The 144179-nt window shown below is 42.5% G+C and overlaps 2 long non-coding RNA genes and 1 other non-coding gene across 3 annotated transcripts; all 3 read right to left on the minus strand.

Moving 5' to 3' along the window:
* Positions 1-56120: 56120 nt before the first annotated feature.
* LOC128582285 (uncharacterized) lies at positions 56121-96884 on the minus strand. Its single transcript, XR_008379019.1, has 3 exons — positions 95696-96884; positions 62814-63052; positions 56121-57557 (listed from the first exon to the last, which is right to left on the minus strand). It is a non-coding gene; the product is annotated as an uncharacterized LOC128582285 (long non-coding RNA).
* Positions 96885-99603: 2719 nt separating this feature from the next.
* On the minus strand, positions 99604-101083 carry LOC128582286 (uncharacterized). Its single transcript, XR_008379020.1, has 3 exons — positions 100730-101083; positions 100188-100319; positions 99604-99915 (listed from the first exon to the last, which is right to left on the minus strand). It is a non-coding gene; the product is annotated as an uncharacterized LOC128582286 (long non-coding RNA).
* A 9185-nt stretch (positions 101084-110268) lies between these two features.
* LOC128582779 (U6 spliceosomal RNA) lies at positions 110269-110371 on the minus strand. The gene has a single exon (XR_008379223.1). It is a non-coding gene; the product is annotated as a U6 spliceosomal RNA (small nuclear RNA).
* Between the last annotated feature and the right edge of the window lie 33808 nt (positions 110372-144179).

Below are 144179 nucleotides of genomic sequence, written 5' to 3' on the forward strand. Positions count from 1 at the left end.
GGACCATTTGTCTAGCTCACTGTGATGTGAGTGAGGAGTGGAGGTGGAATCATAATGAGGGAGGAGCCTGGCAGCCATGCCCTCCAGTCAGGTGGAAAGATCTTCAATGTCTTGAAGTAGAGTTCTCCTCCCCACGATGGACTCAGCTATCAAAAGATCTGGATGTGTTAGAGCACTTGCTTCCATCTCCCATTCCTTGTTTATCAACATAGGAAAGAAGCTCTCCCTCTCATTCCTCACAGGATTTTTGTGAACATAAAATGAGCTGATGAGTGTAAAAGCTTTTAAAATTTATCTGACCTGGCCAGGTGTGGTGGCTCACACCTGTAATCCTAGTATTTTGGGAGGCCAAGGTGGGAGGACCACTTGAGGCTAAAAGTTCCATGTCAGCCTAAGCAACAGAGCCCAATCTCATCTCTACAAAAAATACAAAAATTAACCATCATGGGGGTATAAACCTGTAGGCAAGCTACTCAGGAGGCTGAGACAGGAGGATCGCTTAAACCCAGGAGTTTGAGGTTGTAGTGAGCTATGATGATCACTGCATTTTAGCCTGGGTGAAAGAATGAGACCTTGTCTCAAAAACTAAAACATACTTACATAACCTAAGGAATTATTTATTCTTATGAACTCAGAAATAACCACCTTCCCCTGCACTTATGGGGAATCAGAGGTCTGTGCTTTCCTCTCAAAAGGCTCTCCGCAAAGATCATATTCACCAGATAATTGCAGACTTCACTTTTTTCAGCTTGTGGATTCAGTAACAGGACAGATGCCCATAACTAAAGGGAAGGTACACACCATTTCAGGAAAAACTATTTTTAAAGAAAATCTGTCTTCTTGCATTAATACCATGAAATAGTCACTGCATCCTGATGCTACAGACCTCCTCCCTCTTGAGCTCCCGGCCTGGATTTCTCCACCTAGATATGCCTCTGTTCAACTCCAAAACCGCTATGTATCCCTCACACATAGATCTGTCCTCTTGACTTCCCCATTCTGATTAACGGTCTCACCATCCTCCCAGCACCTCCACCTCAAGAACCAGCGTCAACTTGGACCCTCCACATCCAATCACTCTCAGCCCTTGGAGACGATTTCTCTCTCACATATTCTTGCTTGTCTAATCCCCTCCACCTCCTGCCCTCCTTCTGGCCCCCATGCATCACCACTTTGCCTTGGGCATATGACTGTGCAGCTATTAAAAAAAATGTTGACATATAAGGCCTAGATTGCCTTCTTAGAGCTGAGTTGTTCATAAATAAGTGAGCATAACATGAAGACAGAAGACAGCATTTATATTGATGTGTGTGTGCTTGCTCGTTGACAAGCAAGCACATACAGATCAGGAGAGGATTTTAGAGCCTTCCCCTTGGGAACCCCTACTTTGGAACACACTTAAGAAAGCTTCTTGTTGAAATTGAAAGCAGCATCTCTCCTGGGAACTCTGAGATATGCTGAGTGTTTGGGCTTGTTTATTTCACCCTCAGTGTATCCTTTCCTGAAAATAAACTACATTCCACAGAGATCTTTGGGGTTAGATTCGTATCCCATGATCACCCCCTAAGGATTCAAGGCAGGAAGCTAGAAGGAGCTGGCCCACTGGGAATCCTTGGGACACTATGCTGGACCTGGCCTGCCTTCCTTTGGACTTCTGGTTGTGTAAGATTAACAACTGAAGCCATTACTTTAAGCCTTCACTGGGCAGCTTTTCTGTTGCTTGTGACCAAATGTTACCTTGACTGGGAATAAAAAGATGGAGCTGTAACTTGAGCCCCAATATGTCTGATTTCTATACCAATTCTCTTAACCATTCCTCTGCAGCTTATCTGAGGTGAAGCTGTGCAGGTGGCTATGCAAATGGTAGAGAGAGAAATGAGAGCTCCTGACATGCCAGAGAAGGCTCAGCCAGCATTTGACATCCTGCATTCCCTCTTCCAGCTTTCACAGCCAGATGGCTGCCACTCTGAGAGGTGATGCCCATGGCCAGCCAACTCCAACTCGAGGGCACCATCAAGCACGCTACAAGCTAACTCAATGACATCTTGTGGATAGGATTGGAGTAAGACACTGATTTGGTTTTCAAAACCTGCCAACACCGGTTCCTTTCCTTTGACTAGTTCCTGAGCTTTCAAATCTGCAAACCCCCCCCCACCCCTGCCTCAGGAAATTTATGAAACCAGGACCTCCATAATTGAAGACACAGCCTCCATCAACATTTGAACCAGATGGTCTTTCTGCTCTGGGTGACAGAAAAGAATCCTCTTTGCCTTGAGTCCTAGGAAACCAGCAGCCCTCATCTAATGCGATCTGCATCTGTAGCCTGTGGCCTGGCACCAAACTAGAAATCTGGCTGTAAACAAAAGCATAAGGTGGGCAGTTTCATGCTAATCAGAACCTTCCTCCAGAGCATGCCTAAGGCATCAGAAGGAATAAAAAAATATCATAGCAGGAAAAAAAGGGGAAGCTTGAAGGAGCTGGACAGGGAGAGAAGCTGACTAAGAGCAAAGGAATGTGCTGTCAGCTTTGATCAGGTTTGACAGGGCACCCGTCCTCTGCAGCAGGTCCCATTCTTCCATGTTTACATTTGTCACATCTCCTTTCCTTCCAAATTGAAGATGCTTGACAGTCTGAATGGATAATTTGTAAGGTACCAGGGTTTGTCAGCCATCCGTGCACATACATTTTTGAAGGGGGAGAGGTGAGTGGAGGGGAGAGGGTGAGTGGAGGGCAGCAGCTACATTTTGGAGGCAATGGGGCCATGATACCCTTGAAACATGTGCAAAAATAACATCGTGGGAGCCATTATCTCTATCATGCAAACCCAACTTTATCACACTCACCCATAATAGAGGCCAGTGTGCACCAGATTTTAAGAATGAGACTCCAAACATATCTGTAGGAAAAATTTAGTGATTTTGACTCTCTTCCCAGACTAATAAACTTCCTCATGTTTGCAAAATTCTCAATTCAGTTTCCATTGTCCTGGCTTCATCTATTGCATGAAAAATCAGTTTGCCTTTCTCCTCTCAGGTGCTTAGAGCAGTTAGGGATCTGCCTCCCTTTTCTGTACTAGACCTAAGGAGAGGTGCACATGTATGTGCAGGCACGTGCCTGAATGCGTGGACTTTGATGGCTGAGAGCGCACAGGGTCCCAGGCACCACTGAACTTTGCATTCTCTATTAGAGTTTTGGCTGCAATAGCTGTGTCAAATCCCGTTGATTTCAGTTTTAGAAATAACTTCAAACTGTTAATTAGCTACGTTTTGCTTTCAATCACACCCTCCACAGGAATACCAAACTCCCTTTGTTCAGCCAATCGGCATACTTACTGAAAACTGAATAATTACAGTTCTGAGCAGAAGCAAGACTTTACCCAGGTCTGTAAAGCGTGACAGTGAAGTAGAGAAAAACAGTGTAAGGCAGGGAGTCTTCACTGGGATTTCATAGACTGTTGAGATAGGAACAAAAGAGTATTGGGGTTTATGAACCTCTACATTTGAATGAGGTTTTATGTAGTAAGTGCATGTGTAAATTTTTCTTGAAGGTGACTATTTACTTTGCACCAGGTTCACAAAGGAATCTGGGATGTAGGCAAATCTTATGAGAGAGATTATTGCTTAGGAGTCTCTAGAGATAGCTGGGATGCTCAGGCAAAGCACTTAATCTCCATGAACCTCGGTTTTCTCATTTGTGGAGTGACGATGGCAACATGAACCTGTTGTGATGAGTACATTTAAAAAGCATCTAGCGTGGAGATTGGAACATAATAAGCCATCAGTACGTGTCAGCCATCATGAGGAAGGCGGCAAAGGAGGAGAAGGAGAAAAGAGGACATTGGTATAGGACATTTTCTAAGAAAGAACTAGGTGAGCCCCAAGGGCTCTGGGCTGGGGAAATCGCAGACGGCTGCTTAGAGGAAGTGATGTGAATTTTGCAAGGGGAATTCAAATTTGCAGAATGAGTGACTGTTAGGGGTCCAGCTGGGGTGGGGGGAAAGTTAAGAATAAAGATATAAATGGGGTTAAGAATTTAAGGGTCAATTCAAGTTTAGTCTTAAGGTTAGAGGAAACAGTAATATTGTACCACAGAGAATGAGCACAGTCTAGCCCAGTAAATAATGGCAAGGAAAACTGGCTAGGACAAATGGTTCACTTTGTGACAAATTGGACAGAGTCTTGAATCAAAGCAAGAAGTTTCTCTAGAGTGCTGGCGTACAGCAGGCTCCATAAGCCTGCCTGGCTTTTCACGCAGGGTGGCACAAGGTGATCCAAGTGAATGCCATGCACTCCTTAATGACAATGGCTATCCTAGTCTCCTCAGCTCCCAGTCCAGTGCACAAAACATAGGCTCACAATAAATACTTGCCCCAATGTCCAGTGCTGCTGTGTCACTCCGCAGCAAATGTACTCTCCAGTTCTCCCACATTTACCATCATTCTCTCTCCCCTGTCTCCACTGCTCCTAACAGTGCCTGCTCTTCACTCGGGAGAGAAGAGAAAGTAGGCTTGGCCTTCTCTTCTAAATCTTCTGCTTCCCCTTCTCAAAACCGCTTTTGAGGCACAAGTTGCTGTAATGAAAGAAGTAAAAATAATAATAATTTTCCAAATACAAGCTCTGCTGCCTCTCCACGTGTGGCCGTACCCTTTCTCTGCAGAGGGATATGTAAATTTGGTAACAAAACTACTTCATTAGGCTGCTGTGAAGTTAAATAATATATTTACCAAGTTACCATTGCTAGTGCATTTTATTCCTTCCTAAAGACCTACATATCGTTTTCTTTTTCTTTCTGGATATCTTTTTCCTTTGGACTAAAGAATATCATTTAACATACCTTGTCATTTAGGTGGCAGCAGTGAATTTGTTTAGCTTATCTTTATCTGAAAATGCCTTTATTTCACCTATGTTATGGATGAAAATTTTTGCTAGACATAGAACTCTGGATTGAAGGATTTCATTTTCCTTTATCCTCATTAAAAGTGTTATTCCACTGTCTTCTGGCTTCCATGGTTTCTGATGAGAAGTCAGCAGTAAATGAAACACTTTCTTGCATATGAAATATGCTTTTTTCCCCCTCTCTCTGTTTACAAGATTTTCTCTTTGTGACTTTCTATAATTTACCCATCATATAGCTAGAGGTAGTTTTCATTTTATTTCTCCTCTGTGTGTTTTCTAAGCCTCTTAATCCATAAATTTATATCTTTCACCAAATTTGGGAAATATTTAGCCATCATTTCTTCAAATATCTGTTTTGGTCCCATTCTCCTTCTCCTCTTCTCTGGGATTACAATTATCTATATTTCAAACTTTTTCATATCCCACAGGTCTTTGAATTTATGTTTGTTTATTTTTGTTCATTTTTCCTTCTCTTTTTCAACATACTTTTTATTAATCTATCTGTAGGTTCACTAAATATTTCCTTTATTATCTCTGTTTTGTCCTTAGGCCCAGCCAGTGAGCACTTATTTCAGATAGTGTGGTTTTCAGTTCTAAAATTTTTATTTTCATTTTTATTTTATTTGTCTGATAGGATTTCCTATCTTTTCATTTATTTCAAATGCATTTTCCTTTACTGCATTGAGCATAATTGTAATACTTGTATTAATGTCCTTGTTTGATCATTTCAATATATAGATCATCTTGGGATTGGTATCTGTTGATTTCTTTTTCCCTGGAGACTAGGTCATATTTCCCCGGCTTTTCAAATAAGAAATTATTTAATCATGTCCTGGCTATTGCAAATTTTATGCTGTGAAGACTGAATTATGTTAGATTCCTTAAAGAATACTTATATTTTTGTTTTAGCAGGAATTTACATTCGTAACACTTTGGCTACAAACTCTGTCATGTATCAGCTGAAACTGCTTTCATTCTGGCCTATTTATGCAAGGCTAAGTCAGAAACTTGGCCAGAGATTCTCCACAAAATTTAAGGGTCTCCTTTTCTGGCTCTCTCATCTGGCATCTCTCCATCACGCTCCTAGCAGCTCTCTTGCTCCCTTAGTGAGAAAGACGAGAAGATTTCTGCTGATGTTTTAGTGCACCTGTACCATGGCAGCCCTCAGGGCAAAGTAGCAAAACTGGGAAACTTGCTTTATTTTGTTTATTTCCTCTAAGTTTAATTTCCAAAAGAAGTGCAATTTTGTTCACTCTTCATAGCTCTCCTATTATTATTTTTATATTGTGTCCAGAGTTCATAGTTGTTACTTGTGGGAGCTTCAGTTCTGGATGGTTTTATTCTCCACATCCCAAGTGAAACCTGAGGGATGGAATTTTGGACTAAACACTCAGCCAGTGGTCTTGTTTCTGTGCCTTTGTAAAATGGACTGTAGTACAGCCATCAAGTTTATCTTTAACTCTGTAAAAACTGAGAGATAAGTAGAAGAGTGAAACATTTCTCTGAAGTTATGGGTAATCGTTGGGAAACATTAAGCAAAAAATTAGTATTCTCATATTTCTATTTAGAAAGATAATTCTTACAAAAAAATAAGATCATACCAATTTAAGATATAGACAAACTATCTTCTCTCAGAGAAACAGTGAGAGGTTAGTATAGCAATAATAAGTAGGAAGAACTTTAGCAAGAGCACGACAGTGAGAATGGGGAGGATGGCCTGGATTCAATAGATGGTTAAGATGGTGTGTTTTATTGATTAGATATTGGAAATGGGTTTATGTGGGAAATCCAGGAGGAGCCCTCATCTCTATCCTGCATAACTGAGTTGCTCTTCCATTCACTAAGATGGAAAATACTAGAGAAGGAACAAGTTAAAGGGAAAAATGATAACTTCAGTTTGAAACCTGTTTAGAGTGTGAGGGGAAAACAGAGAACTGTTATCTCTTCCTGGGCACAGAGCTAAGCGTTATCTTCCAGTCTTCATTGCAATTAGCATTGTCATATGATTGAATTCTAACCAATAGAATATAAATGGCAGTAATAGGCACCACTTTTGTAAAAAAAGATTCCACATACCATCTCCCATGTTCTTTCCTATCCACTATCTGGTATCAATGCCCAGAGTGGACACCTACTGAAGACAGAAGGCCTTGTGGTGTGTTAGTATGACCCACTGTGTTGAGCAGAGCTCCCCAACTCTGATTGTTTGTTGCTGCCAATTCTGTACTGGCTATAGACTAGTCATGGGTGCAAAATAACTTCTAGACCAGTGGTTCTCAACCTGTGGGTCACGACCCCTTTGTAACAATGAAAATACATTGTGGCTTTAGGAAGGTTGAGAACCTCTGTTCTAGACTAATAATGCACTGAAATTTGAGATATGCTTGTTAGAGAAGTGATTCTACCTTAATTAATATAAGATATTTGAAGAACCTTTGAGGGACAAAGTAAAATGCTGGTTAGTATAAGGAGTTTTTATGATATTAAAGTAGTGGTTAGAGCACTTGGCATATGTGGCCTAAGGAGGATGAAAGAGTAACAAGAGTGAAGGTTTGAAATGGGAACCCCCAGACACCCTAATTTTTAAGCACTGAGAGGAAAAGATGAGCCATAAAAGAGACTGAGAAGCAATGGCCAGTAAGGAGGGAGAAAATGAGCACGGTGGGGTCAGATAAGTGACACACAACAGTGGCTTAAGAAAGAGAGAGAAGCTATTCATGGTAAATCACAGAGACAGACCAAGTGCAGTAAAGACCAAAATGGTCCTTTGGATATAGCAATATGGAGTGATCTTGGTGACAATAGCTTCAATAGTGTGGCAGGGACAAAAGTTAAGCTGTAATAAATTAAAGAATATTTTCTTGAAGAAACCATAGCAAGTATTAATTAACTGGAAGTTTTGCAATAAACATAAGCTGGGAGAATAAGTGCATGATAAGTTGAGGATGGAGGTTTTGGTTTGTTATAAGAGGGGAGGACCTTATACAAGTTTAAATCCTACTGAGAATTAGCCAGATGAGATGGAGATGTTGAAGCCAGAGGAAAGAGAAAGGGAATCACTTAACAAAATCCATATAGTATCCCATTGGCTTCTGAAAGAAAAAAGAATCAGAATTTATTAAGGGACTACTGTGTTTCAGACACTGCTCTAGATACATTATATTATTCTTCCTTTTAATATTTACCAAAATATTTCTTATCAGTGTCCCCCTTTCTCACTCTAATCACAATGGCCTTGCTGCTTCTCCTCAGGTGTGCACATCTCAGCCACGGGTATTTGCATGTGCTGCACTAATCTATCAATTTAATGTTTATTGTTCTCATCCACACACCACCAACACCAGCCACTTTCCCCCTAGAATGTAAAGTCCATCTAGACAGGGATCTTGTCTGTTATTTTCATTGTTGTATCTTTTGTGCCTAGAAATCCAAACTCTAGGATGTGAAACTCAGAGAAGTTGGATGACTTTCCCAAGTCACACAGATATTGAATTGTGGGAGTCAAAATTTAGAACCAGTTCTCTTTGATTTCAAAGCATCTGCTCATGTTTCTACCCTACTCTAAAGAGGGTCACTTTTGCCTTATGTTTCTCAAATTGGTTGATGTTACTTCTCTGCAGATGACATTTTTCAATCCCCAAAGTTTAAACCATTCCCTTCCTTAGCCTGCTTCCCTGGGAAACAAAACATGACTTTAAAGTATTGCATTTGCATTGAGTTAATAGTAGCCTTTACATAAGATGAGCTATTTCTTCTCCACACAAAAATATTTGATTCTACAAAAGAGACCCAACAGGAGAGAAATTCTAATCTAATGGAACTGTAGGATAGTTTTTTTCAACTTCTATGAAAAATGACATTGGAATTTTGATAGGAGTTGCATTGAATCTGTAGATCATTTTGGGTAGGATGGACATTTCAACAATATTAATTCTTCCAATTCATGAACATGGGATATCTTTTCATTTATTTGTGGCTTCAATTGCTTTCATTACGTTTTATAGTTTTTAGCATATAGATCTTTCACTTCCTTGGTTAAATTTATTCCTAAGTGTTTTATTTTTTAACATTATTATAAATGGGATTGTTTTCTTTTTTTTGGGGGGGGGGATTGTTTTCTTAATTTCTTTTTCCAGATAATTTTTTGTTGGTGTATAGAAATGCTACTAATTTTTGTGTGATAATTTGGTAACCTGCAACTTTCCTGAATTTATCTGTTCTAATAGGTTTTTAAAGGCCTCATCAGGTTTTCTATCCATAAGGTCAAGTCATTAGCAAACAGAGACAATTACACATCTTCCTTTCTTACATAGGTACCTTTTATTTCTTTCTTACCTAATTGTTCTGGATAGGACTTCCAGTACTATGTTGAGTAAAAGTAGTGAGAGTGGCATCTCTTGCTCCTGAACTTATACAAAAAGCTTTCAGCTTCTCACTATTGAGTGTGACGTTAGCTATTGAGCTTGTCATACGTGGATTTTATTGTGTTGAAGCACATTATTTCTAAATCTATTTTTGGAGAGGTTATTTTTAATAATGAATGAATGTTGAATTTTTTCAAGTGCTTTTTCTGCATCTATTGAGAAGATCGTATGGTTTTTGTCCTTCATTTTATTAATATAAAATTGCATTTTAAACTGAACTTAGTGGAATATCAACCTCCCATTTAGATTCTTTCATTCAGTCAATCCGTGAGTAGTTAATATGCTCTCCTAAAGCTAGCCCTTCCATCAGCAAGTCTTAGATACCATGTCCCGAAGGAACCTTCTTCACCACCCTATTTATTATACAGTAGCCCTCCCATTTCTTTATCTCAGCACCCTGTTTGTTGCATCCTTCGGCTACTGTGTTTCCTGTTTCCCTTGCTAGACTGAAACAGAGGGTGTGTCTATCCCAATATCCATTGTATCTCTCACACAGTGTGTGTCACATAGCATGTGTTCAATAAGTACTGATTCAACGATTGAATGAATGAATGAATATTCAGCGCCTGACCTCAACTGGCCCACAGTCTAGACTCTAGTGCAAGAGGCCAACAGATAAACAATGCCATCAACAAGCTCACACAGCACCCTGAACAGAGCTTTAGGAACAAACAAAGACAGGGCAACCAGAGGACTTTCTGAAAAGATGAGGTTGGGTAGGTCCTTTGAGGGTAGTTAGGAAGTGCCAGAGCAAAGAGGTGAGACAGGATTTTCAAGTTCAAAGGCAAATTTAAAAGGATGGCAAGGAGGATGAGCCTTGAGTGAAGTTGAAACACAGGAAGGTTCCACGCAGTGGGGATGGATGAGCAGCCAGTGGGGAGGCTACCAAGACAGAGGGGCCTTGAAGAAGGGCCCTAGCTGCTTGCTTTTTCTGTCCCCTCTTGCCAGCTCTCACCTCTTCTCCCCTCAGCTGTCTGGCCAGGAATCCTGTTCACTTTTACAATGAACTTGCTGCTCTTTGGTAGACAGTCTAAGCCTAGAAATGGAAAAAGTTTATCTTTGTGTTTATTTTAGTCTCACTTTAAGGATCTTATCTCCAGCAAATCCCCCATTATGGTTCATATAGCAAGACACGATAAGAAGAGCCACTTTGAAGAAAAAAAAAGGGACCAATTATTTTTCCCAACCCCATTAAACTGTCATGAAGTTATTCCTTATTTACAAATGCAGATTCATCGCTTACAGTGCATGGGCCCCAAGGAAGCAGGGCCCAAATGAAATCCTGAGGCTTATAATGGCTTTGGGTGTCTGGACTTTGGGGAAAATTTTTCAAGGTTTTATGAAGAATTAACTTTCCTACTAAACTTTATTAAATTCTATCCCTGAATTCTTTCCCTTTGGAAAGGACCTTTCAGCCATTAAGCCTGGAGAATAGCCCATGTCGGATTAATTCCAAATGAAATATAGCAGAATCCTCTGAGCACAGACACATAAGTCTCATTAAAAGTGTTCAGATGTTCACAATGAAGTCTGACACAATTATATCCCAATAACAATGGTGCTCAAACAGACTGGCCCGGCAAGGGCTTGGTCTGGGGTCTCCCAGGCAGACACAAAGAAGGCTACAGTGAGAAACCAACTACCACTCTCCCTAGTGAAATTTTCTTTGGCCAATTGTACAGGGAAAATCACTTGGAGATGCCAATTAGCCTCACTTCTTTCTGTCCACTTTAATTCCTTTCCCTTTATCAAATCAGTGATCTGTGACAGCTTAATCCGAACTCAAACCCTGGGTCAAATATTTAGAGGCCAAAAGTGGTGAAGAAAAAGTCTGAATGAAACCCTAGCCTGGGACCCAATTAGAGAACGAATTCACCTTGATGAAATAATTGCATTGGTAATAACTTGAAAGAAAAGAAAATAACTTTCTTGGACATAAAGAGCTGACCTCCCACTTTCACTCCCTATACCCTTCCTGGGAAGCAGAAATAATTACTACTCAGCTGCCAGCAATACAGAACAAATATGGGGGGCAATGTTTTGATTTGGGAGCTTGTTTGTTTGGTTTTGGTCTCATTTTCAAGAGCAGGTTTTTCTTAAAATATATCAAATATTACACAGCTAATAGGAAAACCACTTACTTCTTTCACAGAGCCAATGAGCTTGGACAAAACATATTCTTAAGGCATGTGAAGTTTGCTTTTGGCACAAGAGAGCAATCCAGAAAGTCATGCAGAGAGGGGAAGAACCACATGGTTGAGAGCTCCTTGGAGGCAGAATGAAGCAAGAAAAGATTCTTTAGCTAAATCATTACTGAGCCCTTCATTGACACTTAATAAATGGTGTCATTAGAATATTTCTTTAATTCCCAGATGTGCAACTTTTTCACATTTCAATATTTCTGGAATTACATATGTCTTAAAATGTTCATTGATTTAGAGTAGTGGTGTTTCTTTTCTTCCTGGAAAGCCATTATTAAGTTGAGAGTGAGTCTTTTCATTGGTGATACATGAATATTTAAAAATATATCATTATTATTATTACCTAAAGTTAAGAAGTGACACAGGGAGACATCTTATGGGAAGGGAGTGCGACTGATAGATTAGTAAATGGACAATTAAATGACCAGCCTGGGGAGGCATTGAGTGAAATATCTAAGAGTTTATAAACCTGTGGCCTGCAATGTTTGATGTTTTCTGAGCAAGGGAGTGTTATAATAGTGATGTATGGGGCAGAACAAAAGAATGAGATGCTAGAGGAAGGGATAATGAAGGCTTTTGAAAATGTCCTGATGGGAGAGGCGAGCAAGATGGCAGCCGAGTAACAGCTTCCTTGCATCTGGGCACCGTGAGTCTGGGGAGATAGGACTCCAGGCATCTCTGGCTGGTGGGATCTGCCTATCATCACCCCTGAGAGGATACAGGGAGTCAGCGAGAGACTTCTGGACCCCAAGAGGAGGACTAAAACAGTGGAAAACCGGCAAGTGGTCGCGTGTGTTCAATCCGTCTAAACCCACCCGCAACTGTAAGTTCAGTAGCAGCGAGACTGCAAACCAGAAAGGCCTTACCTGTGAACTGTTTTGGTGTCTTTGGACTTGGCACTCAGCTGAATTGCATTGGGGAGAGCCTGAGCGGGAGTGCGGAGAACTTTGGCCTTTGTCAAGGGCCCCAGTCTGAGCCGCTGAGCCAGACAGAGCTAATACTGTTTGGCTCTGGGTCACAGGCAGCCATTGTGAGCGATCTGCCCCGGCAAGCTCCGCCCTCAGGGTCACAGAGCTAGAATTGGGTGTGAGCTGGTAACCCAGTGACCAAGTAGCCTAAGGGCAGGGTCTGAGCCGCCTTGCAGCCCTAACCCTCGGGGGCAGAGGGAGACCAGTTTAGGCACACAGGGTAAGTGGACAGCCACTTCAGCAGTGATTCCAGCCACAAGCACTTCCCTGGGAAAGCTTCTGCTCAGCAAGTGAACAAGTTCAAAGTGCCTTTTAAGTGGGCTGAAGAGAGATTTAGGGTGTCTACCTGCTGGGGTTTGAGAAACAAGCAGCCTCCAGTCGTATCAGAACTGTGATTAACATCTCATACCCCAGAAGACCACGTGTTGCCCAGACAATAATCAATAACATATACATACTGCTTTGTTTTTGGTTGTGTTTTTTTTTTGGGGGGGGGGGGTTGGTTTTTTTTTTGTTTATTTTGATATTGTTGATGTTGTTTTGTTTTTTAAGTTCAACCTTTTCCATACAGATCCTTTTTCTTTCTCAATTTTTCTAGTTTAATTATAATTTCCCATTGCTGCCTATTTCAATAATTAGAACTTCATTTTTATTAGTGTGTCTACCGCTATTATTTGGTTTTCCACCCAATTTTATCCCGTAAAGTTTTCTGTTTGCTTGTTTTGGTTTGATTTATAGCATTTTTGTCCTTCCTCTCTACTTGGTGGAGGTGGGGTACTGTGTCTGATCAGGTTAGCAAAGAGCTGCTGACCTCAAGGGAACCACCCAACTGGGCACCCCCAGAAGGTGGTTTTTTTTTAAGGTTGTATCAAAGTACCCTACTGTACACCAATATTGCTCTGTCTCCCTCTTTCTGTGCCTCTCTTCTTTTTGTCAATATTCCTTTTACCCACCCCCTCTCCTTTCTCTATTTTTCTTTTTTTTTCTTAACACTCGGTCCTCCTTCCTTTCATCCCTTTTTTGCTCTTCAACCTTCTCACCCTTCTGGTCCTGTAACCCTTAGTCCACAGGCACGAGAACTTAAAGAGCAAGAGGAAGTGAAAGGAAAATTAGGGCAAGGAAACAGATAAAAGAAATCACTCATGAGGAAGAATCAGCAGAAAACTCCAGGCAACATGAAGAACCAGTCCAGAACAACCTCGCCAAGGGACCATGAGGTAGCTACTGCAGAGGATTCCACCTATAAAGAAATGTTAGGAATGACAGAAAGGGAATAGAGAATACACATGTTGAAAACAATGAAAGAAATGATGGAAACAATGAAGGAAACTGCTAATAAAGTGGAAAATAACCAAAAGGAAATCCAAAAACAAAATCAAATAAGAGATGAGCGATATGAAGAATATAAAAAGGATATAGCAGACCTGAAGGAACTGAAACAGTCAATTAGGGAACTTAAAGATGCAATGGAAAGTATCAGCAACAGGTTAGACCATGCAGAAGAAAGAATTTCAGAGGTAGAAGACAAAGTTTTTGAGATAACTCAGATAGTAAAAGAGGCAGAAAAGAAGAGAGAGAAAGCAGAACGTTCACTGTCAGAATTATGGGACTTTATGAAGCGTTCCAACATACGAGTTACAGGAATTCCAGAAGGGGAAGAAGAATGCCCCAGAGGAATGGAAGCCATACTAGAGAATATTATAAAAGAAAATTTCTCAAATATCACCAAAGATTCTGACACACTGCTTTCAGAGGGCTATCGGACCCCAGGTCGCCTCAACTCTAACCGAGCTTCTCCAAGACACATTGTGATGAACCTGTCCAAAGTCAAGACAAAAGAAAAGATTCTGCAAGCTGCCAGGAGTAAGTGCCAGTTGACCTACAGGGGCAAATCCATCAGACTGACCGCAGACTTCTCTAATGAAACTTTCCAAGCAAGAAGACAATGGTCATCTACCTTTAATCTACTTAAACAGAACAATTTCCAGCCCAGAATTCTGTACCCTGCTAAGCTAAGCTTCAAAATTGACGGAGAAATCAAATCATTTACGGATATACAAACATTGAGGAAATTCGCCACAACAAGACCAGCTCTACAGGAAATACTTCAACCTGTTCTGCACACTGACCACCACAATGGATCAGCAGCAAAGTAAGAACTCAGAAATTAAAGGATAGAACCTAACCTCCACACTGATGCAAAAGATAAAACTAAGCAATGGACTCTCACAAAATAAGACGAATAGAATACTACCACACTTATCAATTATCTCAATAAATGTTAATGGCTCGAATGTCCCACTGAAGACACATAGATTGGTTGACTAGATTAAAAAACACAAGCCATCCATTTGTTGTCTGCAAGAAACACACCTGGCTTCAAAAGACAAATTAAAGCTCCGAGTCAAGGGTTGGAAGACAATTTTTCAGGCAAATGGAATTCAGAAGAAAAGAGGAGTTGCAATCTTATTTTCAGATACATGTGGATTTAAAGCAACTAAAGTCAAAAAAGACAAAGATGGTCACTTTATATTGGTCAAGGGAAAAATACAACAAGAAGACATTTCAATTATAAATATTTATGCACCCAATTTAAATGCTCCCAGATTCTTGAAACAGACCTTACTCAGTCTGAGCAATATGATATCTGATAATACCATAATAACAGGGGAACTTAACACTCCTCTTACAGAGCTGGACAGATCCTCTAAACAGAAATTAAACAAGGATATAAGAGATTTAAATGAGACCCTAGAACTACTGTGCTTGATAGACGCATATAGAACACTCCATCCCAAAGATAAGAATATACATTCTTCTCATCACCCATGGAACATTCTCCAAAATTGATCATATCTGGGACACAAAACAAATATCAACAGAATCAAAAGAATTGAAATTTTACCTTGTATCTTCTCAGACCATAAGGCACTAAAGGTGGAACTCAACTCTAACAAAACTGCTCAACCCCACCCAAAGGCATGGAAATTAAATAATCTTCTGTTGAATAACAGATGGGTACAGGAAGAAATAAAACAGGAAATCATTAACTTCCTTGAGCATAACAACAATGAAGACACAAGCTACCAAAACCTGTGGGATACTGCAAAAGCAGTTTTGAGAGGAAAATTCATCGCTTTAGATGCCTACTTCGAAAAACAGAAAGAGAGCGCATCAACAATCTCACAAGAGATCTTATGGAATTGGAAAAAGAAGAACAATCTAAGCCTAAACTCAGTAGAAGAAAAGAAATATCCAAAATCAAATCTGAGATCAATGAAATTGAAAACAAAAGAATCATTCAGAAAATTAATGAAACAAGGAGTTGGTTTTTTGAAAAAATAAATAAAATAGATAAACCATTGGCCAGACTAACTAGGAATAGAAAAGTAAAATCTCTAGTAACCTCAATCAGAAATGATAAAGGGGAAATAACAACTGATCCCACAGAGATACAAGAGATCATCTCTGAATACTACCAGAAACTCTATGCCCAGAAATTTGACAATGTGAAAGAAATGGATCAATATTTGGAATCACACCCTCTCCCTAGACTCAGCCAGGAAGAAATAGAGCTCCTGAACAGACCAATTTCAAGCACTGAGATCAAAGAAACAATAAAAAAGCTTCCAACCAAAAAATGCCCTGGTCCAGATGGCTTCACTCCAGAATTCTATCAAACCTTCAAGGAAGAGCTTATTCCTGTACTGCAGAACTTATCCCAAAAAATTGAGGAAGAAGGAATCTTCCCCAACACATTCTATGAAGCAAACATCAACCTGATACCAAAACCAGGAAAAGACCCAAACAAAAAGGAGAATTTCAGACCAATCTCACTCATGAATATAGATGCAAAAATTCTCAACAAAATCCTAGCCAATAGATTACAGCTTAACATCAAAAAAGTCATTCATCATGATCAAGTAGGCTTCATCCCAGGGATGCTGGTTTAACATACACAAGTCTATAAATGTTATCCACCATATTAACAGAGGCAAAAATAAAGATCACATGATCCTCTCAATAGATGCAGAAAAAGCATTTGATAAAATCCAGCATCCTTTTCTAATTAGAACACTGAAGAGTATAGGCATAGGTGGCACATTTCTAAAACTGATTGAAGCTATCTATGACAAACCCACAGCCAATATTTTACTGAATGGAGTAAAACTCAAAGCTTTTCCTCTTAGAACTGGAACCAGACAAGGTTGTCCTCTGTCACCTTTGCTATTCAACATAGTGCTGGAAGTTCTAGCCAATACAATTAGGCAAGACAAGGAAATAAAGGGAATCCAAATGGGAGCAAAGGAGGTCAAACTCTCCCTCTTTGCTGATGACATGATCTTATACTTAGAGAACCCCAAAGACTCAACCACAAGACTCCTAGAAGTCATCAAAAAATACAGTAATGTTTCAGGGTATAAAATCAATGTCCACAAGTCAGTAGCCTTTGTGTACACCAATAACAGTCAAGATGAGAAGCTAATTAAAGACACAACTGCCTTCACGATAGTTTCAAAGAAAATGAAATATCTAGGAATATACCTAACGAAGGAGGTGAAGGACCTCTATAAAGAAAACTATGAAATCCTCAGAAAGGAAATAGCAGAGGATATTAACAAATGGAAGAACATACCATGCTCATGGACGGGAAGAATCAACATTGTTAAAATATCTATACTTCCCAAAGCAATCTACCTATTCAATGCCATTCCTATCAAAATACCAACATCGTACTTTCAAGATTTGGAAAAAATGATTCTGCATTTTGTATGGAACCGGAAAAAACCCTGTATAGCTAAGGCAGTTCTCTGTAACAAAAATAAAGCTAGGGGCATCAGCATACCAGATTTTAGTCTGTACTATAAAGCCACAGTGCTCAAGACAGCATGGTACTGGCACAAAAACAGAGACATAGACACTTGGAATCAAATTGAAAACCAAGAAATGAAACTAACATTTTACAACCACCTAATCTTTGATAAACCAAACAATAACATACCTTGGGGGAAAGACTCTATTCAATAAATGGTGTTGGGAGAACTGGATGTCTACATGTAAAAGACTGAAACTGGACCCACACCTTTCCCCACTCACAAAAATTGATTCAAGATGGATAAAGGAATTAAACTTAAGGCATGAAACAATAAAAATCCTCCGAGAAAGCATAGGAAAAACACTGGAAGATATTGGCCTGGGGAAAGACTTCATGAAGAAGACTGCCATGGCAATTGCAACAACAACAAAAATAAACAAATGGGACTTCATTAAACTGAAAAGCTTCTGTACAGCTAAGGAGACAATAACCAAAGCAAAGAGACAACCTACACAATGGGAAAGGATATTTGCATATTTTCAATCAGACAAAAGCTTGATAACCAGGATCTATAGAGAACTCAAATTAATCCACATGAAAAAAGCCAACAATCCCTTATATCAATGGGCAAGAGACATGAATAGAACTTTCTCTAACGATGACAGACGAATGGCTAACAAACACATGAAAAAATGTTCATCATCTCTATATATTAGAGAAATGCAAATCAAAACAACCCTGAGATATCATCTAACCCCAGTGAGAATGGCCCACATCACAAAATCTCAAAACTGCAGATGCTGGCGTGGATGTGGAGAGAAGGGAACACTTTTACACTGCTGGTGGGACTGCAAACTAGTACAACCTTTCTGGAAGGAAGTATGGAGAAACCTCAAAGCACTCAAGCTAGACTTCCCATTTGATCCTGCAATCCCATTACTGGGCATCTACCCAGAAGGAAAAAAATCCTTTTATCATAAGGACACTTGTACTAGACTATTGCAGCTCAATTTACAATCGCCAAAATGTGGAAACAGCCTAAATGCCCACCAACCCAGGAATGGATTAACAAGCTGTGGTATATGTATACCATGGAATACTATTCAGCCATTAAAAAAAATGGAGACTTTACATCCTTCGTATTAACCTGGATGGACGTGGAAGACATTATTCTTAGTAAAGCATCACAAGAATGGAGAAGCATGAATCCTATATACTCAATTTTGATATGAGGACAATTAATGACAATTAAGGTTATGGGGGGAGAAGCAGAAAGAGGGACGGAGGGAGGGGGGTGGGGCCTTGGTGTGTGTCACACTTTATGGGGGCAAGACATGATTGCAAGAGGGACTTTACCTAACAATTGCAATCAGTGTAACCTGGCTTATTGTACCCTCAATGAATCCCCAACAATAAAAAAAAAAAAAAACTGGTTTCAGTAATCTGCACGAGAAATAAAAAAAAAGAAAATGTCCTGATGGGAGGTAAGATAATCTGAGCTAGAGTAATATCAGTATCAAGACATAGCGAAGGGGCAAAATTTGAGGGATTTCCGGAAGGTAGAAAGGTCATGATTTGATCGCCCATTGCACATTAACCTCCTGACTTCATTTCCCATTTCACACGGATGAGAGTTTCCTCACATGGTGTAAAGACTGAAATGCACAAGTCCAACTGGGCCTTCAGGTTATGAGTCTAATGCAGTACATATTTGAAAATCACATGTGTTCTGCAACTCACTGTAAGTCTCACAACCATCCAGCTTTGGTCTCATAGAGCACAGCAGGTATGCCAACACAGAAGCATCCTTGAAGACAGAGAAAAATGGCTGCTCACGAAGCACAGACAAATCTTAAAGACAGCACCACTGGTGTCACAAGAAAGAGATACAAAGAATGACATGCAGAAAAGTCTGCGCCCACCAGAACCTCAGGAAGGCACAATCACATTTGAAGTTGAGGAAGGTTTTCAGACCTGAAAGAATTGATTATATAGATCTAAACCACAGCAGAAAAAAAATGTCACTTCATGGCCTATAATGCATTTCAAATAAAATTCAAATTTCTTTGCCCCATATTCAGTCCACCTTTCTATCTTCCACGGCTTCATGCATTGGCTCTAATAATTATCAATAACACCTACTGTTTATTGAGCATTTACCATGTGTCAGGCATTTTGCAAACCACTTTACGTTACCTCACTCAATCCTCATTAAATAATCATCTTATCCAGACCAAATTTATATATCTATATTATGATGATCATCCCCATTTTATAGATCAGAGTACCGAGGGGCCCAGAGATGAAGGGGGCCCCTCCACTCCCCTATCCTCCAGTGTCTTCTGTTTTTAGTTATTCTGAGGTGCCTTCAAATGTTTGTTTTAAAATTATTCCTGAAGTTTTTATGTGTTTTCCGTGAGAGCGCTGGTCATTTGGGAGCTACTTGGCGATATAGGAGGGGCTAGACTTGAATTTGATCGTCAGAGCTGCCACTTACTAACATATTGACCTTAGACAAGTTGCTTAATCTCTGGGACCCTCAGCACTCTGTTCTTTTCTGAATGTTTAAAGTTTTTCATAACAAAATATTGAGGAAAGAAAATTAAAAATCAGGCCATGCCTATCCAAGAGGTGAAAAAAAAAAAAAGAACTTGAATGTTTTTGGCTCCAAGATCCAGTCTCTCAACTATCACGTTAACTTTTCTTTATGAATTAAACTAAGTTGAGCTCCTCTTGTTTTCTCCCAACCTGAATTTTCCCACCACCTTCCCTTTGTTCTTGCTGTTTTCCCACCTGTAGAACTCATTTCTTTTGATTTTTCATGAGCAAATCCTGCCAAAGTTATTGGCAAAATAATTCAGTATCTTCCTTCCAGGGATCCCTTTGTTTGTGTTGTCCAAAATCCCCAGGGACTTCTGTAGTCCAGGAGGATGTCAGGCTGGTTTCTCATCCAAGTGGAGAGAGAGGACTGGGGACTGACCAGTCTTCTGCCACTGTGGCTTCTCATCACACCACCATGTTGCCATTGAGTGACTACAGGTGTTGACCTGGCAATTGGCTGTGGACATTGTGGTTCCCTGGAGCGAGATGGTCCTATTCATTCAGTGCTGACCACTGAGATGCTGAGATGTTTACAAGATGGGAGCTCTTAGCTTTAGCTTTTGAGGTTCGAACCCTCCCAGACATTAGGATGTCTTATGATATCTTCCAGCTCTTTCACCCAGAAATGCTGTTTATTTTCCCTTTGGAATCAGGCAGCTTTTCTTTATACTTTCTCCACACAGAGACTTTAATTATGCACTTTTCCTCAAATTGTGGGGCATCAGCCATTGTCTAAGTGAGTAATAATACTCCCGGTACTACCACTGCTACTAGGAATAACAGTTATTGGTGGCTCGAAGCGATTTGTTTTTTCAAGAGAAACTTTGTAAGTGATTATGAGATTCCCATGCCCACTCCAGCAGGGAGAATTTGGGAGAGAAGGGGAGAGGGAAATACAGCTTCTGGTGAGTCCAAAGCAGCATGATGACACCTCTGTTACTGGAAAAACATTAAAAACACACATGACTTTAGTCTCTGATGGAGTATCCCACTACTTATACATATGAATATTTTCAAATAATGTTTGCTATCATGGTAATTAATAAAATAGACATTAAGTTAAACACATTGCTAATTTATAGTGACCATCTGTTATTTCCTGCTTCTCGATAAGTATGTATCAAAAGCCTAGCACTATCTGCAAATACGTGGGGCTGGGAATGGGGGAAGCAATGAAGCTTTCAGCATATTAAGATAGTTTATACTCAAAAAGTTTGTGCTAATAATCTAACACGATTCTCCTTATTTCATCTCATATCTCATTACATGTTGGGCCTCTCCCACATGCCAGACACTGTACTTGAGCACCACACCTACTATGATGAGAAAGATGACCCTTTCCTGACTTCAAGAAGCTCGCGGTTCACATAGGGATGCAAAGATTCAGTTATCGCAATGTCATGACAAGCACACTGCAGGGAAACACAGACGACTGAGGGAGAGGTGCACAAGGGAACTTTGCTCACCAGAGGGGGATGCAACAAGGTTTTGCAAAGAGAGCCCTACTGAAATTCAGTCTTAAAGGAAATGCAGGAATTAACCAATCGGAAAGGAGAGGAAATCAAATTCTGGAATAGACCAAGGAAAGTCTTGCTTGGGCTATGGCTAGAGGCATGGGGAAAAAAAAGGAAGTCAAAAGAACAGAACTACAAGAGGGACTCTACCTAACAAATGCATATATTGTGACTTGGTTGTTTGTACCCTCACATTGACCTGAAATGCAAATAATAAAAGAGAAAAAGAAAGAAAGAAAGAGCTGAAGCAAACTTCCTAATGCTGGCATGGAAAAGAAGGAGAGAGAAAGTTGGAGGCGTAGACAGACAATGGCCCAACAATGAGGGGCCTTGGGAGCCATTTAAGTCTGAGAAAACTAGGTACAAGATGTACCAAGAAACTTGCTTAAGGTCACAGAATAAATTAGGCACTGAGTCTGCCTGGACACTCATTTATCCAAGTTGTAGACCAAATCCTGCCTGTTGACGTCCCAAAGTTAGAGGTAAAGGAAGCCATTTACAGAACAAGGATGATGGGCGGGGGACCTGACCTGTGCCCAAGCCTTGTCATTGACAAAGCACAAACAGTAGGCGAGAATGCCTCCGTCCTTATGGCCCACCTGGGACTGTCAGAGCTAATTAATCACAGTGACAGCTCCCTGGATCCAGGTCAGAAGGATTCTTTTTTTCCTGAATACCGCTAGTTTAACCTGCCTCCAGCAAGACTTTGCTTTACGACACCAGGATGAAACCTTGTTGAAAATGATGAATGCCTTTTGGAAAAAAAAATAACATTTTGATAAACACCCTTCCAATCCAGCCTCCAGGTTAGAGGAGAGTGGTTTTCCTCGCATGTTTTCAGTCTTCTTACAAGAAAGTCAGCTTTATCTCCCGGCTCCAAATCAGATAACCTAGAGAGGCCTTTCATGATTACAAATCAAATAAATAACCTGTCTTTGTCTCTGGCTTTTCATGAAGAATTACAGCTGGGGCTGCCACTTGGATTTAACCATTCACCTTAAGCCTAGTGTGTATTTCATTATTCCTTGCTGACTCCCGATAGCCCCAGAGGATCGTGATTTGGGTTTAAGCTACAAGCAGGACCTCCCTGCTGCCCCCAAACCAGATTGTTGTAAGAGCATCGGAGGCTGTTTGCTGCACGTTGGTACTTTATCCCTCTTATTTGGCATGAGATTTGGCCTTTTTCTCATTCATATAATTCTCTATTTTCTTCTTTAGAAAATGCTTCAGCCTAAAGAGGAAGAAGAAGAGGGAGAACGAAGAAGAGGGAGAACAAAGAAAAGGAAATGGAGGGAGGGAAGAAGAAAGGAAAAAAGGGCCTTCTGGAAAGCATTTAGAAACCTATTCATGGGAGGAGGAGAGATTTTCCTTTTTGTTGCATAAACTGATGGGGGTGCCCTCACCCCAGATTTGTCATTTTTCCAGTGACTCCTCATAATATTAATTCCCCTTAGTGGGGATAGGATGAGAAGAGTGGCCAGAAAAAGGGCCAACTGGGAATGTGCTAGAGAGCCAAGGCCGGCAGAGAGCATGTCTCACCTGCAACTGTGCAGGGCCCCAATTCCTTGAGTCCTAATGACTTACTAACTCCACTGGCCAGCCCTGGAATGCAGATTGCTCAGGGAGGGTGCTATTAGCTACCATTATCATACCTGGATCCACTTTAAAAAAGTTTTGATAGCAAAAAAGGAAATAAGGTCTCGTAATGGTACGTGTTCTTTATCCCAACAATTCCACTTTGAATAATTCAAGCTAAGGGTGTAACTAAGTGTACCCAAAAATTTATCTATGAGATGTACTAGTAGTGGAGTATAGTGGTTATAAACCTGGCCTCTAAGACTGATAAACTTGAGTTCTATTTTCCCACTGGATGACCTTGGATAAGTTAGTCAACCTCTGTTCACCCATCTACAAAAATGTGCATAGACCTCATGGAGTTGTCATCAGGATTAAAAATTAGATCATGCAAAGGCTTGGAAGGGGAATGGGTTGTGGTGAAAGCTCCGGAATAGTACATCTTAGGGCCTTCCTCTTGAGGTCGACCTCAGCTAACAGACCGTCTACCACTACTTCTTGACCTCCCTCTATTTAACTCTGCACCCCCGTTTTCTCTTCTTCAATGGGCTCTTCTGGATCATTAGTGACCTCCAAGCTCTTGGTCATCCTTTTTCTCTAGTCATTGATGGTCACCCACCTATTTCTTGATCACCAGCCTCTGTGGAGCTCTCCCATGCTAACCCTGCTCCCACCTTTTTGACTTTTTGGTTTCTTTCATCTTCAGTGTGCTTAGCTCATAGCCTCGTGCATGAGAGAACAGAGGGTTCAAATTCCATCACGGCCCTTCTGCTACATAAATTTATTTCTGAAATATTGAGGACCTACTGTGTGAGAGAATGTCATTCCATGTGGTAGGAACATCACAATTACAAAATGGGGGGGTCTTCTTTCTTTCATGGGGTTGACATTTTTAGCAGAGAGAAACAGACTATATAAACAATAAATAAATTTTACAGCACATCAGATGGAAACATATGCTCTGCTTTAAAAATAAAAGGGAAAACAAATAAAGACTAACATGGAAGTAGATGGTGGGTTGTAATTTTAAATGGGACGATTCAGGGAAGTCTCACTCAGAAAATGACATTTGAGCAAAATGCCTGAGCAAGTTTCGCAGCTTTAAGTGGGTCAGTTTCCTCATCTGCAAAGGGAAGCAATAGTAGTTAATTCTTTTCAGGTGGTGAGTGTTAAATGGGTAACATATGTAAGCAACAGTGTGATACTTGGCACTGGAAAGTTTCCAGGAAATGTTAGTCCCTTGTCCTCCTCTTCTTTTCTTACCTTTAGTCCTGAAGTATAAGGGTTGTTTTTTGTTTTGTTTTGTTTTGTTTCCTGTAGGTTCTGGACTAAATCCCTTTGGGTAACTATTTTTTGTTGTTGTTGTTCATTGAAGGTATAGAACCACATTACACTGATTGCATTTGTTAGGTAAAGTCCCTCTTATAATTGTGTCCCACCTCCAAGAGGTGTATCACACATCATGACCCCCCACCCCCCTCCCTCCTTCCCTCTCACCACTCCCCCATTCCCCCCCATCAATCTTTCATTCCTCCACCCCCTACCATGTACTAGGTCATCAATTTCCTTCATATCAGAATTGAGTATATTGGCTTAGAATAACAAGCTGTGGTGTATGTATACCACGGAATACAATTCAGCCACTAAAATAGATGGAGACTTTACATCTTTTGTATTAACCTGGATGGAGTTGAAACATATTCTTCTTAGTAAAGTATCACAAGAATGGAGAAGCAAGAACCTTGGGTAACTTTATTCCCTCTAGAGTCTTAGCCCTTTCTCTACATATACAACTTTCAAATTGCCAATTTCCAGAACCTTCCTCTTGACTACCTTGATTGTGGCAATTTTCCCATTCTATTGTAATTACATGTCTATGTATTAATCTCTCCCCACCAGGTTCAACTCTTAAAACCCCTATAACCTAGTGTAGAAACCAGCTCATAGAACATTTATTGAAGAAATGAATGAAGGGTATAACTCCATTTGAATATCATTCAATTTTACATTATTCCCATTGGAATGTCCTAATACCACCAGGCATGAGTACACTTTTATCTTTTAAAATAAGATACACATCTCAAAATGTGGCTTCTGCTACACTCACTATTCTGTGACCTGCCTACCTCATTTAGTGTCATATTTCAGTGTTTCTGAAGCATCGTCAGTGCAAAGACATGCCATTATTTTATATATCACTAAGGCACAAAAATAGTGCCTATTGAATTAGGACACAATACACGTCACTTAGAATTACTTTAAAATTATCGAAAGAGCTTACATAGACTTAATTAAGTAGGTCATTAACTATGTCACTTTTGCATATATGTATATAAAAAGGAAAATATGGTTATTCCTAAAAGTGCTTCCCAATCTGAGTCCAACTTGTTTAAGTTGCTTTTTGTCTCAGTTATCAATGTCTATGTTTTTCCAGACTTTGTCCTACTCCGTTGCATTAAGAACATTGGTAATATCGTATTTCTAAGAACCCATGACACATTGGTTCTAGGTTCTTAAGCCAACTAAGCAATTATATAGACCTGGACTATTCCTCAAACATAACAACAATGAAGGTACAAGTTACCAAAACTTGTGGGATACAGCAAAAGCAGTCTTAAGAAGGAAATTTATCACATTAGATGCCTACATTTGAAAAACAGAAAGAGAACACATCAACAAACTCATGAACCATCTTGAGGAATTGGAAAAAGAAGAACAACTTAATCTCAAACCCAGCAAAAGAAAAGAAATAACTAAAATTAAATCAGAGATTAATGAAATTGAAAACAAAAGAATCATTCAGAAAATTAATGAAACAAAAAGTTGGTTTAAAAAAAAATAAATGAGCTGTGACCCTGAGGGCAGAGTTTGCCAGGGCAGTTCTCTCACAATGTAGCTCACAGCTGAACACTATTAGCTCTGTCTGGCTCAGCGGCTTAGTCTCAGTCCCTAGACAATGCCCAAAGTTCTCTGCACTCCTGCTCAAGCTCTCCCCAAGGCAGTTCAACTGAGTGCCAACTCCAAAAACACTAAAACAGTTCACAGAGGCTCCCGTCCAGAAGGAGAGTTAAAGGACAGAAATTTAGCAAGTAACCTGGAGGATTAGAGCTGCACCAAGAGAGAAGGTTGAAGAACACACATCAACCCCATGGAGGCAAGCTGCGACCCCAAGGATACAAACAAAAGGTACAAAATCCATCACCAAGTGGATGGGAGTCCTCTCCCCCATGAGAACAGCTCGGAGTGCCCCACAAACAAACAAGCAGAGTTCAAAGTTCCTCCCACTATACTCCACGGGAGAGACCCTCTAAAAACTGGACCTACCTCACCTACTAGGGTGCCATAGTGCTCTCCTGCCAGGCATGAAACTGTATAAAACTGTATATATTCTCTACCTGCAATTCTGAGCTCCCAGCACTCTCCTCCACTCTCACTGGGAGGTCTGGAGGCCTGCCCCCAGGAGTCCAGATTCGTGGGTGATTTCTCAAGGGGTGTGGACAGGGCCTAAACTGCAGTAGGTCAGTGCTGATTCTGCAGCATGGGAGTGAGGAGAGGACAGTCGGCTGAGAGGGAACCATGCCGGAGCGGCCGTGCCCCGAGGCACAGAGCAGCAGCCGTTTGGGGCAATAATAGGGCTTACCCCCAGATATTCCAAAGTCATACCCCCTGTCTCTCTGGGCAATCAGAGGAGGCCGGGCACCTTCTCAGGTGTCAACTACCACAGAACAGATCTGGGATGGAAACACAGGCCCCGTAAGTAAAGGATTTGCCTAAGGCGGTACCAGCCTGGGTGGAGCACAGGGACTAGAAAACGCATACGCAGAGCCGGGAGATTCCCAGGATGGGCTGACCCAGAGGACCGCTTTACTGAGCCTAAGATGCACCCAGCCTCCAGGGGACCACTAGCTTAAACAAAGGAGGGCAAGCAGAGGCTGGATCTGACAGATAACTGTGCTGCGAATACAAACAGCTGAGACCATACAGCATCACAGACAGGGCCTGAGGCACAGGTTCTGGGAACTCAAAACAGCTTCTCTTCTGCAGGGGAATTTAGCAGGGACAGAAACAAATTCCCTCAAAGTTGTTCTGTTCTACCAGTAACATCAATCAGGGGCGGGACTGGAACTGAGTGAACACACTCCAGCCTCTATCAAATGCCCAAGGTTGTCAGGCCTCACCTCCCCCTGCTGGATAGAGGCAGAGAGCAACAGTCTGGCTGAGCAAACAAAGGTTTCCATGTAATTCAGGCAAGAGCAAACCCCTGGAGCATCTGGTTACTGGAGGCAACTGGGTCACAGCCCTGCGGGGTTAGCAGTGACTGGGTGTGACAGGGGTGCAAGGTGGGAAATGAGGCATTAACCTTTCCATACTAATCTATTTCCTGGGTGGATCCTCCTGACTTCACGGAGCACGGGAGAAAGTCATATTTGAGTTGTCAGCAGACCCCTGCGATCTAGTTGCCAGAGACCTTTTAAACTCTCCCACCTAAGACAGGTGCTGACTGAGACAATTTATTTGGACCTTTTGAACTGAGCCAATCACCTGAGGACTATCCAAGTGGTGCCCTGAATGTGTGGTTGTAGAAAGGTTTGATTTTCCTTTTCCAATTTTTACCTGTGGGGGTGGGATGACTTAATTGCTGGTATTTCTCCACAGCTGAGACTTCAGCCCAGAGTAACTGTTTCACTAGGGTCAGACAGAGACCAGCTGAAAACAAGACACAGCCACTTAGCCCCACCACACCAAACAGGTCCCCAGTTTCTCAGGCCATAGCAAAAGCTCCAGGGGAAGAGTCAAACAGTGTAAAATAATCATGGGGTGGAATCAGCAGAAAAACTCTGGTAACATGAATAACCAGAATAGATCAATCTCCCCCCCACCCCCCGCCAAGGAAAGATATGGCAGATGTAACTGAAGATCCCATTCATAAACAGCTGGTCAAGATGTCAGAAATCAAATTCAGAATTTGGATTGCAAACAAGATTAATAGAATGGAGGAAATTTTGGAATTAGAAATTCAAGGAGCAATTCAAAAGTTGGAATTAGAAATTCAAGGAGAAATTCAAAAGTTGTCTCAAGAATTCAACGAATTAAAAGAAAAAAACACCAAAGATTCTGACACACCGAAGCAAGAATTTGCAGCCCTCAAAGATCAGCTACTTACCATTATTTGATCTTTGACAAACCAGTTAAAAACATTCACTGGGGAAAAGATTCCCTATTTAACAAATGGTGCTGGGTGAACTGGCTGACAACCTGTAGAAGACTGAAACTGGACCCACACCTTTCACCATTAACTAAGATAGACTCTCACTGGATTAAAGATTTAAACTTAAGACATGAAACTATAAAAATACTAGAAAACAGTACAGGAAAAGCCCTTGAAGAAATCGGTCTGGGTGAGTATTTTATGAGGAGGACCCCCCCGGGCAATTGAAGCAGCTTCAAGAATACACTACTGCGACCTGATCAAACTGAAAAGCTTCTGCACAGCCAAGAACACAGTAAGTAAAGCAAGCAAACAGCCCTCAGATTGGGAGAAGATATTTGCAGGTTATGTCTCTGACAAAGGTTTAATAACCAGAATCCACAGAGAACTCAAACATATAAGCAAGAAAAGAACAAGTGATCTCATCGCAGGCTGGGCAAGAGACTTGAAGAGGAAATTCTCTGAAGAAGACAGGTGCACAGCCTATAGATATATGAAAAAATGCTCATCATCCTTAATCATCAGAGAAATACAAATCAAAACTACTTTGAGATATCATCTAACTCCATTAAGATTAGCCCATATCACAAAATCCCAAGACCAGAGATGTTGGTGTGGATGTGGAGAAAAGGCAACACTTCTACACTGCTGGTGGGAATGCAAATGAATACATTCCTTTTGGAAAGATGTTTGGAGAACAGTTAGAGATCTAAAAATAGATATGCCATTCAATCCTATAATTCCTCTACTAGGTATATACCCAGAAGACCAAAAATCACATTATAAAAAAGGTATTTGTACCAGAATGTTTATTGCAGCGCAATGCATAATTGCTAAATCATGGAAAAAGCCCAAGTTCCCATTGATCCATGAATGGATTAATAAATTGTGGTATATGTACACCGTGGAATATTATGCAGCCTTAAAGAAAGATGAAGACTTTATCTCTTTCATGTTTACATGGATGGAGCTGGAACATATTCTTCTTAGTAAAGTATCTCAAGAATGGAAGACAAAGTATCCAATGTACTCAGCCCTACTATGAAACTAATTTATGTCTTTCATATCAAATCTATAACCCAGTTATAACCTATGAATATGGGGAAGGGGAGAGGGAGGGGAGAAAGTGGGGAGGATGGGCGGAGGAAGGGTGATTGGTGGGATTACACCTACGGTGCATCTTACAAGGGTACATGTGGAACTTAGTAAATGTAGAATATAAATGTCTTAACACAATAACTAAGAAAATGCCAGGAAGGCTATATTAACCAGTGTGATGAAAATGTGTCAAACAGTCTATAAAGCCAGTGTATGGTGCCCCATGATCACCCCATGATTGCATTAATGTACACAGCTATGATTTAATAAAAAATAAATAAATAAAAATAAAAAATAAATGAAATCTATAAATCTTGCCCAGATTAACTAGAAAAAGAAAAGTAAAGTAAAATCTCTAATAACCTCAATCAGAAACAATAAAGAAAATAACAACAGCTGCCACAGGTATACAAGAGATCATCTCTGAATACTATAAGAAACTCTATGCCCAGAAATTTGACAATGTGAAGAAATGGATCAATACCTGAAATAACACTCTCTTCCTAGACTTAATCAAGAAAAAATAGATCTCTTGAACAGACTGACTTCAAGAACTGAGATCGAAGAAACAATAAGAAATCTCCCCCCCAAAAAAGTCCTGGTCCAGATGGCTTCCTACCAGAATTCTATCAACCCTTCAAAGAAGAGCTTATACTCATACTGCAGAAATTATTCCAAAAAAATTAAGAAGGAAGGAATCTTCACCCAATACATTCTACAAAGCAAACATCACCTTGATACCAAAACCTGGACTACCAAGAAAATTATGAAACCCCAAAATACCTTTAATAGCAAAAGGTATTAACAAATGGAAGAACATACCATGCTCATGGCTGAGAAGAATCAACATTGTGAAAATGTCTATACTACCCAAAGCTATCTACAGATTCAATGCAATCCCCATTGAAACACCCTCATCATACTTTCAAGATTTGGAAAAATAATTTATCATTTTGTATGGAACCAGAAGAAATTTCGTATAGCCAAGGCAATTCTTAGTAATAAAAACAAAGCCAGACTTTCAGCTATACTATAAGGCCATAGTGATCAAAACAGCATGGTATTGGCACAAAAATAGAGACATTGACATTTGGAACTGAATAGAAAACCATGAGATGAAACTAGCCTCTTAAGCTACCTGATCTTTGATAAACCAAACAAGAAAATACACTGGGGGAAAGAACCCCTATTGAATAAATGGTGCTGGAAGAACTGTATATTCACATGTAAAAGACTAAAACTGGACCCGCACCCCTCACCACTTACAAAAAATGATTCAGGATGAATAAAGGTTTAAATCTAAGGCATGAAACAACAAAAATTCTTGAAGGAAGTATGGGGGAAACACTTGGAGATATCAGCCTGGGGAAAGATTTTATGAAGAAGGAAGGCTTCCCTGGCAATTGCAACAACAACAAAAATAAGTAAATGGACTTAATTAAACTGAAAATTTTCTGTACAGCAAAGGAAACAACAACCAAAGCAAACAGACAACCTTCAGAATGGGAAAAGATATTTGCATGTTATGAATTGGACAAAAACTGGATAACTAGGATGTATAGAGATCTATATAGATCTATTGTCAAAGTAATCAACAAAAAAGACCCAACTATGCCATATACCATTGAGCAAGAAGATGAATTGAACCTTCTGTAAAGAAGATAGATGAACAGCTAACAAACATATGAAAACGTGTTCATTGTCCCTAATCATCAGAGAAATGCAAATCAAAACTATGCTGAGATATCATCTAACCCCAGTGAGAATGGCCCACATCACAGAGTCTCAAAGCTGCAGATGCTGGTGTGGATGTGAAGAGAAGAGAACACTTTTACACTGCTGGTGGGACTGCAAACTAATACAATCTTTTTGGAAAGAAGTATGGAGAATTCTCAAGGAACTCAAATTGGACCTCCTAGTTATTTGATCCTTCAATCCCATTACTGGGCATCTGCCCAGAAGAAAATAAACCTTTTTATCAGAAGGACATTTGCCCTGGACTGTTTATCACAGCTCAATTTAAAAAGCCAAAATGTGGAAACAGCCTAAATGCCCACCAACCCAGGAATGGATTAACAAGCTGTGGTATGTGTACACCATAGAATACTATGCAGCCACTAAAAAAGATGGAGACTTTACATCTTTTGTATTAACCTGGCTGGAGGTGGAACACCATTCCTCATAGTAAAGCATCACGAGAAAGGAGAAGCGAGAATCCAAGGTACTCAATTCTAATATGAAGGCAGAAGACGAGCTAATACACGGAGGGCATAGGGAAATGAGCAAGTGGGAGGGGGGAGGAGGGGAGGGGTTGGGGGATCACCGTATATGGCACACATCTTGGGGGCAGGACACAGTTATAAGAGGGACTTCACCTACCAAATACAATCAGTGTAACCTAATTCTTTGTACCCTCAATGAATCCCAAACAATTAAAAAAAAAAATTGAAAGAAGAAATGAGAATGCACAGAAAAGATCCTTCTTAGTTCAGAACCGCTTGAGAGAGAAGAGCTCCACGCCACTGTCTTCCACAGATGTTCTGCAGTTCCGGAAGTGACGCCAAACAATTTCACTATAAAAACGGGTGGAAAAGGGAGATGGGAAAGCAGAAAATGAGAGAGGAAAAAGGGAAAAGGGAGACCAAGGAGCATACCCAGGCATCCTGAAGTACGTACTTATAGGGCCTGTGTCCTTTCTAAGCCAGACACGGACACCCTTTCCTGGGCCCCCTGAGGTGTGATCAGCCAGGCAAAATCCCAGGGCCAGAGGGCAACCAATGAAATCTGAGGCTACGTGCGCAATGAAGCAAACTTGGTAGGCATTCTGAGGCCTGCTGGCCACTTCTCTGTGGAGAACAGCAGGTACCAGGCCGAGCCTCTAGCCCTCCGAGTGTGGGGATCTTGTTAATTGCCTGGAAGGTGTGAATAGGAATAAGAAAAAGGGTTAATGAGCCCCTCTCTCTGCAAAATAAGAAAGGACAGGATTCTATCCTCATTTATCTTAAGTGCTCTATACACGGAGCCCAACACATCCTGGGACCCCATGCGTAAAGGTTGAATTAATTTAAAATAGCTGCCCTTTGTCCATTGCTGACTCTGATCCAACCACTGGACCTGAGGCTTGATATGTCATCCTCCTTTCACAACTGGAGAAACTGAGGCCTAGAGACATTTGGTGACCTACTGGGATCACAGCTCTTCTCGTAAGAGCCAACATGTAAGCTCACAAAGTCAGACTCCAAAAATCTTGGCTTCTCAGCAAAAAATTCTATTGAATTTTATATGGTACAGTTGCTAAAGTAGGAAGATAGGATAAGAATCCTGCACTGCTTTCTGGTGACTGTGGCTGATTAGCTGGCTTGGGAGCTCCCAGGGAGGAAAGGAGATTCAGGGACAGTGCTTTGGGCTTCATTCCTGCCATTAGGGATGGGAAGGATATAGAGGTGGTACATATATAAGTAGGAAGATAAGAATCCTATCTTCCTACTTTAGGAAGGAAGTGGTGTGCAGTGCAAAAAAGCTCATATTGTAAAGCAGTGATTTGCAACAGGTGTGCCACGGGCCGGAATGATCTTAGATGTACCAAAAAATTTTTAAAGGTCATTAATTAAATTATTTTCCAGAGAAGTTCAAAGCATAGTAAGTATATTCTTTTTTTACTCTTTTTTCTTTTCTTTTTTTTTTTTTTTGATCAACATAATTTAAGTGTGCCGTGGAAGTTTTAATGATAGGTTCAAGTGTGCCATAAGATTTTTAAAAAGGTTGAAAAACACAGGTCTAGAGTAAAGCATGCTGGACTGAATCCAGGATGCTTCCAATTCAGCTAGTTGACTTTGAGGTTTTTAACTTTCCTGTGCTTCAGTTAATTCATCAATAAAACGGGGACAGTATTACCTCTCTTACAAAATGTTGGTATGGCCCGGCCCTTGCTGGCTGTTATTGAATAGTGTAGTTAATACCTGCACCCACCACGCATACCCCATTGTCTGAATCAGTAAATAATACAGTGTCTCTAGTCACTCATACAATGTGGTGTTTATTAGCACAAACGTAGCCCTGCTGCTTCCCAGCTGGGTGTCTTACATCTTTCCATGTTAGGGTTCCTTGTTTATAAATAGACATAACAATAAAACCTACCTCCTGGTGTCACCGTGAGGACTATGAGTTGTTACCTAACAAAAACATACCCAGAGACTGGAGCGTGCTACATATGCATCAACCACTGGTTACACTCCATTGGTAAGAGACGCAAGCTCTAACTTATATTTATACAGATAGAAAGTCTGGTGTCTTTAATTTTATATATGGCCAGGGAAGGAATGAGAAGCTTGCTGCAAGTGAGGGGGGGGACTGAGATAGGAGAGGAAAATGATGACGCTGGAAGCCTTCCTTCTTGTTCTGGGTCCCCAGTGGGCACCCAGCGGGTAGAAGAGAGGGGGATTTACTGGGATGCGGGGCACAAGCAAAGCTGGTTGGGGGGCCCAGGGGTGAAGTGAGGTGTAGAGTTGGGGGCAAGGGAGGTCCTTCCCTTTGACTGTGCAAATATGACCCTGTGAGAGCCAGAAGTAGGCCTGATGCAAGCAATGGTGGCATTAGCGGTGGAAGAGGAAGGAGGATCTTCCTGATGGCTGAGCACAACTGGCCAGGGAAAAGGGAACGAAAGCAGAAGACAGGTTGTACAGGGCTTGATGACTGCACTGCTTTCTGGTGACTGTGGCTGATCAGCTGGCTTGGGAGCTCTCAGGGAGGAAAGGAGATTCAGGGACAGTGCTTTGGGCTTCATTCCTGCCATTAGGGATGGGAAGGATATAGAGGTGGTACATGTGGGCTGCAGCTGTGGATAATGAGAGGTGTGATATAAAAATGCATTATCAGGGCAGTGCCTGTGGCTCAGTGGGTAGGACACAGGCCCTGTATACGGAGGGTGGCGAGTTCAAACCCAGCCCCAGCCAAACTGCAACAACAACAACAACCAAAAAAAAAAAAATAGCTGGGCATTGTGGCAGGCTCCTGCGGTCCCAGCTACTCAGGAGGCTGAGGCAGGAAAATCACCTAAGCCCAGGCATTGGAGGTTGCTGTGAGCTGTGATGCCACAGCACTCTTCTGAAGGCGATGAAGACAGACTCTGTCTCTTAAGAAAAAAAATCAATTATCAGTGCACAACATAGGTGCCTCATAAATAGTAGAAGGTCCAGGAAAATTTTCTACAAGGAGGGTTAAAAATATCACCGCATGGAATACTATTCAGCCACAAAAAGATGGAGACTTTACATCCTTTGTGTTAACCTGGATGAATATGGAACACATTATTAGTAAAGCATCACAACAATGGAGAAACAAGAATCCTGTGTACTCAATTCTGATATGAAGACAATTAAGGTCCTACACAGTGGGGGGTGAGGGATGCTGAAAGCTGAAAAATGGAAGGAGGGAAGGGGTGGGGGGTCAAGGGCAGGACAAAAATATAAGAGGGTCCTTATCTAACAAAAGCAATCAATGTAACCTCGTTCTGTGCACCCTCAATGAATCCCCAACAATAATATATATATACATATATATTACTGATACATCCTGATTCAAGAAAAAAAGAAAAAGAAGATCAGGTTTAGGCCCTCTGGATAGCAGAGGTTATGCTGTACATACAAGACAAAGATTGTCATTTATTGAGGGCTGGGAAGGCAAGGAAGATAGAACATTTCATTCCTGTAGCCCAAGTTAACACACTGAACATTTGCAAACACGAGAATGTTGGAATTCAGCAAAGGCAGTTTGACAGCACTGAAATTTATGTCTGGCTGGAAGGAGATAGTACCACCACATTTTTAAACATAGTACCACCACATTTTTAAACAGTTTTGGTCAGAGGAGAAAAATGTACAATTGGTCCCTGGCTAATGAGGCCTTAATCTTCTTTTTATGGCTCTCGAGTATGCAATTAAGGTTGGCTTCGTGTAAACTGCCAGCACGCTCTGACTTTTAACAGCCTTATGTATGTCAGGAAGGAAAATAAATAGTTCCCTGTTTGTGCTTTATATGGGGAAATTATTGAGATAAACAGCTTGGAGCTGGCAGGTGTGACTTCTTTCTGTTTAACAGGATGGATTTGCCAGTGGCATCTGGAGCTGATAGCGTCAAACTGTTGATGGAAGAAAAACACAGTGACGATTCTGACAGTGATGTGGGGGCTGAGCCAGGCAGGGTCTGACTTGCACCAGTGAAGGACTCAGACGTCCAGTGTTTGGGAGGATGAAGCCACTCTTCCATCACCCCACTGTAATCCAAGAGCTTCCGAAAATACACATCTAAGCATGCCTCGTACCTTCTCTTGTATTTAAAACCCTGCAATGACCCCCACTGTTATCAGAATACATTTCTTTAAATGGCTTCAAAGGACCTTCCCAAGCCTCGTCTAATTCCAGCTTCATAATCCTCAATATCCACCCACTCAACCCCTGCCAGGGGTGTCCAACCTTTTTTTTCTCTCTTTTTTTCATTGGAAGAGTAAGAGTTGTCTTGCGCCATACATTAAATATTCAAACTCTAATGAGAGCTAATTAGAAAAAAAAAAAAAAAGTCTGTGCATACTTGTCGTGATACCTGATACCACAGATAAGCAAAAAATAGTCCTCACAGAAGCAGCATGTGGTCCACAGGCCACAGGTTGGAGACCCCGGCTACACACTGATCATTCTGAACTATTTGTTTTGGCTCCAGATGTAGGATGCCAAGTAAAATAGAGGATCCAGCTTAACAGGAATTTCCAGATAGATGATGGATAGCTTTTAGTATATCCCATGAAATATTTGTGGCATACTTATCCATATTTGTTGTTCAAAGTTGACTAGAAGGTCTGTATTTTTATTGTCTTAATCTAGCAGACATCTAGCATCCCTGCTCAGATTGGGCCCTGCTTTTTGTCATCTCAGGGCCTTTTAAAAATGTGTCATCCTCTAGCTAGAACACTAAGCCTTTTCTCTCTTATTGCTTGGCTAACGCATTGAGTCAGGGGCACCAAAGCTTCGTCTTCACCTTCCCTGGTGTGAAGTTATTGCTGGCATGTGGCTGCTAAGTCAGCCACTGTATTTCCAAACCCTTCCCAACCAGGTGGGGCCATGTGACTAGACCTTCCCAGTGGAAGGTGAGTAAAAGTCTGTAGGCCACTTCTGGGCCAGGGGGTTATGAAGCAGACACACCTTCTCCTCCCCGTTTGTTCATTGCCCCGTTTGTTCATAACCACGGGACTCTAAGGTTCCTAGGAGATCATGAACCTACAAGATAAACGGAGTCAGGGTCATTAAAGCACTGTCAGGAAGGCCACTCACAAACCAATCGCACTGGCAGTTATGTGAAGGAGAAGTAAACTTCAGTTGCGTCACTGAAATGTGGGGGGTTGTTTGTTACAGCAGATGGAATCACCTTCGCTAATATTCCCAGTCTTTGGGTCTTAGATTTGATATCCCTTCTTCATAGAGAAACTGTGAAGTGGCTGAGTGGCCCCTCTTCTGTGCTCTCAAATGCTCCCATTCTTACCCCTTCAGTAACACCCACAACTATGCTATACAGGATCTAACACTTTATTTATCTGTACCTTTTTTCTACTGGACAAAATCATTATTGGAGGTCAGATTATGTTTATCTTGGGCACAGTTATATCTGCAAAGCACAGTTGAATGAACAAATAAATGAGTCTCTTCAATTCTTTGGCTCTGTCTCCTTACCTTTGAAATTGAGGGGCAAACAGAATGATCCCTCCCAAATCTATAATTCAGGAGTCTGCGGATAGAACTGAAGGAAAAGCCTATTGTTTTTGTCCTCCCAGAACCTCTTTTTCTTTTGGGGAATGGAACCCCTCCCATTCCATGTGGTTTTGATGGGCTGGAATCATCAAATTCATAGCCCTTACATTACCCAGCAACCTGTCACCACCACAGAAGTAAGCAGGTGATCCAGGCTGAACCATAGGGTTCCCTCATCATCCTTAGTCAGGGACAGGACTCAATCCAAATGTTTCCCTGAATTTGTATACATATGTTGAAAAAAGAAGGCTTTTTTTGTCCACCGAGGTTCCAAAGTCAGGAAAGGATGTATTCTGACCCATATCAGAATGTCCACAATGTGAAGCTAACACACAAAGGAAATCAGAGCATAGAGACAAAAAAAAAAAAAAAAAATCAATCCCCAATATCATTTTCTACATCCTCAGATCTAGGTGTGCCAGAAGCCTGACCTCTCTGGACTTCCTAGGTATGTAAGTCAAGCAACTCTGATTGGGGTTTATGCCAAATCTTATATTCTGTCCCTAATATCCAAAAAGTTCCTGACTAATGGTAGTCTTTGGGGGCTTAAGCTAAAACATACCCAGGACTAGACACACTGCTTTGCATGTAATAGCTGTAAAATAAACTTTATTGAATTGATGAAGATAACAATAGATTAAATGGATGTACTTTTAACATAAAACATATAATATGTGCCTGTATTATTGTCTATAAAAGTGGATGAACTTAGAAATATTTTTTAAATTCATTTTTGTACTGTAAGAGCAAACCTAGAGAACAGTTAAATAATGTAATTTTAAAGATTTGGAAAGTCAGTAGTCAATTCTCTATTTATTTTAACATGGTACAGAAGGAGGGTAATTTTGAACAAAATTTGATGATTTATTGTTGGGAAAATAATTTGGGGTGGCTGCCAGGGACACAACAGTCCTCAGCAACCAAGCCCATGATACGTCTTGTCCCAAGTGGCCTACTGATCCCAGAGGGAGAAATACCTTCCCCAACTTGGACAAATTCTTTTCCACCTAGAATTTGAAGTTTGAACAGAGAGACACTGACTGAAAAATAGGATCCGTGGGTTCCATTTCTTAAATGAGTTCTTCTTGCCTGTCCTGGTGAGAAGAATCATGAATTTCTGCTTCTTCATATGTGGGGCTGTTTCTGCCTTTCTGATTCTTGAATATCTATTTATTTCTCCAGTCCTGTGGGCTTCCCTATATATTTTTCCAGAATATTTTTCTTCAGTCATCCAGTCTTGGGTTTTGTTGCTGACAAGTAAAGAAACTTCACTAATTCCCACGAGATGAGCAGAAAGGACATTGCAAAGTAGATGACCAGATATCGTTGCCCCAGGGTCCATCAGCAATGCCAGGTCCCAGCATTCCCCTTCCTCTGCCCTCCGCCATGTTGAAAACCATCCCCCCACCACCACCATCAGCAGTCGCTCTGAAAGCCAAGCCCTCAACTCCTCTCGAACATGTAATACTTTTCAGAGTTGCAACTACTTTACAACCAATTTACATTGTTATGTAGAATAGTTTGTTTTGCTGACTCTTCTCAAACTTCACCACGCCAGAAGAGGATTCTAACTTGACCTTTTGGGTACTCCAACATTTTGTGTTTTCACAGAATAAAAACCAGCATTGCTCCAGGGATGCATTCTGCTTCTATCCTGACAGGAAATGAACTGTTGGCAGTTTTAAAATAGTAGTTTGTTCCTGCTTCTAGCTCTAACGATTTCAGACATATTGGAAGTCAGATTCTCAGTACCTTGGCATAGAAATACCCATTTGTGTTGTTTTTTGGGAAAACCATATCCCCTCAGAGACGCACCCCTGGACTTCTTGTTTCCCCATTTTCTTGCAAAGGTCTTTTCTTCCCTTGAGACTCTGGGACCTCGTCTGGTGCTTCTGGCTTCTCGTACAGGTCATATGACACTGTCCATTATCCTCGTATTTTGATTATCTACAACAGTAATCCAGAGCCAAGCAGAGTGATCCAACCTAGAAGAGCTTCTTCTGTCTCCAGATTCCCTCCAGGCATCTGGCGCTCTTCATGTAGCCAAGGTGGACAGGCCACGTGGTGACAGGCAAATGGGAAACAGGCTTGCATTTGGGTGGTCTGCAGTTCATTGTCCATTGTAAGCCAAGGAGCAAAGCAGTGAGCAAGAACAGCTGTCCAGCAACGAGGCCCACACATCCCTAGGCGAGATGGTGGCCATGCAGTCCCCCCTAGAGGGCTGCCAGCACATTCGCCTGGTTCCCACAGCACCATCCAACCCAGCACCCAGGAGGACGGACTGTCCTTCTTCATCAAGTAGGTCATGTTGAGTTGGACACCAAACCACCCCCCCAAGGGCGCTGTCCACACCTGTTGGACACTGATCGTGGTGGAAGATCCACCCAATCTGCAAATGAGGAATGTCTCTTGACGTTCCAGGGGTTGGAAAAGAAAAGGGACCAGTGATAGCCAGTTGGCTGCCCCAGTTACCATGGAGCCAGAGCGTAGAAGAGGTTAAGGTAGCAGCTCCTCGGCCTCACCAAATATTTGAAAATTACTTCATATTGGGGGCTGATGTCTTTAAATTGTAAATTGAGATGGTTGGACAGGCTCTTGGAATCATAGCCTATTAGAGAATGAGTGGTCACCTAAACAAGCCCTTCATACCACAGATGAGTAAATGGAGGCTGATTCACGTGTTAAATGCATGTTTCCTGAGCCCTACCATGTCCTAGGCAAAGTGTTGGGTGCTAGGGATAAAATGGTGAACACGAGTGTTATATAGCCCTTGCCTCAAGGAACCTGAAGTACAGCCAGGGAAAGGAGACGTGGGTATGATAATCATATGTTATGAATAATGAACACAAACAGGTGACTTCTGGAAAAAGGGACACAGTGCAACAAGAACATGTTTGAGGCAGATCTGACCTAGACGAGGCACCCCTATAAGAAAGTCCTCCCAAAGCTAAGATCTAAAGACAGGATAGGTTTTCCCTGGATGAAGGGGAGTGCCTAAGGGGAGAGAGGCAGGGAGAGTTATATGCAAAGGCCCTAAGGCAAGAGACAGCAAGAAAGTGATGGTAGCCATGAGGCTGGGGCCTGGCACAGAGGGAAAGAAGCAGAGGGTGGAGCTAGGTGAGACCAGAGAGGGAGGCAAGAGAGGCCTGTGCAGACAGACCCTTGAAGAGTTAGTGTGGGAGGCAGCATTCTCAGATGGTACACAGGCTCCCTACACCATAGCGTCAAAGACTCGGCCTCCTTTCACCTTTCCCCTCCACTGTCCCTGGTGTATAATTGCTAGTCTCAAAGTCAACTCATGGCCCCCAGCGGCTGCTGAAACTCTTGCATTACAGGCAAAAAGCAGGAAGAAGGTGGGGGAGGCTTCAAGGGCATGTACCTGCCATCCGACAGCCTCCTAAAGAGCTGATTTCCTGCATGTTCCACCCCAAAACTTCCTGTTACATCTTTGGCTATCCCAAGATACAAGGAGGCTGAGGAATTGATCTTTGTCACTAACTCCCCAATAAGCCTACATTTTTTAATCACAAGGAGAGGGCAGGAATGAATATTAGGTAGGCAAATGGCAATTTCTGCAATTGGAGAGGAATTTAAAAATAAGAGAGCTAGTGGACGGGGAGAATGTAAAGGCTTCAGAGGACAGGAGGTATCAAGAAGTCAAAGAATATGAGCAATGGGAAGAGGGAGCTGCTGAGTGAGCGAGTTAGGATAGCAAGTTGTATAAGTGACAGAGAGAGACATTGGAATTATTATTTGTAAATTAGAGAAGATTCCAATAAGAACTAGATCAGGAGAGCAAACAAGGAATTGCAGAGCACAGATGAACTAGAAGAAAAAGTCGACAGAACTTGGAATATCAAGGAATGAAGTATTCCAGACAAGTCAGAACTTGGGAAGGAGAGACAATGAACAAGGTGTGTGGGGAATGAAGGGGAATGTCCAATGTAGCTAGAAAAAATTAACAAGAGAATGATTTGCTTACATGGGACAAAACTCAAAGGCTAGAGTTTTTTTTTTTTAAGAGCTTACCTCTAGACATGGCAGTAAGAGGTTTGAGAACAAAGAGCCACCATGGCCAGGTGTGTTGGTTCACACCCTTAATCTGAGCACTCTGGGAGGCCAAGACGAGTTGATTGCTTGAGCTCAGGAGTTCCAGACCAGCCTGAGCAAGAGCAAGACCACATCTCTACTAAAAAAAAAAAAAAATAGAAAAATTAGCTGGGTGTGGTGGCACATGCCACATGCCTGTAATCTCAGCTACTGGGGAGACTGAGGCAAGAGGGTCACTTGAGCTCAGGAGTTTGAGGTTGCTGTGAGCTGTGACATCACAGCACTCTACCCAGGGTAACAGAGTGAAACTCTGTATCCAAGTAATTAATTAATTAAATAAAATCGTCATCACTTAAGAGGGCTACAGGGTAGAGATTGTAACCAAGTTACAAAGAAACTGGTCCTGAAGGGCAGCGAGTTGCTGGTTGTAGGGCTCAGAAAAGCCAGATTTTGGAGAAGTGGTTCCCAGAAGGCAGAGCAGGAGGAGTGAGGAGGTGCAGGGGAAGAGGAGGGCCTCGGGGTGAAACAGTACAAGGCACCCCTGCTACAGCAACAAGAGGTCTCAGGTGGAGAACCCGGGTGGCATGTGGGGAGAGGCGGTGGGGGGACACTGACTGAAAACAGACGAAAGTGCAGGTTAAATCGGGTCTCTTTTAGGAGGAGAAGCTCTGGGTTACACAGACAGTGAACTTGGCTTGCTCTGCCAGGAGAGGTTGTAAGGTATTGGCAGGTCTCAAAGCCATCTGGGGACAAAGCTGAGAGCTGGAAGCTGCATGTCCTGATATTCAGCTCCAAAATCTTTGACCAATAGCCACAACCTGAGAACAAGCAAAACACCCCTCATTGGTCTTCTTTCATTTTTCTGGTGTGCCAGGGATTACATCCAGTCACACTGTTGTCCCAGTACTGTGCTGGTGCAGTCATGTTTCTCTTTCATCTGCAGAACACTGTACAGAATGGAGAGCTCATAGGGAATGGGACACAGGGCATGGGGCACGGGACACAGGGAAAGGGGCTCAGGGAAGGGGGCACAGGGAATGGGCCACAGGTGTGTCTTCTGCTAACATAGACTTCAGAAAGATTCTTTCTAGGAATTAAGGTCAGAAAAAAAAGAGTTGCTTTTCCTTCCATTTTTGCTTTGAACTATGAATAACGTAAAACCATCAATTGTTTTGGTTTCCAGGAAATGTAGCTTAAAATGAAGAACCCAAATATCCCAGGTCTTGAAATGATTATATCTCACCTAAATAATTTTAAATATCTCTTTAATAAAAATGATCCTATGTCTTATGAATTTTAACATGTGTATGACATATCAACCACACTTTGAATTATTTTCAAAAATAAATAAGATATAAATGTTAATACTCATCATTCAAGAAATGACAAAATAAGATATATAGTCTCAGAAATCAATAAGAAAAGTTGAGCTTAATAATGGAAAAATATGTCAAAGATAAAAATAGGAAATTCAAAAAGAAAAACAAATGAATATATAAAGATATTCAACCTCAGCAATCAAAAAGAATTATACATTTTTTAAAGTAATAAATAGTTGCACATACCCATCAGATTATATAAAGGATTAGCAAGGTTGGTGAAACCTAATTTTGAACAAGGTGCTGGGAAAAGGGTACTAAGCATACATTCGTAAACACTTTCGGTATCAAATTTTAAATGTACTTTTTTACATTGAAATTCCCCATTTCAAAATTTGTCCCCTGGAAAGTATCACATAAGCACCTTAAAAGCACATGTTCATCACAAAATGTTTTAGACCCGGAAAAGTCATAAACAATCTCAGTGTCCATCTCAGTGGCCCCATGGAATATTGTGCAGTCATTAAAGTGTTTATGAACTTCTACGTGAACATAAAATGTTGAGTAAAACGGCAAGCATGAAGCACAACGTACAGCATGTTCTTGCTTCTGTAAAATTTCTCTCTCTCTAAATCGAAATTTTGCATATTCACCAGATGCCTGAAATTCTGGGTGGTGGGATTTGTGATTTCTTCCTTATAATTTTCCATGATCTCCGTATTTTTTTTAATAATGAGCAAGAGCATGATTTGACTTTGGCCTGGAGCACGCACGTCAGTGAGCAGGGGGACAGCCCGTAGAGAGACAGCCAAGGACCCCGTCACTCATGCTGGTGAGGGATGGGGCACCTAACTCTTCCTCTGCTCCCCTCCCCTCTGCCCCTGCTCAGCCTCAGACCCCTCATTTGTAAAATGAGATTTTGGTCACTTTTCTGAAATTGTGGAGTTAACAAGTGGAACACACCTGAATTTAAACACAGGTCACTGAGTCCAGAGGTTTTGCTCAACTGGGCCTCGAAACACCCTTGACTTAGCTGCCCAAGAAATCTACCCAGCCCACTTTGGTTCCCTCTCTCCACCTCTCAGAGATTTCCATCACAGCCCCTGAAGACTTTGTTGCCGTCTTTATTGTCAGCCACTTGCTTTAGATCTGTGCTGTCCAATACAGTGGCCACTAACCCCAGGTGGCTATTTCAATTGAAATTAATGAGAATTAAACAAGTTTTAAATTTTAGTTTTTCTGTTGCATTAGCTGCTTCTCAAGTACTCCATAGCTACACATGGCTAAGTGGTTGCTCGATTAGAAAACACAAACATAAAATATTTCCCCCATCGCAGAAAATTCTGAGCTGGGAGAGGCCAGCAATGATGCCCAGCTCACCACTGGATTCTCAGCAGGCAGCAGAGGATCAGATACCTAACAGATCCTCACTGAAAGAGTGAGGAATTAATGATTCAATCCATAAGCCCAAGCACATTGATTCTAGGTAGGAATGGCATTTAGCAGGAGCTAAATTTTCAGCTCAGTCCCAAAGGTAATTATATAAATGGGTGGGCCAAGAGAAGTGTAGAGCATTCCGGATGGGGAAAAGACATTGATTGAGTGAGAAACGGGAAGGGAATTGGCACCATCAAGCTATTGTTCTCAAGCTCTTTTCTCGCTGCCAATTAGAAATCATCCTAGGAGGTGCTTTCTTATCAGACTTCCTCCAGTGTGTGCACCGCCTGATTTGGTATTGTGAAGTCTCCTCTGACTAATTGGGCTCTTGGCAATTCCACAGTCAGGCAATTTTTAATTTTTTTTTAATTTTGTTTCAGGGTTAATTTTTGATTAGAGGTAAAAGTTTACACCCCAAAGAACTACAAGAAGTTTTCCAAGAAACTTTCGATCCAAATGCCCACGAGTTCAAACGTTCACATCACCATCATGGAAATGGGTGTGCCCTAAATGGCCCTGGGGTACAATGGGAGATTAACATTTGAATTGATAGGCTGAGTAAAGTGGGTTGTTCTCCTGAATGTGGGTGGACCTCATCCAATCCAGGGGAGGCCTGAAGAGAGTGAACAGCCTGAGGAAAAGAGAGTTCTTCCATTCTTGGGATACTTTACTAAGAAGAATATGTTCCAGCTCCATCCATGTAAACATGAAAGAGGTAAAGTCTCGATCTTTCTTTAAGGCTGCATAGTATTCCATGGTATACATATACCACAATTTATTAATCCATTCGTGGATCGACGGGCACTTGGGCTTTTTCCATGACTTAGCTATTATGAATTGGGCTGCAATAAACATTCTGGTACAAATATCTTTGTTATGTTGTGATTTTTGGTCTTCTGGGTATATGCCCAGCAGAGGAATTACAGGATTGAATGGCAGATCTATTTTTAGATCTCTGAGTGTTCTCCATATATCTTTCCAAAAGGAATGTATTAATTTGCATTCCCACCAGCAGTGCAGAAGTGTTCCCTTTTCTCCACATCCACACCAACATCTCTGGTCTTGAAACTAATTTGGGGCTCTCACATGAAAGCTATAACCCAGCTACAACTTAACAATAGGGGGAAGTGGGAAAGGGGGTGGGGTGGGTAGAGGGAGGGGAATCGGTGGGATCACACCTGTGGTGCATATTACAGGGGTATTTGTGAAACTTGGTAAATGTAGAATGTAAATGTTTTGGCACAGTAACTGAGATAACGCCGGAAAGGCTATGTTAACCACTGTGATAAAAATGTGTCAAATGGTTTACGAAGTGAGTGTATGATGCCCCATAATCATATCATTGTATACAGTTATGATTTAATAAAAAAATTAAAAAAAAAAAAAAAAAAAAGAAAAGAGAGTTCTATCCTTCTGCCTGTCTTCAAGCTGGGACATCAGCCTTTTCTTGCCTTTGGACTTGGGCGTGGACTGGAACTCTACCATCAGCTCTCTCGAGTCTCCAGCTTTCTGACTGTAGCTCTTGGGACTTAGCCTCCATAATCACCTGAGCCAATTCACATACAGTGTATCCTATGGGTTCTGCTTCTCTAGGGAACCCTGAAACAAGTGCTTAGTACATGCCAATTACATAGTAAGCACTATATAGGAGTTTATTCTACTGTGTGCATGGTTACATAAACAATAACTAAAACAAATGTTTCTGACATATTTCTAAATACATTTCAGCAATTGACTAGTTTTAAAGAGAGATGCAATAACAATAATGATAATAGCAAGCTCCTAATAAATGCTAAACTGTACCACAACCCAGAAATGCTCCTCCACCACCCCATCCCCCACCTCCCTTCTATTCTATTTCAAACCACTACCATTCCATGCCTGGATTAGTGCAGTAACCACTTATTTGGCCCCTCGTATCCACCCCAACCATCCACAGGGCATCAGGGTTATCTTTTTAAGTAGTAAGTTAGATCTCATCACCTCCAAATGGAAAACCTGGCACTAGCCACCTAAGAGCGTGTCAGAGCTGGATTCAAATCTGTCATAAACAAAGACTTTTTTAATGTTCACTATATCCAAATTATCCTGTGCCTTACACTGTTAAATTTTCCCTTTAGAGGATGGGTAAATTGAGATTCAGAGAGAATAAGTAGCTTATCAAAGGCTGCCGAGTTGAGTTTGTGGCAGAGTCAGGATAGAACTGACTGTTCTATCAGTCTGTTCACTCTCTTCAGTGAGCCCTGTGTGTATAAATCCACAACTCTTGCTCTTAATCACAGTGATGAATGGATGGCCTGTAATCACCGCCCTGAGGACAGCAGAGACCTCCCAGCACAGGCGCTCTCAGCCCACTCCATGGCCAGGCAGCTCAGGGAGAGTCAACGTTCATCTCTTGACTGCCTTTCCTCTGGGAAGTACTTTTCCAGACAGGAGAAAGGGTCCGGGGTATTCTCTCTGGTAGCAGAGAGAATACTCTCCTTGGGTAGCAGAGAGACTCAGTCCCCATAGAGCTTTACTGCAGGCTTCCCTGTGGACCCCCTGCCCACCCCACCCTGTCTCAGCCTTTGTGCTCCTCCCCCAGAATGTTCTTAGCCTTAACACAAAGGAAATGCCTTAGCCACGGCTAACATCCAACTGAGATATATAAAATTCCGTGCCCAGTAACACAGCAGGAGCAACTCTGATCCACAGACACACCACCAGTCTATGTTTATATCGTCCTTACAGAGAGACCAGCTTGTAAATGAAACCCCACATATATAGTCCCACCTCCAATATAGGATTTCTGCCATTTTGATGTCCACTAAACATTAGTCAGTAATCAGATTTCCAGGCTGATGTCATGCATTCTTCATTCCTGATTATTACCAATAACAATTCTACGATGCGCATGGTTACACATGCATATAACTTTCTGTTTAAATACTTTCAGATTATTATAGAGTGTTATGTATTGTATATAACATATGTTTACATGTCCATGCCTGTAACTTTAGTTACGAGCTAAATGCTGACAACTCCCAAATTTATATCTCCATTCCAGACATTGCTCCCAAGCTCCAGACTCATATATCTAGCAGCCCTCTCAGCATCCCCACTTTCAGGTCTCACCGGCACACAAACTCAGCAGGTCCACAGCTAAACTCATCATCTTCCTTCCAGAGCCCGCTCGTCGTCCTGTGCTCCATAAATGGCAGCCACCATCCCACCAGGTGTTCAAGCCCAAAACCTAGAAGCCGTGCTTAACACCCCTCTCTCCCCTCCCTACCAGATACATCCATTCCCAAGTCCTGGCAACGTCACCTCTTCTCTTCAATTCACGCATGCATCCATCCGCTCACTTATTTGACAATTGTTTCTTTTGCAGCACTGTGGAAAGAATGGGGGATACAATGGTAAACGGGACAGATAGGGTCCTGGCCTCTCAGAGCTCAAAGTCAGACAACAGCACATTTCATTAAATGAAGATAGTTTTATACAGGATAGAGACTTTGTGTAATTTCATTAATGTGCAACTCTATATTCCATGCTAGATCACATCAAAGACCATCTATAGAGAAGCAGAGAATAGTAGCTAAGGGCATAGACTTTAAGATCAGATAGAACTATTTGATCAAAAAGTTGATATATTCTTAATATATTCCTAATTACGTGCTGAGCACTGTTCTAAGTATCAGGAATTCAGCTGACAACAAGCAACGTCCTTTAACCACCTCCCAACAATTCAGAGTACTTTTCTATGTTTGAGAAATTCCTCGTCTTGATGGAAGGACAAATTTCTCCCTTCTAAGGAAGCTATATGCTCACTTGCTTGAATTCCCTTACAGCTAAATTGCAGGCATATAACCTGGACTTAGACTCACGGAAGTCACTGGAGACAATTTGATACAAAGTAGGTGGCACTAGGAAGGATCTATTTAAACAAGAGCCCTGGCAGCTACATCCATCTCTAAGACGCAGCAGCAGGAGAGGTTAGTGACCTGGTGGTAACACTAGCAGTACAGGATGTCCCAAAGGTCTCCATACATATAGGAAAAATTAATATACTCATATAATATTTTATACTTTTTATATTTATAATCAACATGTGGAGATATTTTGTAAGTGCTTTATAAAATTTTGTGATGAATATTTTGTAAATAAAATTACATTTAGCTACAATTTCCCATTTTCCCTGCATCTGTGTGTATAGCTACCTTTGGGACACCTTGTTTAAGCCGCTGAACTAATTCAGTGACATAGTTCAGGATATTATCCCATGCCTGGTTTACCAGGATCACTCAATATCTTTTATGGAATTACTTTGTTGTTTCAGCTAACCAATATTAGGTTCTATTGTTTGTCACTAAAAATCTAAGGTGATATGCCTAGGTTAAATCTCAGGCCCTTAATCTATTATCTGAGTGTTTCTGGAAAAATTGTGTAACTTCTTTTATATTCAGTTTTCTCATCTACTGAATAAAAAAACATTCAGTGCAGGGCGGCACCTGTGGCTCAAGGAGTAGGGCGCTGGCCCCATATGCAGGAGGTGGCGGTTTCAAACCCAGCCCTGGCCAAAAACTGCAAAAAAAAAAAAAAAGAGAGAGAGAGAGAGAGAGAGAAAACATTCAGTGCAATAGCTTATAGGTAGGTAGGGGAAGCTGACTGTGGTTTTCACTAGGATCATCCAACTTTGATGTTTCAACGTGACTTTATGAAATAATCATTCTAGGAATTCAAGGAATGGATTTTCTCTTTCTATAGTCCTTTCATTTCTTTTCCTGACAGAAGCCCCTTCTTGAGCTTCCAGTCATTCCCCAACTTTGAGAATTAGAACCATGCCTCCTATAAAGAAGACAGAATTCAGAGTCAGACAAACCTGGATGTAAATACTGACTCAGCCGCTTACCAGCTGCACGGCCTCGCACGAATCCCTCGCACGAATTGTATGTTCCTGAGCTTTGGGCACCTCAATTGTAGAATGAGATTCTTCATGCCTCTGCACACATCACCAAGCTCCACAAAATGAATAGCCCACATCATAAATGCTATTGCTTGCCAGTAGTTTATCAGATAGCAGGGGAAATAGTCAACCATCTGCTTCTTTGATACACCATTCAGCAATTTGCTGTCTTTCTATATTATTTGTAATTCACAACAATCTTGAGAGAGGTGTGCAGGACCGTTGTCTTAATTCCCACTTCACAGAAGAAGAAATTGAGCATCAGAGTAGTTAAGTTCAAGTGAATACTTTTTCTATTATACTCAAGTTTTAGGAGTGAGCAGGACATGTCGATTTTATCTCTTATCTTTTGGACTAAAGGTTGTACTTAAAAGACAATAAATTATAGCTGCTTGTTTTCTACCATACCAGACATTAATCTGGCTCTGGATTGTAGGCACACAATCTAAGAATTGTCCCTGGGGTATTCCAATGTAGGCCTGTGACTTTTGAGCAAGGAATTCAATGACACAGAGGAAATTGAGATACTCCATCATGTGGCAGCAAAGCTCAATGCTAGAACCTCAGGATCCAGGATTCTAGTGGTGGCAACAGTGGTGATACAGTGGCCACATGCTATCAAGCACTTCCTGCTAAGGGACTTCAGCTGTGGCCTAACTCCTTGGGATACATGCATTTCCTAAGCTTGCTTCTCTGTTCTTCTATCACCTTTGCAAGCTCCCCAATATCTTTTCAATACAGATCGTCTATTGCTTACATCCAGTAGCCCTGAGTGATATTTCCAAGGAAATACCCACATGACATTCTGAGATATTCTCTCTAATACACTTGGCCTCTGAGCAAGATTTACAGATAGACTGGTCTGGCTTGAACTCTGTCAAAGCTCCAAATTCTGGAAGGATTTGAGTCTCAAAGGCACTTGAGTTGCTTGCAGGGTAGACCCATAACAATGATGACAAGGACAGCTGGGCTCCTGTGTTCTGTGGACTCTGTCAATACTGTACATTCTACCGCCATGTATAGGAACCCTTGATACACAACTCATGACAACCCAGTCTAGTAAGGGAATGTCTTAACGGGCACTATGAGAGGGTATTTTCAAAATGTCCTTAATGAATAGCTGCCACTAAGGAGAATGTGGGTGTGCATTGCCTCAGGACAAAGAAAGTCAGATATTTATTAGAAAGCCTAATGAAGACTTTGTTTAAGAGTGTCTTTGTGCAGAGAAAACACTTTATGATTTCTATAATTTTGAAGTTGTGAGATAAGTCCTACTACTTATCAAAAGGAAAAGGCCCATAAAACTCTGCAATTAGGCTATGATGGAATCTTCCCAAACTATTAAAATTAACTTCCAGTGGGTCTCACGTGCACATTTCACACATTGAATTGCTTTCCAAGTGGTTCTTAAAATCACTGTTACCATCTTTATGTTGTTTATTTTACAGATGAGGAAACTAAAGCTCAAAGAGGTTAAGTGGCTTGCCCAGGGTCACGCAGGTATTAAGTGGCAAAACAGGAGTTGAGCCCAGTTCTGCCTGGTTCCAAAAGCCACATTCTTTCCACTAACCTGTGGTGCTGTTTTCCTTCCCAAGGCAATTGTCAAGATCCTTTGCCAAGAAGCACTAACAACTAATGTTCTACAGTGGAATGAACAGGAAGTCTCTAGGTGGCTGGGTGACATGGGGGAGTGGCTACCCATGAGATATGGGTGTGTAGGGATGGGCCAGGCTGTCAGAGAGATCCGGTGATTTCTCACTTGGTTGTTTCTCTCAGGAAAAAGTCCTAGTGGGGTCATTAACCCAGGAAGGGTGAGGAAGAGAAAGAGGAGTAGGGTAGAGGTAGGAAGGGAGGGGGAAGAGAGAGGTTTTAGCCTCATTCCTATCCTGAATGGAGTTTGCAGGCCTTAAATCTGAAAGAACAGCTCCTCCATGGAAGTAGTGGGTGTCCCTGCAACAGGCCCCCAACACCAGCCCTCCTCAGATCTCTGAGGCTTTGCTGCAGTGCTCCATCCTGGCAGCCTCTCCATTCTCCATCATTCTTGATTCTCTGTTGGAAAAGAACCTCTTTGGGGAGTAGGGAGAGGGAAGGACCTTTTTGAGGCTATATTAGGCAATGCAGCTAGACATCATTTGGGATAGGAAGTAGAAAACAGAATAACATTTCTGCCTTGAACAGGGTGTCCTTGGAGATGATTTAATTAACATATGATTTGCTTCACTTCAGAGCCTTCTAAGGGCAAAGTCTACCCCTCACCAGCAGTCTAAGGACAATGCCCAAAGCTACAGAGAATGTACAGAAGGGTGGCCTGTTGGATGTGGGGCAGAGCTGTCCTGACAAAGGACTGAGATCTCTGAAGGGACAGCCACATCCCACACTGACTGGGGAGTGACTATGACAAAAATATGGGGGACCTTTAAGGAAGAAAGGCTTGCTCCACTCTAGATATTCACTGCAATGAAGGGAGTTTACCCTGAACATAACTGGGTGCTTGTCCCACCTCTACTCCCAGGGTAGACAGAGTGAGTTACCTGGCTGGCAAAAAAACAGTCACTTGTTTATGCTTCTTCAATGAATGGTGCTAATCTAAGAGTCCAAGAAGGAGATTTGACCTTTCTTCCTCCATCTTTCCCTACCTGGAGAAGTGTGTGGCTTTGCAGATTCCAGTGTACCCTCAGGTTCATTGTTCTGAGGTCAGTCTGGGAGCTGGGAAATCAACAAGCCTTTCTGGGCTCACTCCAAGTTCTTGCTCCCATCACAAAGACAACCACTCGCCCCATTCATCTCACTCCTTTTTCTCAGTTCAGAATCAGAAGAGAAAGGGGAGATATTAATTGTGCTTCCTCAAAATCCCAGGTACAAAAAAGTGACAGTTGTAATTATTAATATCACTGTTGTTGTACTTCTGAGGCAAATTTATAATATAAACAGTGAAATCTGAGGATTTCCATCTCCATTGGGTTAGTCAGAGATGTCCCGATGGGTTTGAGTCATAATCAATAAAGACACAAATGCCAACACCATAATCCCAAGAGTTTAAAGTCCAAAAGATCAAATTCTGACTGACTAGATACAAAAACTCAGGCCAGATATCTGTTGCATACAAGAGTCTCATCTTATCTTAAAAGATAAAAAAGGACTCAGGGTGAAGGGATGGTCATCTATAAAACAGGCAAATGGAAGTCAGAAAAAAAGCAGGAGTTGCAATCCTATTTGCAGATACAATAGGTTTAAACCAACAAAGATAAGGAAAGATAAGTATGGACACTTTTATTTGTCAAGGGAAACACTCAAAATGAAGAGATTTCAATATTTAATATTTATGCACCCTACCAGAATACTCCTCAATTTATAAAGCAAACCCTAACTGATACAAACAATTCAATATCTTCCAGCACTATAATAGTTGGAGATTTTAACACACCTTTGGCAGCTCTGGATAGATCCTCCAAGAAGAAACTAAACAAAGAAATAATGGACTTAAACTTGACCCTAGATCAAAAGGATAACAGACATCCACAGAGCATTTCATCCTAACAAAACTGAATATACATTCTTCTCATCAGCCCATGGATCATCTCCCAAAATAGGTCATATCTTAGGACACAAGTCTAACCTCAGCAAATTTAAAAGAATAGAAATTATTCCTTGTCAGAAAAAAGCAGGAGTTGCAATCTTCTTGAACCATCATGGAATGAAAGTTGAACTCAACAGCAGTAGGAATCTTCATACTCAAACTAAGCCATGTAAAGGAAACAACCTTAAGTTGAATGATAGCTGGGTCAAAGACAAAAGTAAGTAAATCACCAAATTTTTAGAACAAAATGACAATGAAGACACAAATTATCAAAACCTGTGGGCTATTACAAAGGCAGTCCTAAAAGGGAAATTCATAGCATTGGAAGTCTTCATAAAGAAAACAGAAAGAAAAGAAGTTAACAACTTAAAGGAACACCTTAAGGAACTGGAAAAGGAAGAACATTCCAACTCCACACCCAGCAGAAGAAAAAAAATAACCAAAATTAGAGCAGAATTAAATGAAATTGAAAACAAAAGAATCATTCGAAAATCAACAAAACAAAAAGTTGTTTTTTTAAGAAGATTAACAAAATTGATAAACCTTTGGCTAACCTAACTAGAAACAGAAAAGTAAAATCTCTAATATCATCAATCAGAAATGATAAATGAGAAATAACAGACACCTCAGAAATTCAAAAAAAATCCTCTATGATTACTATAAAAAACTCTATTCTCAGAAATAAGAAAATCTGAAAGAAATGGACCAATACCTGGAAGTACACCACTTTCCTAGACTCAGCCAGAAAAATTTAGAAATTTTGAATAGACCTATATCAAGCACTGAAATAGCATCAACTATACAAAATCTCCCTAAAAGGAAAAGTTCATGACCAGATGGCTTCACATCAGAATTCTACCAAACCTTTAAAGAGGAACCTATATTACATAACCTTTTCCAAAACATAGAAAGAGAAGGAATGCTTCCCAATACTTTCTATGAAGTAAATATCACCCTGATTCCCAAACCAGGAAAGGACCCAAGAAAGAAAGGACACTATAGACCAATATCATTAATGAATATTGATGCAAAAATACTCAATAAGATCCTGCAAACAGAATTCAACAACACATCAAAAAAAATTATACACCATGATTAAGTTGGTTTTATCCCAAGTTACAAGGTTGGTTAAACATACGCAAATCTATAAATATAATACATCACATAAATGAAATAAAAAAGACTATATGATTCTCTCAATTGATGCAGAAAAAGCTTTTGACAATATCTAGCATCCTTTCATTATCAGAACACTTAAGAAAATAGGCTTAGATGGGACATTTATTAAACTGATAGAGGCCATTGACAGCAAATCCACAGCCAATATCATATTGAATGGAGTAAAATTAAAAACATTGCCACTCAGATCTGGAACTAGACAAGGAACTAGACTGTCTGCACTGCTATTCAACATAGTAATGGAAGTCTTAGCCATTACAATCAGGCAAGAGAAGGAGATCAAGGATATCCAGATGATGTCAAAGAAGATCAAACTCTCACTCTTTGCAGATGGCATGATCTTATATCTAAAAAACCCCATGGACTCAACTACAAAACTCTTAGAAGCAATCAAGAAACACACCAGCATCTCAGGATACAAAATCAATACTTACAAATCAGTATCTTTTATATATACACCAAAAATAGTCAAGCTGAAAATATACTCAAGGACTCTATTCCTTTTATAGTAGTGCCAAAGAAGATGAAATATTAGGAAATTTACCTAACAAAGGATGTGAAAGGTCTTTGTAAAGAGAATTATGAAACTCTGAGAAAGGAAATAGCTAAAGATGTTAACAAATGGAAAAACATACCATGCTCATGGCTGGGAAGAATCAACATTGTTAAAATGTACTTACTACCCAAAGCAATCTACAGACTTAATGCAATCCTTATTAAAACACCATTGTCATACTTTAAAGATCCTGAAAAAATAGTACTTCATTTTATATGGAATCAGAAAAAACCTTGAATAGCCTATACATTACTCAGAAATAAAAACAAATCAGGAGGCATCACGTTACCAGACTTCGGGCTATACTATAAATCTATAGTGATCAAAACAGCATGGGACTGGCACAAAAATAGGGAGGTAGATATATGAAACAGAACAGAGAACCAAGAGATGAATCCAGCCACTTATCATCATTTGATCTTTGATAAGCCTATCAAAACCATTAATTGGAGGAAAGATTCCCTATTTAACAAATGGTACTGGGTGAACTGGCTGGCAACCTGTAGAAGACTGAAACTGGACCCTCACCTTTTACCATTAACAAAAATTGATTCTCACTGAATAAAAAATTTAAACTTAAGACCAAAAAACTATTAAAATACTAGAAGAGAGTGCAGGGAAAATCCTTGAAGAAATTGGCCTGGGAGAATTTTTTATGAGGAGGAACGCTCTGGTAATTCAAGCAACACCAAAAACATATTACTAGGATCTGAACAAACTAAAAAGCTTCTGCATGCCCAAGAGCACAGTAAGTAAGCAAGCAGACAGCCTTCAGAATGGGAGAAGGTACTTGCAGGTTATGTTTACTATAAGGGTCTGGTAACTAGAATCCACAGAAAACTGAAACTAATCAATAAGAAAAGAACAAATAACCCCATTTCCTTGTGGGCAAGAGACTTGAATAGAAGGTTCTCCAAAGAAGACAGATGCATAGCCTACAAACATATGAAAAAATGCTCATCATCTTTAATCATCAGAGAAATGCAAATCAAAACTACTTTGAGGTATCATCTAACTCCAGTAAGATTAGCCCACATCACAAAATCCCAAAACTTCAGATGTTGGCAAGGATGTGGAGAGAAGGGAATACTTCTACACAGCTGGTGGGAATGCAACCTGATATGTCGTTTTTGGAAAGAAGTTTGGAGACTACTCAAGGAGCTATAAAAGTAGACCTGCCATTTGATCCTCCAATTCCTCTACTAAGTATCTTCCCAGATGATCAAAAATCATTTTACAACAAAGACATTTGCACTAGCATGTTCATTGCAGCCCAATTCATAATTGCCAAGTCATGGAAGCAGCCTAAGTGCCCATCAACCCATGAACGGATTAACAAATTGTGGTATATGTATGTATGCCATGGAACACTATGCAGTCATAAAAAAGGGTGGAGATGTCATATCTTTTATGTTTACCTGGATGGAGCTGGAACATATTCTTCTTAGTAAAGTATCTCAAGAATGCAAGAAAAAGTATCCAATGTACTCAATACTATTATGAAACCAATATAATCACCTACACTTTTCTATGAATGATAAAACAAAACTAGTCCAGAAAGAAAGAGGAAAGAGGAGGGAGAGGCGAGGGGAGGAGGGAGGCCAGGAGGTGGGAGGGTATTTGGTGGGACCTTATCTATTGTTCATAATGCATGGTACATTTTAAAACTGTTAAGAGTAGAGTATAAATGCCTTACCACAACAAATAAGTAAGTGAGTTGATAGTTATGTTAACAAGTTTGATATAAGATTTCCACATTGTATATCAAATTAGCACATTGTACACCATAAATGCATTAATGTACACAGTTATGATTTAATAAAAAAAATTTTTTTAAAGATCAAAGTCAAGTCATCATCCTAAAAGATTGAAATCCTACAAGCATAATACTGGAAAAAATAATTTTCAAAAATTCTTTATACATTTTAAAAAGAGGATTTATTTGAGAAACATAGACAAACATAACAGAACTCAGGCCAGTTTACACAATAAGATAGGCAATAATAACATGTATTTTTGCAAGCAGAAACACTTGTATTTAGCAACAGTAGCCTGGTATAACAGCTATAAGCAGATGATTTTTTTTTTTTTTGCAATTTTTTGGCTGGGGCTGGGTTTGAACCCACCAACTCTGGCATATGGGGCCAGTGCCCTACTCCTTTGAGCCACAGGCACTACCCCAGATGAATCATATTTATAAGGCAATAGGTCAAAAGTAAATTGCACAAATGCATATCACTATGGTTGGTAATTGTGCACACCCAGCTTTATAATTAGTCATATGAAATACCCTGATGGACAACCTAAGTCTTTTAACAAGATTGATCAAAAATCGAGATGGGGGCTCCATGCCTGTGGCTCAAGCAGCTAAGGCACCAGCCACATACACCTGAGCTGGCAGGTTCAAATCCAGCCCAGGCCCACCGAACAACAATGACAACTATAACCAAAAAATAGCTGGGCGTTGTGGTGGGCACCTGTAGTCCCAGCTACTTGGGAGGCAGAGGCAGGAGAATCGTGTGAGCCCAGGTGTTGGAGGTTGCTATGAGCTGTGATGCCATGGCACTCTACCCAGGGCGACAGCTTGAGGCTTTGTCGCAAAAAAAAAAAAAAAAATTGAGATGGGTCACTACCACATAAGACGCCACTCAAAGAACTGAGATCTTGAGAAATTTTATCTTGCACAAGCACAGATACATAAAAAGGGCATCTCTTCAGTCATTGAGGAAGTTTCAACATTTTCACATACACACAAAGCCAATGTTGTGGACTTCTATGGAGTCAAATTTGCACCAAAAATGCATAGTACAAAGTAGAACTCTCTGAAAACCTTTACATCATTTATTATCTCCATTACTGGAACTGATGCAAAGATTAAATGCACAACATAGCAAAGTATCAAAAATAATGCTGACAATTTAAAATAGTGGGAGAAAAACTAAGAAGGAAAATTTGACATACAATAAAGTATATTACAGGGAGAGATTACAGACAACTAGATGGAAATCTTCCATAAGCATGGGCTGAATTTCACCATCATTAACTATATTTTGAAGTCTTGCATCCAGATGAATCGCTTCATTTTTTATTTTGAGGCATGGATCTCCGTGGAGAATACTTCCCCATTCATTTTCTACATGGCTCTGATCTTTTTGAAATTCTTCTTTAATTTGCTATACACTGAAGTGGACATTCCCTATTAAATTTTCCCATCTTCCCCGTTCTGCACGGACTCATATACAGATCCCGAATTTGGTGGAAACGATACTGGCGATTGAACAGCAACACCGTTATCTTCAGGTCCTCACACGCATGGTTTTGAACCAGTTAGCAACTTCCCTAGCTTCTTCAGGCAAATGTGGCCGTAATTCATTAAAATCTCCCGGAATTTCATCAGCTAGAAGAAATGCACAAATGACGTATTTTTAAACTAGTTTTCATCATTGCCATATCACGTGCCCAATTCACTCATCTAAGTTTTCCACCACATGCAAATAAAGGCAGTAATGAGGTAATGGTCCTGCCTGACAGGGTGAAACTGTCGTACATATAACCAGAAGCACACGGATCCCTTCCTCCAGAATTCAGCTTTCAGGATTTCAACATTTGGGACTTTAATCTTTAGATGATTATGTTTTCAGGATTAGGGATTTCAGGTGTTAGGGACTTTAGACTTGAGGGAATTTGATCTTTGAGGACTGTGTCTCTGGGGAATATGATCAGCACTGGTCCTAAGACCACTGCAAACGGCCTCAAGATCATCAGCTGTCCTCCCACCCTAACTCCTCCCCACTCCTTACCCCTAAATACTCCATGCATCACTCCACACCCACATATCTTCCTGACTTAGCATATAAACTCTTCCTTCAGAAGCAGGCTACCAAGGTCACTTACAATACACAGAGAGACTGTCATAAATAATCTTGAAACCCTTATTGTCCCACTGTTTGGGGTGAGGGCCTTGTAAGGTCAGCTTTGCAAAAGCCTGCCAAGGGTCTATCAGGAGGAAAGGGCTTACCCAGGAGCCTGCCCAGGCCCTTGTAGACATTCCTATCCATAGAGGTCAGGGAATTGAAAACAATATAGTGTCACGGGGCTTATGCAACTGTGTGTCTGTGTGCACATAGTAAAGTACACACGTGTCTGCACAGCCCAAGTGTCTACATCTGTCTGTGACTGTGTCTCTGACAACCCAGTGAGTCCACTTTCCAACTACAAATCATCTGTTGGGTTTTTGTGAATTAGCAAAGAACCAGCAGAGATGCCTACATCAAGGGCTTCAGGGGACAATCTGGGGGGAGGGGGGTAGGGCACTTAAGAGTGTGTTTGCACAACCCTTTACAAAGCATGAAGGAAGAGGTGATTGTACAAAGAGCAAGGGGTCCTCTGGGAGACTGCAGGAAACCTAAATCTCCCAAAGCTTCCCAGGGCCACATCAGCCCTTGACCATGCTACAGCCTGAGAGATACTTTCCAAAGCCATCACACACTGTCACTCATGAGGTGTGCCTGCATAAACGGGACCTCACCTTTCTTGCTTGCTCCTTGCTATTTGTCTGTCAGCAGTCTCTCCCTTTTCTCAACTCCTAACATTTTGTTCCTGTAAAACTTAAGGATGAGCTAGGCATAGTGATTCACACCTGTAATCCTGGCACTTTAGGAGTCAGAGGCCAGTGGATTGTTTGAACTCAGGAGTTTGAGATCAGCCTGAGCAAGAGTGAGACCCCATCTCTACTAAGCATAGAAAAACTAGCTTGGTGTTGTGGCAGGCACCTGTAGTCCCAGCTACTTGGGAGGCTGAGGCAAAAGAGGACACTTGAGCCCAAGAGTTTGAAGTTGCTATGAGCTATGATGATGCCATGGCACTCTATCCAGGAAGACAGAGTGAGACTCTGTCTGAAAAAAAAAATAAATAAATAAAAGAAAAGGACTTGGGGGAAGTGAGATTTTCAAGAGTAAGGATGGGTCTTAATTAAGTCACCTCTGTAGCCCAGCACCCAGCAGAACCTGGCACAGTGTAAGTGCTCAGGAAACATTGGTTATAGAAAAGGGACATTTTGCTGTCTAGAGTATGCTGATCTTTTCCTAACTAACAGCACATTGTTTGAAACTCTCTGCAATGGCTCTGCAGTGAATTGTCTATATCAAAAACCTGGCTATCCTGTTGATGCTCCATAGAAGGGGAAAAAACTTACCGAGGTTTCTCCAATATGTCTGTCCCACAAGAGAAAAAGGGGAAATTGTGTTTCATAGTTTCATATAGAAATTCCCAGACACAGCCTAAAATCATTCCCTAACCCACTACCATATAGAATTGCCACGTAGAGTCTCATACTGGGTGCGAATCCAGGCTCTGCCAGAGGGCACTGCATCACCTGGGGCAAGGTCCTCCGCTCCCCTGAGCTTCAGATTCTTATCTGCGGTGACTTCTCTGTTCTTGCTGAACACCCTTCTTTATATATTAAATAGGCCTGACCATCTGTTTACTGTGTGAATTAAATGAGATATCACGAACACACGTAACTCCAGTCAAGCGCATAGTCGGTGTGCAGGTAGAATTTGCCCCCTCTACAATTTTAATTCTAGATCAGGAAAATCTTTACTTGACTGTACCTTTTTATTTCAGAGGTCTAAGAAGATCCCAGTGCCCCCCATTTTTTTTAACTAGTACTACTCTGTGCTCCATCAAACTGTCCTTCCACCCCCACTTTTTCAATGACTTGGGACACTTACAAATCTCACTGAAACCAAGGATGGGATGAGAGAGAAAGCCCCAGAAACAGGCCTTGGGAAAGTCTGGACAATGGAGAAACACACTCCTGGTGAAAAATAGCCCACGCTCAGGTCTCCCTCTGGTTTTCTCAGCCTCTCCACAATCCCCGCCTTTTACAAGTGTCCCGTTAACTAAACACATTTTCATGTCTTCTGGGTGCCCAATAGCTGAGGATGCTGAGAAAAGCAAACTCTAGGCCCCTATTCTAAAGGATGGGGAAGCTATTGGACTGCACAGTTGACAGTCCAAAACAGCCATATTTTGAGATCTGGCTCCAGGCCAGACCCCAGACTTGGTGCCTGTCATTTAATCCTTTTAATATTCCTGCTCTAAAAGGTCCTACATCCTACCTTTACAGGAGACACTGAGCCTCAAAGAGGTTAAGTAGCTTTCTCAAGGTCCCACAGCTGGAGTAATGATAAACTTGCAGAGAAGCAATTTTATTTTTTGCCATCACATTTTTTTCTTTTTTTTTATTTATTTAAAATTAGTATGTAGGCACAAATGTTTAGATTACATTGTTCTCACTTCCAAGGTTAAGGTCCAGTTGTAAAAGAGCCCCTCACCCAGGGGTTGTGTTATGTACCTTGGCAATGTGCACATTATGTAAGATCCTACTAATCATCCCCCTCCCCCCTTCCCCTTCCCTCTTCTCCCTGCCCCCATATTAGACTATTTTGTTTTATTGTTCATATGAGCATGTAATTATTTATATATTGGTTTCACATTAGTATTGTATACATTGGATATTTATTTTTCCATTCTTGCGATACTTCGCTAAGAAGAATGTGTTTCAACTCCATCCAGGTACATGTAAAAGATAAAAAGTCTCCATGTTTTTAATGGCTGAATAGTATTCCATGGTGTCTATATACCACACTTTGTTGATCCATTCATGGATTAATGGGCACTTAGGCTGCTTCCACAACTTGGCAATTATGAATTGAGCCGCAATAAACATTCTGGTGCAAATGTCTTTGTGGTAAAATGATTTTTGTTCTTCTGGGTAGATACCAAGGGGATTACAGGATGAAATACCATCACACTTTAGATGTTTGATTCATATTCTACACCCTTGGTTTTAATCTTTTTGCTAACCAGGTACTCCCAAACTACCATCGGATATTTAAGAAATATAATGGAGAAGCAATTTTACCTTGGTCTTGCTGGAGGAGAACTAAAGAATTAAAATTGTCCTCTCATTTTCTGAAGACATAGGAGAAAATTTAACATAATTTCTATTTTTGTTTGTTCAGTTGGGTTTGGTCCCCTTCTTTCCTTCTTTCCTCCCTTTCTTCCTTCCATTCTTTCTCTTTCCTTCTTTATTAAAGAAAGACTTAAAGAGATGAGAAAACTACTCCATCTGAGAAGGGGACAGCTCATGTCTAGGAATTCTTTAAAGAGAGGTGACCCACGCTAAGAAGTTGTGCGGCTTCCCTGAAATTGGGAAAGAAACAGTGGTTTGAAAGTCTCTGAGGGTAGAGACCTTTACCACCCAAAAGGGGAAGACGAGGGGTGGCCCTAGGGAGACCATGAGTCTACAGCTGTGGGAGTCTCTGCCAAGAACTCCTGGCCAGGCCTGGGATGGAGGAAGATGAGGGACCTCCTGCCACACTGTACTTACAGACCATGAGTAATTATTTCTCTATAGTGGACCTGAGGCCTTGAGATCTGGCTAAATTACCTAATCACCAAGGTTTCCTTATGTTCCCAAGAAAAAAAAATCCTCAATCCCTCCCCCCTAAAAGAAAAAGGCATAACTAAGAAAAGGGCACTTGCCAGCCCTGGCAGGTGGAGAACCCAGCCAGATTTATTTGCTTTAGAAAAATAAAGAAAACGTGACGCAGCTCACACCCAAGCGTCTTAGAGCAAATCCACACAGGTTCCAGCTGGTGCTGGGGATTTAATGCATCTCAGCCTCCCTCAAAAGCGTACAGGGCTTCTAGCCTCTGCCCCGTCAGGGAACAACTCTTTCCCCTACTAAGCCATCCCTTCTGGCTGGGTGTTCATGAAGCCACAGTGCAGCTGGCGAAAATGCAATAATTAACTCAAGCACGCCTGAAAGACGATGACAATAATTTATATTTCTCTACCGCCGTCCATCCCCCCACGAGCTTTCCAGATTTTATGGTCATGACTCACCTCCGCTACTGCTGTGGGGTAGCTCTGAGAGAGCAGGCTCACTTGCAGCTCACCACAGTTTAGGCAGACATTTAAAAAAAAAAAAACTCAGCTAATTACAAGCGAAACGCTCCCTGTCACGAGCAGGCCAGCTGACTTCATGCCTGGGCGGCAGAAATACAAAAAAACTCCCAAGTTGGTCCTTACATTTTTTAAAGTCAAATTGCTCAACCATGATCTCACAGCCCTGCACCCCAGCCAGTGGCCCGGAGCCAGTCTTTGAAATAGGACCTCAGACGGGCTGGTGACGGAGTGGCTGTTTCTGGCGGGGTTCAACATAAGTCAGTTCTCCTATGAGGGCTCATCCTCCTCCAGCTGCCTGGGAAGGCCCAGGTGCCTTCCTCATCCTCCCCACCCGCAATTGCTTGCTCCATCCAATGGCCAGGCCACCTGACAGCCCTGCAGCAGTCCTGCACTTTCCTGGGGTCATCCACTCCTCCCTCAATGCCAGTGGCATTCTATCCGTGCTAGACACTTGGCTCTTGGCCACACTCGCTTGTGTAGCACTGCGCAACCCCATTCAAGCAGCAAATGTCTATTTGGAAGCATGAGAGCGTAATGGCTAAGAATGCATGTGGATTAAAAAATGATACGAGTTTGTATTCCACATTTCTCCATTACCAGCTGCGTGAACTTGGGCAAGTAATTTAATCTGAGCCTTGTTTCCTGCTTTCGTAAAGAGGAAGAAAATGGCACTTACCCCACACAGGGCTTCATGTGAAGATTGATGCACTACATGATGGGGATGGCAACAAATTGTCAATTACACCTGCCAGCGATAAGGACTGTGTCTGGATGGGTTGGACACCCATGTAAGAATCCTTCACATTTGAAAGGAGTGCTCCAGTTTGACAGTTCGTGTGATCCACTGTTTCTGAAGGGTCCAGGCTTTGGGTTCTTGGAATTGCTTTGGAAGGCAAACTGGTGATTCTTTCCTATCTGTGAACAATCAAAGATTTCAGGAAGCTAATGTCAGAAAGAGGGAAAGGTCTTAACATCAGCTTTTCCTCTCAAACTGTATTAATTTCCCTTTGAGATTTAATATGGAGAGTTTTGCAACTCAGCTTCCCAGATTCTCCCAGTTCAGCCTGCCCTGACTTATAGGAGCTCACGGGGTTGCCTGGCATGGAAGATTGACTGACCACCGGGCTCATAACCAGGACTCTGGATTTGAGTCCCAGCTCTGCCCTTTCTAGCTGTGTGATCCTCATGAAATCACTTGCCCTCTCTGAGCCCTGTGTTCTTGATCTGTCTACAAATTGATCGGTCTATCACCCGTGCTCAAGGTGAAGACCAAATGGAAGAAAAAAATACACTGTGTAACTGACACTAAGTAAGAGAAATAAGCTAGACAGTAGCGGGCACTGCCCTGTTGAGAAATCACCACCTGCCTCTGAGTATCTCAATTTAAATCTACAATCATTGTGCCAGGCATTGAACTCAAGACTCCCAACACAAAGATTTTAGGGCTCTGCCCCCAACAATCTGTCAGACAGGATAAAAACTTATCTCAGATGCCAATTGAGTTCCCCCAAGCCACCATGCAAAAAAATGGCACCCTTCACCTTTCATGGGAAACAGACCCTCTTCCAATCCCTGCAGGTAGCTGACAGGGGAGCTCCTCATGCCTCTTTGGTTCACCCACTTCTGGGTCACCTGGGACACCAGAGATCTATAAAGTACCTTCCATGGTTCCACAGAGAGGCCTCTTGCCTCAATAACATCATATTTACTGAGGATTTGGAGAATCCCAGGAAGAAAAACATTGTGCAGGACATACTGTGTTCCTCCATCTCCCTGGGTACCCCTGCCTGTCCCCGCAGTGCAACCACAGTCATCCCCTGTGTTACATCGAGTGTCCCACCTGAGAAAGAGAAAAGCAAAGGTGAATCTGGGGTTTCAAGCCCCTGTAAGGAGTGAAATAGGGACATGGGAAACGTCAGTTTGAGGAGAGAAAGATGAGGACATGGGAAACGTCAGTTTGAGGAGAGAAAGATGAATCCCAGCCTGTGACAGCAGGAGACTGGAGAGGGCCCTCCTCCTGCCATCTGCCTGTGATGGCTCCTGAAGTCTTGTGCTCAGGACCTTGAGAAAGCCCAAAACTGATGGCCAAGGCTGCCATGAAGCTAGCCAGGTAGCCAGGGCCTTGGGTCCCACCTTCCTTGTAGATCCAATGAGGCTGGTCACACATTTGATGCTAATGACTGTGACCCATCACCCTCCTGTCAGAGGACAGATCCTTTTATTCTATCCTCTACAATCCTTTCAAATGGGCCTTCTCACCCTCCCTGTCTTGCCCAGAAGGGAACTGAGGCTATGACACTCGAGGCTCATCATAGGTCACACACCAGCAAGTCAACCGAGTCTCAAACACAGGCCCTCGGAGACCACACCTGCTCCACCACATGGGAATCATGTAATGAGTGAAGTTCAAGGCAAAGGGCATTAGACCTAAAGCTGGCGCAGAGGGGGAAAGCCTGAGTATAATTGCTGTCCAGAAATCAACAAATTTGTGCTGATGTCCTATGATGGGTGAGACGCTGGATCAGGTGCCTCAGAGGAAGCAAAGAGATGTCAGCTGAGACCTCTGCCCCAGAGCACTGGCACCCTTGCAGGGCAGACAGCCTAACAAACCGACAAGCACTGGCGTGGCCAGCACATGGTTCTCTTACTTCATCTTCTTCATGGCCCTTACCGCTAGCTTCATCCTTCCTAATCAGCTGCTTATAGGGTGTCTTTCCCCACTGGCAGTGAACAAGAGCAGCTACATGCTAGTCATTCCCCGTGTCTGCAAAAGCGGCTGGCCCCGACTAGGCACTTGGTAAATATTTGTTGAACGAGAGCCAAGAAGTTGGGCCAGGCAGGAAAGCAAAAGAGAAGCCGAGAGAAGCAAAAGGCAGCTGTGGGCTAAGAGACAGGAGAGTGTGAAGGACTTGGCAGCTAGAAGCGAGATGAGGCAGGGTGGCAGATGTGGGTAAGGCAGGAGAAAAACACCGCCTCCCTCCTGACATGCCTGTGCTCCATCCCCTCTCATCCACCCTACCCCAGCCCCAAAGGGAAGAAAAGCTTATGACAGACGAGGTGGAGCACACTGGGCCTGCCTATAAGGTCAGGAAGAAACAGTGGGGGTCTCTTCGGCGTCTCACTTCCTTCCCTAGTTGCAGAGAATTCACGTGCACTCCCCTCCACCTCTAGGCAGACTACTGGTTCTTCTTAAGGACCTGGAGCCCAGCTCCCTTCAGAAAAGGTCTTCCCTCTTCCTCGGCCCTCTCCCTCCCACATTCATTCTCAGTCTTGCCAATGGGTAGTGACACCAACCTGCCACTCTCCCACCATAGCAGCTCCAGCAAGCCTGGCTCAAGTGGTCTAGACCAACATCCCCAATCTTTTAGGCACTGAGAACTGGTTTTATGGAAGATAATTTTTCACAGACCAGGGTAGGGAGAGGTTGGTTTGGGGATAACTCAAGTGCATTACATTTTATTGTGGACTCTATTTCTATTATTATTACATTATGATACTTAATGAAATAATTATACAGCTCACCATAATGCAGAAATCAGTGGGAGCCCTAAGCTTGTTTTCTGGCAAACAGATGATCCCAGCGTTAGCATCATTGCCTCAGATCATCGGGCATTAGACTCTCACAAAAAGCATACCACCTAGATCCATCATGTGTCAGTTTACAGTAGGGCTCATGCTCTTAGGAGACTATAATGCCACCGCTGATCTGAGATGAGGCCGAGCTCAGGCAGTTGATACAAGCAATCAGAAGGGATTGTTCGCTCATTCACCCCCTGCAGTGCGCCAATACCAGTCTGGGACCTGGAGGTTGGGGACCACAGGTCTAGACCATTCCAGCACTGGGTGTACATCTTCCACTATCATCTCTTCTGCTTCTCTCAGAGCTTAGGATCTTTCCTCACCCTGTATGGAAAAGCCCATGATTCAGGTTTGGACACTGGTGGGGCATTGGAGTCAGCTTTAGATCTGGTTGCCTGGAAGCAGAGCCTGAGACAAGGATTTGGGTATGCGCAACTTATTGAAAGCAGGCCAGTAAAGGGAATAACTGAGTCCCAGTGTGGTCTCAGCTAGGGTCCAACTTACATCTGATCCCACAGGGAGCTCTGGGGTGTAGACTGTGCCACAGAGTTGATCCCACTTTGAAACAGGGGATGTCCTTCTGTATCCCCTATCGGTTAGTCATGGGATTCGGGCTGCCGGAACACTAGGGAGGAAACCTATTCTCCTCAGTGCAGTGACTCCTATGGGTGAAGAAAAATCTCCAGAGAAGGGGGAAGCTGAGTCCTTAGCAGGTTAACACCTGGAGCACCTGGATTGTGGATGCACCAGCCCAGTAACAAGGTCTGGGGGTATCATGGCATTCTTTACAGATACCTTCAGGGCTACTGAGCTTAAGAAAGGAAATCTCATTTGTATGAATGTGTAGGTGATTATATATTGTTTTCATAATAGTATTGAGTACATTGGATAATTTTTTTTCCATTCTTGAGATACTTTACTAAAAAGAATATGTTTCAGTTCCATCTAGGTAAACATAAAAGATGTAAAGTCTCCATCCTTTTTTATGGCTGCATAGTATTCCATGGTATACATATAGCACAATTTGTTAATCCATTCTTGGGTTGATGGGCATTTGGGCTGTTTCCATGACTTGGCAATTATGAATTGGGCTGCAATAAATATTCTGGTGTAAATATCTTTGTTGTAAAATGATTTGTGATCATCTGGGTAGATACCTAGTAGAATTACAGGATCAAATGGTAGTTATACTTTTAGTTCCTTGAAAATTCTCCACACTTCTTTCCAAAGAGGCCAAACATAATCACCTACACATTCATACGAATGGTAAAACACAACTATAGTCCAGAAAGAAGAAGGGAAAAAGAGAGAGAGGGAAGACAATGGGGGAGGACCTCACCCTTTGTGCACAACGCAATGGTATATTGCAAATCTATTAAGAGCAGAGTATAAATGTCTGACCACAACAACTAAGTAAATGAGGTGATGATTATGTCAATCAGTTTTATGTAAGCATTCCACATCGTATATCAGATCAGGACACTGTACCCCAAAAATGTACACAGTGATGATTAAATACATAAATAAATAAATAAATGAAAGGAAATCTCCATGGGTTAGAGCCTAGATCCACTGAAGTTTCAGGTTTCAACTAAGAAGTCAATGTTGCTTTGCCTTGTTTTGATGTCCACAGACACCTCTCCTTGGAGGGATTTGAATGTGTATGGACCTTGGCCTAACTCTGTCTTAGTCTCGTCCCCATTCAATCCATGCATTTTGACATCACTTCCTTGAGACAAAATCCAAAAAATGACAAAAGGACATGGTGTTTTCCACTGTCCATGAAACCAATTTTCATCAGGCTCATGTAAAAATGGTCTGCACCAGACAGGCATCTTTCTGGAGGCCCCTTCCAGAACAGTCTTCTATGCATGGGCGCGTGTGGAGACCAGAACAGTCTTCTATGCATGGGCGCGTGTGGAGACCTGGATGACAATGAAAAAAAGAGCACCAAAAGTTTTCATCTGGGGAGGTTGATTTTTTAAGGGGAACATTCTCAACCTTTCCACTAAATTCCATAAATTGCAAATGCCCCATTCAAAAAAAAAAAAAACCTGTGGAGAGCTAGCACATATTTCTGTCCCCAATCTGCTGCTTCAGCCACCCTGTCAGGTCACCCTGGACCAAATAAGGAAAAAAAGAAATACAGCATCTTTGGAAAGAAAGCTGAGAAGGCAAGGGGGGCCTGGGAAAGAGGGTGGAGGTAAAGGAAAGAAACTGGGGGAAATTGCAAGTGACAGGAGGCTCTAATGAAAGAGATTAAGAGAAGTCAGTGCAAGGGAGGGGAGGACAGGGAAGGAGAGAAGAGGCCCAGGTGGCAGCACCATGAGTGTGAAGCGGATACCCGGAGAAGGGAAGGGTCCTCGCTTGGATGCTGCTCCAAGGATTCAATAATAAATCACCTGCTCGGGAGGCTGAGGCAAGAGAATCGCGTAAGCCCAAGAGTTAGAGGTTGCTGTGAGCCGTGTGACGCCACAGCACTCTACCCGAGGGCGGTACAGTGAGACTCTGTCTCTACAAAAAAAAAAAATAAATAATAAATCACACGATGTTAAGGAAAAGTGGGGGAAATGAGGTCTCAGGAGCTCTGTTTTGTGTTTAGTGCCCAGTGGCAAGATGGATGGCTGGAAAAGTGGTGGCACGGAAGAAGGGGACATTTCCACCAGGAAGTAGAGCTGAGCCACAGCCTCCGTGGGCCGTACTCAGCCGTGATCCGCAGATTTCTATCTCTGGCAGAGATGGGCTTACGCTACCCCTTGGGGAAGTGCTCCTTGGGCTAGTTGTGTTTAGGCTGCTGGTTACCTAGAAGGCCTTCAGACCCTCAAGGATACTGGCCAATCTAGAATGCACATCAGAGACCAAGTGAAAAAGATGGTTGTGCCCGTGTAGACAGAGCAGGACACCTTGCTCTTGCCCCCAGCAGACTCTGGGCTCCTAGCAGAAGAACCAGCTGTGGGATCCACCTGCTGGGACACTTCTTGGCCTGGCCTGGTCTCGCAGCACAGAACATTCCAGGGAAAATCCCTCTGGGCTAGACGGGCTGACAGGAAAACCAGGCCAGGCTTCTAGACCCATGATCCCAAACTGATTCACTCATTCATTTGCTTCATTCATTCATTCAGTGAACAGAGCAGAGTCTGCTGCATAATTCCAGCTCTGGAGTCTGTGTTTGTTCCATAGCTACCATTTCCTAGCTACGTGTCCTCGGACAAGTTACGCGATGTTTCTGACTCATCTGTGTTCTCATCTGTTGCAGAGAGATAATAATAAAATTATCTGTGTGTTGTTGTGAAGATTAAATGAGATGGGATATTCTGCCCAGAATCCGAGTGGGGTAAATACTTCGTAAATTATAACTTTTGTCATTATTATTATTATATTATCATTACTGTTATATTTCAAAACAGTGTGAGGATGAAGGGTGCTCCTTCCTATCATTATGAGCGAGGAAAGATCCCTCCTAACGAGCGGGCGAGATCCCAGTTTCCTACTGGTTTCTCGCTCCCTCATGTATCCCCTTAAAACAGTGGTTCTCAACCTTCCTAATGCCACGGCCCTTTAATACAGTGCCTGTGGGTCATGACCCACAGGTTGAGAACTACTGCCTTAAAAGGAGAAAATGATTTTTTTTTTCAGTCTAATAAATTTGGAAAGAGAAATCGGGCATATGTAGCCCCTTCCTTTTCTCTTTGTAGGAGTGAGACGGTGGCAAAGAGGTTATTCCTCTGCCCTTCCACACACTGCGTCTCACAGGGCCTGTGCTCTAGAGCTGCAGTGACCAGGGAGGTGAGAGTTCAGTATCAAGAAATAAACCAGTTCACAGAAATAAGCTATATTTTCCAGCATTTACTACATCAGTAACAAAAATGATGCTGCATTCCTGTCTCCATCTGCCAGGTCTTTTGTTTTACTACTCAAATAGTGCAGAACTCTGGTGAAAAGAAAGGTGCTACTTATTGAGGGTCCCCTCAAATCCCCAACAATTATAAATAATTCTAGGCATACACACAGCTGAGATTTGAACACATCTGTTCAATGAAACAGTTCAAAGGGAGAATTGAATTCTAATCCACGGACTTTGCTCTTCCCCTGAATCCCACCGGCATCCCCATCAACATTCCAGATACTTGATGATCCTGTGATTTCTAACAGAAATTTACTGTTTCATTATATAAAAGACAAAAGCAGGGCTCCTTGCCCACTCACTCCCCTTAACCCTGTCCCCCTTGGAGCCAAGGTTAACAGTTTTCATTACCACTGCTTACTTTTTGTTTAGATCATCCTTCCCTGCTGAATTCCAGACCCTTATCCAGGTCCTTGTGCAGAAAAGAACTTCTTTCATGTGGTTTTTCTTTATGGGATTCTTGGGCTGAGCTACCTTTGGTAAACTAAGAGCGGCTTTGTCTCCCCGGACGGTTTCATTTGTGTAGGCTGACTCTTGTTTGGAAATGGTGATTGCATGAAGCAGAGAGCTGCTGAGATTAGGGGGGCCAGAACATTCCAACTCAATAAATCAATCCCCTTTTAATTGTGTCCCTGTCAGCCAACATTCTTCCAAAGACAGGAGGGCAGAGAGCTTATTAGTGGAATGATTCCTTACTCTCCCCTGTGTGCTGATCTGATTGTCAATTAGATTAAACCACAGCAAGGAGAGCCGGGCAGGGACCCCCAGGTCTGTCTCAGTCTCAAGAAAGAAATCAACTGGATGCATCATCAGTACACTTGACTCCAGTTTTTGGAGCTTCTATGAAATTTCAACCAAATTCTAACCCCATTTGGTGAAAGTGACTGTTTCACTTCGCATATTTCTAATGCCTTTAAGTTAAAGATCATTAAATCACGGAGGCTACATTTTCCAAGTAGCCTCCCAAAGTTATCAGACCATTAGGCTTCTACTGAGCATCCAGATTTACCGTTCCTTATTGCTGTTCCAGCCTCTTGTTCTTCTAGCAGCATGCTGACAGCAGGTTCACACACAGAGGACGGATGAAAGCCCCATTCTTTATAAAAGCTAAACATTCACGACATTGAGGAGTGTTTGTTTTTGACCATGAATGACCTAGAGCCTTCATACGCTTCTCAAATTTTAACATGCATGCAAATCACTGGGAATCTTGTGAAAAATTAGATTCTGATTCAAGATGTCTGAGGAGGGACCCACCAGTCTTCTTTTCTACCAGTCCCCCAGGGAATGCAAATGTCACTAGTACACGGACCAAACTTTGAGGATCTAGAGTTAACTTATACAAGTGCCAATGTCCTTAGGGTAAAATGATATTTTTTTCTCCTAGGTAGATACCTAGTAATGGGATTGCAGGATCAAATGGAAGATTACTTTGAGTTCTTTGAGGATTCTCCATACTTCTTTCCAAAAAGGCTGTATTAGTTTGCAATCCTAATCCAGCAGTGTCAAGTGTTCCCCTCTCCCTGCATTCTTGCCGGCATCTGCAGATGTGGACCATTCTCACCGGGGTTCGATGATACCTCGGAGTGGTTTTGATTTGCATTTGCCTGATGCATGTTTGTTGCCCATGTTTTCTTTTTCAAAGAAGGTTCTGTTCATATTAATCTGAAATTAAAAAATACTTGCTGTGTTCTGCATGCACAGATATGCAAAGAGAGGCCTCTAGAGGCATTGCCACAGAACTGGTAAGTGATAGAGCCAGATTCAAACCTGGTTCTGTCTGACTCCAGGACCAACAGCACAACCCTGCACTCTACTGCGTACATCGGAAAGTCAGCAGGGTGGTAACAGACATCGGAGGTCGCCTTGCAAATGGCAGTTATTATTCCAGTGCTGAACAAAAAACATCAATTGGCAAAACCCTTCCCAGGCCTTTGGCTTGCGGCCAGCAGGTAAGACAATCACACAATTGCATCAGTATCTTCTCCCCAGAGAACAAACCAGAAACCAAAAACAAAGGATGCCCAAAGCAATTCAATAGGCCGACTGGCCAAGGTGAAAAGCATAGACTTTGGGTTCCAATCCTGGCCGTTGAATATACCTTTACCTGAAACCTCAGTACTGTGCCTGGCCCTGGGGAACACACAGTGAATGGAGGCTGTGTGGATTATATGCAAGGTGCATGATGGACAGCTTGGAATCGAACAGACCAGGGTTCAAATCCCAGCTCTAGTTATCACCAGCTTTAGCTCCTTAACTGAGTTCTTGCAAGTACAGCGGGGTCCTTGTGAAGGACCATTGTGAAGGTCATTGTGAAGATTAATTGACATAAGGAATGACACAAGTTTAGCAGGGACAGTACCAATGAGTAAGCCCACAGCAGATACCATTGTTGTTATTATTATTATTTTTTTTTTTTTTTTGCATTTTTTGGCCAGGGCTGGGTTTGAACCCGCCACCTCCGGCATATGGGCTGGTGCCCTACTCCCTTGAGCCACAGGCGTCACCCCATTGTTGTTATTTTTATGACCCCAACCCAGTCTGGCCTCTGGTATATCTCCACTGAATGTTTCTTCCCTTCCTTTCCCTTCTAATTTCCCTGATATAACCCTGATTGGAGACATGTCCATGAAGTCCTTCCTGTCTTAAATCAATCTTTCACATTTTTCTAATAAATTCTTTCTTCAAGCTCAATTTTAATGCAAAGAAAAGGTTTCTTCTTGGAGCAAATGGGTTTAAAATGTGGCATTGCACATACCACAAAAGCTTGAATCACCTCTTCCCTATCAACTTACATCTCCATTTAGAGTCACTCTACTTCCATTGCTGATTGAGCCTTATTCTTTAAGCAGATCTTTACTGAGCACCTGCTGTCCATGCCAAGGTGCAGAGTCAAAAGAGACAGACAGCGGGCTACTTCTGTGGAGTTAGTGTCCTGGTGGGGAGAGACAGCAGGACTATGATCTGATTTCATTTTTAGAGCTCTCTGTGGTTGTATGTGGAGAACAGCCCGGAAGGGGCTGAATGGAAACAGAGGGTCCAGTTAGGAGGCTCCTGCAGGTTAGAGGAGACAGTGGCATGGACAGTGGCAACAGAGAGAAGCAGGCAGCTCTGGGATACGTTCCAAGGTGGGTTGACCTGTCTAGCTGAATGAGATGAAAGAGAGAAAGAGAATCTTTCACTGGCAGCAGGTCGTAATGTGTGTACCAACCTGCCATTTGACCATGACTTTGATCCTATCCATGACAGGGTCTGTTAACTCTGATCTTGAACTGAGTTAAGGGGCCTTAGAAAAACCAGTTTTAAGTGCTCAGTGACCACATTAAACAGAAGTGGCGTAAAATGAGAAGTTCCTCTGGGGATATTTACAGACACCAGTATTCCCAAATGATACTCGAGAGTGGTACTAGTCAAGCCTCCTAGTCGCTTCTCCATCCTAAGAAGCATGTCCCCCCTTCAGGTAGCTTGATACAGCAGAACGAGCAGGGGAGTGGAGCCCAGAGAGTCTTGTATCTTCACCTGAGCATTTCCCTCTGGGAGTTGCAGAATCAGAGTCCAGTGACTAATCTCATCAAGCACCAGATTCCGCTCTATCCATCAGGGGCTTCCAGAGATCGAGGAAGCATCCTGCCTAGCAGTAGTCCATGCTGCATAGACTCTCATTGTCCAACATCTTTGATCTTGACAACCAGTGGTTTGGTTGCCTTTCCTGAATTTTTCAGAGCTGACACTCCCTGAGGTTTCATTCAGTAGCATAAATGTCCTTGGCCACCACACTCCTCCCGCTTGGTGCGTTAGTCTGGGTTCTCCAAGAAAGTTATTAACATAGGATTAAACGTATTAGAATTTTCTTAGAAGAAATGCCTGTGAGAGATAAATAGAAAGAGAGCTGAGTGAGGCTAGAAGCCAGCAGGCCACAGAGCAGGTCTGACCCTGAGTGAAGGTGAGAGGGATGAAGGGTTAGTGGAAGTGTCCTAGAGGTCCAAGCTATCTAAGAAGACTTTGCAAGGCTATTGGAGTCCTCAAGCCAAAGTTGGTCAGGAGAAACCTGTGTCTTATTAAGGACCCCTGTCATTGGGTCCACTAGCTGTCTGGGAGCCATCTGGGAGGCACAAATTTTTGGTGCAAACACTGCAATGGATTTCAGAGCCCTCGGTCAGTGACACTCTGCATCATCAGGGATGGGAAGAGGCAGTCTCATGGATGCTATGATCACTAAACCCAAAAACAGGGCCTTGAGATCTTCCCCTATTAAAGCCTCTACTGGTGAAAAAAAAAATTATAAGAAATCAAGCAGTTGATAGCAATGTTAGGGAGTTCTGAAACCCCAGAAGCCTCACAAATTCCCACCCTATAGGACCCTGGTCTTGAGGTTCTGGCTTCCTCTCTGGAATAACCTGTGGCATCTCTCCTGCAGTTCGAATCATCGGAGGGGCTACGTTCTTCTCCCCACATACAATTTGCTCTAAAAATGGGAATTTTCTCAAATACCCTAGGTTCATCCAAGAGCCATCCTCTTCATCCCCTCTTAGGCCTCCTTAGGGCAGGAAGGACAATCTGATTCCTTGGTGATCTGGACAGAGCCTTTCACTCACTGAGCCGCATTAACCAGGACGGGATCTCTGCATCCACACTCTCCTGCAGTGGGTGAGGTTGGGGCAGGACAATGTCCCCCAGGATGCAGCTGCTGGGCAAGATTGGCTCTGCAAACCAAATTTACCTCATAGGGAGGCACAGATTTGGGGCAGCAGAAGTAGAAAGCCCAATTTCAGCCCCACTTCTAAGCCATATCATCCAGTTCACCTCTAGGTAATAAAATAAAAGTAGAATCTGAATCTTTATTTATCACTAATGTCTATTTCCCAGATTGATTAGAATCTACAGGAAGGTTGACTAGTACCTTGAAACTCCAGTGATGCCAGAGCTGAGATGCTTAGATTATTGACCAAGGATGGTTTCTGTTGACACCATTTAAATGGTGGGATCCACTGATGCCAATAGAACCTCTTCTCTACTCTCAAATCCAAGTAGCCTTTCAAAGAGGGCCTTTATTATCTGTGGTCTTTCCTGTAGCCTTTTGTGCCATTTTGCAATCCCTTGAGCCACTCCTCCCCTGGCAGGTCTGGAGCCTTAGGAATGCTGTGAAGAAAGAGGCTAAAAAAAATTATAGGTCTTGGTCTCTTCTCAGACACACAGTGGTGTGGCCCCTCCCCATGGTACAGTCAGGTAGGCACACGTAGGAACTGCTATTTGTAAATTTCCACCCCACCATGAAGATCATGTAACGCCCCTCTAGTTATTGTACTTTATTTGTGGAAGACAGACCCATGGTGCTGAGTCCTTCCTCCCCTAAGTGTTGCCACCATGCTGAGTGACTGTCACATACCCAGGAATTTTCCACTCTGTCCCTTGATCTTCAGCCTCATCTTCCTCGACACAATCCTGTTCCAAACAGGCTATATTAACCAGTTTGATGCATTCCTGTGGCCACACCTGACCTTGACTGCAATAGGGACATCTCCACATCTGAAATCCTTTGCTTTCTCTCAAAGCCTCTCATTTCAGAAAGGATACTTAAGTGGTTCACAGACCCCCTGAATGAGAACTTCCCAGGGTGTTTGTTAAATATACAGCTCTCAGATCTACTGATTTAGAATCGCTAAGAGAGGTGCTCAGAAATCTGCCTTATTAATGAATCCCTATGATCTTATGCTAAGTTTGAGAACCACCACCACCTACCAGTCCTGTCCTGGCATTACTCTCATCACACCTGTCATACAAACCCACCAAGTTTCATGTCCTTGGTTCCTCTGCTTTCTCTCCACCAGCCCCACCACCACCTTTGCCTCCATCTTGTTCAGCATAGACTCCATGGTCTACCACTTTCATCCTCTTGGCAGTTTTAATTTCCTCGCCCAACTGGGCTGGCTTTGTCCAGCAAAATCCCATCTCTTGGACAATCCAACTACTTGCCTTTTTCAGTAGAGTTCATTGATTCATTTATTCTTTCAGTCCAATTTTGTCAATGTCCAAAGTATTCCAGTCATTACATAAAGTCATAGAGTTACTGTGTTTTGTTTTGTTTTGTTTTGTTTTGTTTTGTTTTGTGTTTTAAGTCATGATCACTTACCATTGAGAAGCTCTCATTTTATGGAGAGAGCCATAAAATGATTGATTTGATGTATTATACTAAGGTCAGGCATAGAAGTAAGCACAAGGCACTAGGGGTATACAAAGGAGAAGACCCCAACCCAATCTGGGATGGTCCAGGATTAGGAAAACCTGCTCGAAGGAGACGTCTCAGAAAAATCTTAAAGAAATGATGCAAGGTAATTGCTAAATCATGGAAAAAGCCCAAGTACCCATCGACCCACGAATGGATTAATCAATTGTGATATGTGTACACTATGGAATATTATGCAGCCTTAAAGAAAGATGGAGACTTTACCTCTTTCATGTTTACATGGATGGAGCTGGAACATGTTCTTCTTAGCAAAGTATCTCAAGAATGGAAGAAAAAGTATCCAATGTACTCAGCCTTACTATGAAACTAATTTGGGTTATAGCTTTCATATGAAAGTGCCCAACACCTATAGCTTTCATATGAAAGCTATAACCCAATTATAACCTAAGAATATGGGAAAAGGGGAAAGGGAGGGGAAGGAAGGGGGGAGAATGGGTATAAGGAGGGTAATTGGTGGGACCACCCCTATGGTACATCTTACACGGGTACATGTGAAACTTACTAAATCTAGAGTATAAATGTCTTAACACAATAACTAAGAAAATGCCAGGAAGGCTATATTAACCAGTTTGATGAAAATATTTCAAATTGTATATAAAACCAGTGCACGGTGCCTCGTGATTGCATTAATGTACACAGCTATGATAAAAAATAAAAAAGAAAGAAAGAAATGATGCAAGGGAAATAGACAGATAATAAGGAGGGTGTGCATTCCGGGCACAATGGTGAGCGTGGACGAAAGTGGGAAGTGAGAACAGCACAGCAGGTGTGAGCCATGAGAAGCAAGCTGGAGCTGCTGAAGCATGACATTCATGGCATGGAGGGCTGAGAATGTTTCCCAAACAAAAATTCATCGTATATAGCCCCAGCGAGGTGGAATGCTCCAATCAGGAATGTCTCTGAAAATACCGGAGATGATGTCACTACTCTACTGGGTAGTTCAGGCTCAATCTGCCGCTTCCTCTCCAAACTCTTGCCCCTGCACACCCCACCAAAATACACCAGAAAACAGAACTCACTGTGCAGGATTCTGGGAGACCCTTTTCACATCAACCCTGGTATTATTTACAACAGCAAAAAATTAAAAATAATCTATATACTCATCAACAGGAGATTGGTTAAATCAATTGAGGTATGTTTAATTGCACTATTCCACCATATTAGAGTATAATAATATGAGAAGTCTTCACTTAAAATAAAGCAAGTGTACTCATGTATTGAGTAAACCCCATGTAAGAAAAATAAGTTTACATATGTCGGGTAACGTAATATAATGTGATCATAGAATACATGGAAAAAATGGTTAAGTTCTCATTTTTTCTAGTCCTACTCTAATCTGTTCTCCACACCACAGTCAAGGTGACATTTCTAAAATGCCAGTCTTTGGGGGGAGTACTTTTTTTTTTAAGAGACAGAGTCTCACTTTGTTGCCCTTGGTAGAGTGCTGTGGTGTCACAGCTCACAGCAACCTCCAACTCTTGGGCTTAAGCGATTCTCTTGCCTCAGCCTCCCAAGTAGCTGGGACTACAGGTGCCCACCACAACACCCAGCTATTTTTTTGTGGCAGTTTGGTCGGTGCCAGGTTCAAACCTGCCACCCTTGGTATATGGGGCCGGCACCCTACTCACTGGGCCATAGGCGCCGCCCCTAAAATGCAGTGTTATCCTGCCTAATACACTTTGAAGTCTAAACACCTTTCTCACGGAGCCAATATCAACTTTCCCCTCCCCAACCCCCACTACTGCTTGCCATATCTTGCTTCCAGCCTTTGCATGTACTATTCCTTCTCCCACAATGCTCTTCCTCCTTTCTCTCTCCTGCTTGACCAGCTCTGCTCATCCTTCAAGATGCAACTTAGGTGCTACAGTCTACAGGAAGCCTCTCCTGACTACTGCCACCTTGGAACCCACCCCATATATTCCCATAGCACCCTGTGCTTTTTCCATGGTGTTTTCCACGCTGTATAAGAGTCATCAGCTAATTCATTTCCATGCTCCACTAGGATTTAACCTCCATGATGGCAGAAGTCAAGTTTGTCTTATACATGAAAAAATATGTATTAATTACCTATTGCCACAAAACAAATTACCCTATAACTTCGTAGTTTAAAACAATAAGCATTTATTATCGCATATAGTTTCTGAGAATCAGGAAACCAGAAGTGCCATAACTATGTGATTCTAGATCAGGTCGTCCATGAGGTTGCAGTAAGGTTGCCCACCAAAGCTGCAGTCATCTGAAGCCTTGACGGGGCCTTGCACTTCCAAGATGGTGCCCTCAAATGGCTGTTGGCCAGGGGTCTCAGTTTTTCACCACACACATCTTCTTGACATTGCAGCTTCTACATCAAGAGAGCAAACCAAGAAAGAAAGCAAGGACATAACAGAGATTCAAAGTCTGTTTTAATCATCAGTTTACATACAAGGAAATACTAAGAAGTCGGGTAATGTGCCCAGGGCCACACAGCTGGTTAGTATAAGTGGCAAGACTTGAACCAGGCAGCCTGGCTGTAGAGCTATTGCTCTTATCTTTCATCCTATACCACCTCTCTAGGCAAATCAGTATATATTTGCTGGATACAAGAAACTGCTATTTGCCAGGAGCATATGTTAATACAGTCTTCCCTAAATGAGCTCATTTTGGGTTCATTCATACTAAATGCCAAGCATTGTGTTAAGACACTTCGGAGTCATTTCAGTCATGAACACATCTGCAGTTCACATTGACCTCCAAGGAAAATCCCAACATTCCAGGGCATCCATGGCTTGAAGGAGAAGGGAAGCCAAAGTCCCTCCATCTCAGAAAGTTGGCCTCCTAGGAAGGGCCAGGTTTCTCTAGGGAGACCACCTGAGATAAGCTACTCCAGGCTGCTTGGGCCAACAGGCACTGGGGCTGACTACAGCAGTCTGCTTGCCCCTGGAGGTTAGGATGGGGCCTGGGTATGCAAGGTGAGGCTGACAGCTGCGGTTTGAGCCAGATGATTTCACTGGAGAACCATTCCACAGCTGCCTTCTCAGGCTGCAAGAAACCTTGGAGGGAGATGGCCCAAAATGAAATCACCATTGAGAAGCAGGCACAATGGCTTCTTGTAAGATGTAGCTTGTGATCTCATGGACCCAGAAACACAGCATGATTCCTGCCCCAGACAAGCCTCATCCAGGTGCAACTCAGTGAAGCCTGTGGTGTCCGTGAGCTGGATTAATCCTCCCCTATAAACCAAGGCCTGAAATCAATAAGAAATCAGTAATATCACTATAAATGAATGTTTCAATTCTCTCCCCAAATTTAAAATCACAAGAGGAGAACTTGAAAGTCCTTCCACTGAATTACCGTTTGTTCTAATCTGAATATAGAGGTTATTCACATTCCCATGTGACATACATACTAAAGGGCAATACTCTTTTACAAAACATTTCCCTCATCTTATTCAGAAAGGATTTAAGATTTAGACACTGCAATGCAGAAAGAGATCTCATGAATTACATTAGAGAGAAAGAAGAGAAACCAAAGCTAGAACATTAAATAGAGCCAGGAGCAAAGAAAATATTGAAAACGTACACCATGAGGTCCTTTACACTAGACATGGATGGTTCTACTTTGGTGTGTCTGAGCATCCTAGCAGCCAAGGTAAAGAAGAAAATTCAATCAAATGCAAACATCTGCGCTCAGTACAATTTTTGTCATATAATTTGGAGTATATTTTACTTAAATTCTTTTATAAGTCATAATGTTAATGAGATTCAAACCAGCCAATTGTTCAAAAAAAAAAAGCACAGCTACTAGAAAAATAATTAATTCCAATATTTTCCATAACAAGGATGTTAATCAAGGTCATTAATAACATCCTTATAAAAAAAATCTATTGGTGCAGGGCAACAGTATTATTCTAAAAGTCAGGTATTGACAAACTGCAGTCCATGAGCCAAAACTGGACCTTAGCCTGTTTCTGAAAATAAAACTTTGTTAGAACATAACTATGCTGACTTCTTCACATATTGTCTATGGCTGCTGTCATGATACAAAGATAGGATTGAATAGCTGCAACACACCTTATATAGCAGATATATTTTGAGGTGACCCCCAATGATTCACCTTTGAGTATGAGTGGAACATGTAATTTGCCAACACGATGGCAAAGGTGATTGGATACCACACCCTTGCTTATGTTACTTGTGTGAGACTCTATCTTAACAGACTGAAGAGACTCTCCTTCTGTCCTGAAAGAAGTAAGCTACTAAGACATGAACTCCCAATGGAGAGAGTCACATGGCAGAGAACTGTGGGCAGTTCTCAGAACTGAAAACCTCAGTCCTACAACCACAGGAGCTTAATTCTGCCAATGACCCTGTAAACTTGAATATGGCTGCATCCCATGTCAAGCCTCCAGATGATAATGCAGCCCAGCCACCCACCTGATAGCAACCTTGTGAGACCATGATCAGGGGACCCAAATAAGCCATATTCAGACCCTGGTCAATGGAAACCATAGGATAACACATTGATGTTGTTTAAAGCTGCTGCTCTTTTACAGAAAAGTTTGCTAATTCCTGCCCTAAAGCACAATTCAGAAAAAAAAAAAGATTCTAGGAGGAGTATATGAGATTTTTAGAGCACACAGGGAAAAAAAGCAGTAAGAATGTCTGAAGACCCTACTCTTAGCCAGCAAGCCATTGACATTGACCTAAGGAAGTATCCAGCACAGCTGATCAGGGCCCACAACAGCAACCAAAACAGGGAGATTTCTTTGGTGGCAAATGACAGAAGCTGACTCTGGCTAGTTTGCCCAGGAAAGGAATCTATTTGAAGCTTATCAGATAATTCACAGTATCAAAGGAAGACTAGTGATTTTTACTCAAAGACAGAGACCTGGACAGTTTTAGGGGTCTAAATAGTAAAAGTGACTCCTCACCTTGGATTCTGAGACATCCCAACTGTTGGGTTATATTTTTTTTGCATCCCTGAGTTCAAAATTCAAAGTCCCAAGAGAGGGAGGATCTTACTGGCTAGGTAGAGGCCAACACTCTGATTTTACCTACCATGACTACATAAGAGAGAAAAGAAGTGACTCCCCTAAAAAAAAAATCAGGATGCTGAAACCAGAAAATGAGGTCAAGGTGCTGAGCAGACGCTGACGGCCACCATTGCAGCCCAGCCTCCATCCCCACATCCCTCAGCCCCTAGCACTCACCTGGTCCAGAAGCTTCCCAGATAACTCTGTGTAAGTTTGTTTGTCTGTACATAGTGAGGTCCACCTGGCTAGAATGTAAGCTTCATGAGGACAGCAATATGCTCACCTAGTTCATAGTCTTGGTGCCCTATAAAGAACTCACACAACTCAATAGAAAAAAAAAATAACCCAATTCAAAAAAGAGCAAAGGACCTGAATAGGCCTTTTTTCAAAAAAGATATACAAATGGCCAAGAGGTATTTGAAAAAAATGCTCAGCATCACTAATCATCAGAGAAATATACATCAAAACCACAATGAGACATCACTCACACCTATTAGGATGGTTATTATCAAAAAGACAAGAGATAACAAGCGCTGATGAGGGTGCTAGGGAAAGGGCATCATTGTATACTATCGATAGAAATGTAAAGTGGTGCAGCTGTTATGGGACACAATGTGGAGATTCTTCAAAACAATTAAAAACAGAACTACTATATGATTCAACAATCCCACCTTTGGGTACGTATCCAAAGGACTTGAAATCAGGATCTTGAAGAGTTACCTGCATGCCCATGTTCATTGCAGCATTATTCACAATAGCCAAGATATTGAAACGCCCTAAGTATCTGCCTATCCATGAATGGATAAAGGAATTGTAGTATATACACACAATGGAATATTATTCAGCCTTTTATGAGATCCTGCCATTTGTGACAACATGGGATGAAACTGGAGGACATTACACTAAGTGAAATGAACCAGACGCTTCATAATCATACTTAGATGTGGCATCTAAAAAAATCTAACTCGGAAAAATAAGAGTAGAACAGTGACAGGGGTTGGGCTGGGGGAGAAAATGTTGGTCAAAAGGTACAAAGTCACAGCTAGCTAAGTCATCTTAAATCTAGAGATCCGTACAGAGTAAAATTTGCGGCTAATAATATTGCATTATATAGTGGAAATTTACTGAAGAGTGGACTGTAGGTGCTCTCACCACACACACAAAAATGTAACTATGTAAAGACATGGATATTGATTTGCTTGACTGCAGTAATCATTTCACTATGTATATCAAAACAGCATGCTGTGTCTCTTCAATATGCCTTTTTTTTAATTTATAAAAAGGAAGCTGTGTTTGTTGAGTGGAGTGATGGTTTAAAGCCAGGGATGGAAGAGAGGAAGAAGAGAGGAAGGTCTCCCCAAGGGGGATTTTCCGGGGGGCTTCTTGGGCCCCCAGAAAGTCAGAGCCTTGCACCAGCCACCAGTAAATGCAGAGAATCTTCCTCAGTGAGAAATCAAGGTTTATCTCTGCTCACATGTGTTCGGGTGCTCCAGCATCCCTGCTGCTCTCGCCCGGGCACAGTTAGGTGTCTGTGGTCAACCGCAGGTGGAGAAGACATCACTGCTAATCCAAGCTGGCTTCTCTCACGTGTCTGGGGGTCAACTAGTGTAGGATGACTTCAATTTGGACAAATGAGCTCTTCTCCTCGTGGGCTCATGTCCCCTGGCAGGGTGAGCCAGGGCTCCTTCACCAGGCAGAGGCCAGGCTCTAAGGCAGGGAAGATAAGCATCTGGTCTCCTGAGGCCTAGGCTCACAATGGGTACAGCCCCATTTCCTCACCTGCTCTTGGCCAAAGCAGGTCACAGGTGAGCCCAGGTTCAAGGCTGGGCGGATTTGGGGTTCCACATCTTGATGGAAGAAGCTGCAAAGTCATTTTGTAAAGGGCCCATTATGGGGAGGGTGAAGCAGAGACATTCCGGCTTGTTCACTGCTTCCTCTCCACCACCTAGCACGTAGTAGGGGCTCCCTAACGGAACATGTTCTCAACGAAACAAACAGCTAAGGGAAAGAAACTGTGCGCTCTCTCTCCTTGGTGCAAACTTCCTTAAAAACATAACCTGTCGGGGCAGCACCTGTGGCTCAAAGGAGTAGGGCGCCGGCCCCATATGCCGGAGGTGGCGGGTTCAAACCCAGCCCCGGCCAAAAACTGCAAAAAAGAAAAAAAAACACATAACCTGCCGAGTCGCCCTCCTCCAACCAAGTCCCCGTGAGTAGCACCTGCAGAAAGGAGCTAGCAGATTCTTCTACCTCGACGATTTGAAAAATTCCTCAGACGTAGTATCACCATCGACTCCAGGATCTGAAAGAATCCCACCCCCCAAGTGAAGAAAGAGAGTCTCTCGCCACCGTGCCCCCTCCCCTATGTTACCGGGAGAGCAGATGGAGCCCTTCACCTCTGTTTCCATGACATAGAGCGTCTAAGAATGTGAGGTTGCTGCAGCTGGGAGCGAGCAGCCGGCACGCGGCCCCGCGCACATGCCGCTCTGCCCGGCTCCAGCACGGACTTCTCCGCGGCGAGACAGCGCAGGGAGCTCCAGCGCCCCGAGGAGAGGCTTGGGCCTGGCCCGGACCCAAGTTCCCTGCCCCGCTGAGAAGGTGGGTCAGCCGGGATGTCTCGAGGTGGTGCGGGGTCTTGCCATGATTTCACATGCGCCCGTATACACACGTACACACAGAGGCAGACTCACATGCACATCAACACATGTGCAAGCTCACTCACGTGTGCACACCGCACTCACACTCAGGCACACACCCGAGCATATGCACCATCTAAAATCAGCAAGCCTTCAGGGCCGCCCAGACTGCCCCTTTTTGTCCCTTCTTTCTTAATGCCAACCCATATTCCTTCAGTCAGGGACATTCTGACACTTTTAAGATTGGTGAGGACACAGCCCAAAGGACCTCCTGGACTCCAGGCTGGGTGCTGGGTTCCTGCATCTTGGTTACTGGTTTTGCCCTGCCCCAAACCTTGGGATTCTCCTGGGGTTCACCTTCTGGATTACTACTTCTCCCAGCTCCGGTTCAGATGCAGGAATCAGTTTCCTGACACTCCACCAGAGCCTCATCCCTGAGGCAAAGTTATATTCAGCACTGGACAACACATCTCCAGCTCATGCTGCCCAGTGCCCCCTGTCCAGAAGACACTGAGACCTAATGGCCATACATTCCAACTGACTCCTGGGGCCTTCTGAGGGGGCGTTTGTGCTGTGAAAGACAGGCCCCTTTGGGGGCCAAAGGAGGCACAGAGGGTGCTGGGCCTCGGCACATTTTATTTTTTTATTTTTATTTTTTTGATATCTTTTTTTTTATTAAATCATAACTGTATACATTGATATGATCATGGGGCATCATACACTTGCTTCATAAACCATTTGACACATTTTTATCACAGTGGCACATTTTAGAGAGATGGAAATATTCTGTGTCTCAACTAGGGTGGCAGTTACACAACTGTATACATTTGCTATAACTCACTGCACTATACACCCAAAAAAGGTGAATTTTAATGCATATAAAGTAGACTCCAATGAATCTGACTTAAAAAAATCAAACATTTGGGGGGAAATCCAAGTCTCCAGTGTTAGTTCTCTGACATTCTACCCACTCCAGCCAATCCTCAGCCTTGGTCAGGAGGAGTATTTTAGGAAAATCATGCAGTGAAGTGATGCTGCAGGATGACAATCTGTCTTTATCCTGTAGCTTCTCTTCTCAGAAGTAGGGGCCAGTCTTGGGCAAAGGTGCTTACCAACCTGAGGGATAGGGGAGACCCAGGAGGTTGTAAAAATACTACTTCCAGCCTGAGTTATTCAAAATAAAGACAGGACCCAGGAGAGGAGGGGGGAACAGGAATGAGAGAGGACTCCTTGCATCCAGAAAAGAGAGATTCAGCATTGCCTACAAAACCAGCTGAGAGGGGAATTGGAAATGTTTGCAATCTAGACCCCACATGTGTTATGGAGCACTTAAAGGTCCATGTGTTCTGGCTCTGGTGATGCCTCTGCAGCCAGGTTTGGTGAGACAGCAAGGTCACTACTAGAAAGGACCCTGTTTAGCCAAAGAGACAAGAAGTCATTGTGGAGACTGTCACTGTCATGCCAAAGGGGGGATATGATTGAGCAGAGAGCGCTTTCTGCCCCTGCCCAAATCCTAGATCTAAGTCCCCTCATCCTGGCTCCTAGCCCACAAGGAGCAAGTAGACCCTCAGGAATGGGTTGATCACCTTTCAGTCTAGCTGATTCAAGTGCCCTAGGAGCCTGGGGAGAAGCATCAGTCCCAGTATGCAAATGATGGACATGTTTGTAAACTCATCCCTGCAACCCATTCCTCCAGGAGGAAGACAGGACCAAAAGGGGCAAGAGCAAGTAGGGAAAGAGAAGAGCAAATGGCCCAGTTAATCACTGGGCGAGAGCAATGAACAGAACCTTCCACCAAGAAGACAGAAGAATGGCAAAAAAACACATGAGAAAATGCTCATCTTCCTTAATGATCAGAGAAATGCAAATCAAAACCACCCTGAGACATCACCTAACCCCAGTGAGAATACCCACATCACAAAGTCCCAAAGCTACAGATGTTGGTAAGGATGTGGAAAAAAACCCTTAACTCCAATCTAGTCAGAAGGAAAACATCAAACAGACCCCTGTTGGGGACATGCTACAGGATGCCTTGCCAGTATCTCTCAAGACCATCATGCCATCTAAAAACAAAGGAAAGACTGGGAAAGCATCACAAAAGAGATGGGGGTGCGTAACAACTAAATGTAACATGGTAATCCAGAATGGCTCTTGGGACAAAAAGAGGACAATGACAAAAAACTAGTGAAATCTAAAGGAAGTCTGGAGTTTACTTCATGATAATGTACCAACATCTGTTTGTGAGCGGGTCTACTGACTGCAGCTCCTTGTCGTCTTTCTTACAAAAACCACATCCCTAGGGCAATTGAAGCAATACCAAAAATACATTACTGGGATCTGATCAAACTAAATAGCTTCTGCACTGCCAAGAACACAGTAAGTAAAGCAAGTAGACAGCCCTCAGAATGGAAGAGGATATTTGCAGGTTATGTTTCCAACAAAGGTCTGATAACCAGAATCCACAGAGAACTCAAACTTATTAATAAGAAAAGAACAAGTGGTCCCATTTCACTATGGGCAAGAGACCTGAACAGAAGCTTCTCTGAAGAAGACAGGTGCATGGTCTACAGACACATGAAAAAATGCTCGTCATCTTTAGTCATAAGAGAAATGCAAACCAAAACCACTTTGAGATACCATCTAACTCCAGTAAGAGTAGCCTACGTTACAAAATCCCAAAACTACAGATGTTGGCATGGATGTGGAGAAAAAGGAACACTTCTCCACTGCTGGTGGGAATGCAAACTAATACATTCCTTTTGGAAAGAAGTTTGGAGAACACTCAGGATCTAAAAATTGACCTGCTGTTGGATCCTGTAATTCCTCTACTAGGAGTATATCCAAAAGACCAAAAACCACTTTACAAAAAAGGTGTTTGCACCAGATTATTCATTGCAGCTCAATTTGTTGTAGCCTAGTCATGGAAGAAGCCCATTGACTCATGAATGGATTAATAAATTGTGGCATATATATACCATGGAATACTATGCAGCCTTAAAAAAAGATGGAGCATTTACCTCTTTTATGTTTATATGGAGGTACCTGGAACATATTCTCCTGAGTAAAGTATCACAAGAATGGAGGAAAAAGTATCCAATGTACTCAGTACTTTTATGAAACCAACTCATATTTACTCACACTTTCTTATGAAAGTTAGAACACAACTATAGCCCAGGACAAAGGAGAGAAATTGAGTGGGAAGGGAGGGGAGGGGGGAGGTTTGATAGAGGGAGGGTAAAAGGTGGGATCACACCTATGGAGCATACTGCAAGGGTACAAGTCAAATCTGTCAAGTGTAGAATATAAATGTCCTAACACAATAATCAAGTAAATGAGGCAAAAGCCATGTTGATTGGTTTGATGTAACTACCAACTACCAACTACGTCAGACTGTATAAAAAAAAAATCAACACATTGTACCCCACATATGCCTAAATTTATTCATGATCTTTGTGTATGTGACTTAATAAAAAAAATTTTAAATGGACAACAAAAACCACACCCAGAATGCATCATCTACAGTTTCCAGCATCAGTTTCTTTGAAGTCAGAAAAGACCTTAAAGACCCTTGTAAACTAATCGCAGTGCAGAATCTTGCTAGACTTTTATGATTTTTCCCAATCCTTTGATAATTACCCTATGATCATGTAGTATGTTAATGAGTGGGGAAACCTGAGTGAGGGCTACATGGGAACTCTTTCTACTGTCTTTTCAACTGTCCTATGAAAATTATTCCATAATAAGAGGTTCATTAAAAACAAACAAAAGCTATTAGATACCACTTTACCCCCACAAGAACAGCTAATATTAGGTACGACATAGACAATACTAAGTGTTGGCAAGGGTGTGGGAGCCCCTAGAACTTTCATACTTTACAAGTGGAAGCACGAATTAACACAACCACTTTGGAAAGTCTTTGGCACTATCTACTAAACTTGAATATTTATGTGTGTGTGTATGCATATATATGTATGTATATACACAAACATATATGTGTATATATACACACACACAAACATTATATATATGTATACACACACACACACACACACAACTTAGAACCCAGCAATTATCCTCGTAGACACCCCAAAGAAATGTATGCCTATATTTATCGGAAGGCCTGTATAACAATGTCTACACTAGAGCAGCACCTGTGGCTCGAGGAGTAGGGCGCCAACCCCATATACCAGAGGTGGTGGGTTCAAACCAGGCCCCGGCCAAAAACTGCAAAAAAAAGTGTCTACAGTAACACTCTCCATAACAGCCAGATACTGGAAACAACATATATATCCTTTAAGAGTAGAATGGATAGATAAATCTGGGAATTCAACACTTCCAAAGCACCATTTGAACCCAGATGGTGGCCAGCTGTCCAGGGGTTGTCTTTATTTCGCTAGAGGTCACTAACATCTCTATTTGACTATCATTTATTGAGTGCTTACTGTGTACCACTCCACAACGCAAAGGATATTATACAACAATGAGATTGAGCAGACTATTGCTACACTGAACAACATAGATGGATCTTAGACATAATGCCAAGCAAAACAAGTCAAGCCCCAAACAAACAAAAAACATTCTGCTTGATTTAATTTGTATAACAGGCAAAAGTAATTAATGCTGATAGAAGTCACAGTAGGGGTTCTGCTGGAGGTAGGCGTGTGTAAGGATTGGAGTAAGGTACCAGGAAGGATTCTGGGATGGGGGCAAAGTTCTATTTCCTGATCTGGTTGCTGGTAATGTTGGGTATTCACTTAATAAAAATACACCCTGCTATGCTCTTAGATCTGTGTGCTTTTCTCTACATATGTTATACTTCAATAAAAATTTACTTAAAGCTAAGAGATGATACGTACATACTTCAAACCTGTTTAATTTTAACTTAAACATACAAATGCACATTCACTCACCACTCTTTTGATGTAGAGCCAAGGCTTTTCTTTGAGAATGGATCTGCTGACTGCAGCTCCTTGTCATCTTTCTTACAAAAACCACACCCAGAATGCATCATCTACAGTTTCCAGCATCAGTTTCTTTGAAGTCACAAAAAAAACTTAAAGACCCTTGTACACCAATCTCAGTGCAGAAACTGCTAGACTTTTATGATTTTTCCCAATCCTTTCATTGTCCCATCCACACCCAATTCTGTAGCTTTTTTGTTTTTATTAATAGCAGTTCTCCTTAGGAAGTCTTTTCAAAAATTTCCACTCAATATTTATAGACACAGTTCCCTATGTTTGAGCAACTTGTTTTTTGGTCAATAGTGGATTAGGTAATTAATAACTGAGATTGACATAAATAGGTTTGGAACCAAACATAAATTGTCCTTGATGGACACCGAATTCTGCCAATGGAATCACACGTACACGCGTGTGCTAGAGACCAACACATGCTTTCAGCCACTTCTCACGACATGTCATGCATTCATCAAGGTGTTTTCCAGAAAAAACAAGCTTCAGTTAGTCCCCTGGGTTTGTCAGGTGGACAGGTCTCCCATACTCTCCTGTATGCCCATAAACTCCCAGCTGCCACCACTGGGACACTGTGACTTAATGACTTTCCCACACAGGAATAGATTTTTTTTGCCCTCTAGTACAAATCATGCACCTGTTTCCTGCTGAAAATTCTTTCTATGGAAAGTTCCTGGCACATAGTAGATGCTTAATAAAATATATACTGAATGCATGTGAGTGATGAAAACAAATGGACATGAGTGTGCAGTTCCTCCAGGACAACGTTCCAGCTCCTTATTCTGTCCTACAAGGCCCTCCGTGGTCAGATCCTGCTCGCCCTTCCAGCCCTCTCATCTCCTGTCTTTTCAGCACATCCTGCGCTGCAGTCCCCTGAGCCCCTCACCACCGCTGGACCATCCGCTGTGGCACATCATGGCCTTTTTCTCATCACCTTCCATGGGGCCGCCATGGAAGACTCCCCTCTCTGCATTGCTGTCCCTGCTGTGCCCCAGTGAAGTTCAGCAGCAGTTCTGATCTCGTGCTTTAAAAATCCTCTCATTATAATTCCTTGCTATACACCATCCCGCCCATAGGTAATGCAACAGAGAGACTCGAGGGATGGGAAGCAGCCCCTTACTTGGCTCCACAATCTCAATATCTTGCCTGGACTGGACATATAATTGGTGCTCAGCACAGGCATAAAGCAGAAGTCAGCTGGCCTGAGTTCAAATCCTGGGTCTCCCATTTGATAGCCATGAAGCATTGGGCAGACTCCTTCCCCAGGGCTGAGTTTCCTGGAATAGGAGCCACACTACTGACCTCAAGGTGTTCCTATGAAGACTAAATGAAGGCTATGTAAGGGGCCTGGCACACAAAAGCACTCAACACACAGTACATGTGGGAGCGCCCACTGTGGAGGGCAAGGTCACTGTCCACCACGTCCACCTGGCTCCCAGGGGAGTCTGGAGGCGGCGAGATTCCCAGCATCTCCGCAGAGCAGACACTGGAGGCACATGTGTTGAAAGAATGGACACTGCTCTCTGATGCTACTCCCTGCCCTTTGTCCCACTCTCCTCTCTGCCCTTACCCCCACTCTCCATATCCAGGGCCCATCTCTGTGGGTAATTTGAAATTAAAATCCCAAAGTTATTTTTCATAAGCGAGAACAACCGCTCGTGGGTCTGCTGGCACAGCATCCTGACAGGGGGCTGGCAACAGCCAGTTCACCGTGAGCCCTGCCAGGGGACTATGCACATGCTTCTAAGAATAACTCAGTGTCCAAGAATTCCGCCTGTTCTATCACAGGCTGGGGCCGGCCAGCAGCTGGTTTGCATTAGCGTCAAGGGCGGTGGTATTCCACTTCACGGTGGCGAGGCTGATGCACCCCCCTCCCTCCCTCTGCCCCCATGCAGGCTACCATTGAGCAAGCAGAGGCTTCACTTAACAGACCACAAAAGGGTCTGGTTAGAGCTAAACTGCGGAGTACAAGAAGTTTGTTTTCTGGGTCCTTCCGTGTGGGCACTGTCCCGAGTCCCCAGTGATCTCAGAGGCATGTGCCCTCCCAAGTGTTGCCTGTGCCTGCAATTAATCCTGACCTCCCCCACTTTTTTCATTCATTTATTCATTCATTCATGTCTAGACAGAGGTATTGAATAGTAAAGCTGAAAGGGACGTAGGAGATCACTTGAAGAACAAGCAATGACGTACAAGGCAACTTGGCTTTCAGTGGTTCTCAGAGAGGAAGGGTGGTATCACCCTCCTAGGGAAATTTGGAAATACCTAAAAACATTTACTTTTGGGTGTTACAAACAGAAAGGGTGCCCCTGGCATTTAGTGGTCAAGAGCAAAAGATATAAAATATACTGCCACCCACAGAACATTCACACATGCTAAAAAGTTGTCCTGGCAAAAAATGTCAGTAGTGTCTCCTTGGAGGAGCATGGCTGGAGTGGAGCATGTCACCCTGTGTCCCTCTGTTCCCCTCTTCCTCCATAGCATACTGTGTTTGAGCACAGCCTTTCCCCATTCCTGGCTTCTGCACATCTTGTCACCAAATGTTTGAAATAGATTTGTTTTGTGGTGAAGTAAGAGAAGAAGACCATGAGCCATGGAGTCAGAAATACCGGGGCAAAGATTCTGTTTCTGCAAATCCAGCTGTGGAACACGACAGGGTTCACACTTCTCGGAAGCCCAGACCCTTCCCCTGTGCAAGGGTGCTCACCACATCTGAGTTAGCAGACGGTTGAGTGTGGCCACCATATTGCATAATTCCTAGAGTTAAATAGGAGAATTTATGAAGAGTATTTGGTGCATAGTAGGCATTCAACACACTACAGATGTTCCATGTACAGGGCATTGTACTCCACCTGGCATGCAATAGAGGACCCATAAATTTCAATCCCATCCCCTCCTCCCTCCTCCCACAGATGTCATGTAACTTACTGAAGTTCACCTATGACTCGGCGCATAAGGGTGACCTTCCTAGCTCTGTGCTGCAGTTGGTGAGGTGGCATAAGGGTAACTATAAAGAACACATGGCCCCTACTCCCACAGAATTTAAAAACTGGTGGTTCTGATAAGATCTGTATGTGTATATGTGTTGGAGCAAATGAATGTGAGATGGGCATTAAAACATACTAAACCACACGGCTTTCTGACCCACCTTCTCTGCACTCTACCTCCCACCATCGCCAAAGAAGTGATCTTTTGATCATTTGGTTCATTACCAGGTCTTTGTTGTGCTGATGGAGAGAGTAGACAGAGGATGGGAGAAGCCAAATCGCTCTAAGACAGACAGGATGAGGCAGAGGGGAAAGGAGGGGGAAAGAAACCTCCCAAAAATGGAGAAAGAATGAGGAGGAGAAAATGAGAGGAGTGGGACCTGGGGACCAAAGATCAGGTAAGCATTGTTGGGGTTCTTCAGTCTATAGAGACTGCAGTCGGGGTGGCCCCAATGTGCGTGAGTCCCTGAGAGTCCCTGAGACATGGTTTTGATCAGCTGGAAGAGTCTTCCCAAGGCTTTCTACAGTCCTCATGCAGTCACTGAGTCCGGATTCTTACTGCCCTATGCCCACGCGTTCAGACTGACACTAACTACATCACCCAGCTTAAAGTCTGGCTCTTTCTTGATCCAAAACCTGCCAGCTCTTGCAGGAGTGTCAGACTTTCCTTTAGGTGTGGGAAAGCAGAGAGAAGGGATGACGTCAACAAAGCATAAACAACTCCACAGTGAACACCAGACTCTCCTCTTTATAAAGGCCCTTTGCTGCAGGGAACGTGCTCTTCGGTGCTCAGGGGCCTGTCTCACCTGATCTCACTGATTCCTCCCTCCCCTTCTGGCAGTTCTCCTCATCCCCTCTCTTCTTTTCACTTCCCACTACCCTCCACTCCTGAAACAAAAACATAAATGAATGACTCTTTTTTCCCCCTCAAGCTGAGCAACTGAGCCACATCCTTCGTTCCTGTGAGCCAGCCAAAACCCAAGTCTTTTGAGCTTGTCTATCCCCTCCATGGATAAATCAATGTACTTTTAGTCAAAACTGTTCTCTCTCTAAAATAATGAAGCTAGATAATAGACTTTTCACCTCGTTTTTCCTCTCCATGACTGAAGTAAGTCCACACTGTTGAGAGAAACGAAGGGCGATGGAAATCCAGCGGCTAGCCTGGGAGGATTTCCTGGACAAGGTTGGCTTCATGCAGCCCCGTGAAGGATGGGTGGGATTTGGGCAGACCTGGAGAGGGTATCCAGTGGTATCACGACATAAATAAAAGTGTGGAGGCTGAATTGGCACAGAACGTACACAGCAGAGTGAAGATCTCATTCTAGCTGGAGCCAATGATGCATTGGCTGCTCACGGAGGATAAAAATTATAAGAACATGGTCAGGATCATGCATGGAAGACAGTGGACATGTCAAGGTAAGAACCTGACCAAAACCTGATCTCTCTTTGGGGACAGGTCAATCCATGTGTTAGGGTTTGTTAGGATGTTTCTTTGTTTGGTTGTTTGTTGTTGTTGTTGTTGCTTTTGGTCTTGTTCTCTTTTATGAAAAAAACTGTATCCAGGATCCTTTCAAATAACGTGGAATGCTTAAGTTTATGTGTCAAGTTGACTGGGCTATGAGGTGCCCATATAAACATTATTTGAACATGAGTATTTAATGTTAAATTTTAACATTATTAGTTAAACATTGTGTCTGTGGGATCTGATCAAACTGAAAAGCTTCTGCACAGCTAAGAACACAGTAAGCAGAGCAAGCAGACAGCCCTCAGAATGGGAGAAGATACTTGTAGGTATGTCTCCAACAAAGGTTTAATAACCAGAATCCACAGAGAACTCAAACATATAAGCAAGAAAAGAACAAGTGATCCCATCGCAGGCTGGGCAAGGGCTTGAAGAGAAACTTCTCTGAAAAAGACAGGTGCATGGCCTACAGACATATGAAAAAATGCTCATCATCTTTAATCATCAGAGAAATGCAAATCAAAACTACCTTGACATACTATCTAACTCCAGTAAGATTAGCCCATATCACAAAATCCCAAGACCAGAGATGTTGGCATGGATGTGGAGAAAGGGGAACACTTCTACACTGCTGGTGGGAATGCAAATTAATACATTCCTTTTGGAAAGATGTTTGGAGAACACTTAGAGATCTAAAAATAGATCTGCCATTCAATCCTGTAATCCCTCTACTAGGTATATACCCAGAAGACCAAAACTCACATTATAACAAAGATATTTGTACCAGAATGTTTATTGCAGCCCAATTCACAATTGCTAAGTCATGGAAAAAGCCCAAGTGCCCATCGATCCACGAATGGATTAATAAATTGTGGTATATGTACACCATGGAATATTATGCAGCCTTAAAGAAAGATGGAGACTTTACCTCTTTCATGTTTACATGGATGGAGCTGGAACATATTCTTCTTAGTAAAGTATCTCAAGAATGGAAGAAAAAGTATCCAATGTACTCAGCCCTACTATGAAACTAATTTATTTATAGCTTTCATATGAAAGCTATAACCCAGTTATAACCTAAGAATATGGGGAAGGGGGAGAGGGAGGGGAAGGAGGGGGGAGGATGGGCAGAGGGTGGGTGATTGGTGGGATTACACCTGCAGTGCATCTTACAAGGGTACATGTGAAACTTAGTAAATGTAGAATATAATTGTCTTAATACAATAACTAAGAAAATTCCAGGAAGGCTATGTTAACCAGTGTGATGAAAATGTGTCAAACTGTTTATAAAACCAGTGTATGGTGCCCCATGATCACATTAATGTACACAGCTATGATTTAATATTAATAAAAAAAGAGTTAACTAATAAAAAAAATTATGTCTGGATGGGTCTATGAGGGTGTTTCTGGAGGAGATTAGCATTTGAATTGTAGGCTCAGTAAAAAAGATCTATCTTCACCAGTAGGAGTGAACATCATTCAATCCATTCAATGCCTGAGTAGAACAAAGGGCAGAAGAATGATGAATTCATTCTCTCTCTCTCTCTCTCTCTCTCTCTCTCTCTGTTTCTCTTCTTCGACTGGAAAGAAAGGGAAGGAGAGGAAGAGAGAGAGAACTCTCCTTCTGCCCTTGGACCTCAGAGCTCTTGGGCTTTTATACTCTAGGACTTAATACTGGACTAATACTTAACCTTCCCTCCCTCATCAAGTTCTCAGGCCTTCAAACTTCAAATCACACCACTAGCTTTTCTGGCTTTCCAGCTTGCAAATGGCAGATGATGGGACTTAGCCTCTATAATCAAGCAAACCAATTTCCTAATTAATTAATTAATATCCCATTGGCTATGTTTCTCTGGAGAACCCTAATACAATTTGCAAAAGGAAACCAAGGACATCTGGAGGAAAACAGAACACAATAGTTTAAACACCTCTATTAAGACAAATGTACTGAATACCTATTTGATTGTACTCAGAAGCCTCCAAAACTAGAATGCTATTGCTTTTACTATATGGATTTAACATTAAGTCTATTCTAATAGCTAAGGTTTGTGTTTACTCTATCAGAGTTGGGCATGTTTTCCTTCACAGGGCTCTTTGCAGGAGGATCATAATTCAAATCAGCAGGTGGCTTGGGAGGAACTGGGAACAGTCTCCTTCTGTCACCTTCACAAAGGACAAGAGACAAGGAAGGGCGGCGCCTGTGGCTCAGTCGGTAAGGCGCCGGCCTCATATACCGAGGGTGGCGGGTTCAAACCCGGCCCCGGCCAAACTGCAACCAAAAAATAGCTGGGCGTTGTGGCGGGTGCCTGTAGTCCCAGCTGCTCGGGAGGCTGAGGCAAGAGAATCGCTTAAGCCCAGGAATTGGAGGTTGCTGTGAGCTGTGTGAGGCCACGGCACTCTATCGAGGGCCATAAAGAGAGACTCTGTCTCTACAAAAAAAAAAAAAAAAAAGAGACAAGGAAAAGGAATTGGTTGTGTTTGATACACCTTAATTTGCACCTATTGCTACCATCCCACTGGATTATTGTTCAAGACCGAAAACCCCACATTTTGGGAAATAGATTGCTATATCGACATATGTATTATGTTATGTATTAGTGACCTTAACCTATTGAAGGCCAAAGAGCAAAACTGTGTTCCTTCAGAGAGCCCCAGAAAATAAACCTTGGCGCATAATTCTATTAGTAGTATTTTTCTCATCTCTGAAGTTCTCTTCCACCATCTCCAAATATCACGTAGAACCCTGTCAAAAGGCACAGCCCTATTTTTACCTTTACTGCAGGGAGTTGAGGGCAGGTTCTGGATCCCTACTTCTTTGCAAGCAAGAACAGCAGCTTCAGAGGGAGCTTTCCTCAGCCAGTTGAAAGGCAACCAGTAGCCAGGAGTAGCTCATGGAAAGAAGAGATCAATGTTCCCGGAGCCAGAGGAGGCAGGCAGCACGTAGGATGATGTGCGGCATGGGCCAGAATTCCCACAGGAACACTCGGACTCACCTGAGCCACTGCGACAGGTAATTCAAAGGAAAGATGGCCACACACACGGGTGCATGCTGAGACATTTGGGTTCCTCAAAGGAAAGGAGATGATGGTCATACACTACTTCAATTTGCTGTTTTGAGACTCATCAAAGCAACTTCATCGTTCTCACAGCCTGATTTCACAAGGCGTCATGTAATAACATTGAACTTACAAAATACATTTGTCCTAAGAAAATAATGCTTGTATCCATTTATTTTAATATTTGAAGACTCCTTGTAAAAATTGCACTGATTAGAGAAAGATTGCTACCTAGCAATCTAACTACCTAGCATCTATATCCTCTGATTCCAGAAGCTGCACTTCATTTTCCCTTGCAGGTGAGTCCTCTCCCCTTCTCAGGCACTTGGTTTATATGAGAAAGTTCCCAGAGGGAATCAGAGTGCTCCCCATCAGCGTACGCCACTCGCTGGCCATGGTGACTGCTGTCCTGTTAGCATTCTCCAAACCAGAGCAGAAATCCAACCACTTGTAGTAGCTTCTCTCTATTTTAATTTTATGCACGGCACTTATCATTATATGATGTCCTCTCTACTTAACTCATATGCATTTTGAATGGGGTCAATGCCACGCCAGAACCACAGGTGGCTTCTCAGGTCATTCCATAGCTCTGAGCTTGGTGAGACACAAACTAGCGGTTGTCTCACCTGCGAGGGGAGGGAGGGAGAATAGGTCTATTTTGATTGATGAAAATGATCTGGAATTATTATCTATGTATGAATGCACAATTCTGTGAATAGACTAAAGACCACTGCAATGTGTATTTTAAAAGCATAAGCTTGATGGTATGTGAATTGTATCTCCATAAAACTAACATTTAAAAAAATAGTTCAGGGGTTCAAGGAAGACTTCCTTAAAAATATACCTACAATCAATCTTAATATGGAAAAACATTGTTATTATAAATCAGTGTACATTTAGTCAAAAGTTTTCTAAGTAAGTTTACAAAGCATTTAAGTGAAATATTCCTGAAATTCAGAATATTAGTGTATACATACTTCCAAAGCTTGTATTCTCAGTGGGGACACACTGTCAAGAAAGAGGAAAAAAATAGATTTCTTAGCATTTGGTGTGTTCCTGTTCCATCAGCCTTTTTACCTATATACTATATTTTCATTAAATTTCACAACATCCTCATTTTTTTTTTTTTGAGATAGAGTCTCACTCCATTGCCCTGGGTAGAGTGCCGTGGCATCATAGTTCACACCAACCTCCAACTCTTGGGCTCAAGTGATCCTCTTGCCTCAGTTTTTCTGTTTTTAGTAGAAACAGGGTCTCACTTTTGCTCAGGCTGGTCTTGAACTTGTGAGCTCAAGCTATCCACCTGCCTCGACCTCCTAGAATGCTAGGATTACAGGCGTGAGCCACCATGCCCGGCCAAAATCCTCATTTTTGAAATCTAAGAATATGAAACTCAGAAAGCTTGGTTGAGTTTTCAAAGACCACTCAGCTGAAATCTGAACCAAGGCCTGCCACATAGTATCAGGTATCGTGAGTCCTGGGTGACGAACTTTATGATTTCTCTTACCTGGCTTCAGCCTACACCTAATAATTGATTGCTACACGAATCCTTTTCCTCGGACATCTAGTAGACTATAGCAGAGCCTTAACTGTATTAGTGAGTTATATGTGGACTTCAGTAAAATCAGCCCAACCCATTCCAGAACATAATGTACCAAACCCTGACACGTGGATACACTTGGTCCCACCCCTGTACAAATGGCTTATGTCTTCTCAAATGTAATTATTTGTCCTTGTTAAGGCTAGCCTTTGTGTTTCCAGCAGAGACATCATGTGTTCAGATTCTGATCCCATTTCAGTTGTGAGTCAAGGGATCCTGGTTGGTGTTCAGTACCCTAACCAGTAACCAAAATAAATACCCTGGAAGCCAGAATCCTAAGGTTGTCTCCCACTCGGGAGGCTGTGAGGTTTCCGTTGTCAGTGTACGTTTCCCTTTCAAGACAAGGCAAGCAATGTATGTGCTAAGTAGGAATGTTACATGATCCTCCTCACCCCCCACTGGTGCTAAAAGAAAAATATGAGTCAAATATAAGAGGGGAAAAATGGCGCCAGAAAGAAAGAAGAGCCAAACTAAATTTGGCATTTCACCTTCCATTTCCCCCCAAATGCCACCTAGCCACAGTCCCAACTCCGTGTCAGATGTTTAAAATGTTTTCCTTGTTCCTTCCCCCAGCCCAGCTCCAAATCCCAGAAAGAAAGGGAGGAAATCAATGCCATACAGATGTGTTTATCCCCTCTTGCCTGGATAAAAGGCTCCTTTCAAGTACGGTGCATATCTTCCGGGCTGAATCTCTGCACGCTCAGGAATGCCACATGGCAGCTAGGTCAGGACTGCTCCTTCGCTGTCCTTTTCATGTCAAACACAAGCTTTTGTTCTCTGATGCGAAGGCTGACAGATGTGTTCTTAGGCAGCCACACACTGAAAGCACATGGCAGAATGAGGCCCTGGGCTCCTGGACCAGCGCACGGCCAGTGACATCCAGGAAGCCGTTCCACAATTCCCGAGAGGCTCCAGGATCCCACTGGGGTGAGGTGAGACTGATGCAGAGTGGCACCACGCTCGGCAGAGAGGGAAGTGAGTAGGAATCTGGGGGAGACCTCATCTCTTCCTAGACCTGGTCTGTTTGGGGGAGCCTGGCTTATGATATGAAGTTTGGGAGAAGCTTGCCAAACCTCATGTTACTCAACTCTCTGTGCTCATGCAGGTAAAGATACGGCTGCCTGTCTGCCTTCCCTCCTTACTCCTTCCATTCTTTCTGATTTTTCTCTTTCCTTCTCTTTCCCTCCTTCTTTACTTCCCTCCTTTTTTCCTTCTTTCCTTTTTCCTTCCTTCCTTTCTTGTCCCTTTCTTTCCTTCTTTTTTCTTTATGGCTTTCTGTTAATCTTTCTTTTTATCTTCCCTTAAACACTTTTTCTTTCCTCTTTCATATTTACTTTTCCATCTTCATCTTTGCTCTCTCCCCATATCTGTCTCTCTCATCTCTCTCTCTCTTTCTTTCTCCCCCTCTCCTCCCTCCCTCTCAGCTTCCCTCATATATAATGTCTGTTGTGTTCTCCAGGCTCTGTTCTGCCTCCTCTTAGTAACACTTCTCTGATGTTGCTTGGAAAACCAATCCCCCTTTCTTAGTCCATCTGGTTTGGTTGGTGTGAACATTCCATCATCTTGGTCAGAGGATTCAAGCTTGCCCAATCCGTATCAACCTAAAGGCTTATCAAACTCAGGATGGATTAACAAACTGTGGTATATGTATACCGTTGAGTACTACGCAGTCATAAAAAAGATAGAGACTTTCCATCTTTTATGTTTACCTGAATGGAGTTGAAACACATTCTTCTTAGTAAAGTATCTCAAGAATGGGGGGCAAAAGTATCTAGTGTATTCAATACTAATATGAAACCAATATATAAATAACCACATGTCCACATGAAAGAAAAAACACAAATATAATCTAGCAAAGAGAAGGGGGATGGGGTAGGAGAGAGGGCAATTGGCAGAATCTCACCTAGAAAAGAAGGAAAGGGAAGAGAAGGGAAGGAAAGGGAAGGGAAAAGAAAAGGATGGGGGAAAGGAAGGGAAAGAAAGGGAAAAGAAAAGAGAGAAAGAGAGAGAGAAAGGAAGGAAGGGAGAAAGGGAGAGGGACAGGGAGAGATAGAGATAGATAGAGAGAGAGAAAAGAAAGAAATTTGCGTACTTACCAACCATCACACAGGCGTCTAGAGCAGAGCCACCATTAAATGCACAGTCCTGACTTCCATACTGCACCAACCTGCTATTTCTATTTGAGGAGGAGGGTATACAAACCAGGAGTTCAGCCTGTGAGTTCTAGAATCACAGTCTTGGGTTCTGATCTTGGCCATGTCACATTTATACCATGTGACATTATCCTCACTGTAGTTGACCTTTCCTGAGGCACACATGGGCACAGTCATAGTACCTGTGAGGAGAAGCAAAGGAGGTGATGGGCAGAAACAATCAGCTGGGAGCTGGGCCCACAGCGATGACCTGGCAGCCACCATTGTGTCAGCCCCTGCCTTCTGAACCAACATATTCTAAACAAGGAGACAGGCCTCAGGGAAGAGGGATAGTTAATCAGCACATAAAACACAAGTATTTAGGCCAAGACAGGTGGATTACCTAAGCTCAGGAGTTCAAGACCAGTCTCAGCAAGAGTGAGACTCTGTCTCTACTAAAAATAGAAAAACTAACCAGGCCTTGTGGCAGGTATGTGTAGTCCCAGCTACTCAGGAGGCTGAGGCAAGAGGATGGCTTGAGTCCAGGAGTTTGAGCTTGCTGTGAGTTATGATGACACCATGGCACTCGACCAAAAGCAGTGAGATTCTGTCTCCAAAAAAAGGAAAAGAGAAAAAGAAAAAGAAAACACAAGCATTTCCCCCATTTCAAGCTGACAGTGATGAATAGAACCTAGGGATCATATCGTAGCTTGGAAAAAAGCATTCTAAACGGGGAGATGTAGAGCAGAGCATTGGGATCTCCTGCCCCACCCCATCTGGCTAAGCATCATTTAGCATGTGCCTTTACACGGCACCAAGAATGGTAGTATCAGCTGCCAGTCTTCCCTCCAAAATCAGAAATTCCTCATCTCCAAGTATTAGGATTTCCAGGCAGAGTATGAAAGGCAGGTAAGCATCCCAAGCCCTGGGCACTGAGAGAAAGTGAAATCCCTCTCCCTCCCCCACCCAGGCTCCCCTCCCTGCCACACAGCCTCACCCTGCTGCACGTGGCCTCACCTCTCCAAGCAGCCAGCCTTTGGTTAGGGGTTGCTGTACATGAAGAAAGGCTGTTACAGGCAACCCCAAATCCTACAGTATCAGGGACAGATGGAATCCTCAGCACCCCCAGCCTCTTGCAGATTTCAGAATGCTTACAGTATGCATGTCAGTTGGGTAGGAGTTTCTGTTTGAAAAAGAGAGTCAAGACCAGCCATTGTGCCTCCAGCTATCAAATCCACTCTCTTTTCAGAAAAGGGGAGTGGGAACATAGTTAATAAGACAAGCATGGCGTTGAGGGCAGGGTGGCTTTGGGTTCCAACCTGACTCTTCAGTCACTGGGAAGGTCACTTTAGGTAACCTATAAGACTTAAAAAAAAAAAAAATAGCTTCACTGAGATATAATTCACATGTCATACCATTCACCCATTAAGAGTATACAATCCAATGGTTTTCAGTATGTCCACAGTCTTGTGCAATTATCACAATCAATTTTAGAGCATTTTCATCATCTAAGAAAGAAAATCCATAATCATTAGCAGTCCTTCCCAATTTCTCTCCCCTTTTGCAAGCCTGGGTGCCTTCTAGTACCTTCGTCAATGCTGTGAGAAAGCATCCCAAGGCCAGTCTGCTGGTCCAAGAAGGGTCAAGGACATCTGGAGCAAAGCAGTCATCCTGCCCAGCCTCTGTAAACAGCCCTTAGCCAACACCCAGCTGTGTGAGCTAAAAATGTGTTTATTGTGTGTCACTGAGGCTGCTGCTGGTTTGTTACGCAGCGTGATTGTGGCAATAGCTAGCTAACAGCAAGTCATGAAGGAATGATTTATGAATGAAGGAGTCAAAGGGCATCTGAACTGAGTCTCAAAAGATATGTGGGAATGAGCCACACTGGGCAAGGGGGCATTCCAGGTGTTAGGAGGGAGAGGGCAAAGACTCAGAGGGACAAGACAGGAAGGCGAGGCTGAGGAATGACAGGTGGCGGGCGGGGAGATCACAGCATGCCTGCTGGGAAGACCTAAAGCTTGGATGACCTAGCTATTTGGTAAAATTGTGGAAGGCCCTCTGCAGTCCCCTTTTATAAAGATATTAGTCTCGCTCACGAGGTCTCCACCCTCATGATCTAATCACTTCCCAGAGGACCCCGCCTCCAAATACCATCAAGTTGGAGATTAGGTTTCAATATACGTTGGGACACAAACTTTCAGGCTATAGGGAGTGGGGAGGTCATGACACATGGGTTGTGCAGAATGTTACATGGAGACTCAGCTGTTCAAGCAAACAGCAACCTGGCCAGAGTTTGATTCATCAGAGGAGGACAGGCCCTGTAGCCAAATGGCCTCAGGTCAGGTAGCAGCTGAAGTCATTACCGGCTTCCTGTGCAACTTGGGGCTAGCTGATTAATCTCTCTTTACCTCAGTTTCTTTATCTATAAATAGAGGTGACAAAGGTACCTACTTCATAGGATTGTTGTAAAGACTTAATGAATTAATAGCAGCTAAGTGCTCAGACCACCTGGTGTCCTCCTCTCTAAGCTGTTCACTGTCCTCTCTTCTCCTTCTTTTAAATCACTCAACAACTGTTTATTGAGCCCCTACTGCATGCAGGCACTCTGCTGGGGACTGCAGTCCCTGCGGCCTGCCCTCAGGAACCACACAGACTGGAAAGGAGGCTATGAGTGGGGGGTGAGAGCCTCTGGGGCTCCCAGGGAAGCGCCCACTCAGACTCTAAGCTCTCAAAAGGCATTTCCATTAGATAGGGAAAAACCTGGTCTTGTTTACCCTTTATGTTACATTCCTTAGTGGCTCCCAGTCACTTCCAGGTTTATTCAAACCCCCTAAACTGGCTCGTACAACCCCCCTGTGACTAGGAGACTGGACCTGTTCTCTTCTTGGCCTCTCTGGCTGCCATGGTCCTCCCGCTCAGCCCTGTTATTTCTTCCCTGAAGTGCTTCTTTATATCCCACAACAGTTCCCACTGGGTGTCACCTCCAAGTTTTTGCAGAGGTGTCGCCTGTTCTGTGTCATTTGTCCTTACAACACATCTTCTCCCACCTTGGGTGAAGATACTGGAACCAGCGTTTTTAGTACCTCGCTCTTCCCTCGCTGGTGGCATTTACCATCCTGTTTGATAACTGCTGGTTTCCTTACTTATTTCCCCCGCTGACTTTCAGCCTCTAGACCATGGGGATGAGGTCTGTCTTGCCCACTCTTGCAATCAAAGCCCTGGCGCAAACAGTGCCTACACCAGAGCCAAGCCCTGTTCACATCTGTAGCGATGGATTGAGTGGGCTCGACACTCCCACAGAGACCTGGGTTTCAGCATCATCTAACTGTTCCTGAAATAGACCGAATCTCTATCTTCCTTCTTACATGTCTTAAAAGTACCATAACTCAAAATAGAGTTTGACAGCAGTGGCTCCTACATGGAAGAAAACAACATCTTTCTAGAGAAATCCACCCATTATCAGTAGCATGAGCCAGGAGCTCGTGAAATCTCCATGAGGACCCTCGGAGATGTTGTTTGCCATTCGACAGCCGGAAAACAGAGCCCCCAAAGAGCAGAGGAGCTGCCCACGTCTCACTGCTAGTTACGTGGCGAAGCCGGGGTGCAACCTAGGCCCAAACCCGGAGCTTCTCATTTCTGAGTCTCTATCTTGGGGCTAATGGCCATGCCCACAGGATACCCTCGGGGAAGGCAGAGCTTCAGTGAGAAAACTGCCTCGTTATCTGGACCTTTTAAACTATTTTGAGACTAACTCCCTGAATAGTTTTCTTTAAAGACAGGGAGGAAAGCGCATAGCAAACTGGTAGGGTAGAGACATTTCTGCCATTCTTGCTTTGGGGGTTGGTGAAGTCCCCAGCGACCTGTAGCAAATCCCGGGCATTCCAGCAAGTGTGTAATGAAAACAGCCTGGTCTCTCTACGTGGGTCCACAAGAGTGTGGGGCTCTCTCAAAAGTCAAGTTATGTTATTTCTCAGCCACTCCCAGAAAGCCAAATCAGGCCGTCTCCGGAAAAAGTGAGGGGCCACCATGGTGAGCGCCCTTCCTTTGGGCTGGATTCCCATCCCATGAAACTCCATGTGAGATGCCCTTGGGAATCATTCATTGTTTGGAATTTAAACATCTCATACTTTTCCTAGACGTGGGGAAAGTATTTTTTAGGTATGCCAAGAATTAACCATCAAGGGCATCTATTTAATTGTGTTTGAAACAGAAGCTAATGTTGTTAGCACACCAGCTACATTTGCAGATAGCATGAGGGCAGAGGGGGGTAAATTATAAAAAAATAGGTAAGACTAGAACCCACTTCTAGCAGACTCACCAGGGAACAAAAGTGCTAAAATGGCCATTGTTACACTGCATTCGTCTTTGTGTTAGTAGGCAAGAAATCTGACTTTCTGTCCACATCCATTGTGTCCTTGGGACATCTTTGATCTCCCAACTCAGCAAGAATCCCAAAGGGAAGCTAAGCAGTGTTTTCGATTATTATCTTTAAAGTCTAAAATTCCTTAGGTGAAATTCAGTATGAAATGCATCCATGCAACAGGGAAGGTGAGTGGCTATGTCAACATCTGGGTCTTATTAAGGCACAGCTATTTTCACTAGGCAGTGAACTGGAGAAACCAAATTCCTTTATAAAGCTCAAAATTTCCAGGAACTGCTTGTAAAAGGCATTTCTTCTGTCTGGTTATTTTTCATTACACACAGCCCTGTGAGTTCCTGGCCAGCCAAGCCGTCAGGATAAAAGGCATTATCTGTTTGTCGAATTGTCTCTACAGCCTTAACGCTCTGGTTCACTGTTCGGTTTTGACCTTTGTAGCACACTGTGCAACTTACAATGCCTTGGTACGCACCTCTTGCCTTTTGATCTCCACGGCAGCCCTGAGAGGGGCAGACACACGTGCTTGCCTTAATTTATAGTTGGAAAAACTTTGGCCAGCAGAGAACCTGTGTCTTGGGTAAAGCTGATAGGACAGTGCCTCTCACCTTCCAAGGAGCAGGTGAATCATCTGGGGATCTGGGTAAAAGGAAAATTTGTACCTAGTAGGTCTGGGGGGAATCTAGGTCCTGCATTTGTAGCAGCTCCCCAGTGACACAAATGCTGCTGGTCCATGGATCACAACTTAAGTACCAAGGAAATCAAAGGCAGGTTTAGGACCCAAATGGAATCTTGGGTTTCCAAGTCTATTATACTAAATCATGTTGCCTATGTAAGCGTTAAGGTGTAAGTTCTACAGAGCCTGATTGTAGGTCTGTAGAACTTACACCTTAAGGTCTGCCTGGGTTCAGACCCACCTCTGGCCCTGTTAGCCTTGCCCAGCTTCCTTAACCTCCTCATGCATCCTTTTCTTTTCTTTTTTTTTTTTTTTTTTTGCAGTTTTTGGCCGAGGCTGGGTTTGAACCCACCACCTCCAGTATATGGGGCCAGTGCCCTACTCTTTTGAGCCACAGGTGCCTCCCCTTCATGCATTTTATCACCTGAAAAATAAGGAGAAATAGTAATGAGACTCAAAAAATGTTTCTGAGAATTAAAGGAAATAATGCCTCAAAACAGAACAGCACCTGACACATAGTAGGACCTTAGTAAATGTCACCTACTTTTATTACTTCCTCACCTGGTTGCATTCAAACCCCCTAATTATCAAGAGTCCTTTCCAGAGCCTCAGGTTGCTAATCTGCAAAATGGGAACAATAAAATTTAACTTCTAGGTACCTCAGAAAATTAAAAATAGAATTATTATATGATCCAACAATCCCACTTCTATATCTATATATATATATATCTCCAGAGGAAATTAAATCAGTAGGCTAAAGAGATACCTGCCCTCCTATGTCTATTGCAGCATTATTCACAATAGCTAAAATATGGAAGCAACTGAGGTGACCATCCTCAGATGGACTATAGAGAAAATGTGGGATATCTACATAATGGAATACTATTTGGCCTTAAAAAAAGGAGAAAAGTCTGTCATTTGTGACAACATAGACAAACCTAAAGACATGCTACGCGAAGTAAGTCTGAGATAGAAAGACAAATACGGTACAGTGCCACTTAGATGTAAAATCTTAAAAAGTCAAACTTATAGAAGTAGCAAGGCTTGGTGCCCGTAGCACAGGGTTATAGCACCAGCCACATACACTGAGGCTGGCGGGTTCGAACCCAGCCCGGGCCAGCTAAACAACGACAACTGCAACAACAACCAAAAAAAAACAAAAAAGCCAGGCATTGTAGCGGGCATCTGTAGTCCCAGCTACTTGGGAGGCTGAGGCAAGAGAATCACTTAAGCCCAAGAGTTTGAGGTTGCTGTGAGCTGTGACACCACAGCACTCTACCAAGGGCAGCAAAGTGACACTCTGTCTCAAAAAAAAAAGAAGTAGCAAGTAGGATGATGGTTACAGATGCTGGGGGACGTGGGGGACGAGGTAGATGGACGTGTTGGCCAAAGGTCATACAATTTCAGTTAAACAGGAGGAATAAGCATTAGTGATCTTTTGCACAGAATTATGACTATAATATACATGTATATTTCAAAATTACTGAAAGAATAGATTTTAAATGTTTTCACCATAAAGAAAGTTATGTAATGTGATGAATTCATTAACCAGCTAACTTAATCATTTCACAATGTATACATATATCAAAATAATTACATTGTGCTGTGCCCTGTAAGTATATAACATAACAATTATTATTTGTCAATCAAAAATAAAATTTAAAAAATTAGCTTTTAGAGTCCTTGTGAAGAACAAAAGTATATATAATGAAAGTGAAGTTGTTTATAATGAGTTATGCCACACACAAAAATAATTATGGTATGAAGCCTGCTCAAGCTCTTCAAACCCAGGGGACTTTCCAGTGTCACTCACAGGGCAGATTTGTGAGGGTCGCTGACTTGCTAGTGATCTGTTGCCACCACCTCCCCAAGGACCTGCAGTTCCTTGAAGAGTCCTATGCCTCTTAACAACCATCATGCTTAGCACAATACCTGGTATACAGAGTAAGTGCTTAATAAAAGTGTTTTGGTTAATAGATTTGAAATAGCTGCCATTTCCCCAAATCTACAAATGGGTCCAAGGGGAAAAGGGGCTTTCATTAGGCCAATCCTCTTGGTGACAAAAATGCCATTAAGATTTTATTCTTTTTTTTTTTTTAGACAGAGTCTCATTCTGTCTGTGTAGATGCAGTGACATTATCATAGCTCACGACAACCTCAAACTCCTGGGTTCAACCCCATCCTCCTGCATCAGCCCCCTGAGTAGCTGTGACCACAAGTGTCCTCTACAAGGTCCAGCTAGTTTTTCTCTTTTTAGTAAAGACAGGGTCTTGCTCCTACTCAGGCTGACCTCGAACCCCCAAGCTCAAGCCTCAGCCCCCCAGAGCGTTAGCAGTATAGGCATGAGGCACAGCAACAGCCAAAGGCTTTTTTCTTTAGAACTAATAAAGTCCTTTGGATTTTTTCATAGCACAGCTATAAGAATTCCCAACATAATCTCAGATTCTCCAGACACAAAATGGAAAAAGAATCTTCCCATTGCCCTTTACGGATTCACTTTTTCTCTTTTCCTTCATCAGCACTTTGATATTAACTCAAAGGAAGGAAAGAATCTGCTGACTGTGTTTTCTTCAAATGGAAATTGCAAACAGTAAAAGAAGATAGGAAGAAAGATTGTCAACCAGGTAGAAACACAAGCACCATCAAAATTCTGTAACAGTCAGGAATCTTCAGCAGATGAGCCCTTTGTAAGCTCAGGAGGTCCACAACCGAGGTGGGATGTTTGAGATGTAGCTTCTACTGTTTTACAAATCTGACGTCCTGGCATATAGTCGTGACTTGGCACAAAACAACAGATCCTGCTGTATATAACCGAGTATTAATCATTTGCCATAATGTAGGAGCCGAGGCTTTTATGCATGCTTTGGACAGTTGCTAACTGTGCTAGATTAACAAGACAGAACTACCTGGGCTGACAGTCTGTGGGAGACAGAAGTACATCATTAAACAATTACAATACACTGTGTAAGTATAATGATAGGAGAGAGCAAACTGCTACAGAGTTTAACCATGTTGATATAATAATACTGCACTTGTGTACATTTAACAAAATAACCTCAAATTATAAATATCAAAGTTGATAGAACTATAGGGGGAAATTGGCAAAACCATCATGTCAGTGATTCGTTGATCAAGCACATGAAAAAGTGAAAAATGCCAAAGACCTGAACAACTCATCGGCAAATTTGATTTAAGGACATATCTAGAATTCTGCTTCCAATAACTAGAAAAATGCATGTCTCAAACACTCACGGAACATTAACTTTAAAATTATAATGTAAGGCTGGGTGCAGTGCCTCACACCTGTAATCCTAGCACTCTGGGAGGCCAAAGCAGGTGGATCACTTCAGCTCAGAAGTTCGAGGCCAGCCCGATTAAGAGCAAGACCCCATCTCTACTAAAAATAGAAAAACTAGCTGGGCATTGTGGCAGGTACCCATAGTCCCAGCTACTCGGGAGGCTGAGGCAAGAGGATCACCTGAGCCCAAGAGTTTAAGGTTGCTGTGAGCTATGACCCCACAGCACTCTGCCAAAGCTTACAAAGTGAGACTCTGTCTCAAAAAATCAATTAATTAATTAATTTAATTACCATGGAATGTGTTAAAGAATAAGTCTCAATGGATTTCAAAAAATAAGTGCTACATGGTAGATATGTTCTAATTGTTACACAATGCAATTAAGTTACATACCAATAACAAAAAGAAAAATGTTAAAGCATACTGGGAATTTAAAAAATAAACTTATTAACCAAAAGGGAAATTTTAAAATACATAGAATTCAATTATAACAATAATATTACACACTGAAACTTAGGATACAGTAAAAGCAATACTTCAAAAAAAAGTGTACCCTTAAATTGTTACATTAGGAAAGAAGGAAGGCTTAAAATTAATGAGTTGAGTAATCAATTGAAACCGTTATGAAGAAAATAAAAGAACAACAATATAATAGAAAACAAAAACATAAGAAAAAGAGTCAACCAAGCTGAAAGTTTGTTCATTGAGAAGATTAAAGATGCAGATAAACCAGCAATAAGACCAATAAAAAAAGAACATACAAATAAAAAAAAGAACATCCTAATATATTTCCCCTTTATATTAGGAATGAGGGAATATAACTATCACACAGAGTGGAAATGCTAAGTGAATACGTTTAATATAAATAAATTTAACTTTATATTAAATTAAAATGTAGTTTTAATAAATTTGAAAATATATAAATTCCTAGGGAAAAGTAAGTAACCAAAACTGACCCAAGGAGAAATAGAAACCCTGTATAATCTTATAATCATTAAGGAAATTTAATTGGCTGTGTAAATCCTTCTGAAAAGAAACATGGGGCCCAAATGATTTTACAGGTATATTTTATAAACTTTCAAGGAATAGATCGTTCAGATATTCACATTCAAATAGCTTTCCCAGGAAACAGAAAAGAAAAAACACTCTACAACTCGTTTTATGAGGCTAATATAACACTGACACCAAATGCTGACAAAGAAGGTTTTAAAAAGAAAAAGTATACACAAATCTTATTCATGAACACAGATGTGAAATTTCCAAACCAAATAGTAGCAAACTGACTCCAGCAGTGTGTTTAAAAACCATTTTTTAAGTGTAATTTTGTGACTAGGCCGATCTATCCAAGGAAATGCAAGGGTAATTTAACATCAGAAACTTTATAAATTTAATTCAACACATAAATAGACTAAAGGAGAAAAACCATATTCTAAACTTGAGTCCCAGAAACAAGACTAAAGTGTGAATACTTTTCTGAGGAATAAGAGCCAAAGAGCAGGAGTGAGAGGTAATAAGAAAAACAGCCAAGAAGGAGAAAACATTAACACAAAGATGAATTATCAAACCACTATCATGTGAGTTACTCAGTCCCATAGGAAAGCCCAAACTGCCATGTAAAATGCATCTCAGTACTGTCCACAGAGGGAAAGAACAAATCCTTTTTCTCAATGAATAAATTTTGGTAAGTGCTAAGTGGTTCTCATACTGTCTCCCACTGTGGCTTCAGCAGGGAAGGGAAGAGGCCTGCAGTGAGACCCAGCTGAATCCCCAGACAAATAATTAGAATAAGAGAGATTTGCAAGGTTACCAAATCTTTTGTCAACTTTCTAAAAACCATGTGCATGTCTACACAGCAGCAACAAAGAGTTAGAAAATGTAAATTTAAAGATATGCTTTACATTAACAGTATCATGTTTGGAATTTTCTTTCTTTTCTTTTCTTTTTTTCTTTTTTTTTGAGACAAAGTCTCACTATGTCACCCTCTGTAGAATGCCGTGGCGTCTACAGACTCTGACTCTGACTTTTGGACTTAAGTGAGTCTCTTGCCTCAGCCCCCCAAGTAGCTGGGACTATAAGTGCCCACCACAACGTCCAGCTATTTTTTGTTGCAGTTGTCATTGTTACTTAGCTGGCCCAAGTCGGGTTTGAACCTGCCAGCCTAGGTGTATGTGGCTGGCGCCATAATCACTGTGCTACTGGCGCCAAGCCAAAAAATATGGAATGCTTCACAAATTTCCATGTCATCCTTGCACAAGGGCCCTGCTAATCTTCCCTGTATTGTGGAATTTTCTTAAAAATAATTCTAAGGTCAGGGTAGTAGGCAATGTTGTAAATGAAGTAGGACTGATTGTGTATTCACAATTGCTGAAGCTGAATGATAGGGACATCGGATTTATTTTACTATTTGATTGACACTTGCTTATTTTTAAATGCCATGATAAAGATTTTAAAAAGAAAAAATATATACCTATACCTTGTACATGTATACAAGTAAATATATATTTATATGTACAATATAGACATCTGTATATATAATTGCATATATACATACATACATATATACACTCTATACAATTATTATCTAAGAGAAATCTAAATAATAGATTTAATGTAAGTTTAATGTGGGAAAATCCTTTTAACTTTCTTTTTAAAAGGCCTAAATATATGAAAGAGGTAGATTTATGAAATATAAGACTCTAAAATTTTTTAATGTCAATTTACTTCAAATGATCATAGATGATATTTAATTCCAAGCAAAATTCTATAAGGTGTTTTAATTTTTTTATATACTATTTTAGTCCCAAAAAGTACATGGAAGACCAGTAGACCAAGAACAGACTAGAAAAATAGAGTGGGGAACTTTTCCTACCTAATTATAATATTTATTTAACTATCTGATACCAAAACTCACATAACGATAGTGATTAAAATATTGGCACAGGGACAGACAAATTGGCCCAGAGAATAGTACAGAAATTGTGAAACAGACCCACATTTACATGGAAGAGAAGTTGCATTGTTGATTAGAGAGGAAAGAACCTACTACTCACTAAGTGGTACCAGAATAATTGGTTATTCGTATACAACAAAATCGTATCCCTCCCTCACAATCACACAGAAAAACAAATTCCATAGATTAAGGACTTAAATGTGAAAAGGAAGACTTTGCGAATTTTTGCAAGAAAATACTATATATAAAGCAGTGCAATGGCATGTCCCAGCTACTTGGGAAACTGAAGTGAGAGGATCCCTTGAGCCCAGGAGTTCAAGCCCAACTTGGGAACCATCGTGAGACTTATGTCTCAAAAACTAATTAGATAAAAAATAAATAAATAAAATTTAGAAAAGAAAATTTAGAAAACGATGTGATCAAAAGTAGGGAAGAGCTTCCTAAATAATATGCAAAACATAAAAGTAAATTCAACTTTATTAAGAACTTCTAAGAAAATAAAATGACAATCTATAATTTAGCAGAAAATAATGGCAATTAGCAGAAAAAGATTACTTGGAATAAATAAAAACCATCAAACCAATAAGAAAAAAGACAACAATCGCATAGGAAATAAGAATAAAAGCCATGAACAAGCATTTCACTGAAGTGGAAATTATCATGGCCAATAAACACATGGATGGATTCTGAAGCACATAAGCAGTCAGAAAAATTGAAATAAATAAGTTACTATTTCACACCAGTAAGACCTTTGAATGACATTTGTTTTGGAGAAAAATCTTACAAACAGACATCTGAAACACGGACAAAAAAGTGTATTTTTCACAACAGAAAAAATTTCTAGAAAACAATACAAATACAACGGTATCAGTCAGCATTCTCCAGAGAAACAGAACCAATAAGATGTGTTTACAAGGAGAGAGAGATTTATTTTAAGGAGTTGGCTCATGTGACTGTGGGGCCCGGCAAGTCCAAAATCTGCAGTATGAGCCCACATAGGCTGGAGATCCAGAAGAGCCCATGCTGCAAGTTGGAGGCCAAAGGTCGTTTGCTAATAGAATTCCCTGTTTTGTTCTATTCAGTCTTTTTGGTGGTGGTGGTTGTTCTATTCAGGCCTTCAACTGATGGATGAGTCCCACCCACATTACAGAGAGCAACATGCTTTACTCAAAGTCCACCAATTTAAATGTTAATCTCATGCAAAAAACACCCACACAGAAACTTCCAGAATAGTATTTGGCTACATATCTAGACATCATAACCCTGCCAAGTAGACATGCAAAATTACCCATCACAAAAATCTTTCTCAATTAGTGAAAGATATCATCACAGTGGGCTCTGTTTGATCCCACCACATCTCAGCTGGGTGACTTTGTTCATTTACTCAAGCTGTTCAAGCCTAGCAACTAGGCTTACCTTACCGAGGATGTTGTGAAAAATCACACGAGATAACACAAGTAAAGTGTGGTTCACTGTCTTCCGTTTAATTAATGCTTGACACGTGGTAGCTGTTATCATTCTAACTGCAATTCACTCTAGAGAATCTAAGGCACAGAGCAAACCTGGGCATCCCAGCATCGCTGTGCAGAGGACTGAAAGTCTCAAGGGCAGAAACATTCATCCCACTGTTCTCCCTCTTGTATCTTGCTCCAAAGTCAGGAGCAGTATTGACTGGAGACAGAAAACGTGGATTTTCCAAGTAGCATGATACGAGAAGATGCTTGTTCTCAAATGATGGCCCCGCTTACTGTGTTACAGCATCACTGTTTCTCTATTTATTACATCTTAGCCTTGATAATTTTTGACATAGCCTTACCGGGGGATGATATAGAAAGAGGGTTGAGATGATCACTTATATGATATCTGATGTGTGTTAGACTTTTGCTGCATTATAAGGAAGGAGCTTTATCACCATCAGTCTGGGAACAGGCAACAGCAATACACCTTCCCTGTTAAGCTACTGAAACCTTAGGGTTTGTGTATTATGCAGCATAGCTTAGCCTAACTTAGCTAATAATATACTCACAAATAAGTTATTTATTCATATATTCTTTTGCATATAGGTATTAGTACACATTCAAATATTTTTAAGAATGAATGAGAGGGAAGAGAGGGAAGGTAACAGATACAGATCTCTTTAAAGAAACAGTTCTCTAAAAAGAACCAGAGAAATGATATGGTAGCTGAAGAGGGCAGAAGAGGAAAGAGGGTGTCTTTTTAAAACTAGAAGTGTGTTGGTTCCTGATAAGAACGAAGAGAGAGAGAGAAAATGGATAAAATGCAGGAAAGAACAAAATCACAGGAGAAGGATCCTTGGCAGAGGTGGGGGGCTACAGAGTAGAACTCCAGTCATGGTCACTTAAGGATGAGGATTCATCCTGAGAAAGCTGTCATTAGGTGATTCTGCGGTCGTGTGAACATCACAGTGGTACCCACACGGACTTCCGACCCCCACAGGCTATGTGGTAGAGCTACTACTCCTTGGCTACACACCTTACCGCATGTGACTGCTGAATACTATAGGTGACTGTAACACAGCGGTAAGTATTTATGTGTCTAAACATATCTAAACATAGAAAAGAGATGGCAAAAAATACAGTACAAAAGATTTTAAAAGATGGCACGCCTGTACAGGGCACTTCCCATGAAGGGAGCTTGCAGGCCTGGGAGTTGCTCTGGATGAGTCAGTGAGTGAGTGCAGGTGAATGTCCACTGCTCCAGACTTCATAAACACTGCGCACTGGGGCTACACTAAAATTTAAACATTTTTTTCTTCAGTAATAAATCTACCTTATCTTACTGCAACATTTTTGCTTGATAACATTTTTTACTGTCTCTAACTCTTTGATCCTTTTGTACAAACACTTAGATTTCAACACATAGGGCAGCTATACAAGAATATTTTCTTTCTTTCTTTGCACCCTTACTGTATAAGTGTTTTTTCCTACTTTTAAAAGTTTTTATTTTTTATTCTTTTTTTTTCCTTAACTTTTTTGGTTCAAAACTAAGACACAAATACACACATCAACCTAGACGTACACAGAGGTAGGGGTATCAAACTTTTACTAGGCAATAGGAATTTTTGAGCTTCATCACAGTCTTACGGGACCACCACCATTTCTGCCATTGATAGAAATGTCATTACACGGCACAGGATGACTGTAATCTAAACTGAAGTGCCCCTTAGTACATCTTGGGTTTGGTCCTTGGGTTTATACAGAACAGGCCAAACACACACAACCACCCCGCTCAGAAAACCCAAGAAGTGCCTTAGACAACTCTGCAGCCATATCCTATTCTCAAAGAGAGGACAGACATGGTGCATGCTGGAAATTTACATGCTCAGAGTAATCTTGCTCAAGGGGAAAAGGGACCTATGTCAGGAAAAGAGTTGTTTATGCCCCCTGGCAGCACAAGGTGTTTTTTTTGTTTGTTTGTTTGTTTTTTTGATGTTGTCTAGTTTCAGGCTCAACCTCAGTGCATCTTCACACGCAGGATAACACCAGGCACAAACCCAGCCATGAGACAGGCCATTGATGAAAGCAGTTTATCTTCTGTGCCCACCTCCCTGGAGCACCAGTCCCATTCATTCTCTTGGTGTCAGCTGATAACAAGGTGTTAGTGGATCAACTGCCTTGTTCTCAGGGAAGAATTTAAGGTATTACACCTGGTGAGGAAGCAGGGAAAGAGACAACTTTGGATCACAGAGGGAAAGGAATGGAAGGCAACTGTAACTGTAGGCAACCTGGGTTTGAGTTCTGATTCTGCTCCCCATTAAACTGTGATGATGAATAAGCTGCTTAATTTCTCTAGGGATAGTGGTGCTCAAGCTCCCACCTCATAATAAAGTCAAAGATCTAACACACATCAGACGTCCCGTGTGCACACTCCACGTGGCAAAATGTGGTACTTACTGCCATCCTTCCTAGACTGGGACTGTCACTACTGTTACCATCACCATCACTTAGAGTTAGAGGCCCCTCCCCTGTGTTCCCAAAGCCTATGACACCGATTTTTTTATACTGTTCTATAATAACAAGAACAGGGACGAGGACATGTTCTATGAATTTCCTGCACCTGCCGGGTGCCAGGGACAGCATCTGGCACATAGAAAGTACTAAATTGCCATCAGTTGAGCACACTACTGCCACTACAAATAGTGATAGCTACCAATCATGTACATTATTTCACTTGAGCCTCACAATGAGCCTAGGAAGGGGTATTACTACCCTTACTTTAAGGACGTAGAATCTGAAGTTAGGCGGCTTACCCAGGGTCACACAATTAGTGCTGAGCCAGTATGTGCTAAAAAAAATAACCACAGCTGACGCCAGGGCCATTGTAACTAGTTACTATATTACACTTCGCCCCAGCTTGGCCTCAGATTTCTAGCTGTGAGATGGGATCACAGGAGGAAAGCGTTCATCTCATGGGAGCCTTGAAATCCTGGGAACGTGGACTACCCAAGACTTTCTTGGCAGCTTAGCTACTTTAAGTTGGGCTGTGCCTCCGAACCTCGCCCCAGCCCCCTTGAAAAATATCCCCAGTTCTCAGGGGACATTTTAAACTCTACGTTAAAGTTTGAGTGTTCGTGCTTGTTTCTAATGAGCTTCCTATCTTAGAAGGGGAAAACAAAGGCTATCTAGTAAATACAGTCGATTCGTAAGGCCTGAAATATCCAAACTCCTAAGAGAGGAAAGCAAATTGTGAGCAAGGGTGTGCAGACTCTCGCGGGGCAGTATAATAGGAGGAAGCTCTCAAGGAGGCGGCGTATTTCAGACGAAGGCAGCATCTCCTGCCACGAAGCTGGGCTCCCTGCCCCTGGCCCTGGCTTAGCTGCTGGAAACACACCACAACAGGACAGCGTGTGACAATCAGTGGTGACACTTTCAAAACATCCTCTCCACATTCCATCACTGCTGGGGATTGGGGTGGGGGGGGTCTCATTCCAGCAGTGCTAGGGGTGGGGGTGGGGGAGTGTCTACAAGAAATACCTAGTTTATTAAGAAATCTCTATTCCTTTAAGCCAAGAAATGCTACCAAGGCTCCACAATGGCCTGGTACCCACCCAGCTTTGCTCTCTGAGCAGGACTCCGGAAAGACCATGTCCCCTGATGCCCTGTTTGTTCAGTGGTTCTACTGCCACGGCCAGTAGCATCTTTTCTACTTATTAACATGTATTGCGTGTCTGTCGGGCACCAAGCATTATCATAAGTTGTCTCAACTGCTATCACAACACAATCAACCAAGTGGCATGTGTATCCCTAGTCTGTAGGCAAGGTAACCAAGGGCTGGAGAAGTAAAGACTCTACCGGGGATCATAGATCACCAATGGTGAAGCCCAGATTTCATCCCAGACCTCAGACTCCAGAGGCTGTGGTCCTAACCACTGTACAACACTACCTTCCCAAAGACATCAGTTGAGGGACCACCCAGGGGCCCTGCAGGTGCACAGGAGAAGGGAAGGTTCTGAGGCCTGTGCTGTTCTGATGTGGGTAGGAGAGCCCCACACACATTAATGGAAGTGCAGACTTTTCTCCCTGTGCGTCGTGGTGCGTGTTGCCATGTGTGTGGCCTTTCTCCTGGGTGGGCTATAAGCACCTTCAACGCAGGAACTTCTGTGTGGGGTATCTTCTGTGTCCCCCACACCTATCTCAGTGCCTGGCACGTAGCAGGTGGGCTGACAATGCGTTTTTAAGAGGGCAGTGGGGACAGTTCTCATAATGAGATGACACAGCGCTGTGGGCCCAGTGGATCATTCCAGCCTGGCCCCCCATGGCTGTCCCTCAGGCAGACTGTGCTGCAGCCACACCGATGTGCCCCTCCCCACCCCCCATCCCATAGACTCGCCCTATGCTTTGCATGCCTCTGTGCCTCTGCCCTCGGTGTGGGCAGAAGAATGCTGGCCTCTGGACTCTCCTACCTCCTTCAAGACCTGTCTCAAATGCCCCTTTCTCAGTGAGACCTCTTGGGTCCCTCCCACGGATAGAAACGATCCCTCACTCTGAACTCCGGCAGTTCCCATTTGACCCTCCCTTTCTTTCCCTTTATCATCTCACAGACTTATTGTGATGCTGCAGTGAGGTCTCTGTAACCCAGAGGCACTCTCCAAACTTGAGGGTTTAGGAGGACTCCAATCTCATCAGTACCGTCTGAAAGTCTGCCCAAGGACTTCTCGGCCTCTTCCCCAGAGCCAGGTTCATGCCTTCCTAATCAGGCACAATGGAATCTTATTCAGAACAGGTTGAGTAAACACGGGAAAGGCCAAACATGGAGGGATCTACCGAGCACCCCACCTATCACAGTGATTCTCAACTCGATCATAACCAATGTCCCTCTTGAGAACAAATGCTGTGCAATTTTCCCTTTACTATCCTGAAATGAAATTCGTAGATAATGTACATGGCAGTGATTGCTCACTGCTCACCAAACCCAGCTCCTGCTCTGCCTGGGTGCCCCATGATGGACGTCCCAGCCTCCCTTGCATTTAGGCACTGCCACGTGAATGGGTTTTAGGCAGTGATTTTCAAGTGCCATGCCTCTGAAAATGCCCCTCTAACAAAATTGAGGATCCAGATGACCTCAGAAACCACGTTTTAAATATAACAGAGTCTGATTATGTGGACCCCAGCTTCTGAAAGGACTTTAAATGAGAGAGAAATTAACTTCTGTTGCTTAAGCCACTAAAATTTGGCAGCTTACTTTAATGGCCACTAGCATTGCCCTGACTAATACAATATAACATGCTTCCATATATCTACCCTCCCAATCCTGAATCAACACTATATTTTAGGGGTAGTAAAGAAATTTTGAACAGGAAGGAGGCTGGGCCTGGAATCAAGAGACTTTGGTTCTAGTCTGAGCTCTGCCACTAAGTAGCTGAGTGGCAGGAGCCAAGTTCATCATGGTTCTTTGCTTCTATCACTGTGGAATAAAGGGCTTCAGAGGTTATCTTTGAAAACCAAATACTTTGAGTACCATCCTACTTTGGTACCCCAGGACTCTACTATCATCTCTAGTGGGACAGGGGCCATGTCTACTCCTGACCCTGGACTCTGGGGTCTATTTAGTGGAAGGGATATGCACGTGGGTGTGTGCAGGTGGGAGAGGAAGAGCTGTGCAGGGAAGACACAGGGAAGGGGATGGTGTAAACTCTGGGAGGATATCAACAGTGATCTTGTTGCATACAAAGAAAGCATATGATAGTTGACCTGTCGATATTTGGCAATTATAAGAGGACAAGGCTTAGGTCACAAATTATATAGATTGCAGAATTATTCTCTCATTCAAGAAGTGACACGTGGATGCTCACAAAACACCCTTTCTTTGTTTTTTGAGACAGAGTCTCACTCTGTAGCCCCAGGATAGAATGCCATGGCCTCAACTTAGCTTACCTCAACCTCAAACTCCTGGGTTCAAGTAATCCTCCTGCCTCAGCCCCCTCAGTAGCTGGGATTGCAGGCACCTGGCACCACCACACCCTGCTAATTTTTCTGCTTTTAGTAGAAACAGTGTCTTGCTCTTGTTCAAGCTGGTCTCAAACTCCTGAGCTCAAGCACTCCTCCCACCTCAGCCTCTCAGAGTGCTGGGATAACAGCCCAGCCCACAAAACACTTCTGCAATGACAGAATTGGAAAAAGAGAAGGAGCAGGGTTGGGTGAGCAGTGGGCCAACTACCCCTTTGCCCCTGCCTCCTCCTGCACAGATCTACCTCTCTCACCTGCACACATATAACTCTCCCACTAAATAGACAGCACATGACAGGACCTTCTAGAAACTTCTATTTTTTTCCATCCTTGCAGATTCTGCTCCCACACCCTCCAGGCCCTCCCTGCCTACCACCAATCTTTGTGACTCCTCTAGCTCCATTAAACTATTCCTCTCTTTAAGTCCTAAAATGCTAAACATTTATTTTAAGCTAGAAGAAAATTAAAGCCTGCAATTACCACATTTTTCCAACACATTGCCCAACCCACTGCTATGTGCTGGAGCCAAGGACAAGCACTAGTAAAATTAACAAGGTTTATTAAACAGGAGAAGTCAGTCGGAGCTGAGCTAATACAGCAACCACATGGAAGGTGTCCCTCCCTCCTGGGGCAGTGCTGTCAATCATCCCTTAAAGACGAATGACACTTTCCTCTGAAATTTAAACTGTATATCACAAAAATAGGGAGTAGGAAAGAGAGCTGGATTTCTAAACCAGCTCTAAGACCTGTGAGCTGTGTGACCTTGAGTTAGTCAAGCCACCTCTCTGAGTCTCAGTTTCTCAACTGCAACGTAACAAAAACTTATCCAATACACCCCCACAAGACTGTTATGACTGTATCGATGCACACAGGATCTAATATACTAATACATGTAAAAGTGTTTTCTAACTTTGGAAAAGCTCTATCTTTTTAGGTTAGTATTTGACGTTTTTCTCCTTTCTTCTTCTTTATCACCCCTGATGACTCTCACACATTCCTCCCACCCAGCCTTTGGAATAGGACAGTATTGGCCAAGTAGGAAACATGCTCTTCTCTAATGTGAACGATGACATCATGTGGGTGTGCCAAGAGAGCCCCGTCCTGATCCAGGGTACATACATAAAGAACAGCAGGAACTCAAGGGGTGACGACATCCCCTGACCGGTGGGAAAGGCTTCTGGCAAAAAGGTATCAATTGAATTTCTTCTTGGAAAAGTTACTTGACAGGCCAATAAAGTAAGACAAGGCTTTCCCAGAAAAGGAAAACTTATTGAGAAAACACAAAATGTGAAAGCATACAGCCAGTTTGGGAAATGGCACATTGGTTCTTCTGGCTGAAGCCCCAGGAAGGTTGAACAATGCTGAATGCTGGGAAGCTATTAGACATTTAGTCATTCACTTAGTTAGTGCCCCTGAGTACCTGCTGGGTGCCAGGCCTTGAAAAGTTGTAAAAGAATTATTGAGGTATTTGCTTAGGAAGAAAATAAAATTCCTTCTAATTGTGAACATCCAAGAATCTTCTTCCTCAGTGCAAGACCCAGACCTGTCTATGAGGTCTAGGGGGTGTAGATTGGGACTGGAGGTCAACAATGAGGTTCACCCAAACAATGCAGACATCAGAGTATTCTCTGAGACTTCCACCAGTGAAACTCCCATATGCAATGAATGGGGTGGATGGTAACCAAATATGGGAATAAGCCAAGAATATGCTTTATTCCAGGTAGACTGGGTATAACCTAGGAAGGCAGACTGAAAGAGTTCCACTTGTGGAAATTCACCCTGATGTATCCAGTCTGGAGAAAAACTAAGGAAAGAGCAGAGGACAAACACATCAAAACCCACACTAGAGAAGCAAGAAGTTGGCATGGCCATCTGAGCACCCCCCCAGTTGGGAAAGAGCTCCACACTGACCACTCAGCACCAGCATTAGTGCCACTTGGGAGCTGGGTAGAGATGCATCATGGGAGGCCCCTCCCTGAGACGCCACCAACTCAGAAGCTACCTTTTCATAAGCTCCCCCCAAAATATGTCTGCATATTATATTTTAAAAACGTGACTCTGGACTTTCTTCTGCAAAGGGTCAAGGAGTAATTATCTTGGGCTTAGCAGGCCTCACGCTCAGCATTGCTGTTGGAGCCACAGACAAAATACAAATGAGTGTAGCTGTGTTTTAATAAAACTTTACTTCTAGACACTGAAACTCGAATTTCTTCTAATTTTCACATATCACAAAATAGTATTCTTTTTATTTTTTTCAACCATTTAAAAATGTACAGACCGGGCGGCACCTGTGGCTCAGTGAGTAGGGTGCCGGCTCCATATACCGAGGGTGGCGGGTTCAAACCCAGCCCCAGCCAAACTACAACAAAAAGATAGCTGGGCATTGTGGCGGGCGCCTGTAGTCCCAGCTACTTGGGAGGCTGAGGCAAGAGAATCGCGTAGGCCCAAGAGCTGGAGGTTGCTGTGAGCCGTGTGATGCCACGGCACTTTACCAAGGACAGTAAAGTGAGACTCTGTCTCTACAAAAAAAAAAAATGTATGGACCATAGAGAAACAGGTAGTGGACCATATTTACCCCATGGGTCATAGATTGCCAACTCCTGCTCTAGACCACAGAATAGAGTATCTATGTCAAGTCAGGTATCTTCTCTGGGTCTAACACTCTCTATTAGTTCTCTTTGTAAACCCCTTAAATGTGATGCTGGTTTGCACATTAATCTCCTACTCACAGGTAATGTGAGTCAGTCCTCAGAAGTCTCTCCTGCTGTGCTGATAAATCAGATCTCTGCATTCATAAGGCCGAAGGCCAGAGAGAAGAATCCGGTAAAGCCACAAAGGTAAAGACCTCCCTAGGAAGCCTGTGAGTGGAGAATCAGCTGCCTTTCCTGTCAAAAGCCCTCCACTGCCAAACATCTATTTAAACTAGCACAAAGATACTTAGGTTGCCTTACTCCTACCAAAACGGGAGAGACATAGACACATAGACACGCCTTCCAAACTGATAGCATCTAAATTACAAAAATGTAAGTAGCTTTTAACACCAAAATTTGTCCTCAAAAGTCGTTTCTGTGGGTTTTTAAATATATATATATTGTTGCCTCTTATAAATTATTTTTGGGGAAAATAGTTCAGCTACCCATATGAAAAAACTATGGAAACCTCTGCTCCAGAATAACTTATCTAATTTCAGTTCAAACCATCTTTCCAAACACTATGATGACACCAGCTCAGGTAGAACTATACCGTATTATTATATGATTGTGACACTCTGGGAGTTCAAACCATCATGCCATGGGGTTGTCTTCTTCCGTTTTAGCAAAATGCACAGAAAAAGTATTTTCTCACATAATGAAAGAGGTACTACTGGGCCCAGGGCTTTACAAGCTAGTAAGTTAGAGTCTGCAGCGAAGTAGGTCTGCAGAAGTCATTTGGTGGCCTGTCCCTTCCTGGTAGCCACATGGACTATCTCCTCACTCATCTCTGCTCCCCTGGGTCCTATTTCCTGGGACACATGAGAGATGAGCCACAGCTAGCAAAGATTTTCCTCCCCATACATCATCCCTGGCTTGTTTAGTGGAGCCATTTGCTTTCCAACAGGGTGATGGCTTTTCTGAATTTAAAGAGTGTTTCAAAGACCCATGGATGTAGGCTCTGGAACACTGGTTCCCAAATGTCGAGCTTGGAAGAAAACAGCCTGGAATGAAGTATTTATTAGTTGAGATAAAGAAAAATAAGAAAATGAACAAAGGCCATGTGGCCTGGCCATACTCAGCCTGTACCACCTCACAGCTGCCCAAGAACCAAAAAGGGTCCAAATCCTGCCTATCTCAGATGCTGGCACCTGTGACCAGGGACTGTCTGTCCTAAGAGTGCTGTGGACTTCTCCCACATACACCTGGGGTGCCAGGACCCTGCCTGCTGCCTATTCTAAAGGATAGCTTTAAAAGTGGTGCTGTCCGGAGACAAGATGGCTGACTGAAGCCAGCTTTCCACAGAGGCACCCAACGAGAGGAGAGTTAAAGGACAGAAATTTAGCAAGTAACCTGGTGGATTAGAGCTGCACCAAGAGAGAAGGTTGAAGAACGCACATCAACCCCACTGCGGTGAGCTGCAACCCCAAGGATACAAACAAAAGGTACAAAATCCATCACCAAACCCCCATGAGAATGGCTGAGAGTGCCCCACAAACAAATGAGCAGAGTTCGAAGGTCCTCCCACTACACTCCACGGGAGAGACCCTCTAAAAACTGGACCTACCTCCCTTACTAGGGTGCCACAGCATTCTCCTGCCAGGCATAAAACTGTATAAAACTGTACATATTCTCTACCTGCAACTGTGAGCTCCTAGCACTCCCCTCCACTCTCACTCTGAAATCTGGAGGCCTGTCTGCCAGGAGTCCAGATTCGTGGGTGATTTCTCAAGGGGTGTGGACGGGCCTGGACCGCAGCTGGTCAGTGCTGATCCTGCAGCACAAGAATGAGGAGAGGATGGTTGGCTGAGAGGGAACCACACCGGAGCGGCAGTGCCCCGAGGCACAGACCAGCAGCCGTCTTTTGGCAACAATAGCGCTCACTCTTGGATATTCCAAAGCCACACCCCCTGTCTCCCTGGGCAACCAGAGGAGGCCGGGCATCTACTCAGGTGGCAACCACCACAGAATAGATCTGGGAAGGAAACGCAGGCCCCATGAGTAAAGGGTTTGCCTGAGGCGGTACTGGCCTGGGTGGAGCACAGGGACTAGAAAAGCACGTGCAGAGCCAGGAAGTTCTCAGGGCAGGGCTGACCCAGAGGACCGCTTTACTGAGCCTAAGATGCACCTGACCCTCAGGGGATTGTCAGCCTATAGACAAAGGAAGACAGGTGGCTAGACTGACAGCTAACCGAATACAAACCTGCAGGAGCAAAGACAGGGCCTGAGGCACAGGCTCTGGGAACTCAAATCAGCTTTCTTCTGCAGGGACATTTAGCAGGGACAGAAACAAATTCCCACAAAGTTGTTCTGTTCTGTTCTGTCAGTAACAGCAATCAGGGGTGGGGCTGGAACTGAGTGAACACCCCCCAGCCTCCATCAAGTGCCCGAGGTTGTCAGGCCTCACCACCCCCTGCTAGATACAGGCAGAGTGCAGTGGCCTGACTGAGCAGAAATAGATTTCCTTGTGATTCAGGCAGGTGCAAACCCCTGGAGTATCTGGTCACTACAGGTAACTGGGTCACAGCCCTGCCGGGATATCAGTGACTGTGACAGAGGTGCAAGGTGGGGAAGGAGGCATCAACCTTCCCAGACTGATCTATTTGCTGGGTGGGTCTGTGACTCCACGGAGCACCGGAGCAAGCCATATCTGAGTAGTCACCAGACCCCTGCGATTCAGTTGGCAGAGACCTTTTAAACTCTCCCACCTGAGACAGGTGCTGACTGAGACAATTGATTTTGACTTTTTGAACTGAGCCAATTGCCTGAGGACTATTCAGGTGGTGCCCTGGGTGTGTGGTTGTACGAAGGTTTGATTTTCCTTTTCCAATTGTTACCTGGTGTGGGGAAGGGTGACTTAATTGCTGGTATTTCTCCACAGCTGAGACTTCGACCCAGAGTAACTATTTCACTAGGGTCAAACAGAGACCAGCTAAAAACCAGACAGAACCGCTTAGCCCCACCACACCAAACAGGTGCCCAGTTTCTCAGGCCATAGCACTATACGGGTCCTCAAAAAAGCTCCAGGGGAAAAATCAAATGGTATAAAACAATCATGGGGTGGAATCAGCGGAAAAACTCTGGTAACATGAATAACCAGAATAGATCAACCCTCCACCCCCACAAAGAAAGATATGGCAGATGTAACTGAAGATCCCATTCAAAAACAACTGGCCAAGATGTCAGAAATCGAATTCAGAATTTGGATTGCAAACAAGATTAATAGAATGTAGGAAAATTTGGAATTAGAAATTCGAGGAGCAATTCAAAAGTTGTCTCAAGAATTTAACGAATTTAAAGACAAAACCACCAAAGATTTTGACTCACTGAAGCAAGACGTTGCAGCCCTCAAAGATATGAAAAATACAGTAGAATCCCTCAGAATGGAGCAAGCAGAAGAAAGGATTTCTGACATTGAAGACAAAGCCTTTGAACACTCCCAAACTCTCAAAGAGGAAGAGAAATGGAGAGTAAAAATGGATCAATCTCTGAGAGCTCTGGGATAATTCGAAGAAGGCTAATGTCCGCCTCATTGGAATCCCTGAAAGTGATGAAGTGGCCTCACAAGGCACAGAGGCCCCTCTCCATGAAATTATGAAAGAGAATATTCGAGACATGCCAAAATTTTCTGAAATTCAGATAGCAGACAGTTTCAGAACCCCAGCACAACTCAATCCCAATAAGACATCCCCCAGGCATATCATAATTAACTTCACTAAAGTTAACATGAAGGAGAAAATTCTGAAAGCAGCCAGACATAAGAAATCCATTACCTATAAAGGGAAGAATATTAGAATGACTGCAGATCTCTCTGCTGAAACTTTTCAAGCCAGAAGAGGGTGGTCATTGACTTTTAATCTCCTAAAGCAAAATAACTTTCAACCGCGGATCCTGTATCCAGCTAAACTGAATTTCATTTATGACGGAGAAATTAAATACGTTAATGACATTCACATGTTGAAGAAATTTGCCATAATCAAACCAGCTCTTCAGGATGTTCTCAGACATAATCTCCATAATGACCAGCCCAATCCTCTACCACAAAATTAAACTCAATCAGAAACTTTTGATCAAACTCTAACTTGCACACTGGCGAAAGGATTAAAAATGTCCACTGGACTTTCAAAAAACTCGATACCCAAAATTTTACCAGACTTATCAATATTCTCCATTAATGTGAACGGCTTAAACTTTCCTCTAAAGAGGCACAGGTTAGCTGACTGAATACAAAAACTCAGGCCAGATATTTGCTGCATACAAGAGTCACATCTTACCTTAAAAGATAAATATAGACTCAGGGTAAAAGGATGGTCATCCATATTTCAGGCAAATGGTAATCAGAAAAAAGCAGGTGTTGCAAATCTATTTGCAGATACAATAGGCTTTAAACCAACAAAGTAAGTAAGGATAAGAATGGTCACTTCATATTTGTTAAAGGTAATACTTGATATCATGAGATTTCAATTATTAATATTTATGCACCCAAAAAGAATGTGCCTCAATTTATAAGAGAAACTGAAACAGACATGAGCAACTTGATTTCCTCCAGCTCCATAATAATTGGAGATTTCAACACTCCTTGGGCAGTGTTGGATTGATCCTCTAATAAGAAGCTGAGCAAAGAAATTTTAAATTTAAACCTAACCATACAACATTTGAATTTAGCAGACATCTACAGAACATTTCATCCCAACAAAACTAAATACACATACTTCTCATCAGCCCATGGAACATACTCCAAAATTGATCACATCTTAGGTCACAAGTCTAACCTCAGTAAATTTAAAGGAATAGACATTATTCCCTGCATCTTCTCGGACCACCATGGAATTAAAGTTGAACTCAGTAACTGCATACTCATACAAAAACATGGAAGTTAAATAACCTTATGCTGAATGATACCTGGGTCAGAGATGAGATTAAGAAGAAAACTGCCAAATTTTTGGAACAAAATGACAATGAAGACACGAATTATTAGAACTGCTGGGATACGGCACAGGCAGTCCTAAGAGGGAAATTTATATCACTGAAAGGCTTCCTCAAGAAACGGAAAGAGACGAAGGTAACAACTTAATGGGACATCTCAAGCAACTGGAAAAGGAAGAACATTCCAACCCCACACCCAATAGAAGAAAAGAAATAACCAAAATTAGAGCAGAATTAAATGAAATTGAAAACAAAAGAATTATACAACAGATCAATAAATCAAAAAATTGGTTTTTTAAAAAGGTCATTAAAATAGATAAACCTTTGGCTAACCTAAACAGGAAGTAAAGAGTAAAATCTCTAATCTCATCAATCAGAAACGACAAAGACAAAATAACAACAGACTCCTCAGAAATTCAAAAAATCCTTAATGAATATTACAAGAAATTTTATTCTCAGATATATGAAAATCTGAAGAAAATTGACCAATACTTGGAAGCACGTCACCTTCCAAGACTTAGCCAGAATCAAGTGAAAATGTTGAACAGGCCCATATCAAGTTCTGAAATAGCATCAACCATACAAAATCTTCCTAAAAAGAAAAGCCTAGGACCAGATGACTTCACATCAGAATTCTACCAAACCTTTAAAGAGGAACTAGTACCTATATTACTCAACCTGTTCCAAAATGTAGAAAAAGAAAGAAGACTACCCAACATGTTCTATGAAGCAAACATCACCCTGATCCCCAAACCAGGAAAAGACCCAACAAGAAAAGAAAACTATAGATCAATATCACTAATGAATATAGATGCAAAAATATTCAACAAGATCCTAAAAAACAGAATCCAACAACACATCAAACAAATTATACATCATGACCAACTTGGTTTTATCCCAGGGTCTCAAGGCTGGTTCAATACACATAAATCTATAAGTATAATTCAGCACATAAACAAATTAAAAAAACAAAGACCATGTGATTCTCTCAATTGATGCAGAAGAAGCTTTTGATAATATACAGCATCCCTTCATGATCAGAACACTTAAGAAAATTGGTATACAAGGGACATTTCTTAAACTGATAGAGGCCATCTACAGCAAACCCACAGCCAATATCGTATTGAATGGAGTTAAATTGAAATCATTTCCACTCAGATCAGGAACCAGACAAGGCTGCCCATTGTCTCCACTGCTCTTTAATTTTGTAATGGAAGTTTTAGCCATCGCAATTAGGGAAGAAAAGGCGATCAAGGGTATCCATATAGGGTCAGAAGAGATCAAACTTTCGCTCTTCACAGATGATATGATTGTATATCTGGAAAACACCAGGGATTCTACTACAAAACTCTTAGAAGTGATCAAGGAATACAGCAGTGTCTCAGGTTACAAAATCAACATTCATAAATCGGCCTTTATATATACCAACAATAGTCAAGCTGAAAAAACAGTTAAGGACTCTATTCCATTCACAGTAGTGCCAAAGAAGATGAAATATTTGGGAGTTTAACAAAGGATGTGAAAGATCTCCATAAAGAGAACTATGAAACTCTAAGAAAAGAAATAGCTGAAAATGTTAACAAATGGAAAAACATACCATGGTCATGGTTGGGAAGAATCAACATTGTTAAAATGTCCACACTACCCAAAGCAATATACAATTTTACTGCAATCCCTATTAAAGCTCCACTGTCATACATTAAAGATCTTGAAAAAACAATACTTCGTTTTATATGGAATCAGAAAAAAACTCAAATAGCCAAGACATTACTCAGAGATAAAAACAAAGCAGGAGGAATCACGCTACCAGACCTCAGACTATACTACAAATCGATTGTGATCAAAACAGCATGGTACTGGCACAAAAACAGAGATGTAGATATCTGAAACAGAATGGAGAACCAAGAGATGAATCCAGCTACTTACTGTTATTTGCTCTTTGACAAGCCAATTAAAAACATTCAGTGGGAACAAGATTCCCTATTTAACAAATGGTGCTGGGTAAACTGGCTGGCAAGCTATAGAAGACTGAAACTGAACCCACACCTTTCACCATTAACTAAGATAGACTCTCACTGGATTAAAGATTTAAACTTAAAACATGAAACTATAAAAATACTAGAAGAGAGTGCAGGGAAAACCCTTGAAGAAATCAGTCTGGGTGAGTATTTTATGAGGAGGACACCCCAGGCAATTGAAGCAGCTTCAAAAATACACTTCTGGGACCTGATCAAACTAAAAAGCTTCCGCACAGCCAAGAACACAATAAGTAAAGCAAGCAAACAGTCCTCAGAATGGGAGAAGATATTTGCAGGTTATGTCTCCAACAAAGGTTTAATAACCAGAATCCACAGAGAACTCAAACATCTAAGCAAGAAAAGAACAAGTGATCCCATCGCAGGCTGGGCAAGGGACTTGAAGAGAAACTTCTCTGAAGAAGACAGGCGCATAGCCTACAGACATATGAAAAAATGCTCATCATCTTTAATCATCAGAAAAATGCAAATCAAAACTACTTTGAGATATCATCTAACTCCAGTAAGATTAACCCATATCATAAAATCCCAAGACCAGAGATGTTAGCGTTGATGTGGAGAAAAGGGAACACTTCTACAGTGCTGGTGGGAATGCAAATTAATACATTCCTTTTGGCAAGATGTTTGGAGAACACTTAGAGATCTAAAAATAGATCTGCCATTCAATCCTATAATTCCTCTACTAGGTATGTTCCCAGAAGACCAAAAATCACATCATAACAAAGATATTTGTACCAGAATGTTTATTGCAGCTCAATTCATAATTGCTAAGTCATGGAAAAAGCCCAAGTGCCCATCGATCCACGAATGAATTAATAAATTGTGGTATATGTACACCATGGAATATTATGCAGCCTTAAAGAAAGATGGGGACTTTACCTCTTTCATGTTTACATGGATGGAGTTGGAACATATTCTTCTTAGTAAAGTATCTCAAGAATGGAAGAAAAAGTACCCAATGTACTCAGCCCTGCTATGAAACTAATTTATGGCTTTCACATGAAAGCTATAACCCAGTTATAACCTAAGCAAATGGGGAAGGGGGAAAGGGAGGGGAATGAGCGGGGAGGGAGGTGGAGGGAGGGTGATTGGTAGGATTACACCTGCAGTGCATCTTACAAGGGTACATGTGAAACTTAGTAAATGTAGAATGTAAATGTCTTAACACAATAACTAAGAAAATGCCAGGAAGGCTATGTTAACCAGTGTGATGAAAATGTGTCAAACGGTCTATAAAACCAGTGTATGGTGCCCCATGATCGCATTAATGTACACAGCTATGATTCAATAATAAAAAAAAAAAAAGCCAGTAAGTTAGCTGCTACTGTTTCACTGATACTGACAGAAGACACAAAACCCCTAGGTCAAAGACAAAGAATGTTATTACTCACAGCAGCCAATTTGTGTCAGTTCCTCTGACCCCCAGGTCCTATGGTGGCATCATAATCAAACCCAGATGGATGCTTCACGTTCAGTGAATCTGCATCACTGCTGAGGAACACTGAGCTTAGGGAAGCCACCACTTTTATAGAAAGCAGTAAGCCAGACTCCTTTTTGTTTTACAGAGAGCTATTACCTCATCCCTCAAGGGTACTTAATGCCTCCATAACTCTGAGATTTGGCCTGAGTAAAAGAGATCAGGGCTTTGTATTCTTGACATACTCAGCAGATATGAGGAGTATAACGATTCCTAGTTTTTTAGGGGAGGGGGGCCTGGAGAAACAAAAATGGCATTAGAAAATGCATTAAAGGCAAGTCTTTAAATTCAAAACTCAGTTTCTCCTGGATATCCATTCCAACCCTCTCTCTTCAATTTGGATCTGCCTTCTCAGAAAACAGAGCACTTTACTTCTTTCACAGATTTCAGCCACCAAACTCTAACAGTATACACCTCATCAGCACCCCCACCCACTGTTAGCTCTCCGACTGTAAGGGCTGTGCTGTAGAATCTACCGTGGTTCACAGCACCTAACAGCACCTGGACTGTACCATGTGTGTAGAAGTTCTTATTGAAAGTCAGTTCTTATTGACTTAGAGTATCTGGTTTGAACAGGGGGTTCTAAACCTTGGCAAGCACTACTCACTGTGTACATCAGCATTAAGCAAACCATCCCTGGGACCCCTATGCATCTAAGGACAGCAGAGCTGGAAAGACCCAGAGTGTATTTGGAGAGCCCTTGAAGGTCCTCTAACCCTCTCTGGAGAGCCACCCTACTAAATTGAAAGAACACCCTGGATCAAGATCCACTCTGCTCTGCTGATCTCTGCTGCTTGTTCCAGCTTTGAAAGGTCCCTGGAAACTAGGAGGGGCAGCTTGGGCAGGAAGAAAACCCAGCTCCTGGATCTTTATTTCCAACAATGGCCATTTCCAACTGACCTGGAAGTTTCAGGAAAGCCTATTTGAAGTATCTATTTCTTTATGTCTAAAAAAGAAACATCATTTGGTCATTTTTCCTGAAATTTTTTAAAAAAAAGATGTTGTGGGCTAAAGATCTCATTTCCAGCAGCATTCCCTGCCATATAACTACATCATTTCAACCTTGAGACCCTATTTTATCAGATACCCCCTAGGGCATGTTACAGAGAAAGAGGATTGTTTAAAGCTCGCCCTCCTGTCCTTCCACAATCAGCTGAAATTCTCCCAGGACATTACCTATGGCCCTTTTTCCCTCCCAGCAATATCAGTCCTCCTAATCTCACTAGGAAATCCAGGCCGGCTGGTGATTTCAAGCTCCTTTATCTCCTGCAATAATGAGTATCCCAGCGTGCCATGGGGCCTGACTCTGCCAGCTCCCAGGCTGCAATGCCAAGTTGAATAATAAATAGTTACCATATGGGGCTGTGCCGACACCCACAAAAAGGAAGAGCAAACACAATGGCTTACCAACAATACTTACATGCCTTAACTTGAGATTTCTCATTCCCAGGCTAGGCTCCCAGATATACACAATTCCCACTCATTTCAATGGAGGTGACGTTAGGTGAATGGTCTTTCAGGCCAGGCCTTTAATTGTTTTTTTGATATCACTATTTTATTTTCATAAATCTGATGGCTCTAGTGTCAACTCACTATGATAGAAAGGGACCCACCAGCTACAGAATAAAAAGCATGATTTTGAATCACAAAAATATGGTTTTAAATCTCCTTCTCCTTGGGCGGTGCCTGTGGCTCAAGGAGCAGGGTGCTGGTCCCATATGCCGGAGGTGGCGGGTTCAAACCCAGCCCCGGCCAAAAAAAATAAAAATAAAAAATAAAAATAAATCTCCTTCTCCATTCTTACTATGTGGGGGACTTTGGCCAAGATGCCTTAACATTTCTGAGCTTCAGTTTTATCCCTCTAAAATGACACCAATAAAATACAACATTGCCCTGTTGTGAGGATTAAAATGAATAACTCATGGAAGGTATTTAATAAATGTTTCTTCCTTTCTCCAAGGTTCTATGACTTGCTAAGGGTCATAAGAACCAGGGCTTGGAGGGTGTTCCAAAACCCAGAAAGGTTAATTATAGAGGTTAATCAAAAGAATAAAAAGAGACGTGGCACCCGTACCTCAGTGGTTACGTGCTGGCCACATGCACCAAGGCTGGCGGGTTCGAGCCTGGCCCAGGCCAGCTAAACGACAATGACAACTGCAACAACAACAAAAAAAAATAGCTGGGCCTTGTGGCAGGCACCTGTAGTCCCAGCTAGTCAGGAGACTAAGCAAAAGAATTGCTTAAGCCCAAGAGTTTGAGGTTGCTGTGAGTTGTGATGCCACAGCACTCTACCAAAGGTGACAGAGTGACACTCTGTCTCAAAAAAAAAAAAAAAATGAAAAGAAAAACCCACAGAAGAGGAGAAAATATTTGCAAATCATGTAAAGGTATTAGTATCTGGAATATATAAATCACTCCTACAACTCAACAATAAAAAGACAATCCAATTAAAAAGTGGGCAAAGGATATGAAATGACCCTCTCCAAAGAAGATATACAAATGGCCCATAAGCATGTGAAAGGATGCTCAGCATCATTGCTGAACCAAGCAATGCAAATCAAAACTTTACAACCACTAAGTTAGCTGCCGTCAAAAGGACAGACGATAGCAAGTATTGTTAAGAATGTGGAGAAACTGGAACCCTCATGTGTTGCCAATGGGAGCGCAAAATGGAAAACAGTGTAGCAGTTCCTCAAATTGACCTAGTAATTTCACTCTTAGATAAATACCCAAAATACCCTGAAATCATACGTTCAGTCAAAAACTTGTTCACAAATGACAAGGGCAGCATTACTCATAATAGCCAAAACGTAGACACAACCCAAGTGTCCCTCAATTGATGGATGGGTGAATAAAACATGGTATATCCATACAATGGAATCTTATTCAGCCATAAAAAGAAAAGAAATACTGATACATGCTACAATGTGGGTAAATCTTGAGAACATTATGCTAAGTGAAAAAAGTCAGTTACCAAAAACCACACACTGTGTGGTTCCATTTCTATAAAATGCCCACAACAGGCAAAGCTATAGAGACGGAAAATACATCAGAGGTTGTCTGAGGCTGCAGGGGGGAAAGAAAGGGAATGGAGACTGATTGCCAGTGGATACTAGATTTCTGTGGGGGTGGTAATGATCTAAAATCCAATAGTGGTGATGAATGCACAGTTCTGTGAATATACTAAAATTCACTGAGATGTACACTTTAAACACATGGATTTAACGGTATGTAAGTTATATCTCAATAAAGTTATTGAGCAAAAATAGAACTTACCCAATGGGACCAGATATGCCTCCCACAGCAGGGAAACCAGAACTGTCTGGAAAAAAGACTTATCATTCCTGGAACCTGGAGAAGTAACTATAGGTCCTTCTATAGTTGGGAAGCCCATGGGACAACTGGGTCCTGGACCCAAACTCATGATTGTGAGTCTGGAAACCCTAGATGAGGAGGTGGGGAGTGCAGAGGGAGGTGTCAGCTCACATGAGTAAGTCCACAGGTTCCTGAGCAGCTCACAGCCAAGCACTGAGGCAGGAAGCCTTGGCTGGGGGATTTTCATCACCTCAGTGGTTACGAAGTAACATGATGACATCATTATAATAATTTTTTCTTTTGTCACTTTGAAGGTATATTTGCCAAGGCAAGAGGGATGAAGTTGTTTTATTTAAAATTCTGTTAGCTTGATTAAAACCTTTGGAATGTTTGTTAAATGAATAAATCCATGCTGACATTTAAGGGCGGGGCAGAGCTTAAAACACAAGCCAGATTGAGAAGAATAATTTCATAGGCAAGTGAACAAAGAGCGGGTGAGATCTTGGAAGCCTAGTGGGCGGGAGGAGCGTCCAGCAGGTTCAAAGGCCATAGAGATGGGGAGCAAGATAGATTCTTAAAAGCTCAAGCTGAAAGATGAATACAACGATCTCACTTACAGATTTCCCTCTGAAAACATGCTGCAACAAATATTAAATGATATTTTGATTAATCACACTATTATTAATTGCCCACATGCTATCAAAACTCTATTCCATACTTCATCACTTAACGTGTGAATTCTGAGTCAGTGTTAATGCCTTATGATCAACAGAGCTCAACATCGTAACACAAGTGCATGATCTGAAAATGTTGGAGCCAAACTTTGACACAAAATACATAAATAACTAAGGCACCAACTGCTAACTCTTCAGGAAAAGTCTCATCCACAGGACACACACACGTTTCCATCACTACCTGTGTTTGCTTTATGGTAAGTACCTAAGATGTCAACTCCTTGAAATCAAGAACTAATCTACTCAGTAAATACGTGTGGGTAATAGTGAGAGGGAGGGAGAAAAGATTGGAGTAAGGGAGAAGAGGAGGGATTGAGAAAGGCCCTCTCAGAAACATAACTTAGTAATAAAGAAGCAGAAGGAGGTGTTCCTTTGGGCTGTGAAACCACACCTTTTGTGGGTCTATTTTCAATGCAACTACAACCCAGAGTCCATTTCCGTCCCCCCTCCCCCAGAGATGGCAAAGGACGGCATCTCCCATTAGATTCATGGGAACTGCCTTTACCCTACCACCGACACTGTTTTTCCAACTCTTCAGTCAAAGCCAACAAACATCAGAGCCCAGCCAGTCACCATACAGCTTGGCCTTGTCCACCCCGTGAGACTCCCTCCCTGGACACAGACACAATCATAGCAGAGTCTCTGGAGGCAGAACCTGGAGTCAGTCTTGTTAAAGCTCCTTAACCAACCCAGTGTACACCCAAGAAGCCAAGATTGAGAATGACAGCCATTGGTTGAGAGGCCAGAGAACTCTTTATCAATATACGCACACACACATACACAAACACACACAGAGGCATACACACATATACACGCGTATGAGGTCTAATAATTCAGTTCACAAACTCATCCCAGAAAAAGTGCTACATACCTCCTTGCTGAATATTACTCTGGTCACCAGATGGCCAAAAGGAGTACTTCCAAGGTGACCATGGTGATAATCAGCAAGGAGGTATATAGCACTTTATCTGGGATGAGTTTGTGAACTTGTCAGACCTCGTATGCACAAGCACACACTAAAACCTCTCAGAGCTCCTGGAGACTACAAAGAAGATCATATTTGTACTTCATCTGAACTTCTAGCATGTTGCAGCTGTCTTGGGTCCACATTTTGAGTGTAATTAGATTTGCTTTTGTCATCTCTTCTGCCTGAGTAGGAATCCCTGGCAGACAGAATCGGGTTCTCTCCCCCCACCGCGGAGGGAACTCTGAGCAGAGGAGCCAGGCTTGCAGTAAATCCTACAGGGCCGTCGCTACACAGCCTCTGCATTTCTTTTCTGACTCACTTTTTCTTTTCCTCTGCTCTGGTTAGGACATTTGTACCCATTTCCTGGCTCTTTAGCAAAAGTTGGAAGATCCTGGCCAAAATTGGGCTGTGTCAACCGTGTTGAGAGGCTCCTACTTTAATCAAATGCATTTGGGCATTTCAGACCCTCAGAACAGACCCACCTCCATCCTTCCTACAGTCCGGATCCTTTGAACTGGCTCAAGAGGACACGCAAAGGCCCAGACTCCCACCGAGAGGCGGCTAATTAGCTAAAGAAGGGAGAGGAGGATATCTAACTGAATCGGGGGCCAACTTCCCCCACTGAAGACACAAAAATCAATTTTGAATGGATTTGGACAGATAGTCCTGCCAGGACATTCCAGACACATCTAAATGCCAGCGGCAGACAGGCAGACTGTGTGTCGTTCTGCGGGATCAGCCTAGGCGCCAGGGCTGCCAGGGAACGGAACAGCTACTGCTCAGCTCCCTGTCCCTGGCCACCGTCATACTTCCTCCTCCCTGGAGGGCCACTGGTAGCCTGAGTCACCATAATGCCTGCTTCATCCTCCCCAAGAATCATGTCTTTGGTTTCCCTAAGGGTACTTGGTTTCTTGTATTTCTTTTCTATGCAGCAGAGAAAATGCATGGAGATGCCACATTCATGCCCAGAGCAGGTGAAACAGGTAAAGCTTTTGACCTTGAAGCTAAATCTACATGAAAGCTAAGAAAACAGTTTTTGCCCTGCCTCTCGGCTTTTGAACATTGCTACCTTCAGGCTACTGAAGAATTGCCACACACACACACACACACACCCCACATCCTCCTGCATGAATGACAAGCGTGACTGAGAAACCAAGGTCAGATGTGTTTGCTCTTCACACAGATCCCAATAGATTGGTCATGCCTGCTGGGGTGTAGCCCTCCCCAGGCTCAGGGAAAAGTCATAATTGATTAGTGATGTCTGCCATGGGCCTGCAGAGGAAACTTGTAATTCCTTTGCTCCAGCCTCTGGGGGAAGATCAAGCTTCCCCCATTAAGTGGGAGAAGGAATTTTCTTTTTTTTTTTTTTTTTTTTGATAAAACATTATTAATTCAGAAAATTCATATTTATTAAGACACACTTACTCAGGAAAATGACATAAGCATTGCTAAAAATAGTCTTGATACAGCATTCAAAAGCAGCATTTAAATTCATTAACTAGAATCACTGATTCCAAGAAAAATAATAAAATGAATAACATTACCACTTTTCATAGCTTCAATATATCTGCCTAGAAGCATGTATTCTGCTACTATACAACTGCCTTAATCTGTAATAGTGGTTTCCAACTTTTGGTGAAGGCAAGAATCTGAAATGGTTTAAGAAATACCAAAGCCTAGGGTGGTTCCAAGGTAGTTGAGGTTCGTTTTAAGCTCCCCAGGTGATTTTAATGCATAGCTTTGGCTTGACAACCACAGTATCTTTGAAGGTGAGTTTATTTATTTATTTTTCATAAAAGGTATCCCTCTGTTGCCCAGGCTAGAGTACACTGGCATGATCATAGCTCAGTACAACCTCAAACTCCTGCTCAAGGAATCCCCCTGGCTCAACCTCCTGAGATGCTGGGACTACAGGTGTGTACCACTACACTCAGCAGATTTTTCTATTTTCTGTAGAGACAGTGTCTTGCTCCTGCTCAGGCCAGTCTGGAACTCCCAGCCTCAAGCAATCCTCCTGTATCAGTCTACCAAACTGCTAAGATTACAGACTTGATTGGTGGTGCCCAGGTTTGAGCCACCGAGTGTTTTAACTTTGGCTTTCAAATTCTAAAAAGTTGGCTCGGTGCCTGTAGCTCAGCAGCTAGGGCGCTGGCCACATACACCAGGGGCTGGTGGCCCGGGCCTGCTAAACAACGACAATTATAACAGAAAAAATAGCCAGGCATTGAGTGGGCACCTATAGTCCCAGCTACTAGGGAGGCTGAGGCAAGAGAATCACTTAAATCCAAGAGTTTAAGGTTGCTGTGAGTTGTGATGCCCTAACACTCTACTGAAGACCACATAGTGAGATTCTGTCTCAAACAAACAAATATTCTAAAAAGGGGCGGCGCCTGTAGCTCAAAGGAGTAGGACACCGGCCCCATATGCCAGAGGTCGCGGGTTCAAACCCAGCCCCAGCCAAAAACTGCAAAAAAAAAAAAAAAAAGAAATTCTAAAAAGGTTTGTGGCAGGTGGCTCACAATAAACTATTATACAATAATCTTCACTGACTGATTGACTCTTATAATAAGCTCTGTTTTTAAAAATTCTTATGGAAAACCATATAGAGGATGTACATGATCCATGCATATACCTGGGTTAGCTTTTTGCAAACCCTTATCTATGCACGGTGTTACAATGTATGCATACACACACAGAGAGTTTGGTGGTGAAGTTTGGAATATGCAACAAATCATATCCTTCCCCTCTGGAAAGTAAATTAATGGCTGAACTGTCCCATAGTAGAAACAAACAAACAAAAAAACCCAACAACCAAAAAGCCTATTAACATATAATCTAGTACTTTCCAAGTATGTGAACATATATATAGCTATTATTTCCTGTAGAATACTGGTTATAGAATTCCAGTTTAGGATATGGTCCTATATATATACTGTTTTATACTTAAACTCGCTTAGATCATCTGTGGTTTGAATCCTCTATAGTTTAGGTCTCTAATAAAGCCATTTAGGGACCTATTACAAATACTACCTCTTTAGACCATTCTTGCTTATACCATCTAAAATAGCTTTTCTATCCCATTCCTAGTCAATCTTTATCTCTTGCATCCTGCTTTATTATCATTCATAGCACATATCCCTTCCTGGTAGCATATGATGAATTCATTTATTAACTATCTCCTCAAGGAAGATTAAGTTCCATGAGGGCAGAGACTTCGATCACTGTTGTGCTCCCAATGCCATATACTAGGTGCTCAAATATCCACTGAATAAATGAATGACTGATGGAATCAATCAATCTTGGCCTTATATATTTACCTACATCAAGTCTCATAATGAACACTCTCATGAAATAGCTTAGTGAATTTACCCCATGGTATTTCTAAAAACATGGTCACTTTATCACATAGTGGCTTTTTATAATGATTACAAAGAAAAATTTCCCATGTCTCAGTATCAAGAATAACTCTTTCTTCTAGGCAAAAAGAATTTTTTAGTCCATCGTACCACCTATTTTCACTGCCTAGGAGGGTATGGGACAAATTTTTAGCCCAATTCAACATAGCAAATAAAAACTTCATGATGCCTATTATCAGCCATACCTCTAACATTTCTTTTTCCTCTGATTACAAGATCCCCTATGCTGTCTTCACTTTTAAAAAAAAAAGTCTTCCTTGGGCAGCGCCTGTGGCTCAGTCAGTAAGGCGCCGGCCCCATATACCGAGGGTGACGGGTTCAAACCCGGCCCCAGCTGAACTGCAACCAAAAAATAGCCGGGCGTTGTGGCGGGCGCCTGCAGTCCCAGCTACTCGGGAGGCTGAGGCAGGAGAATTGCCCAAGCCCAGGAGTTGGAGGTTGCTGTGAGCCGTGTGAGGCCACGGCACTCTACCGAGGGCGATAAAATAAGACTCTGTCTCTACAAAAAAAGTCTTCCTCAAAAAGGATATGCCCTAAATACTGTATATTCAGCTTGGGGGAGGGACAGACCAAACGGAATTTAAAGCATATCAAATTTCCCTTAAGCTCCATTGTAAGTATTGGGTAAACTTAAGTGTAGGACAGGAAATCAGGTGGTACTCTGATCTGCTTTAGATTCTATTATTACCTATTTCCTCAAGGTATATTGAGAATGGGCAATTAAAAGCTAAACTCAGAGCATGGTGTAAGAAGGCTTTTTATACTGGGGGCAGTGAGGTTAAACTGCAGCCTCAGAAAGATGACTGATTACCAGCAATAAACGCTGATAAGCAAGATATTCTGAAGGCTTTTAAAACAGGGACCAATTATACTCCTTTACATTTGTCAAAACCCACAGAATTTACAATACTAAGAGTGAACCCTAAAAGTAAACTATGGACTCTGGATAATAATGATGTGTCAATGTAGATTCATCAACATAATAAATGTCCACTCTACAGCAAGATCTTGACAGTGGGGAGGGCTGTGGGTATGTGGGGAAAGGGGGCATGTGGGAACTCTGCACCTTCTGCTCAATTTCCCCGTAAACATAAAACTACTCTAAAAAATGAAATCTATTTTAGGGAGGTGCCTGTGGCTCAGTCGGTAAGGTGCCGGCCCCATATACCGAGGGTGGCGGGTTCAAACCCGGCCCCGGCCAAACTGCAACCAAAAAAATAGCTGGGCGCTGTGGCGGGCGCCTGTAGTCCCAGCTACTCGGGAGGCTGAGGCAAGAGGAGAAGGAATTTTCATACAGATCAAGCCCAGGATGGTCAACACTGAGGCTGCCAAAGGAGGAGAGGAACTCTGGTGGGCCATCAAAGCAGAAACAGTTCCAGGGGATGGGCTCTTCCTCTCTTTGCTCCTTACCAACTGAGGAAATGAGATAACCTCTTAGGGCCATTCCACATCTAGAAGGCAAAGAAGGGGAGGAGAGAGAGGACAGAATGGGAGGCTCTTGGAACATGAGCAAAAGGACCAGCTGTCTAGTCAGAAGGAAGCTCAAGGACAAGGGCTGACCAGCAACACCTGCATTGCTTCTCTTAACCCCTTACACAAACAGACCCAGAATTGTATGCGGGATTGGGGCAGAGAAGAGGGTGGGATTGGGGAGGATTGCACTCCTTGTTACCGCTCCTCTGTTCTAAAGTGTCGAAGTGTCTTATCGCAAAGAGAGAGGTGGAAAGAAATGGCCATCACATCAGTGTTGCTGAAGGTGGGAGTGAAACTATATTTTCTAGTTCATACAGAGCATCCAAAATCATGTGTGTCCAACCTTTTTTTTCTCTGCTGTACATTGAAAGAATAAGAGTTGTCTTGGGCCACACATAAAATACACAAACACTAATGAAAAGTGATTAGCAAAAAAAAAGATCGGCCGGGCATGGTAGTTCATGGTAGTTCATGTCTGTAATCCTAGCACTCTGGGAAGCAGTGGCAAGTGAATCATCTGAGCTCAGGAGTTCGAGACCAGCCTGAGCAAGAGTGAGACCTGTCTCAAAAAAAAAACAAAAATAGCTGGGCATTGCAGCACGTGTCTATAGTTCCAGCTACTTGGGAGGCTGAGGCAGGAGGATCACTTGAGGCTAACAGTTTGAGGTTGCTGTGAGCTATGTTACCGTGGCACTCTGTCAAGGGCCACAAAGCAAGATTATGTCTCAAAAAAAAAAAAAAAAAGTCCATGCATACTTTTCATAATATCAGACACCACAGATAAGCAAAAAATCCTCCCAAAGTCAGCATGTGGCCTGCAGGCTGCAGATTGAACACCCCTGCAGCATTCTGGCTGGAGAAAGCCTTGTTATGTAACAGTCCAATGGAGGGCTGGGGGTGGGGCTTCAGAGCCACAAGGAACCGTAAGCTGGACCTGAATTTGCAAAGCAGCTTCTGTTTTGCTTGTTGGTTGGCTCATTCTTTGCTTTTTGTAAAACAAAAACAATAACAAGAAGGCCGAGCTCCATTAACTTTGATGTTATCTAATAGCTTTGGCGCTGCTCCTGCAACCTCCCTGCTCATCTGTGTCTGAGTAAAAATAAAATACAAATATGTTATCTGGGCTCGGGAAAAGCACACGCATTCCCATTATCACATTAGCAGATTAGCTGGACTCCAAGAACAGGCCTTGAGAAAGCTGAGGCCGGATGTCCACATTTCAGCAGGGCAGGGAGAAGCTTTGAAAGGCCCAGGCAGGGAAGAAAGAGAGTCAGACACCTCCATGTGGGGTCTTCCGAAAGCTGGACGGAGCAGAGGGATAATGGATGGTAGGTGAGGTGGGGAAAGGGCACGCTGGCCAGAAGCACTCAAAGGAGAAACGCAGACTTGCCGTCTACTAGCACCTCTGTCTCCATCTTTACTGAGAGCCAGCCCCACCGGCCTATTCTCAGCATGTTTCTGCTGCAATCCTGAGGATTCCACTGCTATTGCAGTCAGCCATTCTTAGGGGAGCCTGCTGAAATTTTAACTTGAGCTTTCTTCATCAGGGACACAATAGCTTTCCTTATATAACACACACACACACACACACACAGAGAGAGCCCGAGAACTTGACACAGTGAGAGCTCATAGAAAGACCTCTTTGGGTGGCTAGAGTTTCAACCTGAGGTATTTGGGCTTAACAGACTCCTGGGAGTTCTGATGGGACCCTTGCTGAGAATTTTCTTAAGGTTTTGGCAGGATTTTGTTTTCCTTCCATAAGGCATTTCCTACCTTGTGGAAGGAAAAATTCTTAGCTTCTGTATTTAGGAACTTAGCACCAAAAACAAAAAAGGCTTTTTGCACGTCAAAGATAGTAAAGCCCAGAAAAGCATCCTCGGGAGGCATCTTGGTGCTCTTGGTCGGCCAGCCAGCAGGGTTCGTGGACCATGCTTTCTCTCTACACCACACTGCGCACGGCACGCACAGGGGCTGAGGGCTTGGCCCCCACAGCGACGAGCAAACTCCCTTCATTCAACAAAAATGCATTGAGTCCTTTCTATAATCAAGGCATTGTGCTTTTCTAATGGGGAAAAGAAGGTCGGCAAGGCAAAGGCCCTGTTTGCAGGAACATACACAAATGACTACAGGAAACAAAAGGATGTGGCAGGAGTTATAAAAGAGATTTAGAGAAAGTGTGCAGGTGTCTGTAAAGGGAGGAATGAGGTGGCCAAAAACAAAACTCCACACAGGAGGTGGCAGTTGAGTTAGGGACAGAAAAAGAGGCTCCTAGGAGTAGATTTCTCTCGGAAATGGTGACTAACACGAGCTCCTCAGAGCCAGGAGGCCTGGATTCCAGTAAAGGCCCTACCACTGCTCAGGGCTGTGAGACTCTTGAACAAGTTGACTTACATTTCTGAGCCTCAGTTTTCCTCATCTGTGAATTGGGGCCAATGATATCCACCTCCTAGGGAGAGTTGAAAGGATTAAATGAGGTAATTCATGTAAAGCTGTTGACATAAGGCCTGGCATGTGGAAAGTACTCAGCAAAGGTCACTCCTCGATTAGCGTTTAAAAAGATGAGGATTTGTGGGGCCTGTGAAGGTTAACTGGACAGGAAGTCTTGATTGGCCAGTGAGGGAAGTGCCAGGTCAGAGGGACAGGATGAGAAGGTTTGATCTGCCTCCCAAAGTGCCATGTGGAATGAGATAACTCAAAAGGACCAACTCACAGAATCCAAATAGGAGGAGGCAAAGGAATGTTTCCCATGGATAGAAGGGAGGGTTCTTTGGCCAGAACCTCACTGTCACAAAAGCCTCGAGCTGTGATTTTTGCCATTACCTACCTCCAACTGCATTTTTACATAAAATATAGATAGCCACCTTCATTCGATGTGAATTTATATAAACATTTAATTGCACTGATATTTGGGCGTTTCTTCCTTTTAAATAAACTAGGAAATACAGAGATGGCTCAGGCTGCACTTGACCTGGGTTGACTCCTGGTAGTTTAGGTAGATCAAGGTCTTAGACCAAGTGACCAAGTCCTGCCAGTGAAGTTGGGGGATCAGGGGATGGGTGTGGGTGTACACTTGTGAACCGCAGCTGCACAGTGTCTGGGCTAAAGCAGCCACGTTCATAATGGCCATGTGGCATTTGGACTTGTGGAAACAGGACCACAGAGGACTTGCCTCGGACAGGAAGCAACATGAGCAAAAGCACAGAAGCAAGAAAGCGAGGAGCACATGGCCAGGCAGCGTGCCATGAGGACCGGCTGGGTGCAGAGCCCCTGGAAGGAGAAGTGGGATGTCGGGCTGAAACACACCTGGGAATAAAATCCTGGAGGATCCAAAGGCCAAAGGGTCGAGACAACCTTGCATGCCACTTGCTGATAGACACAAATCACAATAGAGCCAAACTAAGTCACTTCTCGGCTCCATGACCTTCGTCACTGTGGGAAGGCATTCTTCGGCCGTCTCAGAAAGTTCTGCCCCTCCATCGTATATTCCTTCCTCTTCCCAGGCACAGCATCAGCTGTTTCTTCCCATCCCCCAGGTGTAATATTGACTTGGCTATCAAAGAATAAAAAGCCCCAGTAGCAAACTCTGTCCATGCCCCCTAAGCCACTGATTGCATAGGGGGTAGCTGGTTAACTCCTTGGTCCTTTCGAACACCTTCTACATCGTGCAACCTGTTTGATGAAGGTCAAGTTTCAGAAGCTTTTTTTTTTTCTGTTATGAAAACCAAAATACGGACATGTGCTTAGGCAAAGGATTTATCTCAGGAAAGGCAGGCCAAGAGGTGTAACCTGGGCAAAATAGAGAACATTCTGGGATAGGTAGATGGCTTGTGGAGATTTTGAGGTAGGATGTTGAAATGGAAATTCCCCTAGAAATCCTGGGATGGCAGACATGGCAGAGACTGCTGGTTACCTTCCAAATTGCCCCGTCTCCCACTGGAGACAGGAAACACGAGAGTCCCAGTTGTTAGTCTCCCGTGCCCTGTAAGACTAAGCCCAGACCAATGACATTTCAGCCAAGGTCTCCATTAAACAAGCTGACTCAGGCCAGGCATGGTGGCTCATGCCTATAATCCTAGCACTCTGGGAGGCTGAGGTGGGAGGATCACTTGAAGCCAAGTGTTGGAGATCAGCCTGAGCAAAAAGAGACCTGGTCTCTAGTAAAAATAGAAAAATTAGTCAGGCATGATGGTGCACACTTGTAGTCCTAGTTACTGGGAGGCTGAAGCAGGAGGATTACTTAAGTACAAGAATTTGGGGTTGCTGTGAGCTGGGCTGAGGCCACTGCACTCTAGCCTAGGCATCAGTCTCTGCCTCTAAAAAAAAAAAAGAAAAGACACTGACTCAGATGAAATGTGATAATCAGGGTCCTAAGAGCCATGCAGTGACCTTGAGCATGAAAGTCATACACTTACATAGATGATAGAGTAGAAAGATAAAAGTTGCCGGATCTTTGATGACCATGAACCCCCATGCTAGTCCTGGGCTATATACCTCTGGATTTCTTTTACAAGGAGAAAAAAAAAAAATCTTGTGTTTTAACCACCAGCTTTTCTTTCCTAAGCAGCTGTCTCTAATTCTAACTAAGACAGAAGGTTGTCTATACCCAACCACAGGAGAACAGACAGAGCCAAAGTCCATCTCTTCCTCTGCCAAATATCTTTGCCAATCTA

Source organism: Nycticebus coucang, chromosome 3, assembly GCF_027406575.1.
Source record: "Nycticebus coucang isolate mNycCou1 chromosome 3, mNycCou1.pri, whole genome shotgun sequence".
Lineage (NCBI taxonomy): Eukaryota > Metazoa > Chordata > Mammalia > Primates > Lorisidae > Nycticebus > Nycticebus coucang.